The sequence below is a fragment of the Phaenicophaeus curvirostris genome, chromosome 24 (assembly GCF_032191515.1).
Source record: "Phaenicophaeus curvirostris isolate KB17595 chromosome 24, BPBGC_Pcur_1.0, whole genome shotgun sequence".
Taxonomy (NCBI): Eukaryota; Metazoa; Chordata; class Aves; order Cuculiformes; family Cuculidae; genus Phaenicophaeus; species Phaenicophaeus curvirostris.
In genome coordinates this window covers 3231764-3353659 of record NC_091415.1, presented here as the reverse complement: position 1 = coordinate 3353659, position 121896 = coordinate 3231764, and the positions used below count along the sequence as shown (strand labels likewise).

The 121896-nt window shown below is 52.0% G+C and overlaps 5 protein-coding genes across 13 annotated transcripts; 2 read left to right on the top strand and 3 right to left on the bottom strand.

Annotated features, from left to right (window-relative positions):
• Nucleotides 1–5028: 5028 nt before the first annotated feature.
• TAF8 (TATA-box binding protein associated factor 8) lies at nt 5029–69230 on the top strand. Of its 4 annotated transcripts, XR_011339071.1 has the most exons (12): nt 5029–5068; nt 6508–6664; nt 7465–7563; nt 7830–7892; nt 8351–8475; nt 8782–8929; nt 9759–9901; nt 10340–10963; nt 13455–13546; nt 21233–21357; nt 30167–30297; nt 52929–53022. XR_011339071.1 is itself a non-coding variant. In XM_069876186.1 (8 exons), the coding sequence occupies exons 1-8, from the start codon at nt 5036–5038 to the stop codon at nt 10481–10483; spliced, it is 912 nt and encodes a 303-aa protein (XP_069732287.1). In that variant the 5' UTR covers nt 5029–5035; the 3' UTR covers nt 10484–12044. The 4 variants fall into 4 exon arrangements, 1 of the variants encoding a protein (XP_069732287.1); XR_011339073.1 differs by lacking the exons at nt 30167–30297; nt 52929–53022 and adding an exon at nt 69175–69230; XR_011339072.1 differs by lacking the exon at nt 30167–30297.
• Nucleotides 12998–15783, bottom strand: CIMAP3 (ciliary microtubule associated protein 3). Its single transcript, XM_069876246.1, has 6 exons — nt 15759–15783; nt 15299–15588; nt 14896–14994; nt 14222–14355; nt 13450–13591; nt 12998–13066 (listed from the first exon to the last, which is right to left on the bottom strand). The coding sequence occupies exons 1-6, from the start codon at nt 15781–15783 to the stop codon at nt 12998–13000; spliced, it is 759 nt and encodes a 252-aa protein (XP_069732347.1).
• On the bottom strand, nt 16128–43372 carry LOC138730697 (acidic mammalian chitinase-like). Of its 6 annotated transcripts, none has more exons than XM_069876149.1 (11): nt 43272–43372; nt 42931–42960; nt 42084–42285; nt 41713–41769; nt 19256–19421; nt 19023–19147; nt 18079–18202; nt 17770–17955; nt 17067–17186; nt 16832–16973; nt 16128–16496 (listed from the first exon to the last, which is right to left on the bottom strand). In XM_069876149.1, the coding sequence occupies exons 1-11, from the start codon at nt 43294–43296 to the stop codon at nt 16174–16176; spliced, it is 1500 nt and encodes a 499-aa protein (XP_069732250.1). In that variant the 5' UTR covers nt 43297–43372; the 3' UTR covers nt 16128–16173. The 6 variants fall into 6 exon arrangements, with proteins under 6 accessions (XP_069732250.1, XP_069732249.1, XP_069732254.1 ...); XM_069876148.1 differs by lacking the exons at nt 41713–41769; nt 42084–42285; nt 42931–42960; nt 43272–43372 and adding exons at nt 19526–19582; nt 19877–20081; nt 20373–20402; nt 21356–21587; XM_069876151.1 differs by lacking the exons at nt 16128–16496; nt 16832–16973; nt 17067–17186; ... (6 more) ...; nt 42931–42960; nt 43272–43372 and adding exons at nt 23692–24036; nt 24392–24533; nt 24620–24739; ... (6 more) ...; nt 27008–27037; nt 27552–27620.
• Nucleotides 69231–70220: 990 nt separating the features above from the next.
• Nucleotides 70221–72374, top strand: BTG2 (BTG anti-proliferation factor 2). Its single transcript, XM_069876197.1, has 2 exons — nt 70221–70715; nt 71859–72374. The coding sequence occupies exons 1-2, from the start codon at nt 70541–70543 to the stop codon at nt 72197–72199; spliced, it is 516 nt and encodes a 171-aa protein (XP_069732298.1). The 5' UTR covers nt 70221–70540; the 3' UTR covers nt 72200–72374.
• A 14363-nt stretch (nt 72375–86737) lies between these two features.
• Nucleotides 86738–94087, bottom strand: FMOD (fibromodulin). Its single transcript, XM_069876167.1, has 3 exons — nt 93417–94087; nt 89047–90060; nt 86738–86907 (listed from the first exon to the last, which is right to left on the bottom strand). Exons 2-3 carry the CDS (start codon nt 90038–90040, stop codon nt 86756–86758), a joined length of 1146 nt encoding a protein of 381 aa, XP_069732268.1. The 5' UTR covers nt 90041–90060; nt 93417–94087; the 3' UTR covers nt 86738–86755.
• Between the last annotated feature and the right edge of the window lie 27809 nt (nt 94088–121896).

The window sequence follows — 121896 nt, the reverse complement described above, 5'->3', positions numbered from 1 at the left end:
TGGCAACATCATTTCCCACTTCACATGGGCTCTGAAATAAAGATACCGCCCTCCACCTATGGACACAAACTGCCAGCAGGGTTCTGCTTCCAAATTCCGTCTCTTTCAAACTGGATCCCTGGCAACATCTTTTAGTATGGCACTGAAGCCTCCTTTTTGCTAGTCCCCTCTTGTCTCGGCTGCCTGCTCTCCTCTAGTGGCTGCTAGCAGCTAGTTCAGAGCAGCTGCCACTGCAAAGACTCAAGAAACTCTTGAACTGCTAAGTAACTTTATAGAAGTTTCCTATTCCCACCTCACCAGTCAGAGAAGAGCCACGCATAAGGAAGAATGATATACCCACACCATGAAGAGGGATGCTGTATCCGTAATTTAAGGATTCCTCAACATAGGAAGGAGATGGAGCTGTTGGAGAGGGTCCAGAGGAGGCTACAAAGATGATCAGAGGGCTGGAGCACCTCCTGTACAGGCTGAGAGAGTTGGGGTTGTTCAGTCTGGAGATGAGAAGGCTCAGAGGAGACCCTAGAGCAACGTTCCAGTACCTGAAGGGGCTCCAGGAAAGCTGGGCAGGGACTGTTCACAAAGGCTTGTGGTGATAGGACGAGGGGCAATGGGTATAAACTGGAGAGGGGCAGATTTAGACTAGATATAAGGAAGAATTTCTTCACTATGAGAGTGGGGAGTCCCTGGCCCAGGTTGCCCAGAGCAGTGGTGGCTGCCCCATCCCTGGAGGGGTTCAAGGCCAGGTTGGCTGGGGCTTGGGTAGCCTGATCCAGTGGGAGGTGTCCTCATCCCTTGGAACTGGATGATCTCCGAGATCCCTTCCAACCCAAACTATTCTATTATTCTATGACGGTCTGTGGATCTGTGGACCTGTGGACCAGTGGATTTCTGCCAGGCTCTGGAGACTCTGCTTGTGATGAGTCCAACATGGACTGCACTACTCTGGGAAGAACTTTCCAAGGATACTGTGCCACCAAGAAGAATACTTTAATGCCATATGCTGCTTTTTATCAGCTCCAAAAGCATCTCACAAAGAATGCCAGTATGTACAGATAGGAAAATGGAATGCAGAGGAGCAGAGTGACTTCCCTGTGGCTGTAGAGCCAGGACCAAACCCCAGAGTAATACAGTGCATTGCCTAACTAACCACAGCACCCAGCCTCCCCTCGCATCCCTCACTGCCAGACTTCCTCTGCCACCCGTTCCCAAACCAACGCCCCTGGAGTGCAAAGACTTACACAGATTTATTTTCCGAAATCCTTCTATGAAGTTTTGGGAAGGAAAAAAAATAATATTCCCAAGAGAGTAAAAATAAAAAAAACAGACAAGCACAAGACTGAAGTTCTGTTCTTTACACAACAGCTCCCACAAATGAATAAATTGGGTAATGCAGTGCCTACAAGGAGTCAGGAAAAAGGCAGGATCTGAAAGCCAGGTTTGTGTCATTCTAAGCTGAAAAGTGGCTTTAAAAAGCACTGGAGACAAGAGACCAAGAAGAGAGACTGTCCTCATGCAATAAACCAACCAGGAGTTATGAATCAATTATCGTGTGCTCTGTTTGTATTGCATCCCCCATCATCTCAGTGAGATAACTCAGCTTGATAATATCCTCCTCCTCCCTACAGATGAGGAATAAGGGAGAGACTTGGGAGAGTCAGTGGCAGAGAGAAGAGTAGAGTGAAGCCCTGACCTGCATGCACCTCAAACGCGCGTGCAACTCCCTCAGTCTGTGCTGGCCCCTACACAATCTTTCTTCCATCTGAAACCTTTTAGGATCCAGCTCCACACCAATTCGTTTCTCCCCCACGCTGAGTGTGAGGGCTGGCACGTTATATTCCGAGAGCGCTGCCTCGCTCAGTACTCGACACACACAAAGTTCATCAGTGAAAGCACCTGTTCACACTTGCTTCCCATTTACTCATCCTCTGGATTTGCTGCAAGAGCAACTGATTGAATCCATGGCAAGCTGGGACTGAGGGGCACAACGCTTCCCGTAATACGAGCCAGTCTGAAACTCCCCCAGTGCTGCTGCAGATGTTTCTGGCTCAGCCCTGTCTGTTCAGCAGCAAGCGCTGTGCCAACCTTTTCAGTCCAGACCTGCCAACATTCGCTCCCCTTTCCGTCCAAACAATTCAGGTCAGAAACTTGAAGAGTTAGCAGCAGATTACAAGGTACCAAGCACTCACATTTCCCCTCTTTTAGCCTTATTTGATGTCAGCTTACTCGCTAGCGTGCAGACCTCCAGAAGTTGCTCAGCTGGAAGCCACGAGGGCTCAGCATCTCTCTTAAGATGCCAGGGGGCTGAGAGCCAGCCTCACCTCCACAACAAAGCCCTGGCAGAGACAGGCAGCCCTGCCAAGGGATGGCAAAGCGGCTGCCTCAGGGTTTGGCAAGAACCCTGACACCCTGGGAATTCACAAACTGCAGTGAGATCTCCGGTCCGACTCCTTCACACAGGAATTTCCAAGTACTTTTCATATCTCCAGTGCGGTCATAGAATCATAGAATAACCAGGTTGGAAGGAACCCACCGGATCATCGAGTCCAACCGTTCCTATCAAAACTCCTATCATACTCCCCCAAGCCCTCTGCCAGCAGTTTTGCTCATCCCTGAGCAAGATTGTCCTCTAGGACACATTTTCAGTCTCTGAAACGAGGTTGTCTCCTACCTTTGATGCTCAAGAAATTCACTGCTGCAGGTGTGTTTGCTTTGAACAATCCAGCCTCCACCTTCCTCTGCCTCCTCTTTCCTCATCTCTTAAAGGCTTTTGCTGCTATTGTTGACCAGCCAGCAGCGTGTGGAAGCTGTGTTGCCATCCAAACCAAATGAGTTCAAGACCTTTAATTTCCAGCGTGGCAGCTGTTGTTTACATCGCTTTCCCCCCCCCTTCTCACATGCAGTAATTGGTTCTCACAATGTTCTTTCTCTCCCACACATGTACTCACGCAGGAAGCGAGGGGTGGGAGCTGTACTGTGGGGGTTTCCTGTTCTGTCTTTCTGAAACGCTTGGCTGACACCGAAGCTTTGATCAAAAGATCTAAGCACACGGGCTGGTACACCGAGGTTCAGCTAAGAGTACATGATGCTTACATACGCGCTCCCATAGTTGCGGGGTTCCCGGCACACGGCTGGTGCTTTGCACGTCAGAGATGTTCCACGCCTTTGATGGTTTTTGCGGCTTCCTCTGGACTCACGACAACATTTCCATGTCCTTCTTGTGCTGAGGACTCCAGAGCTGGACACAGGGCTCCAGGTGGGGTCTCACAAGAGCAGAGCAGAGGGGCAGAATCCCCTCACTGTTCACCTTGGTGTCATCTGCAAACTTGCAGAGGGTGCATTCGATCCCATTATCGATGTCAGTGATGAAGATATTAAATAATACTAATCGTAGAATGGACCCCTGAGGGACACTGCTCAGCACAGACCTCCATCTTGATGTGGAGCTGTGAGAAACACTTATTCACTGGTAAAATATTGAAAAGGACAAAGCCTTTAAAGGAAAGGCAATGTTTTCATTTACAGGTCAGCGCTGAATTGGGTGCCTTCTCAAAAAGGCATCTCATCTTGCAGAAGCACGAGGTATATATACTAGTTTTAGACAAAGAATCATGTAAATCTTCAAAGAACGTTGATTTTTTTTTTAGGTTATCCAACCATGTCTGGAGACTTCCTCCAGGTTCTCTCCTGACCCAAGGCAACTACATCTCACAAGTCGATTAACCATATCAGTAAATTCTCAAAGCCCAAAGACAGGTTCTCTCTTGACCTGAAACAGCTACGTCTTACAAGACAATTAAGCATATCAAAAAATTTTTGCAACTCTAAGAGAGTGTTTATTCTTTCAGGGTATTTGTGGGTTGGAACTAGATGATCTTTAAGGTCCCTTCCAACCCAAACTACTCTGGATTCTATGATTTATCCATGTCTGCAGATTGTCTGCGTATTATCTTCTGATACGAGACAGATTTGTATTACAAGATAATTAAACATACAAACCAGCTGCAGCAAAACTTATTAATTAATTCTCACAAAAGACATCGACCAAGCCCTCTGGGTGAGACGAGCCTGATACAAGTAGTTACTATTACAAAAAGTGGAATATTTTGATTTAAGCCAAAGTAGACTTAAGTTAGGAACATTAGGAAAAAATTCTTCACGGAAAGGGTCATTGGGCAGTGGCAGAGGCTGCCCAGGGAGGGGGTTGAGTCCCCTTCCCTGGAGGGGTTTAAGGGACGGGTGGACGAGGCGCTGAGGGACATGGGTTAGTGATTGATGGGAGTGGTTGGGCTCGATGATCCGGTGGGTCTCTTCCAACCTGGTGATTCTATGATTCTATGATTCTAAGTTTAGTCTGCATTTTTTTGCAAGTGAGGCAGAATGTCCATCTAATAGCACTTTTCTTCTCCAAACTGTTTTCTAGCCTCTGTTCATTCTCTGAAGATGGTAACATCTTGTGTTCGGTCTGATCTGTGCTGAACTTCTCTAATCCCCCATTTGCAGCATTTCCCTGTCTCACATGCGAGGTCAGACAGAGAGCTGGCTCCAACGCTCCAAATTAACAAGAGATTTGACTGTTATGATGCTGTGAAGGCAGGGTGAGGGCTTTCCCTGCAGGCAAGAGCTGCCTGAGGGCCCTGGGGCTGTTTATCCTGGAGAAGAGGAGGCTGAGGGGAGGCCTCATCGCTCTCTGCAGCTCCTGGAAAGGAGGTTGGAGTCAGGTGGGTGCTGTTCCCCAAGTAACAAGGGGTAGGATGAGAGGAAATGGCCTCAAGTTGTGCCAGGGCAGGATGAGGTTTCCTATTAGGCGCAATTTCTGTACTGGAAGGCTCCTCAAGCACTGGGAGAGGCTGCCAATCCCACAATGCCCCGCGCTCCCACCCAAACTACAAATCCCATAACCCTTCGCGCCTCACCGACCCGCCCACACTGCCCCGCGACCCCATCCAAACTACAAATCCCACAATGCCCCGCGACCCCCCCACAGCGCTCGTCCCACGAGACCGCGCGCACGCGCAGAGCCCCATGTGGTTCCAAGATGGCGGACGCGGCGTCCGGAGGCTCCGGCGCGGTAAAGGCGGCTCCTCCCGGGGACACGGGGGAAGGGGGGCGGGCTCCGTGGCCGGGACCGGGCACCAGAGGCTCCATCGCGGGGCTGGGGCGGCGGAGGGGTCCGGGCTTGAGCCTCCCTTGGCGCCGAGAGGGCTGCGGCCGCGCCTGGAGGGCGGAGGCGGGGGCTGAGGGGAAGGAGGAGGGGGACGCTGATTGGCTGAGAGTGTGTGTGTGTGTCTGTGTGTATCTGTCTGTCTGTGCACATGGCACACAGAGGTGATCATAGAATCATAGAATAACCAGGTTGGAAGAGAGCCACCGGATCATCGAGTCCAACCATTCCCATCAATCACTAACCCATGTCCCTCAGCACCTCATCCACCCGTCCCTTAAACCCCTCCAGGGAAGGTGACTCAACCCCCTCCCTGGGCAGCCTCTGCCAGGGACCAATGACCCTTTCCGTGAAAAATTTTTTCCTAATGTCCAGCCTGACCCTCCCCTGGTGGAGCTTGAGGCCATTCCCTCTCGTCCTGTCCCCTGTCCCTTGGGAGAAGAGCCCAGCTCCCTCCTCTCCACAACCTCCTTTCAGGTAGTTGGAGAGAGCAATGAGGTCTCCCCTCAGCCTCCTCTTCTCCAGGCTAAACAACCCCAGCTCTCTCAGCTGCTCCTCGTAAGACCTGCTCTCCAGCCCCTTCCCCAGCTTTGTTGCTCTTCTCTGGACTCGCTCCAGAGCCTCAACATCCTTCTTGTGGTGAGGGCCCACAACTGAACACAGGATTCGAGGTTTGGTCTCACCAGTGTTGAGTCCAGAGGGAGAAGAACCTCCCTGGCCCTGCTGGCCACGCCGTGTCTGATCCAAGCCAAGATGCCATTGGCCTTCTTGGCCACCTGGGCCCCTGCTGGCTCATGTTCAGTCGCTGTCAACCAACACCCCCAGGTCCCTCTCCTCCAGGCAGCTTTCTAGACAGACTTCTCCTAGTCTGTAGCTGCTCAGGGTTGTTGTACCCCAAGTGCAGGACCCGGCATTTGGCCTTGTTAAACCTTATGCCGTTGGTCTCAGCCCAGCGGTCCAGCCTGTTCAGATCCTTTTGGAGCCTCCCTGCCCTCCAGCAAATCAACACTTCCACCCAGCGTAGTGTTGTCTGCAAACTTGCTAAGGGTGCACTCGATGCCTTCATCCAAGTCATTGATAAAGACATTGAACAGGGCTGGACCCAGCACTGAGCCCTGGGAAACCCCACTTGTCACTGGCCTCCTATGTGTAGAAGTCTGTATGTGTAAACATGTGTCTATTTGTGTATAGATGTGTGTGAATATGTAGGTGCATCTGTGTATGTTTGTGCAGTGGGGTCAGGCAGGGCTGGAGGAGTGCAACCAGTCCTGTCTCCAGCCCCTGGTGTGAGGTGAGCAGAGCTTTCCTCTGAGCTCTTGTTTTGGGGTGGGGGTCTGTGTCCTCAGAGGTCGGGCAGCAAGCACGCCACCACGCCAGCTGATAACTACTACCTGGCTCGGAGGAGGACTCTGCAAGTGGTGGTGAGCTCCTTGCTTACTGAAGCTGGCTTCGAGAGTGCTGAGAAAGCTGCAGTGGAGACGCTGACGGAGATGTTACAGAGCTGTGAGTATCCAGCTTTGTGTGCGTCCATACAGGTCCCCTGAAAGTTTCTCATTTCTCTGTTTTCAAATTGGCCTTCAGTCTTCAATTTTTTGGTTGTTTTTTTTTTTCCATTTTTATTGTCTTATGTTAATGATCTTTTTGATAGGAATTTGTGTGTTTTTTTGATTGATAGGAGATTGATAGGAGATTTATAGGAATGGTTGGATTCAATGATCCCATGGGTCTTTTCCAGCCCGGTGATTCTATGATTCTATGTTCACAAAAGTGGGAGCGCAGCCCTGGAGTCACAGGCTTCTGAGAGCATGAGGTGTCTGTCCAAACTCAGAAGTACTTTTTTATCTTAGTGAGTACTCATTACATACTCATTAGGTATCCTAGTAAGCTCCGTTTATTGAGATGCTGCCAGAGTAAATAAAGAAAGAACAAAGTTCCAGATATTTGAGTTATTATGATTGCAGAAATTCCTTTGTTGGGCAGCTCTGGGTGCTGTGCCTGGGGTCTCAAGTTCCATATTTTTCTGAAATCAAACGGTGATTCGGTTTTGTGTTTTTTTCATGCCTGAGGCAGATTTGCCTTTTGCATTTGTGGAAAACATCTGCCTCTTTCATCTTCAGTGTCTTCACACTTTGCATGTGCTTTAATTTTAAACATGCAGGCTGTAAGACATTGGAATCCAGGAGCTATTTATCATTTCTTGCTAAATTTGCTAAAACTTCAGGTCTCCGAAGCCAGAGCTGGTCTGATTCATGTGTGGTCACAGGATCCAATACGTGGTGGTGTTGGTTTTTTTCCCCTCTCAGATATTTCTGAAATTGGAAGGAGTGCAAAGTCTTACTGTGAACACACAGCCCGAACGCAGCCAACGCTTTCCGATATAGTGGTTACGCTGGTGGAAATGGGTGAGTAGTTGACTGGTCCCACTAATTCCAGCTGCCAGCATTGCAGAAGGTTTGGGTGTTGGTAGGAGAATGCATCCCTGATGTTTTGGGTGTTTGCGTGATGCCGGGTTTTGCCACGTGGATGCAGTGTGAATATATACAGACTGCATGGTTTTCTTTCTTGTGGAATTTGGAGCCCTTGGAAAAATTCTGGAGAAGTCTAAGAGAAGGGGTTTTTGACAGGATAAACTCTAGGTGTGATTTCTGTTTCCTGTTTTGTGTTTCAGGGTTCAATGTTGAAACGCTTCCTGCCTATGCCAAGCGGTCCCAGAGAATGGTCATCACTGCCCGTATGTGGGAAATCCTTTCTTTTGCTATGCAGGAAATTGGAAATAATTTGGCATTCCTACCTGCTGGCACCCAGAGCTCCTGCTTTTCTGATGGGTGACACAGCGTGGTGTTCCTGGGAGTGCAGTTTGTATTAAGGACTCGTGTAGAAACTGTGTAGTAGGTGAAGGAAGGCACCCTCTGCCAAATCAGTTGTCTTTGCTTCAGCATCCTCACTGCACGTGAGAATCCTCAAGATTTTTTGCTCTTCATGTGTAGGAGAGAGGGGTGAAGTAATCCTTGTTCCCTTTTGGGATGCCGAACGCAACCTGAAGCTGTTGCTGTTGGGATGTGCTCTGTCTTCTTTAGGACTCAGAGAGATGGGTCAGAGCTCAATATAAGTCAGTGCTTTGTGGCTGGCTCTTAGCAGAAGGAAGCTGGCTGATTTGTGTGTGTGTATGTGCATCGTTTTTAACTATAGCTCCTGTGACAAACCAGCCTGTGACTCCCAAAGCCCTGACAGCTGGACAGAACAAGCCGCATCCGTCCCACATTCCTGGCCATTTCCCTGAGTTTCCAGATCCTCACACTTACATCAAGACACCAGTAAGTGGAAAAGATTTGGATGCTGTTTAGGGTCTGAAGTGAATCACACTGGGAGTGTTGTTTGTGTATTTTAACTGCAATGCTGGTGCTGTTTATGTAACACATTGCTTCTCCTGGCTTAATATTGGTTGTTGGTGGATTCCCCTCGCTGTAGGTTTCTGGCTGATTGGCATCTGTAGCTCTCTGAAAATCTGTTAGTGTTGAAGGTCAAATGTGTGCTCGTAGCATCTGCATTCTAGCAGTGTTCTGGACTTCAGCTGTTCACACCGCATCTACTATTGCTGTTCCTTTCTTCCTGTCCCACAGACATACCGGGAGCCAGTGTCTGATTATCAAGTCCTACGGGAAAAGGCAGCATCTCAACGGCGTGATGTGGAAAGAGCTCTCACGCGTTTCATGGCCAAGACAGGAGAAACACAAAGTCTCTTCAAAGATGATGTTAGCACATTCCCACGTGAGTTATGTTATGACACTTTGGGCTGTAGGGCCCTGAACTCTGAGGGCTGGAGGCCCTCCCATTCAAGGACAGACTGAGAGAGTTGGGGTTGTTCAGGCTGGAGAAGAGAAGACACCAGGGAGACCTTAGAGCAGCTTCCAGGACTGAAAGGGGCTCCAGGAAAGCTGGGGAGGGGCTCTTGATCAGGGAGAGCAGGGACAGGATGAGGAGGAATGGTTTTCAGCTGCAAGAGGGGAGATTGAGATGAGATCTTAGGGAGAAATCTTTTCTTGTGAGGGTGGGGAGGTAGCGGCGCAGGTAGCCCAGAGCAGTGGTGGCTGCCCCATCCCTGGAGGTGAATCAAAGCCAAATGGTCAGCTTCTGCCTTCACTGTCTGCAGGTCGCTGACAGGTCCTCAATTCCAAGCTTATCCCAATCCTGTCTCTGACCCTCTGTAACATTTGAATGATATTTTCTCTCACACATTTCATTGGTGAGCAGAGGAGATTTTCCTGTTTCTCTGTCTGCAAAGCAGTCATGAGAACTCCCACCTTCCCAAGGCTCCCTAACAGCACAGATGCCAGTGTTGCCTGGAGGAAGATGAAGTGATGCTTCAGAATCATTGAACTTTTATGGGGGTCAAGAAGGACTTTTTGTGTTACTATAATGCTGTGTCCTCATCTAGAATCACAAAGTGGCCTCAGAAATTAGAGAGTTAGAGACTGCCATCTTTTGGGAACAGCAGCAAAAGAGCGTGTGTGTTTAAAATCAGACCCAGTGAAGTATTTGATCTCTTAAGTACCTGCTTGGCTTTGTGGCTGAGGAGCTGATGTCGTTTTCCCTCTAGTGATTGCTGCCAGGCCTTTCACTGTTCCCTACCTGACAGCTCTTCTCCCCTCTGAGCTGGAAATGCAGCAAATGGAAGAAACGGATTCGTCTGAGCAAGATGACCAGACAGACACAGAGAACCTTCCCTTGCACATGAGCACGGTACGCTCAGCCTGAGAGATCAAGGTCTCTTGGGCCTGGCTTTCTTAAACCTGGTTCTTTGGCTGTCTTCCTTGCAGCTGGGCAGAGTGGGTGGAAAAGGGCAGAGGGTTGTGTTTTCCCGGGTGTAAATGACTAAACGTTGTCATGGTTCTTTAACTTTCTGCAGGGTGTGGTGCAAAATGAGGTTAGAGCTTTCAGTGCAACCTTCACTTCTGTGTTAAGGGAGAGACGATTGTCCTAGGATCCCACTCTTCCCAAAGGAGATCTTTTTGTGTTAGAAATCGGGAGTCCTCACCTTTAATGCAGCTCTTTGTGTGCTGCTATTTACCTGGGCTGTTAATTATCCGGTTTGCATGCAGGTGATGTGGTTTGAACTTCTAAGCCTTGTTTAGCCTAACTTGGGTTGTTTACGCTTTTGTTTTTTGTTTAATGTGGCAGGATGATTCAGGACCTGAAAAGGAGAATGCGTCAGTGTTACAGCAAAACACCTCCTTGTCAGGCAGTCGGAATGGAGAGGAAAATGTGATAGACAATCCCTATCTCCGGCCAGTGAAAAAGCCCAAGATCCGCAGGAAGAAGTGAGGTGTAGCCAGTTGGCTTCTCAGAGGAAGAGAAACGCAGGGGTTCACCTCTGCTCCTGTGGGTGAGAGGCAGTTCGGCCAAGTGGCAGAGGCAGAATGATCCCTCTCTGCCTGAACTATGCTCATCCTGGTTTGCAGTGCTCCCTCTTTCCCTTCTGCTCTCCTACCTTGGAACGGTCAATGCTCAATTGCCTTAACAGGATTGGAGGCCAACGGGTTACTGATGGGAATTATCTCGTTTACTTTGGTTTGTTCTCCCTGCTGGCAGGATTGACTCCCTGAAGAGATTGGGGACACAAAGGTTCTTGCTGCTCAGTGCTTCCCAGCAGGCTCTATGGAATACAAAAGTGGAATTTGTTTGTGGCTGTCTGGCAGGCTAGAAAAGAAACTTCTGCAACCGACCTTGCCTGGCCTTATAATCTAAGGAGCATTTATTAACAGAGAAATCCCAGGGAGGTTTCTTTCTTTGGATTCTTGGCAGGTAAAAGCAAACAGACTTTTTCTTTTATAAACTAAAGGCGTCTGATGTGTCAGTAAGAGAGCGAAGTGTAAATACAGAGCTAAGATGGCGTTTTATTCTCACTTTTCTGACTGCAGCTGCACTTCTGACTTAAAAGCGCTAAGTGTGGTGTTTACCCTGCTCTGCTTTGAGGTTATTTTCTAGCAGTATGAAGGGCAGGATTTAACAGCTGCTTCGGGCTATTTTTCAGTTCTGTTGTTAGCTTCAGTACAGCACAACTCCTTTGAGAGTTCATGCTTTTGCCAGCTCTTTTGAAAGATGCTGTGTTGAGAAACTTGGAATATGGAATAAAGCTGTATTGATTGCAGTCTGCAAGGCTGTGCTATCAATCGCACTTTTTCACTTGTCCATTCTTAAATATGGGCTTTTATCAACAGAAATCAGTCTTCTTCCCTCTTTATTTCCCCAGAGCAGAAGACTATTTTGGCAGTGAAAATGGTTGGGAGTATTGTAAATGTTAGCTGGTTCTCCAGGGCTTTGCTTTCATTTTCATTCAGCCTTTACTTAGGCGTATCATGTCTAAAATGTCTTTGAGAGGACTCCTGTAGTTTGGTCCAAACTCCCATGCATCTTTTCTGGATGAAAATGGGCTGGGAAACACTGCCAGGCAGGTCCTGGATCTCTTGAGTAGCAGCTGGATGCGAGGAGTCTGTTGCCGTCACCGGGGAGATAAGAGTTATGTGTGTACATGTTCACCTCTGTGTGGATAAGGCATCTTCCCAGGCCTGCCACTTCTCCATCACCCAGGGAGAAGGAACACAAAAAAGTAAGAATGGAGGTGTTCCTGCCAAATAATCACTGCCAGGAAATTACATCTCTAGCAGAAAAATTCCTGCATGTGCCATTGTCTGTTCTGCTGGTGCCTTGGTTGTACAGGATGACAAATTGTACAGAGATGTTGTGTATGTATGTATTTTTTTTACAATGGATTAAGCATTTTTCTTAATGGTGGAATCCCTCGCTGGGTAGGGGAAAACTGTAGAATGAAACTAAGAAATTTTTATGTTCATAATAAAAGAAATTTTATCTCCTACAAGCAAAATTGGCTGAGTCCTTACAGTTTCAGCACCTGGAAAGAACCTGAGTGCATGTACACTGGCGTTATGGCAGTAGGAAGACTTGTCCTTCCCTCTGTACTTCTTCCTTTCTCCACAGCAACATCTGGTAGCTGAGAAAGTTGGGAATTTTCCAACAAAAATTTTGGTTCATTAGAAATCAACAGGCTGAGAGAGTTGGGGTTGTTCAGCCTGGATAAGAAAAGGCTCTGGGGAGACCTTAGAGCAGCTTCCAGTGTTGAAAGGGGCTTCAGGAAAGCTGGGGAGGGGCTGTTGTTCAGGGAGTGCAGGGGTAGGATGAGGGTGATGGTTTTCAGCTGCAAGAGGGGAGACTGAGATGAGGCCTTAGGAAGACATGTTTTCCTGTGAGGTTGGGGGGCTGTGACCCAGGTTGCCCAGAGCAGTGGTGGCTGCCCCATCCCTGGAGGGATTCAAGGCCAGGTTGGATGGGGCTTGGAGCCCCTGATCCAGTGGGAGGTGTCCCTGCCCATGGCAGGAGGTGGAACTGGATGGACTTTGAAGTTCTATGATTCCATGAAAATTGTGGCATTCGCTCCCAGTGCTGAGGAGATGGGGCAGCAGCCAAGCCACTCGCTATCCGTGTTAATTTGACTCCTCTCTGGTGCCACTGAGGGCTGGAGTTTGAGGAGGAAAAGCCCCCTGCTGCAAGTGAAGCTGTGTTGGGGATGGCAGTGAGATGTTTCCATGGTGACCAAGAGAAAATAGCTCCTGGGGTAGTGAGGATGAGGATGCTGTGTGGTACCCAAACACCTGCAGTGACAGCAGACACCTTCAGCACAAGCAGTGAGAGGAAGTGTTTCTTTCTGAGACAGTTTTATTTGGGTGGTGCTGGCAGATTTCTTCTCGGGTGGATGGGAAGGAGGCGAAAGCTGAGCCATCCCACTGGAAGGGGAGGATACACTGTGGCAGCCGTGGCTCCTCAACTGTAGTATAAACCCAGATAGGCCACTCGTTCTTGCTGTTTCTTGGCTTCTCTCTTTGGGTTCGGCTGAAAGAATTGCTATCCGTTAGATATTTGCAGTGCTAATTGCTTCAGAAAAGCATGGGAGGATGTGAGATGGCATGAAAACCTTATCCTACATTTTAAATCAGAAAGGTTTTCTTTTCAGCAGAGCTGCACGGGGAGGTCTGGGCTCTGGTTTCTCTCACTTTGGAAACTTCCAGCGGAAATTTCTTAATAGAAGGTTTTTTTTGCAAACCAGTAAGGGAAAATCAAGTTGCATCTTGTGCCCCCTGGCTTGCAGAGCCATGTACCCAGCAGGGCAGTGAAGAAAGGATGAAAAAACTGTAAAAATGCCTTGAATTACACACACAGTTTCGTTTGTCAGGAGTGTTGAGCCAGGAATAACATCCCTTTATCCCTGTCCTTACCTTAGGTATCTCCACTTTTAGCAAAAAAGGATGGATTTTGCTTTTTGCTGGCTTCGGCACTGAAGACCAGTCTGGAGACCCAAACTTCATTGGCCAGGTGACTTTTTTGTGTAATTGCTTGTCTACTTCATACGTTCCAGGTCTAAAGAAAACAGGCACAAAAAAAATCTCATTTCTGGAGGTGGTGTATGATGTTTGTAATAGCAGAATTTACCAGCCCTACCTCAATCCGTAGGAAAAATGCATCTTGTGCTATTCTGGTCATTATGCAAATGTAAAGACTAAAGCAGAGGGGCTTTTTGAAAATAAAATAGCATTACTGGGAACTCAATGATCTACTTATCTCCCATTGTGTCTTACTATTCTCTCTGCTAGTACTCACAATCACAGAATCATTTAGATTGGAAATGATCTTTAAGCTCATTGAGTCCAACTGTAAATGTATCGCTGCCAACTCCGCCACTAAACCAGCTCCCTGTCACATCCACTTTTAAATCCCTCCAGGGATGAGAACTCCATTGCTTCCCTGGGCAGCCTCTTCCAGTGGTTGACAACCCTTTCTGTGATGTAATTGTTCCTAATATCCAATCTAAACCTCCCTGGTGCAACTTGGGGCCATTTCCTTTTGCCCTATTGCTTGTTACTTGGGAGAAGAGCCCCTCACCCACCTCACTACAACCTCCTTTCAGGAGCTGCAGAGGGCGATGAGGTCTCCCCTCAGCCTACTTTACTGTTCCTTTTATTAAAAGTGTAAGAAAATGAGGTACATTACCCAGGGAAAAGTTCTTTATCTGTAAGCTTATCTGGAAATCGTGGGGTCTTACTGGAAAACGGAGCATAGGCAGGCTGGCATTTTCTCTCTTTGCCCCAGAAGGTCTGGTACATTGCTGGGCCAGGAGTCACGGTCTGCAAGAGAGAAAATTCCGATATGGAAGATTTTGTTCTGCAAATCATTCCTCCATGCTCTGATTGGCAGCCAGCTGGGCATTGCAGACCTGCTGTTCAATGCGCGCTTTGGCTGCTCTGATAGCGTGAAAGAATCAGAACAAGTGAATTATTCCCTCCACGCTCCTTACCCAGCGTATCCCATGATGCCTTTTCTAATGCCTTGTTATTCTAGAGAAGCTGGGCCAGAAAACAGCGTGGTTGGTGGGGTGTGTAGCTGAGTTCCCTTGCTGGTTTTACCTCAATGTGTGCATTTACATTTGCGGATGTGATACAAAGGAATGTGTGTATACGAACGCGTGTGTCGATGGTGCCAGAGCTCATTGGTCTCTAGGCTCAAAACCTCCCACCAGATGATGGGTAAGGAGATCTGTAGCTACTATATACATTAAGTTGGAGGCTGCCCCAGCAAATGTGATCAAAACTGGTAAGGCTGTGATGGGAACAGCCTAAAAATCCTTGCGAAGCAATGCTTCTGCCACTTTAAAGTTGTTTTCTTACCTGTGGCTCTGGTCTGAAACGCTGGGCTGTTCTTGCTCCTATCACGTAGCCTTTCTTGCTCAATGGTTTGTTATCCAGTAAGTAGGTGAGACTGCTTTTCTGTAATTCAAAAGCAGAAGTGCCTTACTCACTTTTAAGACACTATTTGCATGAGGGGAAAGGCAGAAATTCCTGAGCAGCTGGTGTTATTCCTGTTAATTCGTCTGATTTTGTGCTAGGGCATCTGGAGCTTTGTGGACTGGTCCATTTGGAAGGGGAGGGAATTTCTCTTTCCAGGTCTATGTACCACGGGTTGGCAGGGCAGGTGTGGGGGCTCTGTGTCCGCGTGGCCGCGGTCCGTTTCCTCTTGTACTGTGTCTTCTTGTGAAGGAAAAGCTGCGAGCACGGAAACCAAACAACTTACCTCTTGTATCTTGTAAGAACCTGGCCCAAGCATAGGGTTTCCTCTGATGATTTTCAGCTGGATTCCCAGCCTGTCTGGGGCCTGGTGAGCAGGGAAGATTTTCCGCTCTTGACATGTTCCAAACGCAATCCGCTTGTGCACATCTGTGAGACCAGGAGAGGGACATGCCACCAGTGTGATAAACCCATGCAGGAGGTGACCACTTACTGCTTGTTCCTTCTTAAATTCCTGCTGCTTTCTGCCTGAGGCCAACCATCCCCTTATCTCCAAGATGGGAATTTCCCCTGACCCTCAATATCTGTGAGGAGTCTGCCCTTTGAATACCTGTTCCCTCCTGCCCCATGGGATTCTTTTTCCCCAGCTGGAGTGGAGTAGCCTAGCAACCCGGTTGTGGGGAAGCCTGATGCCACCAGGAAGCTGTTTGAGAAGGAAAGCCCTTGCTCCTCCAGCGCTATCTCACCTCTCAGCTCACAATCTTCTGCCATGCTGCCCTTCCAGACATCAGGCGGTGTGTGTACTGCAGTTGCTATGGACACGGAGCACGGGGGGGGGGGGGGGGTGCTGGTGGGGAAAGAGGAGGGGGGCCTTCTGGAGCTCATCCAGTCCAACTCCCCTGCTAAAGCACCTCCCCATTGTCTGCTCTCTTTTTCCCTGTGGCAAAGAGAAGCCCCTGGACCGTGCTGGACCCAGCTTGTGGGTTCAGTCCCTTCCCTGAGCACAAGAGTATCAAGAGAGAATCAGGGAGCATCAAAACATCAAGGGTGAAGCGAATTGAAAGAGTGAGGATTATTGCTTTTGCAGATAGCTTTATTTAATCATTTTGTGCAATTAGATCGGGGTGGGGGGGGTTGTTTGCTGTGATAGCGTCAGCGTCTTCATGTCCAGTTGCAGCAGGAGCAGCTGGTATCGAAGACGAGGCCGGCTGCGCAGCTCTCCATGTAGGTTTGCCCGTTATTGCAGTTGTAGAAGCTGCTCTTGCTGGTTGGATCTGCATAGATGCCGTCGGCCTTGCCAGCACAGAAGTTACTAGCACCAGAGCCTCCAGTATTGCCACTAGAGCCTCCGGTATTGCTGCTGGAACCACCAGTATTGCTGCTGGAACCACCAGTATTGTCACTTGAGCTTGCAGTTGCACTTCCACCAGTTGTAGAGGGAGATGCAGTGACTGGAGGATTGGGGTGAGCTGGAGGAACACAGTCTGAAACAAAAGGAGAAAGAGGGTTATTTTTGTGTGGACAATCGCTCAGCCCTCCCTTCCCTCAACAGGCCCTTTAGTGGTGGCATCAGCTATTGAAGAGTGTTCCTCAACATCTTTGAATGAGCTGGACCCAGGTCCAAGCTACCATCTTCCTCTTTTTAAACTCTGGGAGTATAAAAGTAAAGCATCTTTCCAGGCAACCTCTAGCTGTGGCTTCCGCACAAAAACCTTACCCCAGGGCTCCAGAGGTGAAGGTTTGTGGGTCCCTGAAGCCCTGTATCAGCAGTGAGCGAGGGAGTCCCCTTCAGGAAGCCCACGCTGCTCCAGCTACTCACCGCTGTTTTGGAGACCAAGGCCGTTCTTCAGGGTGGTGATGAGAGGATATTTGCCCTGCTTGCAGAAAGTGCCGGTGAAATCATCCATATCAAGGGCCCAAACCATGGCACCACCAAAGTTGTTCTTCTTCAGCCATTCAACCTGTTAAGGGGAGAAATCCCAGTTATTCCATGGATTGGCTACTGCTGCCAGCCTGCTGCCTTTGTATTAGCTGAGTGAGGTGTCCCACCCTACCTTGATGTTGTAGCTCTTGATGTTGTCATAGCCAACCCATTCGCTGCCCTTGTAGGCATAGGGCACGTCCTGGGGGGCATCCCAAACCTCGGTGGCTCCAGAATTCAGGAAAGTGCAGATCTAGGGACAAGGACCAAGAGGTGGAATTTTATTGAGTGTCATACAAAAATAGAAAAGTCCAAACTCTGCCATTACCTTGACTTTATTCTCTAGTTTTCTGTCATTTATCTAGTCCCTGAAAGTAACTTTTCCTTAGCTTTTGTGAAAGGAGCTTAAGTGCCAAGGCTTCCTTGGGCTCATTAGATATTACTAGCAAAGGTCGAGTACAACACAGCCTTCCTAATCCTTGTTTATGAACGCTGGGAATGCTAATAGTAATTTCTCTTATTATACTTACTGTATCATCACCGTATTTCAGAAAGGCCGATTCATCTGTATCAAACCTTGCTGCTAAGCTGCATAGTGCTGTTCTATTTATGAAGCAGACATTGTTTTCAAGTGCAGATTCTCTCTGCTATTTCTATTTGCTTTTGTTCTGCAATTCTCTGGACAATTTTGTGTCTGAGCTAGGCATTGGGGATTGGCACTAGAAGATCTTTAAGGTCCCTTCCAACCCAAACTATTCTATGATTTGTTCAGAAAGCTCCATGGATGCTTTCCTTAAAATGAATTTAAAAAATGAATGTAATTAGAATACACGTACCTCATAGTAAGCCAGTTCCCCCGCCTCCTGTGTGTAAGGCCCAGCTGGACCAGGTCCTGATGTTGGTGCATCAAGACCATGGTTAGATGGGTTTTGCAGTGTGAAGGTATTTCCGTATGTTGGGAATCCAACAACCAGTTTTTCAGCTGGGGCACCGTTGCTCTTCCAATAATTCATGGTATAATCCTATAAGAAAAACATCACGTCTTTGCTGGGATTTGCAGGCAGGAGGATGAGTATCTAAAGTTCTCATTGCTGACGTGATCGCAGACCTGAGTTTTGCGACAAAGTCTCGCAAAATATACTTACGATGTTGAAGTAGATGTTTTCGCCAGTGTCAGATGGGCCTCTGTAGAGAGGGCTGTTCTCCCCGGTTTGTCCATCCCAGGAGCCGTGGAAGTCGTAAGTCATCACGTGGAAGTAGTCCATGTACCTGTGGAGAACATTGCTCACATCTGTCTCTGCAAGAGACTGGGGGTCATAATGTCTCAGATGTTGTTTGCAAAGAAATGCAAAGCTGTATAGCAATAGATGAGGTGGATACTGTTAAATCATGATAAGCAGGATGATCTGGGGAAGACAACCTTGAGGAGTCAGGGGCAGCCTTGCCTAGAAACCCATTGTCCTCAGAGATGGTGCTGGAGAAAAGACCTTTGCCTCTTTATTGGCCGAGTGCATCTAACAGGTGATACCCATGCACATGCAAATGAAGGTTGTGGAGAATCCATCCCACGTAGAAGTGCACCCCTCCCCTGTGTCACTGACAGAGACCTGGGGCATAAAAAGAGCCTCCTCAAGGAGTCCTGACCACAGGAGGACCCTTTTGACAACCATACACTGCAGCTGTCACAGACATCATTGCAGGACCTGAGGGAAGTGATAGCTCTTGTTTTCTCCTTTCCTATCCCTTTCCTTTCCTTCTTAGAAATGTTCTGATAGAATCCAAGCTGTCTGATGCTACAAACCCAGTTCTGGTTTATAGCTGCCATAAATAACACTTTTATTTAATCATTTGCTGTTGATTCATCATAATTTACCCCAAGTGTGTCGAGGAACCCTTACAACCCCCTGATTTTCCCTTATTTGGCTCACAGCCATCTCTTGGCCTGTTTAGTCACTCAGACCCAATTGATCCTTTAGTGCTGGCTGTTTATCCTGCCACATCCCTGGCCACGTCCCCACTTTCTGTGAATGTGGCTTCTTAGTAAGTGCTGGAGCCAGGGCTCTCCTCAAGAGGGGGGATTTCTACTTACTTTCCAAGCTCAGCAATCTGGTAGCCAGCCTCAATGTTGGAAACTCCTGCAGCGACAGCTGCGGTGACCAGGAGACGGGGCTTGTTGACCTGTTTGGCTTCCTGCTCAAAGGCTTCCACCATTTCCTGAAGGACGGCAAGAACCAGGTCTCATTGTAGACTCTCTGGGCTGAGGCTTCACAGCAGAGCTGTGCAGAGCAGAGGGTTTATCCAAATGCTTTTATTCCAGCCTACCTTAATCAGGACGGTAAAGAGACCCTTGGTATCAGCTGGGCTGCCCCTAGACCCAGGGTATTCCCAGTCGATGTCCAGCCCATCGAATTCATACTCGCGCAGGAATTTGATGACAGACTTGATGAAGGTCTGGCGGTTCTCGGGTGTGGACACCATTGTGGAGAACCTAGGGAAGCAGAGCAGGATAGAGGTGAGGTTTGGTTGGTGCCTCTTTCCCCCCTCCCTCTCTTTCCTGTGTGCTATGCTGGGAAGGAGATGGTTTGAACTTACTTGGCTGTCCCAAAATTCCATCCTCCAATAGACAGCAGAGTCTTCAGATTTTTGTTGCTGGAAAATAAGGAACATGATACATTGTGAGGAATGGTTTAGCCTTACTAATTTCACCATTACTGAACAGCCCAACACAACACACAGTTGCCTTTCTTGAAAGTGTCTGGTGTAGCTGCCTTTGTAGGCTCCCGAAGAGCCTGCCCTGTCCTCCCTTCCTTTTCTGTCCCCATCACTCTCTGCCTCTTCTCCTGGGCATCCCTTGACTGTGGATTGTGCAGAGCAGATGGTGAAGGAAGGTGGGGCAGGAGCTGAGAGGGAGCACGAGTGGTGCCCTTGGCTCTTGGCACATACTGGTTCTTCAGGCCGTTGAAGGACTGGTAGAGGGTCACGTCGTTCCACTCGATGGTGGTGATCTCGTTGTTGTTGTTCATCCCAGCGAATGCGTATAGCAGGTGAGTGCACAGACATGGGTCGATGTTGTCAGGCATGAACGCTCCCAGTCCAGGCCTGTACTGGCCCCAGTTGGTGAAGTAACATGACAGCACATAGGCAGAGCCTGCAGAGAAACAGGAGATGAAGGAGAGTTGGACTGAACTGAAGAGACCCCAGCACCTTCAGGCAGAGCATCATCACTTCATCTGATGAGAAATGTTTGGGCAGGGGTTCCCTGCAAGATAAGGAGTTCAGAGAGTCTGAATTAAGGTTGGTTTCCCTCTGGGAACTGGCTCTCCAGAGAGGATAAGGTATTTCTTTCCATCCTGCTTTGTTTCTGTACAGGAGCTGGTCTAGAAGCCTTAAAATCCTGAATCAGGGTAGTAGACTTGTTTGAGGGGTAGCAAGTACGTACCTATGTGGGCATTCAGCAGGAGGACCAGACCTTTAAAGAGAAAAGTGTGGGATTAGTCTTTGAGCTGAGCAATACAAAGCTCTCATGCAGGACTGGACTGAACCAAACATAACCTGAACCTCAGGTCACCTGTCATTCTGAGGAAAGTGGACACTGAGACATAGAAGTCATGTTTCATAAAAGCCTAATCTGAATTTGCTTGTGATTGTATTTTCTTGAATAAACAGATGAGAACCTGGTTTCTCAAGCACGGATCAGTCAATGTTCATATGGAAGCGGGTACCCTTCGTGGAATAATTTTGTATGGAAGCATAGAAAAGAAATTGAATTCACAGTGCAATAATTTGATACATTCGTGGAGTTTTGTGATCAAAAAGCCTTTTTCAATTTCAATTAACAATGAATTCTCTTCATTTTTAAAGGATAAACTATCCACATGAGTAATGCAGAGAAAATACCGGCTTAGAGAGTTGGGGTTGTTCAGCCTGGAGAAGAGAAGGCTCCAGGGAGAACTTATAGCAACCTTCCAGCAGCTCAAGGGGCTACAGGAAAGCTGAGGAGGGGCTGTTCACAAAGGCTTGTGGTGACAGGACGAGGGGCAATGGGGATAAACTGGAGAGGGGCAGATTTAGGCTAGACATTAGGAAGAATTTCTTCACCATGAGAGTGGTGAGGCACTGGAACAGGTTGCCCAGGTTGGATGGGGCTTGGAGCCCCTGATTCAGTGGGAGGTGTCCCTGCCCATCGCAGGGGCTTGGAACGGGATGATCTTTAATGTCCCTTCCAACCCAAACTATTCTATGATTCTAGGATTCTATATAACTGTGCCTCCTGAAAGTAATATGTTTCATTTTTGACAGATGAATGATACATCTTTAATAAAAGATCATCCAAAAACTCTCTTGAAAAACCACCCAACATGGTGAAATGTACGCAAACACTCCTCATAAAGGCAGAAGATGAAGTTATGAAGCAAGACTTACCGGTAAGCAGAGTGAGCTTGGCCATCTTTGCGTTGTAGGATTTGCATGCAGCCTCTTCCTTCCTTATAAACACTCCTTTCAGGTCATTCCAGCCTTGTGTCAACCAAGATGGACAAATATTATGAAACTTGGGAAAGATCATTATCACAGAAAGTGATATCGTGACAATGGGGCTTAACACTGGAGCTGGGGCCAGCGCTGCTATCAGGCTGTGCCGTGTCGTGGGGCTGCAAGAGCAAGATTAGATGGCTTTGATTCTTAAAAATGTTGTTTATGGCAACGGGGTTTGTGTCAACAGTGGGGCTGAGGCAGGGGCAGGTGGCCGAAGCGTTCACCTTGCGCTGTCATTGGGTGTGCGTGGAGGTGGTTGGCACTGCGGAAGCCGAGGTGGTTTGCAAGGGTTTGTTGTCCTTGGCCGGGGCAGTCGGCGAGGCAGGGCTGTGCAGGGCTTCGCTAGCGGCACCGGGCGTTTTGGGGAGAGGGGAACGGGGCTCCCTCGCTGTAGGCAAATGGGCTGTTGGGGTCCGGTGGGCTTTGTGATCTGAGCTGCCTCTTGCTCTCACCATCTGAGCTCGTTGGCACTTGATGGAAATGGAGAGAATTTCGTGGTGTCAGTAAAGAAAAAGCAGCTCAGCTTCTGCCAATTCACTCTCCCATGGGCAAAGATAATTTTCCTGAGGAAGAAGCATTATTTCTTGAGCTCATGTTCTATGAGAGAGAGCCCAGAGACAGAGCATCATGCAGATTACATTTCCTCACATACTTTTTCCCTCTTCTTTTCAGTCAGCTCTTCCCCAGACTCAGAGGCCTGTGTTACTAAGTGTTCATGCCTTGCCTTAGGTATCTGTGATCTCCACGAAGGGAATTGCCCAAATCTCTTTTATTCTATATAAGCTTGTCAGCGGTTGTTTTTGTGAAAGGAATTTTTTGAAAAGTAATATATCTGGTTTAGCTGAAACATCTCACTTTGTTACTCTCAGGATGCATTGTTGTCTCCTGAGTACATCTGAGTGGGATATTACAAAAGCCAGTTCGAGGTGCTGAAAGTGATGTTTTTGGGCACTGGAACAGGCTGCCCAGGGAGGTGGTTGAGTCCCCTTCCCTGGAGGGGTTTAAGGGACGGGTGGACGAGGTGCTAAGGGGAATGGTTTAGTGTTTGATAGGAACGGTTGGACTCGATGATCCGGTGGGTCTCTGCCAACCTGGTTATTCTATGATTCTATGATTCTATCTTGGAGGATTATCTGCACTGAGATGTTGCTTAATTCCTCTTAGAATCTTGTGAAGGTGCATTTCCAGCAGATCACCCAAGCTTGGTTGAATGGGAGTCTAGGAAAACCCTCCAGATGACCCGCATCACAGGTGGGCACTGGAGCCACTGACTTGCTTTTGGAGATCATTGAACTTCCAGAATTGTGGAAGGACTGGATGAAGGAGGGTGAAGGGTGCAGTAGGTTTGACAGTCAGGCGTGGCGCTTGCACAGCTGTGCACTCATCTCCTGTGAGATGTGTCTGGCAGCTGGCTCTCAGCAAACTCTCTGAAAACTGGTCTTTTCCCCAAAACCCTGAGCCACAGTGGCCTTGCAAACCTCAGTGTATTTGGGAGAGACCTTGGAGAGGCTTCTGTGTTCTCTCTGCCCTTGTGATGGAGGTCGGGCCGGTCACTGGGGGAGGCTGAACTGGGGGGAGATGGCAATGTCAAGGCAGTGGCGCTGTGTGTTTTGGAGAGCCCTATCCTAAGCCTTATCTGGACGCAGAGATGCGGGTACCGGTCCCCTGGCACAGGGAGATTGGAGCTGGTGGCTGATAGAGGCGTTTGTGCCCATGGCAGCGTTACAAGAGCCAAGGCAGCGCAGAGGCCTGTTAGGTAGATGGTTATATGGGAGATACTTTGCGAGGCTGCACAGAAGCTGTTGAGCTTGCTCTGGTGCATCCAGGATTTCTCTTTCTTCTGTGAGAAGCTTGGGATTTGTCCCATAAAACCCTGGGGAGAGCCATGGCTGTTTGGGGCTGCGATGTGATGTTCCTCACTGCAGGCAGACAGCTTGACAGCGCCACAGAGACAACGCGTTGGCAGGAGGCTCTTTCTTAGTGTGGAGCGGTGTTCATGGAAATCCCTTGGGAACGTTCCTATGGGAATTTACCCCAGATATTCCCTGTGCCTGATGGTCAAAGTAGGGTAGAGAGAAACCCCTGGACTACGCTGTAACAAACAGAAGTTCAACTTGTGGGTTCAGGCCCTTCTCAGGACACAAACATGAGTACCAAGAGAGAACCAGGGAGCATGAAAACATTAAGAGCGAAGTGAGTTGAAAGGCTGAGGATTGTTACTTTTGAACATCACTTTATTTAATCATTCTTTTTCTGTGCAATTAGGTCAGAGGGGGTTGTTTGCTGTAGCATTGTGTCTCGTTGGTGTCTTCATGGCCAGTTGCAGCAGGAGCAGCTGGTATCGAAGACCAGGCCATTCTGGCAGCTCTGCAGATGGGTTTGCCCGTTATTGCAGTTGTAGAAGTTCCTCTTGTTGGTTGGATCTGCATAGATGCCGTTGGCCTTGCCAGCACAGAAGTTAATAACACCAGAGCCTCCAGTATTGCCACCAGAGCCCCCACTCCCAGTTCCACCTCCTTGGACTGGAGCTTCAGGGATGGGAGGATTGGGCTGAGCTGGAGCAACACAGTCTGAAACGAAGGTAGGAAAGGGCTTATTATTGTAAGGAAGATCTCTCTGCCCTCCCCTCCTTCACAGGCCCAAGAGTGGTGAGGTCAGCTGTTAAAGTGTGTTCCCTAATATCTGGCCTGGCTCACACCAGGCTTTGAAAGACCTGGACCCAAGTTCAAGCTACCATCTCCCTCTTATTTTATCCTGGGAGTATAAAAGTAAAGCATCTTTCCAGGCGACCTCTAGCTGTGGCTTCCGCACAAAAACCTTACCCCCAAGGCTCCAGAGGTGAAGGTTTGTGTGTCCCTGAAGGCCTGTATCAGCAGTGAGCGAGGGAGTCCCCTTCAGGAAGCCCACACTGCTCCAGCTACTCACCACTATTTCGGAGACCAAGGCCGTTCTTCAGGGTGGTGATGAGAGGATATTTGCCCTGCTTGCAGAAAGTGCCGGTGAAATCATCCATATCAAGGGACCAAACCATGGCACCACCAAAATTGTTCTTCTTCAGCCAGTCAATCTGTTCAGGGGAGAAATCCCAGTTATTCCATGGATCGGCTACTGCTGCCAGCCTTTGTATTAGCTGAGTGAGGTGTCCCACCCTACCTTGATGTTGAAGCTCTTGATGTTGTCATAGCCAACCCATTCGCTGCCCTTGTAGGCATAGGGCACGTCCTGGGGTGCATCCCAAGCCTGGGTGGCTCCAGAGTCCAGGAATGTGCAGATCTAGGAAAAAAGGGAGGGAGAAATTATCCAATGTCCTACAAAGAAGAGCAATTGTCTTATTTTGTGGCTTAAAACCCCCTTGCAGGGTTGTTTGAAGGGTGTTTGTGCTCTCGGTGTCCCAGGTGTTTAGGAGCACCCATACCTCATAGTAAGCCAGGAATCCAGACTGCCTTGTGTAAGGTCCAGCTGGCCCAGGTCCTGATGTTGGTGCCCCAACAGCAGTGTTAGATGCGCTCTGGAGGTTGAAGCTGTGTCCATAGGTTGGGAATCCAACAAGGAGCTTCTCAGCTGGAGCCCCATTGCTCTTCCAGTAGTTCATAGCATAATCCTGTAAAAGCAGAACTGGAGTTACAGCCTGTACGAGGATCTGTAGGCAGGAGGATGACTCGTTCAACTTCTGATCGGTGGTGTTGTAATAGTGAAATGTGACATGGTCTCAGAAAATATACTTACGACGTTGAAGTAGACAAGGTCCCCAGTGTCAGCTGGGCCTTTGTAGAGAGGGCTGTTCTCCCCAGTGCGTCCATCCCAGGAGCCGTGGAAGTCGTAAGTCATCACATGGATGTAATCCAAGTACCTGTGAGAACGCTGCTTGTGTCTATCTCCTGGCCTGCTCCAACACCCAGACCAAATTATTCCTTTAGTGCTGGCTGTCTAGCCCACCCCATCCCTGGCCATGTCCTCACTTTCTGCAAAACTAGGTTTTTCAAGACCTTTTTTTCAGGTGGCCTTGCAAGTGCTAGAGCCAGTGCTCTCTTCGAGAGGAGGGATTGCTACTCACTTTCCAAGCTCAGCAATCTCGTAGCCAGACTGGATGGTGGGAAGTCCTGCAGCGACAGCGGCGGTTACCATGAGACGGGGCTTCTGGATTTGCTTGGCTTCCTTCTCAAAGGCTTCCACCATTTCCTGAAGGATGGCAAGAAAAATGCCTCCTTGTCAGCTGTCTGGGCTGTGGCTTCACAGCAGAGCTGTGCAGAGCAGAGGGTTTATCCAAACCCTTTAGTTCCAGCCTACCTTAACGAGGACGGTGAAGAGACCCTTATCCTGAGCTGGGCTGCCCCTGGACCCAGGATATTCCCAGTCAAGGTCCAGCCCATCGAATTCATACTTGCGCAGGAATTTTATTGCAGATTTGATAAAAGTCTGGCGGTTCTCGGGTGTGGAAACCATTGTGGTGAACCTAGGGAAGCAGAGCAGGTTAGAGGTGAGATTTGATTGATGCCTCTTTCCCCTCTCCCTCTCTTTCCTGTGTGCCGTGATGGGAAGGAGATGGTTTGAACTTACTTGGCTGTCCCAAAATTCCATCCTCCAATAGCCAAGAGAGTCTTCAGATTCTTGTTCCTGCAAAGGGAGAGACGGGAACAGGTTTTACTGCATGTAAATGTCTGGCGTAGCTGCCTTTGTAGGTCGTGATCTCTTGGGGTGAAACCCAAAGAGGAGGTCAGGAGTGCACTGAGTCACTGTCAGCATCCACAAAAGGCACTGCCCTGCCCTATCCTCGCTCTTCTTCCCTATCACTCTCAGCCTCCTCTCCCTTGACCGTGGATTGTGCAGCCGTTGTGCAGAGCAGATGGGGAATATCGGAGTGGGAGCTGAGAGGGAGCACGAGTGGTGCCTTTGGCTTTCAGCACATACTTGTTCTTCAGACCGTTGAAGGATTTGTAAAGAGTCTCATCGTTCCACTCATATGTAGTGATCTCGTTGTTGTTCATCCCAGCAAAGGCGTAGATCAGGTGGTCGCAGAGACATGGGTCGATGTTGTCAGGCATGAACTTCCCCGAATCAGGCCTGTACTGGGCCCAGTTGGTGAAGTAACATGACAGCACATAGGCAGAGCCTGCAGAGAAACAGGAGATCGGGGAGAGTTGGACTGAACCAAAGAGACCCCAGCACCTTCAGGCAGAGCATCATCACTAGATCTGGTGAGAAATGTTTGGGCAGGGGTTCCCTGCAGGATAAGGAGTTTTAAGAGCGTGTAGTAGGGTTGGTTTCCCTCTGGGAACTGTCTCCCTGGAGACATCCTACTCTGTTTTAGTAGAGGAGTTGGTCTAGGAGCCTCTTGCACCCATAAACTCATGGCTCAGGGTGGTTCTGAGTGCTGGGTCTCTTTCCCAAACTGAATTTTCTCGTTTTCTGCCACATAAGAAGGACAGAGGCAGAAGGGATTTGGAAGGTGGAGGCTCTTTGTGTGTTTGCTGCCTGCTCTGCCTGCATTTGCTGATGCAGAAACAGGTTTGGTCGATTTGTTTTTCCAAAGAAAGCACCTACCTATGTGGGCGTGCAGCAGGAGGACCAGACCTGTAAAGAGAAGAATTAGAAACCAAAGGTTTTAGTGTTTGTACTTAGAAGTACTGAATTCTTGTGCAGGGCTGGGCTGAGCCCAACAAAACCTCATCTTGTGACATCTGTTCTATATAAAACCCAGAAGAATCGGTGCCTTCCCGTGCCCGGCTCAGCTGAGCAGTTTTGTGGAAGTGGGTAAAATGAGTCAAATTACTTCAGTTAAAACATAGACCAGAAACTGAACAAGTGACAATGCAGTATTTTGATATTTAGACTTCTGTTCAAAAAGCTCATTTGAATTTTAAAGAGCTATGACTTATATCCATTTTTGAAACCTAACATGTCCACTCCAGCTCCACTAAAAATACTATCCCTCCTGAAAGTAACTATTATATCTTTTAATTTGACAGAAAAAAGCCTGTAGCATCTTTAATGCCAAAACCTCTCTTAGATCCACCTAGTATAAGAGTGAAAGAGCAACAAATACTTGTCATAAAGGCAGAGAACTGAGTTTTGAAGCGGGACTTACCGGTGAGCAAAGTGAGCTTGGCCATCGTGGACCAGAACTGATCTGGTGCAGAGCGTTTCCCACTTTTATAAGCGGCTCTCGGCTCATGTCAGTCTTGTGTCAGCAAAGAGGGACAAACATTACGAACGTTACGCAACTTGGGAAAGTTCAATATCACAAAAAATAATAACATGACAATGGACCATCACACTCCAGCTGGAAGCACCGGAATATCAAGTTGTGCCCTGTCATGGAGCTGCAAGAGCAGTGGAAGAGGAACAATAGACGGCTTTTTTTCCTTAAAAGTGATAGCGATGAGGTTTGTGTTCACAGTGGGGATCATGAGGGGTTCAGTGCCTGAAGCGTTTGGCTTGTATAGTCATTGTGTTTGCCTGGAGGTAGTTGGCATTGCCAAAGCAGAGATAGTTTCCAAGGGTTTGGTGTTCTTGAGTGGGGCAGCGTTACGAAGCCAAGGTTCATGTTTGCGGTGCAGGGGTGCATTAGGTAGATGAGCCCTTGGCTAGGGTTCCAAATCCAGCTTTGGTTTTCCACGTGAAGCAAGGCTGCCCAGAAGCTGTTGAGCTGGCTCCGGTGCATCCAGGATTTATATTTCAACTGTGGGATTTGGCCATGGCTGTTTGGGGCTGTGATGTGATGTTCCTCACTGCAGGCAGACAGCTTGACAGCGCCACGGAGACAACGCGTTGGCAGGAGGCTCTTTCTTAGTGTGGAGCAGTATTCTTGGAAACCCCTTGGGAGTGTTCCTACGGGAATTTACCCCAGATATGTCGGCATATCTGTGTAGCCTGTTTTACCAGGGTTCATGGCATCAGTCACAGGGCCCTGGGCTTGGCATGAGGCTTTAGGTGCTGCTGGGCTGTGTGCATGGAAATGTGACCACCCTGTACTCTGAGTCTGGTCTCTGTTTGCTTGTGTGCTGCAGCCACCAGTGCCTGAAAGCCTTCTGCTTCTCCATCTCTCTCTCTGCTTACCAAATAGCATCTCTCACTGAAAAAATGAGTCATGACCCATGAGAGTAAGGGAAATAACCTGCCAACAGCCTACGAAGTCTAGCAGAGCAGCAGCTCTGCTGCTTTCAGACTTGCTTTCCTTACCTAGGGGTCTGGTAAGAAACCCTGGGCTGCTCTGGCTCCTATCGCAACGCCTGTTTTGCTCTGTGGTTTCTTTTCCAGGGAACATTGAGGCCGCTTCCTTGTTGCTTAAAAGCAGCATCTTCTTCCTGGAATTTTTCAGACACAATTTGCATCAGGGGAAGGGCAGAAGTGCCTGGGCAGCAGCAGAGATCACTCCCACTCATTTCTCTTTCCTAAGCAGATGCTTTTGAAAGGAGCCAGTGTCGGGAGAGAAGGAAGAACAGTTTTGCAATCCCACCCTCAGGCTGGCACAAGGGGCACGAGGGTCCCTTGCTTCTCAGTCCCTGGAGAGGACTTTGGGGCTCTAGGACGGATCAGGAATCAGCCTGTTCACTAGGACACGCTCAGATGAACTGTTCCTGCAGCAGGGAGGAACTGCTACAGCAGCCTCACGGCCAGAGCAGCTGGGCTGGGGGAGCTTGGAACGTGGTCCCTTTGGAGGGAGACTTTTCCTGGAGGAGAATGCTTTTTCCTGGTCAAATGGCCAGGACTTGCACAAGGCTTTGTGTGGATGCAGTGTCCTGGTTGGGGCACTGCCAGCATTCTCCGTGGGCTCTCTCATGGCTCAGCCTGAGCTGCCCTGTCCCTTCCTCCTGCATTTTCCCCTCATTCTGAGAGCCCTGCTGACACTGCAAGGGAGTCCTGGAAAATCCCATTTGTGGGTGTTTCAAATAAAGAGGTTTGATAACATCCCTGTGGGTTGTACCTTCCAGGCTCCCACTCCGAGGAGCTGCTTTTCACACCGTAATCAGGAGGGGAGAGGTTTCCAGTACACAGTCTGTGGGCTGTGCTCTCAGCACCTTTCTCTGGGGTGTCTCTTGAAGCAGAGACTGATCTGCCCCATTGTCCATTCTCTTTTTCCCTGTGTGTGGTGGTCAGGGTAGGGCAGAGAGAAGCCCCTGGACCGTGCTGGACCAGACAGAAATCCAGCTTGTGGGTTCAGGCCCTTCCCTGAGCACAGGCGTGAGTATCGAGAGAGAATCAGGTAACATCAAAACATCAAGAGTGAAATGAGTTGAAAGAGAGGATTGTTGCTTTTGCAGATCACTTTATTTAATCATTCTTATTGTGTGCAATTAGATCAGGGTCGGGGGGTTGTTTGCTGTGATAGCGTCAGCATCTTCATGCCCAGTTGCAGCAGTTGCAGCTGGTATCGAAGACGAGGCCGGCTGCGCAGCTCTCCATGTAGGTTTGCCCATCATCGCAGTTGTAGAAGTTGCTCTTGTTGGTTGGATCTGCATAGATGCCGTCGGCCTTGCCAGCACAGAAACCGCTCCCACCAGAGCTTCCAGTATTGCCACTAGAGCCACCGGTATTGCCACTTGAGCTCCCGCTTCCGCTTCCACTTCCACTTCCACTTCCTTGGGCTGGAGCTGCGGTGATCGGAGGGTTGGGGTGAGCTGGAGGAACACAGTCTGAAACAAAAGGAGAAAGAGGGTTATTTTTGTGTGGATAATCTCTCTACCCTCCCTTCTTCCACAGGCCCTAGAGTGATGAGGTCAGCTATTGAAGTGTGTTCCCCAGAGTCGGCCTGACTCACACCAGGTGTCTGAAAGATCTGGAGCCAGGTCCAAGCTACTATCTCCCTCTTTTGTCATACTGGAGGTCTGAAGGTAAGGCATCTTTCCAGGCAACATCTAGTTATTGCTTCCACACAGAGCCCTTATCCCCCAGGGCTCCAGAGGTGAAGGTTTGTGGGTCCCTGAAACCCTGTATCAGCAGTGAGCGAGGGAGTCCCCTTCAGGAAGCCCACGCTGCTCCAGCTACTTACCGCTGTTTTTGACACCAAGGCCGTTCTTCAGGGTGGTGATGAGAGGATATTTGCCCTGCTTGCAGAAAGTGCCGGTGAAATCATCCATATCAAGGGACCAAACCATGGCACCACCAAAGTTGTTCTTCTTCAGCCAGTCAATCTGTTAAGGGGAGAAATCCCAGTTATTCCATGGATTGGCTACTGCTGACGACCTGCTGTCTTCATATTAGCTGAGTGAGGTGTCCCACCCTACCTTGATGTTGTAGCTCTTGATGTTGTCATAGCCAACCCATTCGCTGCCCTTGTAGGCATAGGGCACGTCCTGAGGGGTATCCCAAGCCTCAGTGGCTCCAGAGTCCAGGAATGTGCAGATCTAGGAAAAAAGGGAGGGAGAAAGTTATCCAGTGTCCTACAGAGAAGAGCAAGTGTCCTATTGTGTGGCTTAAAACCCCCTTGCAGGGTTGTTTGAAGGGTGTTTGTGCTCTCGGTGTCCCAGGTGTTTAGGAGCACCCATACCTCATAGTAAGCCAGGAATCCAGACTGCCTTGTGTAAGGTCCAGCTGGCCCAGGTCCTGAAATTGGTGCCCCAACAGCAGTGTTAGATGCGCTCTGGAGGTTGAAGCTGTGTCCATAGGTTGGGAATCCGACAAGGAGCTTCTCAGCTGGAGCCCCATTGCTCTTCCAGTAGTTCATAGCATAATCCTGTAAAAGCAGAACTAGAGTTAGAGCCTGTACGAGGATCTGTAGGCAGGAGGATGACTCGTTCAACTTCTGATCAGTGGTGTTGTAATAGTGACATGTGACATGGTCTCAGAAAATATACTTACGACGTTGAAGTAGATGTAGTCGCCAGTGTCAGCTGGGCCTCTGTAGAGAGGGCTGTTCTCCCCAGTGTGTCCATCCCAGGATCCGTGGAAGTCGTAAGTCATCACATGGAAGTAGTCCAAGTACCTGTGAGAACATTGCTTGCGTCAATCTCCTGGCCTGCTCCGTTATCCAGACCCAATGGTTCCTTTAGTGCTGGCTGTCTAGCCCACCCCATCCCTGGCCATGTCCTCACTTTCTGCAAATCTAGGGTTTTCAAGACTTTTTTTCAGGTGGCCTTGTAAGTGCTGGAGCCAGTGCTGTCCTCCAGAGTTGGGAGGCAGAGGTCAAGGCAGAGGAGGAATTAGACTGATATTCTGGGTACAGAGAGCTGTTACCATTGTCACTGGGTAACTGGAGCCAGCCAGAGGTGTCTGTTTTCCCACCAGACCAGCAACACTCACAGTGTTCATTCTTGCCTTACGCAAAGGAGAGGGGACCCCAGAGGTAATGAGGCTGGTTGCTGCTAGATTATGGCAGAGTTTCCCTGAGCCACATGGAGAAAGACCTTTTAAGTCACAGAAATGAGGGATTTCTACTCACTTTCCAAGCTCAGCAATCTGGTAGCCAGACTGGATGTTGGAAAGTCCTGCAGCGACAGCAGCGGTGACCATGAGACGGGGCTTGTTGACCTTCTGGGCTTCCTGCTCAAAGGCTGCCAGCATTTCCTGAAGGATGGCAAGAAAAAGGTCTCACTGTCAACTGTCTGGGCTGTGGCTTCAGAACAGAGCTGTGCACCGCAGAGGGTTTGTCCAAACCCTTTAGTTCCAGCCTACCTTAACGAGGACGGTGAAGAGACCCTTGTCCTGAGGTGTGCTGCCCCTAGAGCCAGGGTATTCCCAGTCAATGTCCAGCCCATCGAATTCATACTGGCGCAGGAATTTGATGACGGAATTGATGAAGGTCTGGCGGTTCTCGGGTGTGGAAACCATTGTGGTGAACCTAGGGAAGCAGAGCAGGACAGAGTTGAGGTTTGGTTGGTGCCTCTTTCCCCCTCTCCCTCCCTTTCCTGTGTGCCATGATGGTTTGAGCTTACTTGGCTGTCCCAAAATTCCATCCTCCAATAGCCAGGAGAGTCTTCAGATTCTTGTTCCTGCAAAGGGAGAGATGGGAACAAGTTTTACTACATGTAAGTGTCTGGCGTAGCTGCCTTTGTAGGTCATGATCTCTTGGAGAGAAACTGAGTCACTGTCTCTCAGGAGCGCACTGAGTCACTGTCAGCATCCACAAAAGGCACTGCCCTGCCCTATCCTCGCTCTTCTTCCCCATCACTCTCTGCCTCTTCTCCTGGACATCCCTTAACCATGGATTGTGCTGCAGTTGTGCAGAGCAGATGGGGAATATTGGAGCGGGAGCTGAGAGGGAGCACGAGTTGTGCCCTTGGCTCTCGGCACGTACTGGTTCTTCAGGCCGTTGAAAGACTGGTAAAGGGTCACGTCATCCCACTCAATAGTTGCGATCTCGTTGTTGTTCATCCCAGCAAAGGCGTAGATCAGGTGGTCGCAGAGACATGGGTCGATGTTGTCAGGCTTGTACTTCCCCAGGCCAGGCCTGTACTGGCCCCAGTTGGTGAAGTAACATGACAGCACATAGGCAGAGCCTGCAGAGAAACAGGAGATGGAGGTTGGAGAGAGAAGAGCACAAACGCCGCATCTCTGAGAGGCAAAAGGACCAGGTCCCTTGCAGCACAAGGATGTGTTACTGCTTAGAACCATCCTTCAGGTCCCAGAGGAGAGGGAACTGTTCTACTTCTTCAGAGTCATTAATTGGAGGGAAACACAGTAGATGGTGTAGATCTGGACTGAACTGGAGACACCAGTAGCTTCAAGCAGGGCATCATCACTAGATCTGGCAAGAAATGTTTGGGCAGTGCTTCCCTGCAAGGTGAGGATTTCAGGGAAAGTGAAGTAGGGTTGGTTTCCCTCTGGGAACTGGCTCTCTGGAGAAGATAATGGATTTCTTTCCATCCTACTTTGTTTCAGTACAGCAGTTGGTCTAGAAGCTTCTTTCACCCATTAACATATGGACAAAGTGATTCTGAGTGGTGGGTCTCTTCCCCAAACTGAACCTTTCTCCTTTTCTGCCATGTAAGGGAAAGGAGAGGCAGAAGGGGTCTGGAAGGTGGAATGCCTGAAGGTGGAAGGCTCTTTTCATGTTTGCTGTGCTGCCTGTCTGACCTCCTTTGAGAGCTTCTGCGAAGAACAAGCTAGCGGCTACGCTGATGCTTCATTCAAGCTGAGGAGGAAGGGGCTGTTAAGAGGATGCTTGCATGAAAGAAAGCATCGTATTTGCCCTTTAGGTTGAGCCTGCCCTGCTTCATCAAGCTCTTGCCTTCTGAGTATCCCTCCTGCTCTAAGAGCTTGTACAAAGATTAGCTCTGAAGTGTGTTCCAGGTGCCTGTATGTGCTGCAAGTGAGAAGGTTTCAGTAGAATTGGTTTTGGAGTAGAAAGCACTTACCTATGTGGGCATTCAGCAGGAGGACCAGACCTTTAAAGAGAAAAGCTTGGGATTAGTCTTTGAGCTGAGCAATAAGGTAATTCCTGAGCTAGCAGAAACTCTCTGGTTTATATCCTGTAATGCAATCAATACATTTTCTTCTCTTAGAGGGCCTATTTCCACTCCTTTTCCTGATGATCTGTCCAACCCAACACGCAGCCCACCTCCCAGGTCTTAATTCATTCTGATTGAAGGGCACACGCAGAGCGACTCATGGTCATTAATGGCTCAATGACCTGTTGCTTCTCTCAGCCAGGACTCAGCAACTGGAGATCTTGATGCGTATAAGTCCGGCTGAAACAGCAGAAGACGTTTGGAATATACTCTGCTATGGAGACTGGAATAGCCTTTCAATCAGAATGACCAGCTTTCCCCGTCAGAGTTTCATTTTCTTGGTCCAAGACAATTTCTCAATGCAATAAAGCATTTAAATCCAGAATTTGCAGGTCTAAAGAAAAAGAACTCAACTTCAAAAGTAGTGCAGCATATAACCATCTCCAAAGTAACAGCTACACGTTTTGCCTCGACAGAAGAGAGCATGCTGCATTTTTAATCCCCCAAAATCTCCCATAGATCTCCCCAATAGAACAGCGAAAGAGCAACAATTTGTCATAAAGATAGAAAAGTTAAGTTTTGAAGTGGGACTTACCGGTGAACAAAGTGAGCTTGGCCATTGTGGACCAGAACTGATCTGGTGCAGAGCGTTTCCCCTTTTTATACGCTGCTCTCGGCTCACGCCAGCCTTGTGTCAACTGAGATGGACAAACATTCCAGAACTTGGAAAGATCATTATCGCAGAAAGTGATATCGTGACAATGGGCCTTAACACTGGAGCTGGGGCCAGCGCTGCTATCAGGCTGTGCCGTGTCGTGGGGCTGCAAGAGCAAGATTAGATGGCTTTGAATCTTAAAAATGTTATTTATGGCAATGGGGTTTGTGTCAACAGTGGGGCTGAGGCAGGGGCAGGTGGCCGAAGCGTTCACCTTGCGCTGTCATTGGGTGTGCGTGGAGGTGGTTGGCACTGCTGAAGCCAAGGTGGTTTGCAAGGGTTTGTTGTCCTTGGCCGGGGCAGTCGGCGAGGCAGGGCTGTGCAGGGCTTCGGCTGGCGGCACCGGGCGTTTTGGGGAGATGAGAATGGGGCTCCCTTGCTGTAGGCAAACGGGCTGTTGGGGTCCGGTGGGCTTTGTGATCTGAGCTGCCTCTTGCTCTCACCATCACAAGCGTTATCACTTCAGGGAAGTGGAGAGAATTTCCTGATGTCCCATACACGAAGTGAATCAGCATCAGCTTCTGCTGAGGCGTTCTCTTACTTTTCCTTGGGATGATTGTTGGGAATTCGGGAAAAGAAAATGAGAAGAGTGCTTTGACACAGTGCCTGAAACAACTGGTGTGCTGCTGACCCAGAGAGCAGATGCTCAGCAGCCCAGTGAACAAACCTGTCAGTGTCTTGCCAAGATCATTTTCTTCAGGAAGAAGCATTATTTCTTGGAGCTCAAGGTCTATGAGAGAGTGCCCAGGGACCGAGCTTCATGCAGGCTGCATTTCATAGAATCACCAGGTTGGAAAAGACCCATTGGATCATCAAGTCCAACCATTCCTATCAAGTACTAAACCATGCCCCTCAGCGCCCTCCCGTGTTTATTCTCTTTTTATTTCCCAAACTGAGTGGCCTCTGTGTTCCCAACCATTTGTACCTTGTCTGAGATATCTCTGAAGCTGCACAATGTGAAATTACCCAAACCTTTTTCATTCCCTATGAGCTTGTCAGCGATCATTGTTGTAAAGCAGTTTTTGTAAGAAAGCAATGTATCTGGTTTAGCTGAAGCATCTCACATTGTTGTTTTCAGAATACAATGTCGTTCTTCTAAGCGTATCTGCATGGGATTGTATAAAAGGCAGTAAGAGGTGCTGAAAATGATGTTTTTATCTCCAAATATTCTTTGTTTCCTCTTCAGTGCCGGTGGAGACTCACAGCTATTACTGTGTTCAGAGAGAAATGTGGTTTTCCTTTTGCGCATTGGGGTAGTTTAAATTCTGGAATAAGACACAGCGTGCACAGGGCCAGTTTCTCTCCACTGAGATGTTGCCTAATTCCTGTAAGAATCATGTGGAGGTGAGTTTCCAACAGGTCACCCAGGCGAGGTGGAATGGGAGCCTGGAAAACACCCTCAAAGTTACCCACGTCACAGACTGGCACTGGAGCCACTGACCTGCAGATTAAAATGCATTAGCCCGACCCTTCAGGTTTTGTGCACGCACTGGATGAGATATGGCTGATAACGAGAGACAACCACCTGCCAAGAGTATTTTTCCAGTGTATTTCTTGATTGACAAAGTGACACAATACAAACTTCGTTGGAATAGCTCTGGAAAATCCCAGCCTCAGTGACCTCTGGAGCCTTGCAGGTCTGCTGGCTCTCGATGTTTCAGTGTGAAAAGGAAATAATTTGGAGAAGAAGCAAGGAAACCAATTTGTCTGCCTGTAATGGTAACAAATGCCAGGTGGGCAAGTGCTGGAGCTTTTCTTTAGGCATTTTTCTGCCTTCTTTTGTCACCCAAAAGGTTGTTTGCCACTGCCTGCTGTGGGAGTGGTAAGAAGCGTTAAGTAAGGGCATTATAATTGGTTCTTGCTAAAAGCTTTCGTGTTAGGACACAGTGAAGTATGCAGACAGACACCTTGCACATTGTTCCTGTGGCCAAAGCCTTGGGTTTCAGAGAGACTCACCAATCTGGATTGATTCTGCTTTAGCTTCACTCCCTGCACCGACTGAAATTGCCATTGTGCTGGTTCTGTGACTGTGCTAGGACTGACTCCATCTGCCCTTTGACTACCTGGACTCCTTTCTTGTGGGTGGTGGAAAAGAGACCCTGGTTTTCATGTTGTCTCTAACTGAGCAGCTAGAACCCAGATGTTCTTTCCTGCTGTGGACCTCCAGGATGGTTCCTTAAACTTTCTCATGTTTTCAGGCCCGGAGGTTTGTCAGTCAGGCGTGCACATGCTGGACCCGTCTCCATCAGGGTGTCTGACACCCTGATGTCTCAGCAAACTCTCTAAAAACTGGTCTTTTCCCCAAAACCCTGAGCCACAGTGGCCTTGCAAACCTCAGTGTATTTGGGAGAGACCTTGGAGAGGCTTCTGTGTTCTCTCTGCCCTTGTGATGGAGGTCGGGCCGGTCACTGGGGGAGGCTGAACTGGGGGGAGATGGCAATGTCAAGGCAGTGGCGCTGTGTGTTTTGGAGAGCCCTATCCTAAGCCTTATCTGGACGCAGAGATGCGGGTACCGGTCCCCTGGCACAGGGAGATTGGAGCTGGTGGCTGATAGAGGCGTTTGTGCCCATGGCAGCGTTACAAGAGCCAAGGCAGCGCAGAGGCGTTAGGTAGATGGTTATATGGGAGATACTTTGTGAGGCTGCACAGAAGCTGTTGAGCTTGCTCTGGTGCATCCAGGATTTCTCTTTCTTCTGTGAGAAGCTTGGGATTTGTCCCGTAAAACCCTGGGAAGAGCCATGGCTGTTTGGGGCTGTGATGTGATGTTCCTCACTGCAGGCAGACAGCTTGACAGCGCCACAGAGACAACGTGTTTGCAGGAGGCTCTTTCTTAGTGTGGAGCGGTGTTCATGGAAATCCCTTGGGAGTGCTCCTATGGGAATTTACGCCAAATATGTCTGCATATCCCTATATCTGTGTAGCCTGTTTTCCCAGAGCTCATGTGATCCGTCATGAGGCTCTAGAGGAGAGCCATGAGGATGAGCTGAGGGTTGGAGCACCTCCCATACGAGGACAGGCTGAGAGAGCTGGGGTTGTTCAGCCTGGAGAAGAGAAGGCTGCGGGGAGACCTTAGAGCAGCTTCCCGTTCTGAAAGGGGCTGGAGGAAAGCTGGGGAGAGGCTTTTGATCAGGGATAGGACAAAGAATGTTTTTCAGCTGCAAGAAGGAAGATTGAGATGAGATCTTGGGGTGAAATGTTTTGCTGTGAGGGTGGGGAGGCCCTGGCCCAGGTTGCCCAGAGCAGTGGTGGCTGCCCCATCCCTGGAGGTGTTCAAGGGCAGGTTGGATGGGGCTTGGAGCCCCTGATCCAGAGGGAGGCGTCCCTGCCCATGGCAGGGGGTTGGAACTGGATGGGCTTTAAGGTCTCTTCTGACCCAAACCATTCTATGATTCTATTATTTATCTGTTGCTGGGCTGTGTGCGTAGAGATCTGTGACCATTCTGCATTCTGAGATTAGTTTCTGTTTGCCCGTGTGCTACAGCCACAGGCACTTAAAATCCTCCTGCTTTTCCATCTCTCTCTCTCTCTCTCTGCTTCTTGAACATCTCCTTCTGAAAAATGAGTTCTGACCTATGGAGGAAAGGACAGAAGCCTGGAGCAGCTGGTGTGTGGAGGTGATGGAAGATTCTTGGGTGACTTTGCTGCATGTCTGCATGTTGGCAGGAGCTGTGGAGAAAACCAAGCCTGCCAGAGCACAGTGTAGGTTGACACTTGTCTTCGGGTAGATCCCCTTGGGACGCTTCATCATTTCAGTTCTGCTTCTCAGTGGGTTCTGAACTGATCCCTGGAGCTGGAGTGCTGTGCACTGTGAGCTGCACCCCCAGCATGTGTGATCGAAACCGATAGTCTGTGGTGGGAACAGGCTATAAATTCTTGCAAAGTGGTTGCTCTGCTGCTTTCAGAGTTGCTTTGCTTATTTGCAGGTCTACTAAGTTGTTCAGGCTCCTGTCACAAAGCCTACTTTGTGTGGAGCATCACAGAACCATAGAATTGTTACACTTGGAAAAGACCTCTAAGATCATCAGGTACAACTATCAGCCCAAGACCACCGTGCCTAATAGACCGTGTCCCAAAGTGCCACAGCCATATGGTTTTTTAAAGCCTCCAGGGATCCTTGTGCTGGCATTTTTCAGACACCATTTGCATCAGGGGAAGGGCAGAAGTGCCTGAGCACCAGCAGAGATCACTCCCACTCATTTCTCTTTCCTAAGCAGATGCTTTTGAAAGGAACCAGTGTTGGGAGAGGAGGAAGAACAGTTTTGCAATCCCACCCTCAGGCTGGCGCAATGGGTTTGGGGGAGCTTGGAATGTGGTCACTTTGGAGGGAGACTTTCCCTGGAGGAGAATGCTTTCTCCTGGTCAAACGGCCAGGACTTGCACAGGGCTTTGTGTGGATGCAGTGTCCTGGTTGGGGCACTGCCAGCCTTCTCCGTGGGCTCTCTCATGGCTCAGCCTGAGCTGCCCTGTCCCTTCCTCCTGCATTTTCCCCTCATTCTGAGAGCGCCACTGACACTGCAAGGGAGTCCTGGAAAATCCCATTTGTGGGTGTTTCAAATAAAGAGGTTTGATAACATCCCTGTGGGTTGTACCTTCCAGGCTCCCACTCCGAGGAGCTGCTTTTTACACTGTAATCAGGAGGGGAGAGGTTTCCAGTACACAGTCTATGGGCTGTGCTCTCAGCACCTTTCTCTGGGGTGTCTCTTGAAGCAGAGACTGATCTGCCCCATTGTCCATTCTCTTTTTCCCTGTGTGTGGTGGTCAGGGTAGGGCAGAGAGAAGCCCCTGGACCGTGCTGGACCAGACAGAAATCCAGCTTGTGGGTTCAGGCCCTTCCCTGAGCACAAGCGTGAGTATCGAGGGAGAATCAGATAACATCATAACATCAAGAGTGAAATGAGTTGAAAGAGAGGATTGTTGCTTTTGTAGATAATTTTATTTAATCATTCTTATTGTGGGCAATAAGATCAGGGTGGGGGGGTTGTTTGCTGTAATAGTGTCAGCGTCTTCATGCCCAGTTGCAGCAGTTGCAGCTGCTATCAAAGACAAGACCGGCCCTGCAGCTCTCCATGTAGGTTTGCCCATCATCGCAGTTGTAGAAGTTGCTCTTGTTGGTTGGATCTGCATAGATGCCGTTGGCCTTGCCAGCACAGAAACCGCTCCCACCAGAGCTTCCAGTATTGCCACTAGAACCACTTCCACCTCCTTGGGCCGGAGGATTGGGTTGAGCCGGAGCAACACAGTCTGAAACAAAAGTAGAAAGAGGGTTATTTTTGTGTGGACAATCTCTCTGCCCTCTCTTCTTCCACAGGCCCTAGAGTGATGGGGTCAGCTATTGAAGTGTGTTCCCCGGAGTGTGGCCTGCTGTCTGAAAGATCTGGAGCCAGGTCCAAGCTACTATCTCCCTCTTTTCTCACCCTGGAGCTACTCACCACTGTTTTGGATACCAAGGCCGTTCTTCAGGGTGGTGATGAGAGGATATTTGCCCTGCTTGCAGAAAGTGCTGGTGAAATCATCCATATCAAGGGACCAAACCATGGCACCACCAAAGTTGTTCTTCTTCAGCCAGTCAATCTATTAAGGGGAGAAATCCCAATTATTCCATGGATCGGCTACTGCTGATTACCTGGTGTCGTCATATTAGCTGAGTGAGGTGTCCCACCCTACCTTGATGTTGAAGCTCTTGATGTTGTCATAGCCAACCCATTCGCTGCCCTTGTAGGCATAGGGCACGTCCTGAGGGGCATCCCAAGCCTGGGTGGCTCCAGAGTCCAGGAATGTGCAGATCTAGGAAAAAAGGGAGGGAGAAGTTATCCAGTGTCCTACAGAGAAGAGCAAGTGTCCTATTGTGTGGCTTAAAACCCCCTTGCAGGGTTGTTTGAAGGGTGTTTGTGCTCTCGGTGTCCCAGGTGTTTAGGAGCACCCATACCTCATAGTAAGCCAGGAATCCAGACTGCCTTGTGTAAGGTCCAGCTGGCCCAGGTCCTGATGTTGGTGCCCCAACAGCAGTGTTAGATGCGCTCTGGAGGTTGAAGCTGTGTCCATAGGTTGGGAATCCAACAAGGAGCTTCTCAGCTGGAGCCCCATTGCTCTTCCAGTAGTTCATAGCATAATCCTGTAAAAGCAGAACTAGAGTTACAGCCTGTACGAGGATCTGTAGGCAGGAGGATGACTCGTTCAACTTCTGATCGGTGGTGTTGTAATAGTGAAGTGTGACATGGTCTCAGAAAATATACTTACGACGTTGAAGTAGACAAGGTCCCCAGTGTCAGCTGGGCCTTTGAACAGAGGGCTGTTCTCCCCAGTGTGTCCATCCCAGGATCCGTGGAAGTCGTAAGTCATCACATGGAAGTAGTCCAAGTACCTGTGGAGAACATTGCTTGCGTCAATCTCCTGGCCTGCTCCGTCATCCCGACCCAATGGTTCCTTTAGTGCTGGCTGTCTAGCCCACCCCATCCCTGGCCATGTCCTCACTTTCTGCAAATCTAGGTTTTTCAAAACCTTTTTTTCAGGTGGCCTTGCAAGTGCTGGAGCCAGTGCTGTCCTCCAGAGTTGGGAGGCAGAGGTCAACGCAGAGGAGGAATTAGACTGATATTCTGGGAACAGAGAGCTGTTACAGAAATGAGGGATTTCTACTCACTTTCCAAGCTCGGCAATCTCGTAGCCAGACTGGATGTTGGAAAGTCCTGCAGCGACAGCGGCGGTGACCATGAGACGGGGCTTGTTGACCTTCTGGGCTTCCTGCTCAAAGGCTGCCAGCATTTCCTGAAGGATGGCAAGAAAAAGGTCTCACTGTCAACTGTCTGGGCTGTGACTTCACAGCAGAGCTATTCAGAGCAGAGGTCTTATCCAAATCCTTTAGTTCCAGCCTACCTTAACGAGGACGGTGAAGAGACCCTTGTCCTGAGGTGTGCTGCCCCTAGAGCCAGGGTATTCCCAGTCAATGTCCAGCCCATCGAATTCATACTGGCGCAGGAATTTGATGACGGAATTGATGAAGGTCTGGCGGTTCTCGGGTGTGGAAACCATTGTGGTGAACCTAGGGAAGCAGAGCAGGATAGAGTTGAGGTTTGGTTGGTGCCTCTTTCTTTCCCCCTCTCCCTCCCTTTCCTGTGTGCCGTGATGAGGTGGAGATGGTTTGAACTTACTTGGCTGTCCCAAAATTCCATCCTCCAATAGCCAGGAGAGTCTTCAGATTCTTGTTCCTGCAAAGGGAGAGACGGGAACAAGTTTTCCTACATGTAAGTGTCTGGCGTAGCTGCCTTTGTAGGTCATGATCTCTTGGGGTGAAACCCAAAGAGGAGGTCAGGAGCGCACTGAGTCACTGTCAGCATCCAGAAAGGATGGTGCTGGCAGTCTGCCCTGCCCTATCCTCGCTCTTCTTCCCCCTCACTCTCTGCCTCTTCTCCTGGACATCCCTTAACCATGGATTGTGCAGCCGTTGTGCAGAGCAGATGGGGAATATTGGAGCGGGAGCTGAGAGGGAGCACGAGTTGTGCCCTTGGCTCTCGGCACGTACTGGTTCTTCAGGCCGTTGAAGGACTGGTAAAGGGTCACGTCGTCCCACTCGATAGTTGCGATCTCGTTGTTGTTCATCCCAGCAAAGGCGTAGATCAGGTGGTCGCAGAGACATGGGTCGATGTTGTCAGGCTTGTACTTCCCCAGGCCAGGCCTGTACTGGCCCCAGTTGGTGAAGTAACATGACAGCACATAGGCAGAGCCTGCAGAGAAACAGGAGATGGGGTTTGGAGAGAGAAGAGCACAAAAGCCTCATCTCTGAGAGGCAGAAGGACCAGGTCTCTTGCAGCACAAGGGTGTGTTACTGCTTAGAACCATCCTTCAGGTCCCAGAGGAGAGGGAACAGTTCTACTTCTTCAGAGTCATTAACTGCAGAGAAGCACAGCAGATCAGGTAGATCTGGACTGAACTGGAGACACCAGTAGCTTCAAGCAGGGCATCATCACTAGATCTGACAAGAAATGTTTGGGCAGTGCTTCCCTGCAAGGTGAGGATTTCAGAGAAAGTGAAGTAGGGTTGGTTTCCCTGTGGGAACCGGCTCTCTGGAGAAGATAATGGATTTCTTTCCATCCTACTTTGTTTCAGTAGAGGAGTTGGTCTAGGAGCTTCTTTCATTCATAAACTTATGGCTCAGGGTGGTTCTGAGTGCTGGGTCTCTTCCCCACACTGAATCTTTCTCCTTTTCTGCTGTGTAAGGAAAAGGAGAGGCAGAAGGGATCTGGAAAGTGGAATGCCTGAAGGTGGAAGACTCTTTTCGTGTTTGCTGTGCTGCCTGTCTGACCTCCTTTGAGAGCATCTACAAGTGAGAAGGTTTCAGCAGAGTTGGTTTTGGGGTAGAAAGCACTTACCTATGTGGGCGTTCAGCAGGAGGACCAGACCTTTAAAGAGAAAAGCATGGGATTAGTCTTTGAGCTGAGCGATAAGGTAATTCCTGAACTAGCAGATACTCTCTGGTTTATAGCAATACATTTTCTTCTCTTAGAGGGCCTCTTTCCACTCCTCTTCCTGATGGTCCATCCAACCCAACACACAGCCCACCTCCCAGGTCATAATTCATTCTCATTGAAGGGGACACACAGAGCGACTCATGGTAGCTCCCCAAATCTCCCATAGATCTCCCCAACAGAACAGCGAAAGAGCAACAATTTGTCATAAAGGTAGAAAAGTTAAGTTTTGAAGCGGGACTTACCGGTGAACAAAGTGAGCTTGGCCATTGTGGACCAGAACTGATCTGGTGCAGAGCGTTTCCCCTTTTTATACGCTGCTCTCGGCTCATGCCAGCCTTGTGTCAACTGAGATGGACAAACATTCCAGAACTTGGAAAGATCATTATCGCAGAAAGTGATATCGTGACAATGGGGCTTAACACTGGAGCTGGGGCCAGCACTGCTATCAGGCTGTGCCATGTCATGAGGCTGTAAGAGCAAGATTAGATGGCTTTGAATCTTAAAAATGTTATTTATGGCAATGGGGTTTGTGTCAACAGTGGGGCTGAGGCAGGGGCAGGTGGCCGACGCGTTCACCTTGCGCTGTCATTGGGTGTGCGTGGAGGTGGTTGGCACTGCCGAAGCCGAGGTGGTTTGCAAGGGTTTGTTGTCCTTGGCCGGGGCAGTCGGCGAGGCAGGGCTGTGCAGGGCTTCGCTAGCAGCACGGGGCGTTTTGGGGAGATGGGAACGGGGCTCCCTCGCTGTAGGCAAACAGGCTGTCTGGAGTGGAAATGTCAAGGCATTGGCGCTGTGTCCGCATATCCCGATATCTGTATGACCTGCGATAGGAGGAGCAGGGAGAAGCAATAGTTCCTGGACTAAGATAGATTTCCAGAGAGGTAAGTGTCGGCATTGCTATCTTCACCCTTGTCAGACTTTTTTCTCTATAGTGGTGTTACTTTTCTAGCTCTGGAGCCCTTTCTCTCGTCTCTTTTCACGTGTTGTTTACATGAACAATAGGAGCATATTTAGAATTATGGAGAGTTTGTTAAAGCCAGTTTGCTAAGAGTATTTGAGGAGGAAGGAAAAATGCTTGGAGGAAAGGCACCGAGGTAAGCTGCTTCTGCCAGCTTGCTAAATTTGTCCTTCATCTCTGGAGAGAGTATTTTCATCCTCTGCTTAAATTCTCTTCAATGGGCTGGAAGGTAACAGTTATGCGTGAAGGAAATCACCATGATTAACTTAGCAGTGTGAAGCACTTTAAGGGTGCTAAATACGATCTGGCACTGTGCTAAAATGGGATAAACTCTTTCTTTGAAACCTGTGCTCTATACTTGACTGAGTAGTGCTTTCTGAGATGCTCCGAGAGATCTGCAGGAGAACCTTATGAGCTGGAAGGCTTGAATTCCCTGAGAACTCAGCATGTTCTCTCTCTTAGCACACAGTGCAGCCTTGTCTGATCCTAGCAGCGTTGGTTTTCAGTTCTCATTTTTATCAGCTAGCCTGATGAAAAAGCTCCCACTCCCTAAGAATCATCTCCTTCCATGAATTAAACAAAGGAAGAAACTGAGTTAAAAGAAGACATTTCCCTGCGCGTGCAGCTTCTCTATTTGTAATGAAGTGCACCTTGAAAGCACTGCAGGAGGCAAAATAAAAGCAAAATAAAAGATTTAGCATGTGGTTTTAGCTGCAGAGAGCATCTTCCTCCTGCTGTACAAGCATCTCCTAGGCAGTGACTGGGTATCATCAGCAATTAATGTGTCCAACAGTAGATGTCGATGTTGCTTGCTCTTCCCAGCCGGTGGATGGATGAAGAGCTTTGCTAGCAGCCTTCTGATAACATTTCAGGAAGAAACATGCTTGCAGGCCAGAAAGCTCCGTCGCTGCTCCTCTTTGTTTAATCAGAAATAGAGGTTTGAGATTAAAAGGACTCTTGTGGCACTTTCAAATAGAAATGGAGTGCTTCATTCGTGCTGCAGAAAAATAACGAGGAGAAAGGCTGGTGGTTATTCAGGAATTCCTGCAGAGCTGTATAACCTATGTAAGACATGACTGTCTAAGAGTGAAAGAGGAGCTACGGAAGCCAGCCTAACCCTGCAATGTGTCAGGATGCCGCAAGACATCAGTCATTTAGTTGATAAGCCCAGGAGTCGCATCCCCTCTAGGAGAGCATCCCAGCGCCTTGGCAGGGTACTGATAAATGCACGCTTTTTGCCTATCTTGAATGTTTAAATCACCTGCTTATGTCTCTAACGAAGAGTTTAGGTTCTTTTTCTGTATCTTCTGCCCTTCCTTGCCAGCATTGTAGGTATGGAGTGAGTCCAGGGAAGAGTGATGAAGCCGGTGAGGGGGATGGAGAACAGGCCTTATGAGGAACGGCTGAGAGAGCTGGGGGTGTTTAGCAAGGAGGCTGAGGGGAGACCTCATTGCTCTCTACAACTACCTGAAAGGAATCGTAGAATCATAGAATCACCAGGTTGGAAAAGACCCATCGGATCATTGAGTCCAACCATTCCTATTAATCACTAAACCATGTCCCTGAGCACGTTGCCCACCCATCCCTTAAACCCCTCCAGGGAAGGGGACTCAACCCCCTCCCTGGGCAGCCTCTGCCAGGGACCAATGACCCTTTCTGTGAAAATTTTTTTCCTAATGTCCAGCCTGACCCTCCCCTGGTGGAGCTTGAGGCCATTCCCTCTCGTCCTGTCCCCTGTCCCTTGGGAGAAGAGCCCAGCTCCCTCCTCTCCACAACCTCCTTTTTGAAGAAGATTTTGAACAGTCTCTGATCTATTGATGGTTTTCAAACCTTTCCTTTCTAGTGGATGCTTTTTTGCTGTGGAGCAAACGCTGTTTTCCTCACTGGCAGAACATGAGACAAAGCAGTCCCACCAGATTATTCACTCCAATGATAAATGTGACATCCTGACAGCAGTTCAGCAGGTTCTCCTAACAGCTGCCTGCTTTTGCCCCGAGCTCTTTATCCTTGATAAGCATTTTATCATGAAGATCAGAGCAATCTTATCTGCTCCTTCCTGGCAGACTACACCTAAATGCAGCTGTCTCCATCCTGGATGTAGTAAGAAGCTTCAGACTCCTACCTAATGCTTGATTCTTTTCGAGTTCAGCTCATGCTCCAGGGCCTGCAAAGGAGGTTGTGCTGATGCCGGCACATGTCAGTGGCCATGCCACAGCCCTGCCAAAACTGTGCCGTGTCAAATATCAAACCTTTGGGAGCAGCAGAAAGAAGCAGAACAAAGTCAACAACCCCTTTGTACACGAGTGCCTGCAGCAAGAAGTAACCCTTTATTTTCACTTCACCAAAAGCGAGAGAGCTTCTGTGCCGTGATCAGGACACCTTGACTCCATGGTGGGTCTGTTTCTTACAAGATCTTAGCTTTTACCTTGCCATCCTGGCAAAAGTTTACCTGCTTGACTTGGCTTAAAATTGAAAGGAGTAATAGCTGTGAATCACTGACTGCTGCTTCAAGTTGTGTGGCTTCTAGTGTTGAGGAGGTGTTAGGGATAACCTGTTCTCCTTCTCTTCCTTAGCTTTCTGCTTTAGATAGAGGAATGGTGCCCTCCCAGTACCTGAAGGGGCTACAAGAAAGTTGGAGAGGGACTATTCATAAAGGCTTGTGGTGATACGATGAGGGGGAATGGGTATAAACTGGAGAGGGGCAGATTTAGGCTTGATGTAACGAAGAATTTCTTCATCATGAGGGTAGGGAGGCACTGGAACAGGTTGCCCAGAGCAGTGGTGGCTGCCCCATCCCTGGAGTTGTTGAAGGCCAGGTTGGATGGGGCTTGGAGCCCCTGATCCAGTGGGAGGTGTCCCTGCCCATGGCAGAGGGGTTGGAATTGGATGGGCTTTGAGGTCCCTTCCAACCCAAACTATTCTATGATTCTATGGTAAAGTGCAAGATATTGTGAATCTGGTCATCTTGAACCTAAGGGAATGATGTGGAATGTCTTTACCTCAGCTTTAATGTTCTGCATGTCCCGAGGTTGGAGCTGAGCTGGAGGCAGGGGAAGGAATAGACTCTGCAAGCTAAAACTCAATTAGAGATGCATGGAACTTGTTTAAAGAGACCTATCTGGGTGTCCTGTCAAAAGCTTTGGTGGTATTGCTGGTCTCAAAGTCTAAATAGCTTTTAATAGCTGCCTCTATTTGGGGGTTATTGACTTCCTTGGAAAACTATCCTACTTTCCTCAGGAGTCTGAGAGAATTAAGAAAATGTGACCACAGTGTCAGTAGCCAAACATGTGAAAACCTGGCTCCACGTCCAGCTGGGTATCTGTACGCTTGCTTACGTTACTGCCACTGTAATTCAATGCCTGTAAATGCAGTCCTGAAAAAGGATCTCCCCCACCTCCAAGTCACCTAATGCTTGGATGTGTCCTTCATTGTGCAGCACCCAGAGCTGATGTAATGGGATCTGTGCAAAGAAGAGACAGCTGGAAAGCCTATGGGCCTGGCATCTGCTCAGCTGCCTGACAGAGAGCTTTGAGAGTGATTTGGGACCTGTCCTGTCCAAATCCCTTTCTGTCCTTCTAAACAGGTCATTTGGTATAGCCTAAAGACTCATGTTGCTACTGCCATGAAACCCATCCTGCAGGAAGCTGAGGCTGAAGAGCCAGGGCTGCTACCTGCAGTGTAACATGGTCTCTCCAGGTCGAGGGATGTGATTCTCCCCCTCTGCTCTGCTCTCGTGAGAACTCACCTGGAGTCCTGCATTCAGTTCTGGAGCCCTCAGCACAGGAGGGACGTGGAGCTGTTGGAGTGAGTCCAGAGGAGGCCATGGAGATGATCCGAGGGCTGGAGCACCTCCCGTACGAGGACAGGCTGAGAGAGTTGGGGTTGTTCAGCCTGGAGAAGAGAAGGCTCCAGAGAGACCTTAGAGCAGCTTCCAGTTCTGAAAGGGGCTCCAGGAAAGCTGGGGAGGGGCTCTTGATCAGGGAGAGCAAGGATAGGATGAGGGGGAATGTTTTTTAGCTGCAAGAAGGGAGATCGAGATGAGATCTTGGGAAGAAATGTTTTGCTGTGAGGGTGGGGAGGCCCTGGCCCAGGTTGCCCAGAGCAAAGGTGGCTGCCCCATCCCTGGAGAGGTTCAAGGCCAGGTTGGATGGGGCTTGGAGCCCCTGATCCAGTGGGAGGTGTCCCTGCCCATGGCTGAGGTGGAACTGGATGGGCTTTGAGGTCCCTTCCAACCCAAACCATTCTATGATTCCATGAGATGTGTGGCATCTGATTTTGTTCAGATTCACAGCAAGAAATCAGGAGCTTTAAAGCTCCTCAGGTTCCCTCCTTTGAAAGATAATCACACCATGTAGGTCTTGGGCGGGACTTTGTGCAGACAGGCATTTGGGGCACTTTGCCTACGTGGGACAGCCCAGAGAGACTCCCCTCTCTTTGATTTTTATGACACCAGTTCATTTGTTTAAAGGTTCTCAAGCCTGCTCTCCCCAGCGGTGACTCCTTGTTACGAGGGCTGGATCTGTTCTGCCTCATGCCGTCTTCCTCCGGCGTTTGCTTTCCCTTCTCTCCACGGCTCATTGAGTGGGACTAAAGAACTGCTGATTTTCAGATACCGACCATTCCCTGCCTCCCAGGGCAAATTCTTGCCTTTTGCATGTACGTTCCCATAAATATCTCTGACTCACTCTGCTTATGAAATGCTGCAGTCGTTTCCCCAGCTACTTCTACAGCGTCATTGTTTATTTACCTTTTGTCCCCAGGTATGTTTTATAAGGACTTGGAAAGAGGTCTTTTCATGAGGGATTTGATGCAGTACTCAATCACCCATTGCATATTCTTTCCTTACAGCCCATCTTTCATCTCTCCTTATTCTCTCTTGGCACTAAACTGCTGTGATGAGGCGCTGTAAACAAATCTCGAGTTTCTCTGATGTTGTGAAACACGCGCTTGATTTCTGACCGTCCTGTTCCTCAAATAAACCTTGACTCTGCACTGCAGGCATCCTACTAACATTCCCTGCTGATCAGGATTGAGGGGACGAGTCCACCAGCTCCCTGTGTTATGTATGCATGGAAGAACATGCACACGTCGGTTATTTTAGAATCATAGAATCATTTGGGTTCGAAGGGACCTTAAAGCTCATCCAGTTCCACCTCTGCCATGGGCAGGGACACCTCCCACTGGATCAGGGGCTCCAAGCCCCATCCAACCTGGCCTTGAACCCCTCCAGGGATGGGGCAGCCACAATTTCCCTGTGCAACCTGTTCCAGTGCCTCCCCACCCTCATAGTGAAGAAATTCCACCTTATATCTAGTCTAAACCTGCCCCTCTCCAGTTTATCCCCATTGCCCCTAGTCCTATCACTCCAAGCCTTTGTGAACAGCCCCTCTCCAGCTTTCCTGTAGCCCCTTCAGCTACTGGAAGGTCGTTCTAAGGTCTTCTTGGAGCCTTCTGTTCTCCAGGCTGAACAACACCAACTTTCTTGGCATTTAGCTGAGGAAATATCACATGATGAATACTTTGGATTTTTATTTCTCTCTTTTTATGCACTTTATATCACATGCAATCTTTTTATAGTCTCTTCTTTTAAAAATTGGATATATTAAAGCATGTAATCTTCAAAAATCCAATTAAGATTGATAATGAATGTTATGGCGTAAACTATTATAATCTATTTTTTAGAAAATATCAGCACCGAGCATGCAGATCTTGACCTTCTGATGGTCAGGTTTCAAAGCGGCAGGTTCAACCTGGCTGCTCTGCGTAACGCGACCTGTTTTCCCCAGCCATCTCACCCTGACAATCCCCATTATCTGTGAGGAAAGAACCAGATGCCCTGGATTGCGAGCTGAGACAAGCTGAGAGTATTGGGTGCTAATCCACCACTGAACGGCGCAGCCGTCACCGAGCCGGGCAGTGATGTACGGCCACCTTCTCGTGTTTTCTTCCAGTGTTGCTGCAATCATAGAGCCATGGAATGGTTTGGGTTGGAAGGGACCTCAGAGCCCAGACAGTTCCAAACCCCCTGCCATGGGCAGGGACACCTCCCACTGGATCAGGGGCTCCAAGCCCCATCCAACCTGGCCTTGAACCCCTCCAGGGATGGGGCAGCCACCACTGCTCTGGGCAACCTGGCCCAGGGCCTCCCCACCCTCCCAGGAGAACATTTTTCCCTAAGATCTCATCTTAACCTCCCCTCTTTCAGCTGGAAACGGTTCCCCTTGCCCTATCCCTGCGCTCCCTGATAAAGCGTGTTACCAGGATCTTACAGCAGGGCTTCAGGAACTTCCTTTCGGGCTTTGTCCTTTCTCCTCTGAACCTTTCAGAGGAAGCTCTGCCCCCACAACAGCACCTCAGCTCATCTAATTACTTACTAAGCTCTTTTTCTGGTTAGCTGACATCTGCCCATTTCCAATTAATCCCTGTTCAGAAGCTCCATAACCTGAGCCATCTGGGTAGGTAAGAGAGATAAGCTTCCCATTAAACATTTACAGGACACAACGAGAGAGTATTGAAGCAACTGTTGCTGAGACAACCCAGTCTGCGTGCAGGGGAGGAGCTGACCCTGTGCCTTGAACCACCACATTGTAATCAAAGAAAAATAAATGGGTCTGAAAACGTATGTGGACCCTCACACACCCTCAGATGTGCTCGTTCCTCTTGCTTACGCCCGGAAACGTTCTTGCTACGTTGGCAGGATAAAGGCTTTTAAAATAATTCAATAGCATTTTGAGCCCTGGAAGTTCTAGCAACCAAATAGTCTTTAAATAAAACATTCCCTACTCAAGCGGCAGCTCTAGGTGCCCTTTAACCTCAAATGCTTAAAACAGCTCAGCAGTCGGTCTGGCGCCCGCTCAGGCAGTGAACAAGGTGAAACGTGCCCTTAATTCTAGGCAGAGACATTAGCTTTGTCCCCACGCTTCATCAGTTCCTACCCTTGTTTTGAAAGAACAGTTTTGCTTCAAAATCTTGCTAGGATGGGGTTTTATCTCACAGTCCTTTCTCCTGTTCAAGGTTTCCAGCTTGGGGGTAGCACAGGGAACAAGATCCTTTGCCAACACGTCCCATTCCCTCAGCAGTGATTGGTGCCAACAGAGGGTTTTATGAAATCTGCAGAGTTTCAGGAGTGAAGCCAGGGCACTGACAACCACTTAATGGCCTTGAGTTGCACCAGGGGAGGTTTAGATTGGATATTAGGACCAATTTCTTTGCTGATAGAGTGGTGAAGCCCTGGCAGAGGCTGCCCAGGGCAGTGGGGGAGTCTTTATTCCCTGGAAAGGTTCAAAGAACCTGCGGCCGTGGCACCTGGGGCCATGGTTTAGTTGGCACGGCGCATTGGGCTGACGGTTGGACTGGATGAGCTCAGAGGTTTTTTCCAACCATAATGATTCCATGATGCTATGAACTCAGTCTCGATATCCAGCGGGAGGGTTGGCAGAGAATTGCTTTTAGAGATGTAAGGAGTTGAAGAGGTCATGAAAAGGGAGACAGTGACTCCTCTGCTCCCTGTGTGCCAAGGCAAAGCGCAGGTGACCAGGGCAGATCTTCAGGGATGTGAGTGGGCTTCTCCAAGGCTTGGGGGGCTGGAGGCACCTCGGGAGCTTGGGGAGGACCTTGAGATGCTGGCCTCTTCCAGCACGGAGCCACTGGGGGTGCCACCAGCCCCGGGACCCTCCTGGACCCCTGGTCCATCCCCAGGGATGCTCCCAGACCCCCTGGTCCATCCCTGGGGATGCTCCTGGACCCCTGGTCCATCCCCAGGGATGCTCCCTGACCCCTGGTCCGTCCCCAAGGATGCTCCCTGACCCCTGGTCCATCCCCGGGGATGCTCCTGGACCCCTGGTCCATCCCCAAGGATGCTCCTGGACCCCTGGTCCATCCCCAAGGATGCTCTCTGACCCCTGGTCCATCCCCAGGGATGCTTCTCAACCCCTGGTCCATCCCTGGGGATGCTTCTGGACCCCTGGTCCATCCCCAAGGATGCTCCTCAACCCCTGGTCCATCCCCAGGGATGCTCCTCGACCCCTGGTCCATCCCCGGGGATGCTCCTGGACCCCTGGTCCGTCCCCAAGGATGCTCCTCGACCCCTGGTCCATCCCCAGGGATGCTCCTCGACCTCTGGTCCATCCCCAGGGATGCTCCTGGACCCCCTGGTCCAGCCCCAAGGATGCTCACGGGTGTGCAGTGGGATCCAGGCTCTGCAAACTGAGCCTGATGGAAAATCGAGGGCAGGAGCAGCCAGGGGTGTGCAGCCAGCAGGGACATTGGGGTGTGCACACATCAGGCTGTAAACACATTGGGGTGTAAACGCGTTGGGGTGTACACACACCGGAGCCTGCACGTGGACGTGTGCAAACAACAGGGTGTGCTCACAACAGGGTGTAAACACATCGGAGGTGTTCGCATCGGGTTGTGCACATCAGGGATGTTCACGTCGGGGATTTGCACATTGGGCTTTGCACACGTGGGTGTACACACATTGAGGGGCTGCACATTGGGGTGTAAACACATTGGGGGTGCATGTATCAGTGTACACACATTGTGTTTATTAGGGAGAGGCTGTTCACAAAGGCTTGTAATGATAGGACTAAGGGCAATGGGGATAAACTGGAGAGGGACAGATTTAGACTGAACATAAGGCAGAATTTCTTCACTCTGAGAGTGGGGAGGCACTGGAACAGGTTGCCCAAGAAAGTGGTGGCTGCCCCATCCCTGGAGGTGTTGAAGGCCAGGTTGGATGGGGCTTGGAGCTCCTGATCCAGTGGGAGGTGACCCTGCCCATGGCAGGGGGTTGGAATTGGATGGGCTTGAAGGTCCCTTCCAACCCAAACCATTCTATGATTCTATGATTCTATGATTCTATGATTCTATGATTCTGACAGAATGATGAAGGTTTGAAAAGACCTCTATGATCATCCAGTCCAACCATTATCTCCTTCTGCAGAGCCTGAGCTTCAATCACGCGGGAATGTGGCCGATCCATGCGAAGCTGCCTGCTCCACGCAGTGCTGGGAAGTGATGATCCGATGTGGTTTGTAGCGCTGCTCGTGGAAGAATCGCTGTGTCCCGGGGACAGGAGAGCGGGCGTCTCACTGAGGTGCTTCCAGCTTGGTAAGCTCTCAACTTTTGCTTCTGACCTAGGAGTTGTACTTGAGTCCAGGAATCTGCTGTCCACCTGCTCGTATCCAAAGCCAGATGGAATTTCACAGCCCGTCTGCGCTGCTGGTGGCACTCGGAGCAGAGTCAGCAAAGGATTCTGACTATTGCAGACATGAGAGAAATCCCAGGCAGGCTGAAGGCTGTGGCTAACTTGAAAGCAATAAAAGTGAAACTCATCAAAGAGACTGCTAATTAACTCAACTTCTCTTAGGGAAGGAAGCCCAGGGCTTCCAGCGTGTGAACACATTTCTGCTCGGCGCTTGCCTGTCCAGTGGGGCGTGGGAGTGGGGAAGTTGGAGTAAGGGCAGTGTCCTGTGTTTAATCTTGTATTCCTCTCTCTGAGTATGGGGAGTCTCCTGGGGCTGATGGAGGGCAGAGAAAGCTTTGAAAGGCTGCCAGGTTGGTTGAGGGAGTGGAAAGTAGAAACATCTGTGTAATCATGTCTTGAACAGCAATCATTTCATAGAAGCGTGGAATGATTTGGGTTGGAAAGGACCTTAAAGCCCATCCAGTCCCACCCCTGCCATGGGCAGGGACACCTTCCACTGGATCAGGGGCTCCAAGCCCCATCTAACCTGGTCTTGAACCCCTCCAGGGATGAGGCAGCCACCCCTGCTCTGGGCAACCTGTTCCAGGGCCTCCCCACCCTCACAGGAAAGCATTTCTCCCCAAGATCTCATCTCAATCTCTCCTCTTGCAGCTGAAAACCTTTATCCTTCATCTTATCCCTGCACTCCCTGATCAAAAGCCCCTCCCCAGCTTCTCTGGATCCCCCTTTAAGTACTTCTTATTGATCAGACATGGTGAGACGGAGTGTGGAGGGGTTTCCTTTCTATTTGCTGACCCTTTATTTTACCTGCAGGGGAAATGAACGCACCCTTCTCCGTCCATAGCTGTGACATAACCACGTCTTGGTGCTCTCTGTGCCTCTCTTCCTTTCCTTCCTCACTCAGAGGCTGATGCAGTGGCTCTTTCAACCTTCAGGCACCCTGAATGTGCTTCACACCAGGATCCCTTTTTTGTTACGCCAATCCCTGTCAAAACTTTACATCCTGGTGCCCACCACAACCCCTGGCACTCCTGGCAGCGACGCAGCAGGCTCCAGAGGCTGTTCTTGTGCTTTTATTCTGACGGAAAGCAACATAGGGGCTTTCCTTCTTTGGAAGCGTGGCTTTGCTCCACATCCCCACTGGGCTTTGCCCTCTGTGCGCAGGGTTTATCCGTGCTGTGCGGCTCTCTCCTACGTCACATGTTTTCAAGAAGCTCTTGCCAGCTTCCTGCTGGGGAGCTGATCCTGCTGACGTCCGCAGAGGAGGCCACGTCAGGCAGGGCCAGGAAGGGAAACGCTGTCCTTTTTTGGGTGCAGACGAGAGCAAAGTCTATTGGCCTCAGCAGAGAGGAGGGTTGAGATTCAGGAACAGATGGGCTCTGTCAGTAATTTAGCACCAAGAGCTTAAACAATACCCAGGATAAACACACTCCAGGACTGGCAGACCTCCCTCTTTTTACTCAGCTCAGCACAATATTTTCCTTTCTCTTTTAAAAAATGTTGTTTCACTGCTTATAATTAATTAGAGTGGAATGCTTTTCCAGAGTTATATTTAGATTTTCTGCTCTGGCAGCACTCTCCCACTCCAGCTTCTCTAATGCAGCTGCATCGCTCTGCTTTTCATAGAATCATGGAATGGTTTATGTTGGAAGGGAACTTAAAGCCCAGCCAGTTCTACCCCTGCCATGGACAGGGACACCTCCCGCTGGATCAGGGGCTCCAAGCCCCATCCAACCTGGCCTTGAACCCCTCCAGGGATGGGGCAGCCACCACTGCTCTGGGCAACCTGTTCCAGGGCCTCCTCACCCTCACAATCTCCCCTCTTGCAGCTGAAAACTGTTCCCCCTCATCCTCTCCCTGCACTGCCTGATCCAGAGCCCCTCCCCAGCGTTCCTGGAGCCCCTTTCAGTACTGGAAGCTGCTATTTTTGAAATGGAAACCATCATTTGTCTTCCACAAAACTTACCAGTTTCATGTCCCAGGGCAGCCCCTGAACTGGGGCACTCCTGGGGGTTCAAAAAACCCGTGTTTGTGGAGAAAGAGAAATATCAAAGCACAACAACTCCATACCTCCAGCTTCGGTGTGGGGGCTTTCAAGTGCCTGGAAAAGGAGCACACAGATGATCCAAGGGCTGGAGCACCTCCTGTACGAGGACAGGCTGGGAGAGATGGGCTTGTTCAGCCTGGAGAAGAGAAGGCTCTAGGGAGACCTTAGAGCAGCAGGTTATATATATGCACGCGTGTTTGGGAATTTGGACCTTTTACAACTCTTTATGTCAAAAACCCCACCTGACTGCTCCTCAGCTGCTGGGAAAAGCCCAAGCTAGACGCAAAATCCAGAGCAAGGCACCTTTCCCCAGCTCGCACGTCCTACCTACCTGGCAAGGCTTTCTCTGCCTTTCCCCAGCTCGCACGTCCTACCTACCTGGCAAGGCTTTCTCTGCCTTCCGCGCAGCCCTGCCACGGCTGTTCGCTGCAAAGTTCCTCCTTTCCTGTGAGTGGCTGTGTGATAAGGCTGCTCTGTTCTGTGCCTACGTGGAGCAGATTAAAAAAAAAAAACTAATAAAAAAACTAACAAAAAATAAGCCTACCAAAGTTACAGAGCTGAGGAGGAGATAGTTAATCTGGGAACCGCTTTCTGCTGAAAATGAAGGACAATTACAGTGCTGCCACTGTGGGATGTGCTGCTCAGCTGGAAATTCCCTTTACAACCCCCAACCCAACGTGATCCTGGGGCCTCCCAGCCCAGCCTGGTTTAGGGAATGTGTTGCCACCAGTGAGGGTCACACCCAGGGCTCTAATCCCATCCAGCAGCGGTGAAAACCTGTTTGGCTGGGTCACGGAACAGGAGGCAAAGTGGGTCCATCAGGCCATCAAGAATACTTCTGTTTTTCTCATGTTGGACAAGACGTGGTCAGATCTCTTCTATCCCACGTGTGCTGCCTTTCTTTGCATAGTTAAAGCTGCATCAAGTGTAATTAGGCAGCCCTATATAATTAAGACTATTATGTAAGGTAAGCACCCCACAGAGTAATTGTGGCCAATTTTTAGCATACCCAGGGGCACTTATAGGGCCCAAGGTGGCCCTTCAGATGATTTACCTGCTCACATGTCTCTAGGTGTGTCCTAAGTGACATCTTTGAAGTGGATGTTATTGTACTCCTGTTGAGAAACAGCTGGCTGGAGAAAAAATACTCTTTTTGTTCTTCCTCCTTGCAAAAAAAGGACTTTCATATCTTGTTTCTGTTCTGAGCAGGCTGAAACTGAGACTCTGGATGCGAGTGACCCAGATTCAGGTGTGACCTGCCAGAAGAAGAGCTTGACTTCGAGAGCTGACACTCTGCTGGGGGAGCGTGGGTTGCGCTTGGGAGTATCGCACTTGCTGGCTACCTCTCTTGCTTTTTGAGGAGAAATTCCAGCCTGGTTCTGAGAAATCACAGAATCATGGAATGGTTTGGGTTGGAAGGGACTTCAAAGCCCATCCAATTCCAACCCCTCTGCCATGGGCAGGGACACCTCCCACTGGATCAGGGGCTCCAAGCCCCATCCAACCTGGCCTTGAACCCCTCCAGGGATGGGGCAGCCAGTGCTGCTCTGGGCAACCTGTTCCAGGGCCTCCCCACCCTCACAGCAAAACATTTCTGCCTAAGATCTCATCTCAGTCTCCCCTCTTTCAGATTAAAACCGATCCCCCTCATCCTGTCCCTGCCCTCCCTGATCCAGAGCCCCTCCCCAGCTTTCCTAGAGCCCCTTTCAGCACTTGAAACTGCTCTAAGGTCTCCCCAGAGCCTTCTCCACTCTGAACAGCCCCAGTTCTCTCAGCCTGTCCTCAGGTGGGAGCTGCTCCAGCCCTTGGATCATCTCTGTGGCCCTTTTCCCCAACAAAATGGTGCTGATGTGAAAAAACTTCCTTGACATGTTTTTTCTGTAGTGGAAGGCTGTGTCAGTCCTCCTGCAAATATATGAGATTCCTCTTTTAGACTCTGTTCTTTTGAGACAAAAAGCAGCCCTCTGCTTTCTCCTACTCTTTTACTGGAGTTCCTGAAAGCCACCGTGCCTCTTTCCTGCCTGAAGATTGACCTCCATTCAAGCAGCAAAATGCCTGAGACAATCCCTACCCTAATCTGCATCTCAGCTCTAAACCCGGAGTCACTCCATCCTCGTCCAGAGCAGTGTGAGCATGTGATAACTGAATATCAGCACCAATCCTGTTGCAGAAGGCAGAGAGTCACTGAGGGAGGACGCATCCAGAGGCTGTAGGAAGGGGTAGGTTGGAAAAAATTACACCGTTGACCACCCTCACAAACCAGGATGAGTTTTTCTTGCTGTGTGTTGTCTGTGCTTGAAGGAGGGAGCGTTGGGAGCGTGAAGGATCCATATCAGAGTCTGCAGAGCTGCTCTTTGGGTAGACCAGATCCTCCTCAGGCTTGCCAGCAGCACACGTGGACATCTGGGATGCTCTCTGTGTTCCCATCTGCACAGAGCTCAGGCTTTCCCTTCTGAAAATAAGAGTTGAGAGAGCTCTATCAACCAGCTCTGGGATCCAGCGGGGTGTGAGGAGTGGCTGAGCGTCAGCCTGTGGTGCTACAACACCCTGCTCCCTCTGGCTCACCAGGCTGCGTGCTCTGCTGGTGTCCAGCCAAGGGAGCTGCAGGAAAGTCAGTGAATTTAATCCTTTTGGTAGCTTCTAAGTGTTTAAAATCACAGTGGGGCTTCTACCCTCTCTCCCACCCCAAACCACACACCCACACCTGAAATTTGATTTTAGTCTTTATTCTTTCTCTCTGCTTCTTCTAGCTGACTCCTGTGTTTCCGACCTTAACATAGATCTGCAGACCCAGTTCATGTTTTCTTCTTAGCAATAATCTCTTTTTTTTTTAAATTAATATCTCACCCTTTGCAGGAGAGAAGGAAAAGCCCCAAACATGTGAAGACTTGTGATGAGATCTCAAGTGTTGGCAGCTTTGAGCTGGGATTTCTAATGGTGGAAGAGAACAATTTGAACGCAACGTGGCCTTGCTAGAAAGAGGGAAAACACCCATTTATGGCAGGCAAATGTGTTCAATCGCCATGCAAGGGCCCTCCTGGGCTCTGGAGCAGGCAGGGTGAAGGGTGTGAGAGTTATTATTAGCGGCTTTGTATGATAAAGAGGGCCTTGGGTTGCCTGGTCTCAGCAAAAACTGCTGCACTTAGGAGTGCTCTTGAGAATAAGGGAGTGCAAGGCAGGAATTTGAGACCCTTTTAAGGTCTGTTTACTCTTCCAGCCTCTGCAGTTTTCAAGGGCATGTATAGGAGGCAAATCTGAAATGGTTATCACGGGGAGAGCTGCAGGCACAGGAGGGAGTGGGGATCCCTGGAGCCCTGTCAGCCAGGAATAATGGGTCATGTGGGACTGGCTTCCCATATGGAGTGTCTGTGATCCAGGTTGAGGACAATCCCTCTGCAGGGACCATAAGAAAACAGTCCTGGACCTTGTGGTTTTGTATGGTTTGTTGCTACAGGGAAACTGGAAGGTGATTTTCCCGTCCCTTCCCCTCTCGCGCGTTGTTTTCTGTGGGGATGCCATGGTGTTCATCCTCTTTCTAGCAGGGATTGCCTCACAGCTACGTTCCCAGCTCCTTCCACTCATTAGAAATGCTCCTTTTCATAAGTCTCCAGGTGCTCTTATAATGAGAAGCGAGCCTCCGTGTGCGTCAGGAAACTGAGGCACCTACTGAGAAACAGCGAGCTGCTTTTGCAAACACAGGGCAGGCAGGTGCCAGCAGCAGAATAAACCCTATCGTGCTTGTTCAACTGCTTTTCAGGCCAGTTAGGGGGAACACAATCCTAAACACACGCAGCAGAGCTGGGCAAGAAGTTGATTTAGAATCATAGAATCATAGAATCATAGAATCACTAGGTTGGAAGGGACCCAGTGGATCATCGAGTCCAACCATTCCTATCAAAATTTCAAACTGGCTTCCCACCTTGAGATGGGTACCCACCTTGAGATAGGTAGACTCATAGAATCCTAGAATGCTTTGGGTTGGAAGGGACCTTAAAGATCATCCAGTCCAACCCCAGTGCAGAAGCAGGGACACCTTCCCCTGGATCAGGTTGCTCAGAGCCCCATCCAACTTGACCTTGAATGTTTCCAGGGATGCTCCACTACCTCCCTGGGCGACCTGGGCCAGTGTTTCACCACCCTCAGTGGAATAGATTTTTTGCTTTTATCCAGTCTAAATCTCTCCGCCTATAGTTTAAAACCATTGCTCCTTGTCCTGTTACAACAGGCCTTGCTAAAAAGTCTGTCCTCAGCTTTCCTGGAGCCCCTTTCAGTACTGGAAGCTGCTCTAAGTTCTCCCTGGATCCTTCTCTTCTCCAGGTTCTCCCTAGGGATGCTGTGCCCAATGAGGGATGTGTGCCAGCAAGTGAGCTGCATGTTGTTTCTTTTACCCCTGGGTAACTCTTCCCCTTGAGACACAGCTCACCCCACTCTCCATCCTCACATGCACCGCGGTCTTTGGTGTTTCCTCGCACAGCCTTTGTCACCTCGTGAAGAACAGTGTCCGAGCTCTGGATTTCCAGCTGTTGTTCTTGGCATGTCTTAGCCACCGTGTTTGTTTTTTGGTGCCTGCTCAAGTTCCAGAGGTGCTGAGAGATCCCAGGCGGCTTCGCTGACCTCTCTGTGGGAAGCAGGGACATAGCTGTCTGGGGTGGGAGTGGGACCATCCCTGCCATTACTGATGGGTGGGGTGGGGCAGGGCTGGGGTATAACTGGGCTCCCAGAAGCATTAATTATAGTGTGAGCTGGTGATGTGGAGGACAATCACTCTGAGGAGCTCTGGGGAACACTGGTCAGCAGGGGTGGACTGAAGCAGCCTGGCCAGGAATTCTGGGCTCTCAGGATCATCTATACTCTTCTCGTAACTCTAGCAGAGTCCTTGGGGCCAGATCTTTGACCATCACATCCCTGTCATACCTCAGGGCAGCCTCCTGGAGACTCTTCTCAGGATATTGAAGTTATGTTTTCCTTAAGCAAGTTTAAATGTGCCTATTATGTTTAGCTTAAGCAGGTTTTAATGTGATTGTTTCAGTCCAAACCCAGCTTCTACATGGAGCTCCTGGGTTTTTGTAATGCGAAACCAAAGTCCTGAGCAGAAATTGAGCAACAGATCAAGGCCTTGGACAGGCGCCGAGGTCTGACCTGAAAACGGCTCAGGAATCCAGCCCCCACCTCCTCTCCTCAAATGTTCACAGATAAAATCATGACTCTCTTAATTCCTCTAAATATGAGTGGAAAAAGTTGCCCCAGAGACTCCGCTAAAGCCTTGGTTGTTGCTGAAATGCAGAAATATGAAGAGAGAGCTTATGTGCTGCTTCTGTGAGTAATGAATGTAGCTCTAACCTGAAATTTGGGGTCCAAACACAGATGAAGTCCATGTGCAATCCAAAGCCATGCCTAAACCCAGATTTTTGAGTAAATGACCCCTACTTTAATAACTAGGCAACTCCCTCTGGTTGCACACATCCTGGCAGCGCAGGGAGAGTTCCAGCTCTGAAGCCAAATATCCGTTCGGCTCTGGCCTCCCTGGCTTTCTTGAATAACAGAACATTCCATGTGACTTCTGCAACAGGCAGAGAGAAGAAAACCACGTCAGCCTCTTCTGCCGGAGCCTGCAAGACAGCGAGCAAACGTGTGGCTGCTGATATTATGTCTGTCTTTGCTCTGATGCTCAACTGGCCTTTGGTGCCAGCTAGAAAGGAGCCGTGTTCTGCTTAGGGACAGTGTGCTGGTCACATATTGGGCTTGTTAAGCCTTAAACCAAAAGCTCCAGGAAGACCTTAGAGCAGTTTCCAGTACGGAAAGGGGCTCCAGGAAAGCTGGGGACGGGCTCTTGATCAGGGAGGGCAAGGATAGGATGAGGGGGAACGGTTTTCAGCTGCAAGAGAGGAGATTGAGGTGTGATCTTGGGAAGAAATGTTTTGCTGTGAGGGTGAGGAGGCCCTGGACCATGTTGCCCAAGGAAGTTGTGGCTGCTCCATCCCTGCAGGTGTTCCAGGCCGGGTTGGATGGGGTTTGATCACCCCGATCCAGTGGGAGGTGTCCCTGCCCATGGCAGGAGGTGAAACTGGGTGGGCTTGGAGGTCCCTTCCACCCCAAACCGTTCTGTGATGATTCTCTGATGAAGTTGCAGATAGTGAGGAGGTTTGCAAAGCTCTGGACGGAGGATGCATGTGGTGCACCCTGCGCCTGCCTCCCCCTGCCCACGTGCAGCACCCCACCAAAAACCCATTAGCCAGCTTTGCCAGAGAGGGCGAGAAATCCTTGGGAACAGCCTAGAGCACTCCTGTAGAGTCCACCTGCTAGCCGGGAGGTATCTCTCCAAGCAGGGATCAGCCTGCTTCTTGGGAAAGGACACCACCCAGATCTAAGCTCTTGTAAGGGTGTTGCCCTGCTTTATCTGGGCTGTCTTTGTGCAGTAATTGATGTTTGCAAGGGTTGGGAGGTTTGCTGGGCTCTGGGAAGCAATGGCTTCTTTCATATTTTGTGGGTGTAGCCTGAGAAGAACCCCAGGGACCTTCTCCCAGTGTCCTTTCTCTCCCACACTGGAGCCTGGACCATCCCCACACTGCTATAAAGACAGAAGTACCCCTGTGGATTTACACTCTGGGCATACAGAGGTCATGGGGAAAAGGATGGATTGGGAAGAGCTTTGTCAAGCGTAGCAGCTAGAGATTATGCCTGATATCATCCCTGCTGTGAGGTTCAGCTGCAGAGCAAGAGGGCTGGTGGGAAGGGAGAGGAGGGGAAGCCAGATCCATATGGCCAGATCCATAGCCCGTGATGGTAATGAGATTCTGGAGTTAGCCCTAACCAGGTCAGCTTGTCATAAACTAGAGCAAGCCAGAATCTGGAAGTCCTAGAGCTCCTTGTCTGCTCTGTTGTTAAGCAGCAACTGCTCTGCTGACTCTTTGAAGTCTGTATGGGACTGGTGTGGTCTCTTCAGCCTTGTGGGAAAACACTGAACTTCCCAGAAATACCTCATTTTCTGTTTGACACTATATGTGGAGTGTCCTTCTCTGGAGGGGTTCAAAAAACCTGTAGCCGTGGCACACTGGGACGTGGTTTGGTAGGCACAGGGGTGCTGGGCTGATGCTTGGACTAGATGAGCTTGGAGGTCTTTTCCAACCTCAATGATTGTATGATTTTATGTCCCATAAAACCCTCAAGCAAAGGGCGCTGTGGTGGGAGCTCAGATCTCTGATGCTGAAATCTGTCCAGCTCTTTTCCTCCCTGGAGGTGTTTAAGGGACGGGTGGACGAGGTGCTGAGGGCCATGGTTTAGTGTTTGATAGGAGTGGTTGGACTCGATGATCCAGTGGGTCTCTTCCAACCTGGTTATTCTATGATTCTAAATCAAGCTTTCAAAAGGCTTCCAAAAAACACATTCAGGCAGAGATCCCAGCTCAGTGCTGAGATATCAGGCGGCTCTGAGCAGGGTCAGTAAATTCACTTACCAGCTGCTTCAGCAACAGTTCCATTGGTGCCGTTGCCCTTATTTTCTTGCCGATGACCGGGGTTGCTATGGCACCACGACACACGTTACCCTGCATTAATGCTTTATAAGCAATAAGCGCAGATTTCGGCAAGGAGCCTCTTTGGCAGCTCGTCACGACGTTGCTCTCTGGCTGAGCTGGAGTTTGGCAGACGAGTCACATTCTCGCTACCTAAAAAAAAAAATAAAAAATCCTGTCTTGTGGTTTCAGCCAGAAGGATTTATTTATTTCTTTATTTATTTAACTTCTCATTTCTAAGAAAAGAAAAATCCCTTTTTTGTAGCGTGGCTGCATGTCAGTGCAGTGTGAAACGCCTACGTATAACCCCCCAGCCTCCCTTAGAAGGAAAGGTGTGACAGAGACCCGAGGAGGGTGGTTTAGAATCATAGAATCATAGAATAGTTTGGGTTGGAAGGGGCTTTAAAGATCATCTAGATCCAACCCCCCTGCCTGAACGATGCTTGCTGGGAGAGGAATGCTGGCCCCTTCCCCCTCCAGGCTGTGACACCGGCTCATGGGAAGGGCCCTGTTTCTTGCTTTTGCTTTGTGGCTTGGAAAAAGACACAGCATCTCTTCAGCTCCGTTTCCTGCTGGGTTGATTGTCTCTCTCTCCCCTAACTCCTCAGCTCATGTGGTTGTTCAGGGGTGTCTTTGCAGTGCTCTGTGTCCCGTGGTATTGGCCAGAGTTAGCGGTGGGTTTCCTTGTTCCCCGTTGTGGGCAGGGAAATTATGTTTTGACTGGAGCCAGTATTTATTCGGGGATTTTAGAGGGGAAAAGAGCAGAGCTTGGGTAGGCAGAAAACCCCAGGGAGAATTACCAAGGGGCAGTTTGCTTCTGTGTCTCATGCCTGCTGTTTCATGGAATCGTAGAATCAATAAGGTTGGAAAAGACCTCTAAGATGATCCCATCCAGCTGTCGTTGTGCAAGGACTGGGGAAGATGCCATTACTGAGGAAGATATCGTCGCCAAGGCTGGCGAAGGGCAGCAGCGGTGAAACGGGACAAGGGGCTGTCCAGGGGGATGTCTTACTGCAGTCTCTCCCTCCCAGAGTCCCACTGCTCCTTGCTCCATTTCTGAGCTAAAGACAGGGCTCTGAACTCTTTATCTCATAAACTAACAAGCCTGTTCCAGGTTTTACAGCTGGCAGCTTTCTCTGGACTTGACTGTGCAAACATCTCCATCCCCACCCTGCTCTGGGTCTGCTGCCTTGGACTTTTTCTGCTGTCCCCCTTCCTACCCTCTCAAGCTTTGTTTGACAGGAACAAGAGGTAGGCGAAGGCAGCGGCATCCTGCAGAGAAAGGATGTGGAAAAAAACAATAACCAAATGCAAAGAACAGGAAACCATCTCTGAAATCAGCGTTAGGTCATCTACACACCTTCCCCAAGTAGGCAGCCTCATGAGGAACTGCAGTCTCAGGCTCTGTATCCGGCTGGTAATACTGAACTTTGAACAAATATCTTCTTCCACCCATGTCAACATGGGTTCAGCAAGAAGCTAGTAAGGCCAAGGAGAAAACCCTCGGGGGCGCTTAAGGCAGCTGGAGCCAGTGAGGGCTCACCGCTGTCGGAAATCTAGGTCCAAAGTCCTAAGGAGTTTGAAAAAAACACAGTTCTTTCTGCTTACAGCTCCCCGGAGTGCAGCAATGTTTGCTTCCTAAAATACATCTGAACAGATGTGGCATTCGCAGTGGGTCAGATAGGCTGTTTTCCATGAAGAAATGGGGCGCGCAGTAAGGAAAGTGGATCAGAGGGAGGTTGTTCTGCGCAAGACAAAACTATGAGCTATGTGGTCCCCTCGCTGAAGGCCTGGGCTCGGACTCCAAAAGCTGCGAGGAAAAGCATCCAGCTCTCAGTCCACCTACAAATCTGTTCCGAATGAGAAGGGAATATTTAAAGATTCCTGATAGCCCACAAAGGAAACTGCCCAGACATGCTTAAAATGTATCCTGACATGTCCTGTCCTGTTCACACTGTGAATTCCGAGGCACTGGGAGCTGGCGTGGAGAGTCAGGTTACAGGCGGCACGGACAGAACAAAGGACCAAGCTGGCAAAAGACATTCAAGCACCAAAATAGGTGGTGAGATGCTTAAGGAAACCCAGTGCCATGGGGTCATACAGAATGAGAAGCTTCTAGGAGCTTGGCCCACCTAGATGATCGTGGAATGGTTTGGGTTGGAAGGGATCTCAAAGCCCATCCAGTTCCAACCGCCCTGCCATGGGCAGGGACACTTCCCACTGGATCAGGGTGATCAAAGCCTCATCCAACCTGGCCTTGACACCTCCAGGGATGGGGCAGCCACCACTGCCACCTCACAGCAAAACATTTCTGCCTAAGATCTCATCTCAATCTCCCCTCTTTCACCTGAAAACCATTCCCCCTCACCCTATCCCTGCCCTCCCTGATCTAGAGCCCCTCCCCAGCTTTCCTGGAGCCCCTTTCTCCACTGGGAGGCCACTCTTAAGGTGCTAGAAGATGCTACGTGCTTGTCTTGACTGGAGCGAGGACTGCTGGGAAACGAAACGTGCTCTAAACCATGGTCTGATCTAGCAGCTATCAAGTTAAAAAGGCTTTGTTTTCTGTCCGTGTCCTCCCTCTCCCCGCCAGTTGCATTTCACACGGTTCAGTCACAGTCTCATTTCACAACTGTGTGTTTTGAAAGGACGTATTAGCTCTAAGTGTAGGCTGGGCTTTAGGCTCTTGCTTTATTGTTTACCCTGCCTGCTAGGCCTGTTTCTGGGGTCAGACTCGGGTTACCAATTACAGCTGTGATTAAGAGCCCAGCTTACCCCTGGGCTTTTTTCCACTTAAATTCCCAGGGATTGTGCTTAACCGATGTTAGCGACCAGGTGGCTGCTGGCACAATTGTCTGTGCCTTCTCCGGCAGAGCCAGGTCAGGAGATGTGAACCGGACAGATCAGGAGATGTGAACCGGACAGATCAGGAGATTCGAACTGGCTCGATACATCTATTACGTTTACCCTTCAGAACTCCAAGAGACTGTTTCCAACATCTTTTTCTCCCCAATTTTAAGAAAGCAAAACCCTTGGCTTCCCAAATCTCCGCAGACAGCCTTGAAATCCTTCTCCAGCGCTCAGGGAACTGGGAGAGCCCCACCCAGGAGAGGTGACAGCTCATTTAGCAATTTGTGGGACACATCTAATTGCGAGGAGTTGAATGTTAATTCCGTGTAACTATTTTACTGCTGATAAGAGGGTACAGATTCACATTGGGGCTGCTTGACTGGCAGCTGACTTTAAAAGTGTTTGAGAACAGCTCGATGCTGGGTTTTGTGTCCCCTGCCTTATGAACTTCAGCCCAGCAGACTGAAAAAGGTGTCATCGCCCCCCAAAAAACCATATAACCAGTCAAAGCGTAGCGTGGGAACTGTTGCCTTTTAGGTGTACATAAAACACGGAGAGCTGCTGACTCTTGAAAAAACCCTGCGAGCAGCTTGGTTTGTCCGTGCTGAGTTTTAACCCTTGATTGAAAGCCAAATGTTCCCCTTTTATTGTCAAATTTCCAGCTCAGCTGGTTTGGAACTTCATTTGTATAAACAGGGTCGGAGTGTTTGAAAGCCTATCTGAACGCTGAATTCCTGTCAGACCAGTTACAAATCCAGTCCAGCCCATCACTGTGAGGTTTGTTGTATGTTTTTTTAATTGAAATCTAAATGCTGTCAGCCATTTCCAGTCAAACAGAGGGTGGAAACTAATCCAGCCAGAACAGCATTAAAACCAGCTCTAGCTTCTCTTTTTAAAATGAATTTTATTTTCTAATTGTTTGTTTACCCTGTTAACTCCTCAATGCAATTTGAAAGCGTGTATTAAGTCTTATGCCCCGTCTTTAAGACTGAAGTCTTCTAACAGGGCCAGAAATTATGGGCACATAACCCGCTTAGAAGTCCTTGAGCTCCACAGGAAATCTCTTATTGGAAGGGCTTAACGATGACAATCTGATTTCGGAGCCCTGTGTCAGCCCGTATGAACCCCCATGAGACAAAGGCGCTAAGCTGGGCAAAGGGAGCCTTGAGACAATGATTAAGGATAAATGGAAGATCTGAATTTGGAGAATGGTGACACCGCTTGCTTCACCCACTTGCGGAGCAGGGGGGACGAGGGGAACCTGCTTGCCGAGGTTAGATCATGGGCAGCACTTAACGAACACTGTTAGCCCTAATGGCAAATGAACCTGCACTTAGTGCTATTCTTGGCCAGCTGGAGGACAGAACTCTTGCTACAATTGTTGTCCAGTGACTCAGGGTGGGACGATACCATCCACGTAATGTGATCCTTCGATTGGATGCGGGAAACGAGCCCTTTTCCCATCTCTCAGCTTGTCTGGTTAGGTTGCAAGCTCTTCTCAGCCTTCCTGTGCGTTAGAGAAGTTGAGGGTTTACTTTTGCTTTGACGTTTTTCTGCTCTCTATATATAAAGCCCTTTTCTACAGGATGGGTTTGCTTGCCTCCTGATGTTCTGCTCCTTCCGACTGCGCCCACGGGCTGTGAGCCTGTCTGCTGGCTGACAGGGCAGGTGTGTTTAAGGTAATGAAGCTGTGCGTGGACAGGCTTGCGCCGTGTGTTTATGCAGCCTCTTCCAGGGGCCTCTGGCTGCGGCTGCAGTATAAATAACCACAGCATTGTGCTGTGCTCAGGCTTCACATGCACCCATGTGCTCTTTCATGTGTGTTGCTGACTTAAAAAAAAAAAAAAAGTCCTTAGACTATAATCCTTGGGTTTATTTCAAAGCTTACAAAGGCAGATCTGGTTTATAGCAAGAGATTTGCTTGATTCCTTGTGCTCTGCGGATGAATGGAGTAGCAGATGGAGCAGGGAGGGGAGGATTTGGGGACCCCTCGGCTCGGTCTTCTTGCAAGCTTGACCCCACTTCTGTTCCTGCTGCCCAAAGTGCTTTCTTTTAAGCTGTGCAGAACATGAAATAGGGTCAGTACAGACCTTTGCTTGGGTATTATCTGCTTCAAAAGCTCCTTTCTTACTCTTTGCCCTGCCTACTTGGTTATGCATTGCTACGTAGCCATCCTCTCCTGCCTCAGGTGTGAAGCCCCGTGCGGAGTGCATGCAAATAAAACAAGCTGCAGGCTCTAGAAGCAAAAAGCCTCCAAAAAATCCTATCGCACCCCTGGGTCATGGGAAATAATTGGAATTTTGAGACCCGTGGTGCCGGAAAGCCTCCCCCAAACCTGCCGTACAAAATCCCCTCTTCTGAGGAGGAGAGGCAGGAGGGTGCTCTCGGCTATGCAAGAGCAGTGTCCAAGTGGGACAGCACCTCAAGCCGTTCAATAAGAGCTGTGATAAGGAGGAGCCACGCTGGCAGGCGCACGCTGCTCCTTATCAGGGAGCACCGTGGCGAAAGCGCTGTGCCAGCGACGGGAGTGGCACTGTGGGAACCAGCCTCCACGGGGCTGCTGCTCGAGCAGAGGCAAACCCAGACGGTCTTATACCCTGTCTTGGTTTTCTCCAGCTGCACCCACTGCTTGTGGAGATGCCAAGTGAGGCCCCAGCCACAGAACGTGTTTTTGCTGGGGATCGCATCACAGCTGTGGCTTCAGATCCTCCCCCAGCGCACGCCAAGGGAGGCATCCTGGGCTGCGAGACAATGGCTCGGAACAACCCCAGTTCTCTGACGGGGAATATTCACTCGGAAAACCCATCCTGTTTTGATACCAACTCTCTCAGGGTTGATCAAAGCAAAGGCAAGAAAAGAGCTTGGCCTCCTCCTGCTGCTTTAGCTTCAGGCTGGTTTCAGCAGAAGCTGGGCGAGTGCCTTTATCCCGGGCAGCGTGGCGGGGAGCTGGGCCAGCTGGTGCAGCCGGGGTTTGGAGTGGCTTCAAGGTGCCGCTTGCATCTTGCAAAGCATCACAGCCATGCACCGCTTGCACTGGTTCTCCTCTCCCCTCCTGCTAGGCTGGAGGGAGGCAACTGAGGACACTTGGTTCTGCTCCATGCTTGCCTTGGCTTGCTCTCCCTGTTCTGTGATCGGACACGTCCTCTGCGCTGCAGCCACCTCCTCCTGGGTCCTGCTTTTCCTCCAGCCTGGTTTTTGGCTGGAGGGAGCCACTGGGTCCTGGGGTGTCTGTCCCCACTCCTCACCTAAAATACTCTTCAAGCAGCAAGATGAAAGCAGTTATCACATTCCCCCTCATCTCCCTCACTTGTCTAGGACGGTGCAGGTGATGGCAAGTTCTCCCAGCACGCTCCAGGGATCTCCTGGAATGGACTTGGCCTTGGCCAGGGAACAAGGATCTGTGAGCGTATCTCAGGGAATGAAATTTGGTGCTGCAAGCATGTCTGAACACTCCGGGGGAGATGACAGCCCCATGTGGGCACCAGCCCTCATCTTATACTGAAGATAGAGGGGTAGGAATCCTGGGGATGGGTCCCTGTTGCAGTCAGCACTGGGAGACTGGTCTGTGTCCTTCCCAGTCAGCAGAAACACTGCTCCACCGATGCTGAGCCAGCACCCCAGGCCTGCTGGCTGTTTTGGGGACACTTTCTCTTGGCACAAGCTCCCATCAGTCTTTCGGTAAGTGGCTTGCCAGTGGCTTGGTGGGATGAGCCTTCCTAAGATCTCCATCTCCCCTCTTTCAGCTGAAAACCATCTCCCCTCATCCTATCCCTGCCCTCCCTGATCCAGAGCCTCTCCCCAGCTTTCCAGGAGCCTCTTTCAGTGCTGGAAGCTGCTCCAAGGTCTCCCTGGAGCCTTCTCTTCTCCAGGCTGAACAACCCCAACTCTCTCAGCCATAGAGGGGCTGGAGCGCGTCCGGAGAAGGGAACGGAGATGGCGAAGGGGCTGGAGAACAGGGGTTGTGGGAGCAGCTGGGGGACCTGGGGGGGTTTATTCTGGAGAAGAGGAGGCTGAGGGGAGACCTCATCGCTCTCTGCAACTCCTGGAAAGGAGGTTGTGGTGAGGGGGGTGCTGGGCTCTTCTCCCAAGGAACAAAGGATGGGATGAAAGGAAGTGGTCTCAAGTTGCGCCAGGGGAGGTTTAGACTGGATATTAGGAACAATTTCTTTACTGACAGAGCGGTGAAGCCCTAGCAGAGGCTGCCCAGGGCAGTGGGGGAGCCTCCATCCCTGGAGGGGCTCAAAAACCGTGTGGCTGTGGCACTCGGGGACCTGGTTTGGCAGGCACGGTGGGGCTGGGCTGATGGCTGGAGGAGCTTAAGAGGGATTTTCCCACCTTAATGACTCCACGGCCCCCAGATCCCCCCTCCCTGGAGCAGAGATGGGGTGCAAAGAGCTGGGGGTGGGCTGAACCCCTTCCTCCTCCTCCTCCTTCCAGGTCAGGCCTTAAAATAGCCCTCCAGTAACTGCCCCCCCCCCCCTCCCCCCCCATTGTCATGGCGGCGCCGTCGTCAGCGCTTCACGGCGCTGAGGTCATTAGCATAACGCGCCCGCTCAGCCAATGGGAAGCGCGGCCCCGCCGGCCCCGCCCCTCGCGGCGCTACTTAATGGCGGCGAGGGGGCGGTGGCGGAGAACTGAACCCGAGGAGCCGAACCGAGCCGAAGAGTCGAACCCGAGGAGCCGAACCGAGCCGAAGAGCCGAACCCGGGGAGCCGAACCGAACCCGAAGAGCCGAACTCGACCCGAGAAGCCGACGCGAAGAAGCGAAGCTGAGCCGAGCGGAGCCGAACCCGGCCCGAAGAGCCGAACCCGACCCGAAGGCACCACCCGAAGAGCCGAAGCCGAGCCGAACCCGACCCGAAGAGCCGAACCCGACCCGAAGACATCACCCGAAGAGCCGAAGCGGAGCCGAGCCGAAGCGCCGAAGCTGAGGGGGCCGCGAGCATGAGCCAACGGCCGGTCCAACGGCAGAGCCAGCGCCGCGGCGGCCCCCGCCCCGACATGGTGCCCGAGATCGCCGCCGCCGTGGGGTTCGTTTCCAGCCTCTTGCGGACGCGGGGCTGCGTCAGCGAGCAGCAGCTGGAGGTGTTCAGCGGGGCGCTGCGCGAGGCCCTCGAAGGTGAGGCGGGAGGAGGGGTCGGGGTGAAAGCGGCCTCCTGCGCGGCCTCCTCCTCGCCCCCTCGGGGCTCGGGGAGCACCGGCTGCCTCCCCCGGTGCGCCTTGGGTCGATGCTGGGACCTGGTGGCCCTTCCTGGGTGCCCATCTGTGTCATCTTGTGTCAAGCAGCCATCCCTGTCCTCCCTGGGCTCCCATTTGTGGCCTCCTTGGATGCCCGTCCCTGTCCTCTTGGGTCGAGCACCCATCCCTGTCCCCCCTGGGTAACCATCCCTGGCCTTTTGCGTCAAACACCCGTTTGTGTCCTCCCTGGGTGCCCATCTGTGTCCTCTTGGGTCAAGTACCCATCCCCGTCCTCCCTGGGTGCCCATCTGTGTCCTCTTGGTTCAAGTACCCATCCCTGACCTCCCTGGGTGCCCATCTGTGTCCTCCTGGGTCAAGTACCCATCCCTGTCCTCCCTGGGTGCCCATCTGTGTCCTCTTGGGTCAAACACCCATCTGTGTCCTCCCTACATACCTAGGCTTGCTGGATACCTGTTTGTGCCCTTGCCTGGGCACCCTCCAGTGTCTCCTCGGGGGACACGCAGGCATCTGTGTGCCCCCCCGGGCATCCTCCAGCGTCCCTGTGGGTCCCAGGCAAAAGTTGCCTCTGCCCTGGAAGTAGGCAGATCCCCTGCCAAGTCTCTGAGGGGGTTGTGCACCCTATCTGCTTGAAGCTCTCCTTGTTGGGGCTCGATAGAGATGACCCAAAGCTGTTGTGTGTGCCCCGTCCCTTGGCAGGCAGCACTCAGCCTCGTGTCAGCAGGGTTTGGCATTTCCCCTCCCCACCAGCACGTCTGGGCTCAGCACTAACTGGGTGTTTCAGGATCTCCTCCCAGCCTGCCACTGCCTTGTGTTATCAGCCCTAAGAAGGGATGGTTTGTTTGCCTCTGTGCTGAGATAAAGCGTAGTGATGTGCTCCTGAGCTTAGAGAATGGATGTTACTCCCTGAGTGCTGATGGCAATGTGGAATCCACCCCAGTGGTCAGGGTGAGACAGGATCCCAGCTTCTGTGGAACCTTCTTGGGATCACAGCAGGACACAGACCTCCTCACACCCAGCCCCTGCCTGCCTGCTCACCGCTCTTCCCTTCTCGCTTCCCTTGCAGAGCGCTACAAACATCACTGGTTTCCCGAGAAACCCTTCAAAGGCTCTGGGTATCGATGCATCCGGATCAATCACAAAATGGATCCCATTATCAGCAAGGCAGCTAGCCAGATCGGACTCAGCCTCTCACAGCTCTACCAGCTTCTACCCAGCGAGCTCACGCTCTGGGTGGATCCCTATGAGGTCTCGTATCGCATCGGGGAGGACGGCTCCATCTGTGTCTTATACGAAGCGACTGGAACGAAACCTGTGAGCTCCTACGAGATGCTTACCTGCAAGAACCAGCTGATGTTCGGTCGCACCAGTCCTTCCAAAAACTACATCATGACTGTCTCCAGCTAAATACTCCTCTTGTCCTTACACTGCCAAGACACGGGCTACTGCATACCTCACCTGAGGATCTATTTTTAAGATGAAGAGCTATTTATATTTTTAAAAAAATCCAAGAAAATCCAAAATTAAAATATTGGGCACCGCTTTGAACAGAAGCGGGGCTCTAGGTGCCTTTTATTTAAAACTGTTGCAAGCTTATGAGTTTTTATTATGAAGCTGATATCTACCTAATTAGTGTTGGATGGCAATTTTGGGCTGGTTCGCTCAATTGGGCAGCTTGGAATAGAGGACAAGGGGAAAGAGCCAGCCTGGGAAGTGTGGTGGTGGGAGAGGCCTGTGTCTTCTTCTCACCATCCTGGTCCCCAACAGTATTGCTGTATCACGAAGTATCGCAATACTGTTGGAGAAGGGACGAAGGAGTTGCTGTCTGACCTCCTCTAACTTCGCTCCCCAGTGGCTCTGAGCAATCTGGGGCCTGGATACAGTGTTTGGGGGAGCCTTTCCTCAGGGCTGGGTGATGCTGGGGACCCTGGGATCCCCTCTCCTTTGCACATCTCCTCTGAGATGTCATCACTTACTCCGTGAGTGCAGCTCTGCTGTGCCCCGCTCCCAGCACAAAGCGAGGGGGGAGCGTGGCCTCTCTTCAGCCCTTCCATCTTTCCTCTCTGCTGCTGGACTGGAAGGGGCCACGTGGATATCGGTGTCCCGTGACGTGGAGCAAGGCAGAAATGCACTGGGGGTCAGGGTGTGCAGAGGAGTGCCCAAGATGAATATTGCAGCTACTGTGGCGGCACTGTTCGTTCGTGGTGCTCCCCAGTACCTGGCTATCACCCACTGCTTGCTGCACGCTGAGAAAGGTGCTCCAGACCCCGAAACCAGCACTAGGCAGCTGGGAATTACAAAGCCTTTCTGCTGTGTGTGGCTTAGAGCCCACGACCTGCTCTTGTGTGGCCTCTCTCTGCTCCAAGAGCAGAGTCTGGCCTCTGGCTTACAAAAGTTGCCTAATCCGATGCTGCCGACTTGCCGTGTCACTTCTCCAGGAGAGCTGAAGCAATCGTCTTGTGCCCTTACAGGTTGGTGTGTGAGAACCCCCTGGGACTTTTATCTCTTCAAATCAGAAGTATTGAGGGCGTGGGGTGGGGGGTCTCTTCCCTCTCTGTGGGATGCCCAGATGCTTTAGTGCCCTAACTTTGCTTTTCAAGTCACAGCACTTCTTCCCTCTTTTCCTCATCTGGGTGATCGTCGCGTGGCTTGTTTCCACTAATACCTTGGGGAGGGGCATCGTTTGGTTCTCATCTCTTGGTACATACCTGTTTTGCACAATTAATACCTGGTCCTGGGCTCCATTCAAGCAAAACTCCTCTTGGAGTCCCAGTGGTACTTGTCTTCAGGGAGACTTTGCCCAGGTGTTGATCAGGATTTAGCCCTTAAACTGCTCTGGCCCGACTATAAATGAGGTGGCAGCTGGAAACGCTGCCTCAAAAACTTTACCTGTTGAGAATGAGCCCTTTCCAGGATGTTTTTATGTCCATTGCCACCTTACTGACCAGCTGATGCTCACCCAGCAACCCTGGGAGAGGTGGTTGGGTGTAAAGTAACTCTCCCCGGATTTCTCTCTCACTACACTTTTTATCTTCCTATTTTCTGACCTGGCAGATGTCTGGCATCACCAGAGCTATTCTTGCCCACCCTTTGAATCAAGTTCTCAGATGTTTGTGCAATATATTTCCAAATCTTGGGCGCTCTGGGAGAGGAAGGAAGCCTCCCACCTGCCACAGTTCTTACCTTCTTGTTTTTAATGTATTAAAATCAGCACAGCTCCCCAGCTCTGACAACTCAAGTGGAAAACTTAAGTTCAGATTTCTGTAAGCTTCAAATCGTGAATTCCAGAACTGGAAAACCAGCCTCGATTCTTAGATCCTTTTTAAAATGGCAAGGGGTGAGTTATTTGTCCTTGGACAGTAATAGCACTGTGGCTCTGAAGTTGCATCACTTCCCTCTGCCTCGCTTGAATTTCTCAAGTCAGCAAAGCAGAGGCTGAAACAAAGCACTGAGGCTTTTCCCTTGGTGAACTTGTGCAATAGGTGACCTCACCGAGAGGGGAGGACTTGGGAACTTCCAAAAAGCAAATTCCCTTTTCAAGGAAAAGGGATCTGGGTGCTTTTCAGAGTCCTCGCTTAACCTGCTAACGTGGAAAACCCATGACGAGAACCACATCCAGGATGAGAAGCGTTGGCTTTGCTGGACACTGGCTGGATGTGGAGTTTTCTGGAGGGTGGGACTTCCTTGGGTTGTAATTTGTCATGATCAAAGCAGTCTTTAAGGTTTACCCCTGTTTTTACTCTGTTCCCTCCCTCTTACCAGCAAAGCTTGTCAGGAAGAACAGCCCACACCAAAGGAATGCACTAGGATTATTCTTAATGTGCCCCTACTTGAACCAAAACAGCCAAGTCTTGTTCTTTTTGTCCCTGGTGAGGAGGAGTCTGATGTTAAAGGAGTCTGGTTTTAGCTTCAAAACCAACCAATTTTGGTTATAATCCATTTCTCTTGTGGCTGGTTCCTTGTACAAGCTGTGAATTAGCCTGCTCTGCTCTGTTGCCTTCTGCCTACAAGCCTGTGACTCGACTGCGGAGCGGGACGGTGTGTATTTTAAGTGTATTTGAGGTTGTTTTTGTGGTTTATTTTTTTTTTCAATAAGCTGGACTGTTGACCGGGACCTGCTTTTTGTATTTGGTGAAAATGGTAGAAAGTTTGTAACCTACACTCGGAGGAGGGAGTGGTTGGTTACTACTTGTATAGTCCTGTTTTTATATACGGAATGTACAGATCCTTTGACAGACCGATGCTTTTTGTTACTTTAATAAAAATGTAGCAGTATAAATGAGCTTTTTCTTGCTGGGTACAGTTATACGCTTGCAAAGAGGCTGAGGCTTGGGATTGCAGCCTGAATCCCACACTGTGGGCTTGGTTGGAGCGTGGGTGACTGTTACATCTCCAGCTGTGGCAAGGGGGAGGTTTGGAAAAGAGCTGCTTAGTCACCCTGCTGACTCTAAACCTGCCTCTAAACCCGAGAAACGAGGGCTGGGAATTGAGCTGGTGACTAATTGGGCTGTGGGTGTCCTGCCCTCTCCTTCTACATGCTGACTTGCTGCCTTCTGGCTTAGGAAGCGGGGGATTTAATCAACGGAGGGTTGTAGGAGTCGTGTGTCCTGCCAGGGAGGAAGATGCTCTGTAGTCGCCTGCTGGATCTCTTGCTCAATGCGAGGAACGGCATAAATAAAGCCTTGGAAAGAAGGGATTAATGATTTGAGTGAGGCACAGGGGCAGTTCCTGGTTAAGCCAGCTTCTGCTGTGACTGAGCCAGCAAAGGAGGAAGGGTGAGAGATCACAGGGTTGAAATGTTCAGGTAAGTGGAGGATGCTCTGGGCCTGTCACGATGAAAGCAGCCGGGATTGACTCATGGAGATCCTGTTTTGACTGTCGGGAAGCTGGTGACTGCAGCACGGAGCTGTGACCCTGCTCCCTGGGATAGGGATGTCCAGCTCCTGTTTAACCCCCATCTGCAACTCATCTTCCAGCTGACCTGAATTAAGAGCCTTCGCTAAATCGGCTCATGCTAGTTTTAGCCCCAAACTCCATTTTTATGATGTTCAGGGAGGGCTTGAGTTGCAGGAGTCCTTATGACCCACCCCGACCTGTTCCCTGAGCTGGAGCAGTGATGCCAAGAGGGTGCTTGATCCCACCACTTCCCTGCCTCCTCCCCTCCTGCTTTCCTCACCTTGGAGAGGAAAACAATTTGTGGGCTGGCTTTGGTGCTGTGTCAAAGCCGCTCCTTTTTGAACTCAGCCCTTCATTAGTTTCCAGAAACACACCCAAATTGCCCTCTGCTTGTGAAACTGGGAGGAATGGGTGTCCCATTCGGTTCCTGATTAGCTCAGGAGTCATCCAGGTTCAAAGGCTTGGAGATGGCAACCTTCTTCCCTCTGGCTTGTCTGGACCAGCGTGGTCCAGGCTGGCACAGTCCTTCATGCTGTAGCTGGCATTGGTGCCCAGAGCATCTCAAATACGCCTCACTCACAACCGAGATAAAAATACAGCTGTCAGGCCATGGAGTGTTTAGTGTGGAGTCAACGCTGCCTGCACCACCAGATCCCCCACCAGCCTTTTCTTGCATGACTCGTCTGCTATTTTTATTTTGCTGGTCATTTTTTTTTTTTTGCCTGCTAGGGTCGTGATACCTGGCGTGCGAGCTGGGTTCACTCAGGGTGTATCTTTATCTGGCCCCTGCCAGCCCTTCCTCGCCCTTTAATGCTGAGACACAACGCTCGGCACATTTTCTTTTTGCAGCCTTGGAGCAGAAAGGAACTAAACCCACCCTCCTCCTTCCAGTAGGGAAAGGGGCTCCAGGAAAGCTGGGGAGGGGCTCAGCATCAGGGAATGCAGGGAGAGGATGAAGGGAATGGTTTCCAGCTGAAAGAGGGGAGATGGAGATGAGATTTTAGGAAGAAATATTTTGTGGTGAGGGTGGGTGGCCAGAGCAGGGGTGGCTGCCCCATCCCTGGAGGGGTTCAAGGCCAGGTTGGATGGGGCTTGAAGCTTTCTAGGGGGTTTATCTGCCTTTTGCTGAGTTTCTGTTGGGATTTTTTTTTATTTGGCTGTTTCTGGGAGGACAGGGAAGTGTCCAATTTAAGGAGTCTGGGTCAAACGTCATTCCCTGTAATCAGAGGGTGAGCATTTGCCTTTGACGTGCCCTGGCTGAGAGCTCAGCCCTTTGCCCAGCAGCCCTACCTGCTTCCCAGCCTGTGTGGGACAGAGCAGCTCTGCCAGCACAGCGAGGTCCAGGGCTTAAATTTCGTGAGTGCGTAAAACCCACCTGTAAACAAGTTGTCCCCTGCAAAAACCCTGCTGCGGGGAGGATGGGCAGCACAGTGATGCTGGTTCTCAGGGGGGAACCTCCTATACCAGCAGTCTGGAAGGGCTTTTAATGCTTATTTAGAGTAAAAAGGGGGATGGGGTTTAATATCCTGTCTCCCTGCTCTCTGTGCAGCCGTGTACGTGCTGCAGCAGCTCTGTCCTTCCTCGCAGGAGCTGGGGTTGTTCTCTTTGGGCACCACAGATTGTGCAAAGCCCAGATGGGCTGTGAGGAATGTCCTGATCCAGCAGCAGCAACCACCCCGGGACAGGGTCCTGCCGGGTCGCCGAGGATGTTTTGGTTGACTCGTTTGATTTTTTTTGGTGCGTTTACGTGTTCCTCTCTAGGGTCCCCTTAGCAGAAAGTGGGTGTTTCTCAGTTACCAGAAAAGCAACCTCAGCATTTAGGATGTGAAACTGCTGGTTGGGGTTATTTCTACCCTTCCCACAGAAGCCAGACCTCATCCCCTGCCAGTGCCAGCGTTACCAGCCCTGCCTCAAAGCACTTTTACCCCTTTCCACCCCAAGAGTTGGGTCCCTTCCAAGCGTGGCTAAGGGGACAGGATGCTCCGAAGGGAAGAAGGTGAGCGAGGACGGCGCTGGCACAGCAGCTCAGGCTCTGGGTTCCCCTCTGTTTTCAGCTGGAGGAGAGACAGAAGCAAAACCAGGTGGTGCTGAGCCTCCTCCCCGGTGGTGCTGAGCCTCCTCCCCGGTGGTGCAGGGCTTGGTTTCCACCAGGTGCTTCCTGCTCTCTTTATTTGCAGACGGAGCGCTGGGAAGCAAGCGGCTGTTTCATCTCGACCAAGGCCAATCAGACACTCGTGTGGGTGCAGCCGCGCTCGCCTGTATCTGGGGAGACTCAGCCCTGGGAAAAAGGGGAGGCGCGAGCCCCGGGGGGTTTATTGCCTGTGGTGCTCCAGAGGCCTGATGATCTTCCCAGGATCCGCCAGAGCCTGTAGAAACTCCACAATCACGTAGCCCGATGGTGGGATGGTGGTTTGGAGGGGTTGGTGCTGCACCAAGCCTGCGGCTCTTTGGGCTACAGCCCATCGGCAGCCTCCAGCATCGCTCCTGCAATCTCTGGCTGTTTGCGCCAGCAAACTCCGGCATTCCTGGTCTTTGCTTCTCCACAAGTTCTGCTTCCAGCTCTGCACACGGAGGGCTGGAGAGGAAATAGTTGAAGGGCTGAGCTAAGCCCTTCTCTGAGCCCTTGGAGTGTGGGCAGGCATCGGGTCTGGGGTCTGGGTGGGCATAGGATCATAGGATCATAGAATATTTTGGGTTGGAAGGGACCTTTACAGGTCATCCAGTCCAATTCCCCTGCAACTACCTAAAAGGAGGTTGTGGAGAGGAGGGTGCTGAGCTCTTCTCCCAAGTGACAGGGGACAGGATGAGAGGGAATGGCCTCAAGCTCCACCAGGGGAGGTTCAGGCTGGACATTAGGAAAAAAATCTTCATCGAAAGGGTCATTGGGCACTGGCAGAGGCTGCCCAGGGAGGGGGTTGAGTCCCCTTCCCTGGAGGGTTTAAGGGATGGGTGGACGAGGTGCTGAGAGACGTGGTTTAGTGTTTGATGGGAATGGTTGGACTCGATGATCTGGTGGGTCTCTTCCAACCTGGTGATTCTATGATTCTATGTGGGCTCCTGTTGGTTTCTCTTCCTTGGCTGGGATGGCAGTCTTGGATGGGGAGCATGCTCCCTGCCTTCCATTCCTTCTGACAGACCTTCATCTCCCTCTTCTTCCCTGATCCATCTCCCCAGCTTCCATTCACACCTACACGGTGGCCGCAGCCAAACCTTGAGCCCACAGCATCCCCCGCTCGCTTTGTACATCCCCGAGCACCCCGACAGCCTCACACGCGGCTGGGGCCCCTGCAACTTTGTTGAAGGGAAACGCTCTGCCTTTCCAATCCTTGCTCAAAACTGAACCACAAGGTGGAAAAAACCCCCCTTCCTTCCTCCAAAAAGGTCACGAGCAGATGCGAGCGCGTGTGCTGCAGCCGCCGCACGCCCACTTGCCTCCCGCTCCATGCGGCGCGGCAACGGTCTTGGCGCTCGGGGCTCGCTGCGTTTGGAGAGGTTCCAGCAGCAGATGGGGCAGGCGGTGGTTGCTGCTTAAATGCTGGCTTGAAATGCAAAAATTCCCCTCCCCGAACAACTGCAAAACCTGCTGGCAGGCTCAGCCCCAGCCCCGTCTCCGCTCCCTGCCCGCTGGCTTTCTTCCCATAGCAGCTTTTGGGCACAGAGCGGGTCCTGCGCAGCCCTCTGGGTTGTGAAAATAACCTCACCGGGATGGAGAGGGGAAAGGGGTCCCCAAAGAGAGCGAGGGGTTGCTGCTGGTACCCTGGGAGGGCTCATCCCGTATCTCGGGGAGCAGCTGGAATGGAGCAAAAGGTGGAGAAGACCAGCCTTGCGGTGGGTCCCCACATCTCCTGGGGTGTCCCCAAGGGGCTCGGGGTTTACCCCACGCCCCCCACCCTGTGACGAGCGCCTGGGCGAGGGGCTGCGAGGCTGGGACAGATGGAACAGCCGCTTTCAGCTGCTTTTTTTTTTTTGTTTTCCACCAAGCATCCCGTTGGGAGAGCCATCCCTGTCCCAGTCCCCGTCCTGCCCCCCTTCCCTGCGCGGGGGCCAGCTCCGACGCTCTCATTTACGACTTGTTGGGGGATAAAAGGGGCTTGTTGAAGGCAGCGAGCAACTGGTGCGAGGGGACAACTGTTGCCATCTGTCTGCTGGGGCGTTTTGGGGGGGCCAGGGCAGAGCTGGGGCCAGGGTTTTGTTTCTCCTTTCATGCACCACTAAACTTTGCACCTTTTGTTTCGCAGGGAAGGGCTGAGAGCTGGGGAGAAAAGAGGCCTCTACGCAGCACGGGTCAGGGCAGAGCTCTCCGCACGCTGGGGGGATTCTTATTATATATTGTAATAGTAATTATTGTTATTTGAGGAGTCTGTTGGTGCTGGGCAACCTGGTGTTGAACCTCCTCCATCCTCTCCGTGCTGCACCGCACCCTGCAAGCTCGCAGCGCAGAACGAGGTGCCCCAACATGTCCTGTTCCGCAGCAGGTAGAAGCTACAGCCGCTGATCCTAGTGGGATGCATCCCTCGGGGCCCCGAGGCTGTGTCGTGCCCTGCCATCCCCAAGGGAGGCCAAGTCCCCTTCTCCAAGGGATGATGAATCCCTGTCTCTAAGTGATACTGTGTCCCCGTCCCCAAGGGATGCTGTGACCCCATCTCTCAGGGATGCTGAATCCCCATTCCCAAGGGATGCTGTGACCCCATCTCCAAGGGGTGCTGGGTTGCCATCTCCAAGGAATGCTATGTCCCTGTCTCTGAGAGATGCTGTGTCCCCATCCCCAAGGGATGCCAAGTCCCCATCTCCAAGGGGTGCTGTCTCCATCCCCAAGGGATGCTGAGTCCCCATATCCAAGGGATGCTGAGTCCCCATCCCCAAGAGATGCTGTGTCCCCATCCCCAAAGGGTGCTGTGCCCCATCCCCAAAGGGTGCTGTGCCCCAACCCCAAGGGATGCTGTGTTCCCAACCCCAAGGGATGCTGTGTCCCCAATCCCAAGGGATGCTGGGCCCCCGTCCTTGCGGGACACCATGCCCCTTGACCCCAAGTGATGCTGCGCCTCCAGCCCTGAGAGATCCCTTGCTGTGGCAGCGAGGAGAGGGCGCAGGCAGCCAGGATGCTGGGAGCAGCTAGAGGCAGTTTTCGCTGCCCCAGAGCAGTTTGTGCTTCCTTGTGGAGCGGTGTCGTGTCTGGGACAGGAGCGCAGAGCCCAGGGCAGGTTCCAGCTGGGTGTGTGAGTCTCACCAGCTGCTTGGGTTCTGAGCCACTTGCTTTGCTCATCATGTCGTAGAATCATAGAATCACCAGGTTGGAAGAGACCCACCGGATCATCGAGTCCAACCATTCCCATCAAACACTAAACCATGTCCCTCAGCATGGAGAAGGGTGTAAGAGCGATGCTGGGGTCTGCATCCCGTGACCTGCTAGCTTGTGTTGGGATGCGTTAGGGCATCCCTCTTGGGGCTGGTACCCATCCCCTCTGCAAAGGCTCTTTGTCCCTGTGCCTGCTGCAGCAGAGCTGGGTTCCCTGGGGCTGCAGCAGCTCCCCGTGTCGCTGCTGTGGGGATTCAAAGCCCGTGTGAATGCAGCACCTGCCCGAACGCAGCACCCGCTCCCCTTTGGGAAACCGCTGGGAAATGTCTTACTGGGAACTGGCCGCCGGCAACAATATCCCCGAGCCCTGCGCGTCCTTGGCGTTCCCAGCTGCCAGACGAAGGGCGAGGCTCATTTTCCCTCTGACAATGCCCTTTTACCAGGGAGTTTATTTCTATTATAGCACCGGATAAAACAGAAAAGGGGAAGGACGGGGGCTGGAGGGGAGCAGCTGCCTTCGCTGACTCGTTGGCTGCTTTGTTGTGAATTAAAAGGCTGGATTGGGGTTGAAACACCGACCAGAGCGGGAGAGCTCATTGCCCGGACCCTGCAGAGGGATCTGCCCCAGCTAATTCCCCTCTGGCCTATCAACACAGACCATGGCACCGTTTTGGGGTGCAAACTCTGCCCGCAGAGGGGTTCTACCAAGCCCCACCAGCACGTGGAGGGGGTTAAGATTCCCTTTTTCTTCCTTTTCCCTCTTTAGAGTGACTTTGGTGATGGGATCCTGCATCCTACGGATGGTTGTGGCGTCAGAGCGATGCACCCTTCCCTAGCGCTGATCCTGCTGGGGCTGGAAGAGGGAGAAAAGCGATGCTGAGCTTGGACCCCCCCCAAACCCATGACCCTCAACAGCGAGCGGCTGGCCCAGGGAGCCCCCAGCAGCTTTAAGTCTGGGGCGCAGGGGCTGAGACAAAGCCCGTCTTGATATTTACAGCACGTGCGGCGCGAGCGTGGGGTGTGAGGGGCTGCGGGACAGATGGTGAGGGGAACAAAAGGGGACGCAAGAATGGGAGCTGAACAGATTGGGAATTTCCTGCCCTGGGAAGCAGGGCTGCCTTGCCCCAGGGGTCCCCCCAAAGCGTTTGGTCCCTCGGAGGGGACTGACTCCCACCCACAAGCTGGAGCCCACGAGTGACGCATCCTCCTGGTGTTGGATGGAGAGACCCAAAATCCTCACCCCCAAAATCCCAAGCACCGACATCCCATCTCTGTTTTACTTCTGCTGTGGAGCTGGGAGAGCACGACCCCTCTTTCCTCCAAGCCTCTGCTCCCCTGTGAAACGGGACCCCAGCTTGTCCCCAAGAGACGCCGCCGAGGAGGTCCCTCCAAGCACCTTTTCCCGCTGCCTCTGCAGTTTTCTTATCACTTCCCGGCAACGTCGCAGCTGCCGTGGGCTGGATCCAAGCAGCTTATTAATAATCAACTTTTATTGCCCTCGTGAGCACGGCTGCAGATGTCCAGGCGTGGCGGTGGCAGCCGTGACCTGGCCACCCAGCCTTTTGTCCTCCCGACTGCTCCCCTCAAGAAAGGTTTTTGAGGTTAAGTCCGAGAAGAATCGAGCGAAGGGAAACGCCGAAGGACGTGACGCCGGGTTACACTGTACGGGACGTGACTCACGCTCGTTCTGCAAAGGCTCAGAGGCTGGATTTGAAGCACAGGGACGGTGCCGTGTCTGGAGCTCACGTCCCTTGTCTGGGGGGACCCTTCAGCCACGTTGGGGTCAAACCCATTGCCTGCTGCTTTGCTGCTTTCTTGCACTTACCCAACAGAAAATACGTCGAGAGGTTGTTTTTAAACACAAATCCTGCACATCCTGCGGAAATCTCCACCTAAGGGGATGTGTGCAAACAGCCTGGGAAGCATTTGAGGCTGAGGGGTGCTGCAAAGGCAGAGGAAGAAAAAAGAGAGGAGGGGAAGAGAATCTGGGGAAAGAGGCTGAGAAGAAGCGGAGGTGAAATTTTGGGGGGGGGGTTCGGGGGAGAAATCCTGCCTTGTCCTCATGGGCAACCTGTGGGAGCTGTTGGTTTTTAGGGTCTCAGGAAGTGGGAGCCCCAAGGTGGGTGCCCAGATCCAAAATCTGTGGCCTTGAGCCCCTCTTTGGAGAAGCCCTCAGGTCCAAATATGATTTGGGGGATGCTGCAGCTGCTGGCCCCACAAAGCTTCCATGCTGAGGATGATCCTCCAAGGGGTCTGTGGAGCTGTTTTTCAGTTGGTTTGGGGTTTCCCCCTCCTTGATGCTTCTCTGAGGATCTGCACAAAGCCCTGCACTCCCCCCTCCTCCTTCCCAGTGGGATACAGGCTGCTGGGGCCCCCTGGACCAGCACCTCCTCCCAGCAACAGGAGGAGGAGGAGGAGGGGGGACCAAGCCCCCATCCCTGCTATATCCCCACCACAACAAGGCAGTGATTGGGTGCCCATGGGCTCGCCCAGGACCAATGGGGTCTCCCCTTTTTCTTTTTTTTAGGAAGGGGGAGAAACAGGGCAAGGGGTTGCACTGACCCTCTGCCCCCTCATCTCCACCCTGCCAGTTGCAGAGCTGGTGCCCCAGCTGGTGTAAATCAGAAATCCCAGTCACTCTGCACGGATAAAGCAGCTGCTGGTGGCTCCTTCTCCTGAAGTTGTTCTGCTCCCACCAGACCCTGCTGTCAGGTCCTCCTTGAGGTGATTCTCCTTACAACCCCTCTCCTGGCCCTCAGCCCCTTTAGATCCTGCAGGCTGGTGTGGATTTGGGAAGGAGTGTGGATTCTCCAAGGCAAAAACTTGACTTGGGAAGAAGGAGCTGTGTGTGCAGCTCCCACGCACGGGGAGGAGGGTGGTGTTTGGCTGGTTTGCAGGTGGATCCTGCAAAACATCCTCCCCTGGTGCTTTTGAAGAGCACGGAGACCTGGTGTGGGCTTGGATGCATCAAGTCCTATTCCTGTCCCCTTCCACCTAGCTTGCTGGATGCTGCCACAGGGAAGGAGGAAGGCAACGGGCTGTCCTGGGGGCTGGTGGCAGAAAGATTGGAGCTATTCCTAGATGTCAAGAGGCACCGGTGTTGGAACTGAAGAGCTGCACATCTGCGGGAGTCTGGAACATCATCCCTCCCTGCAGAGCCCACTCCCCTGCACCTCCCTTGGAGGGAGCCTGGCACAAGTGTTGCTCACCTCTTGCTAGCTCAGGGCCAAGTTTGCATCAATCTGAGCCCCTTTTTCCTTGGGGAAGCTGGATTTCACACCCTGTCTCAGCCCAGCTTTGTCCAAGAAAGTCCTGACTGGAGTGGGGCAGCTCCAGACCCTGGGGGCTGCTCTCCAGAGGTTCTCCTTGGGAAAGGAAAGCAAGGGCCACCCTTTTAGCATGGACAGGACCATATGTGACAGGCGATGCCAACACTGAGTGGCAGCCCTGGGGTCCTTTTCATTCAGGGTCCTCAGTTCTGGTGCCTCCAGAAGGATTTGCATCACTTCAGGGAATGGGATTTGGCTGTGGGAGGTTGCGATGAGGATGTGCGTGTCCCTGTGCTGCCCTGGGACATGGGAAAGGGATGGAGCTGGCTTTTAGAATCATGGAATGGTTTGGGTTGGAAGGGACCTCAAAGCCCATCCAGTTCCACCCCCTCCCACTGGATCAGGGGCTCCAAGCCCCATCCAACCTGGCCTTGAACCCCTCCAGGGATGGGGCAGCCACCACTGCTCTGGGCAACCTGTTCCAGGGCCTCCCCACCCTCACAGGAGAACATTTCTCCCCAAGATCTCATCTCAATCTCCCCTCTTGCAGCTGAAAACCATTCCCCCACATCCCATCCCTGCCCTCCCCAATCAAGAGCCCCTCCCCAGCTTTCCTGGAGCCCCTTTCAGCACTGGAAGCTGCTCAAAGAGGAGCAGGTGGAGACTTTTCTTGCTGCTCCTCCTGCCTGGCTTCTGTGAGCACCTTGGCTGGGGTTGAGGAGGCTGCTCCTGGCCAGGGCCAGAGACCAAGGCTGTCTGGACAAGGCTGGTGAGGAACCCCGAACCCTCCCCACGGGCTCTGCCTCCCCAGCTGACACCAACCCAGAGCCAAGGGAGCGCCTGGTGTGCGGAGGAGAAGCCCACAAGCTGGGAAATGGCACCTTCCCTGCACCACCAGGTCTGTAAAAAATGAATTTGTGAATTACTTTTTTTTTTTTAAAAGCAACCTCCAGCTTCGTTTAAAATAACCAGGGCTGGAGAACATGAAAGCATCCAGAAAACGACAACCAGAAGTACTGCGCTGGTGGCACCACCATCCCTTCCCTCTCCCAGCTGATGCTTTTCCATGTGTGTGTTTTCCTTCTATAAATGTCCTTGCGTGGTCCCCATCTGGGATGTGTCGGAGCAGCAGCTCCTCGGTGCGGGGAAGGCAGGACACACACATGCCGTGTCTGGTACAACCACTAGACGGCAAATCCAGCCCGGATTATGACTGCAGGACGATCTGGTTTGCAAGAGGGGAGGTTTCTGTGCTTGGAGCAGCCTGGTCTCTGCGTTTGGGAGTCCTCAGACACGTTTCATGCAGTTAGAGAAAGGGCTTTATTGGTTGGTATGATTCTACAGTTCATGCGTCGGTGATAGTACAGGTTTTTTGGGGTTTTTTTTGGTTTTTTTGTGTATTTCTAGAGTGTTTGCATGCAGTGGAAATGCAGAGGGTCTGGATGACCTCTGTAGCTTCGCAGGTCATCTCCAAAGCTCAGCTGTCCCTTTTGGTTCTCAAACTAAACCATCCAAGGCACCAAGTTGGGTGGGTTTGGGCTTTTGATGAATTCAAACCTGCTGCGGATGCGTGTGCCGCTGTAATTGTTTTAAAACCCTGGAGCTGGGGGCCAAGTGGATGGGTGGGATGGAGCTGGGTGTGCAGGGCTGAGAGCACCAGAACTCTCCCATCCCTCACCAGTGGTTTGGGAGGACGATGAGACACTCCCCGAAGCCACAGCTGCTTCTCAATGTGTTTCCAACACTGGCAGCTGCTCGGCAGTGGCAGGAAGGATTTCATAGAATCATTGAACGGGTTGGGTTGAAAGGGACCTCAAAGCCCATCCAGTTCCACTGGATCAGGATGATCAAAGCCCCATCCAGCCTGGCCTCGGACACCTTTATCTCTGGAGCAGGAGGCTGGGAAAGTGGGAAAAACAGAGCGGGAAGAGTGGGTTTGCTCTTCCCCATCCTAGACTGAGGGATGCTGGCAGCCAGGAAATATTTACGTGTGTAGATCCCAGCCTCCCAGATGCTCCTTTCAGTGACCGCTGGCACCTGGCGCAGGGCGAGTCATTTTAGATCTGCTGGTTCTGCAGGACCCACACCTGGACTCCTCCCTGCTGGGGCTGGATGCTCGGTGCCAAGTATTGGAGGTGGGATGAGCTCTGCCCTCCTGCATCCCACTCAAACCAAGGGAGAAGATGAAGAGGGTTGCAGCACTTTGGGTGGCTCTGGTGGGGTTGGAGGGGAAACTGTGCTGGGATATGTCCTACCCTGCATGGCTGGAGAGGTGGGAAGAGGGAGCGTTTGGGGACAAATGGATCCTTCCCACCTACGTGGGCTGGTGTTGGAGTATCCTTATTGCTCTATTGCGGAAGCCAAGTCGAACGGTCAAAGCTGCATTAAAACGGGAGTGAGCATCTCCCCCAGGGACCCGGGGAGCCAAGTCCTGAGGACAGGGGGGGGGGGGTGGGGGGGTGGGGGGGGGGGGGGGGGGGGGGGGTCCGGGTGAGGGCCAGGCTAGATCTCAATGACAGTGGCACGTCGCAGGCACAGCGGGGCGTCAGGGGGCACCGCGTTTCTCTTGATCTCGTTCCCATCGAGCCGCAGGACTTGGAGCCTGGAGTAATTCATGACGTCCACCACAGTGCAGAAGCTGCTGATGGAAAACTCTGTGGAAGGAAGAGGAGGCAAAGCTGAGCACTGTCTGACCTTCATGCTGCATGCGATCTGGAGATGGGTCTGAGGGTACCCACCTCTGAGAACCAGTTTGTGTTAAGATAGAATCATAGAATCACCAGATTGGAAAAGATCCACCGGGTCATTGAGTCCAACCATTCCCATCAAGCACTAACCCATGTCCCTCAGCACCTCATCCACCCGTCCCTTAAACCCCTCCAGGGAAGGGGACTCAACCCCCTCCCTGGGCAGCCTCTGCCACTGCCCAATGACCCTTTCCATGAAAATTTTTTTCCTAATGTTGAGCCTGACCCTCCCCTGGTGGAGCTTGAGGCCATTCCCTCTTGTCCTGTCCCTTGGGAGAAGAGCCCAGCTCCCTCGTCTCCACAACCTCCTCTCAGGTAGTTGGAGAGAGCAATGAGATGGGCAGGAAAAAAATGAAAATGCCCTCCATTGACCAAATTATTCCTGCAAATTTGAACCAGACACCCTCAGCTCTTAAGCTAAAAGGGTAGCTGATGCTCCAAGCTGCAGTCAGAAGGAGCCTGTGAGTTTGGAAGTGGTGGCAGTGCCCTCGGCTGCCTTTGCCCAACCTGGCTGGGGTGCTTGTAGGGAAAAAGCCTAGTGAGCCAGGTGGGATGCAATGAAAAATTGCTTTTGATGGAAATTGCCTTTGCAACCTCTTTTGTGAAGCTTTGCATGCTGCAGCCTCCAGCCCTGCCTCCCCCAGGCAGCGTGTCCAAGCGGGAGGACATCCCTGTCCTCATCCGCCAGCGCCAGGCACGGAAACTCCAGCCCAGGTTGGGTTTGGAGAGAGGAGATGGCACAAACTCCAACAATTTTGTGCAGCATTTTGGAAGAGAAGGGAACCGACTAGAGGGCAGCAAAGCTCCAGGCGGGGATGCTGCTGGGGAAGGCAGCGGGATGCTGGGGGACCCCTGTACCCAGAAGCTGAGGTCAGGGGGCTCCAAGCCCTGTGGTGTGTAGAGAAGCAAGCGAGGACCTCCCAGCATGGCTGGAAGGGCTTAACCTTGATACCCATGGGGTGGGATGTGCTCCCCAAGGATGCTGGTGTTGCACACCCCAACCTACAGCTCTTGGATCCTGGGGAGGCTTTAAAGGTCAGTGGCAAAACCTGCAGCTGGAGATAAAAACATGTGAAGCCTGAGCGGCTCCGCGGTGGCTTCGTGGTATTTGCGGGCAAGACGTTAACTGCTACAGATTTTGAAAGCGAACGTTTGGGAATCTGTTCTTGGTTTTGTGTTTCTGTTGGTTCCTGGGTGTGGGGTTGAGTGTTTGCTCTGCAAAAGCTGATGGTCACGCTGACCCAGAAGATCCTGTCCTAGGGGTCCAGCAGGTGAGAGGAGCAAGTCTGGATTTTTCCAGGAGGTTGCTTAGGTTTTGTGTTGGTTTTTTTTTCCCTCGGCTTATTTTTATAAATAGCAGCCCCAGAACAATCTGTTCCTTTTATTTATTTGTGTATTAAGCAGAGGGAATTTTAGTCCTGGCAGAAGAGGCTGTGTTGATGGTTCTAATAACTATGAGCTCCCGTCTGTCCAAGCCCTGGCAAGGATTTCCTTCTTGGTGAAGATTGTGACCCTTTGAGAGGGGGTTTGGGGCCCTGGGCTGTGCAAGGTGGCCAAAAGGGGCTGGAGAAAGGGGCTGTGCTGACCCCGAGCTCTGTGTTAGCACTGGCTGGGGTGGTGCCTGTTCCCGTGTGCAGGGAATCTCCACCTCTGTCCACTCTGGTGATGCCTCAGCCTGTGTGCAACGCTGAACTAAAGCTCAACCTCCTCCCCAGGTTGTGCCTCAGCTGCTTTCAAGCATCTCTAAGCAGAAGATGCTCAGGCCTCCGATAAATGCTCAGTGAAACCAGCGCAATGGCTCTGCGATCACACAGGAGCACTTAGAGATGGGAGCCTCTCAGCTCCAGGTGTGTTGGGACACAATGGGTCCCATTCTTGCTTTGTTGAGGGCCACCTACAAGTCTCAAATCCAGCTTCTCACTCAAACCAGTACCCCAGGTAGTCCCTCCTGCAGGGAGGCACAGATCCTAGGTCCCCAACTCCCCATCCCTCTCTTGCACGACCACCCCTTGCACCACTGTGCCTTGGTTGACCTGTTTTGCTCACCATTGATTTGGTTCCCTTGAAGATAGAGGTTCTCGAGGTTGGTGTTGACCCGGGGGATCTTCTGGAGCCTGTTATAAGAGAGGTCCAGCTCAAGGATGCTGCTGCTGTTGAATGTGTTGCTAGAAAGACCTTGGTTTGTCAGGCTGTTGTGGGACATCCGTACATAGAGCAGCTTGGGAGAGACCTTGAAATAGTCATCGGGGATGGTATTGATGTAGTTGTACTCTAGGTAGAGCTGTTCCAAAGCCATTGGGAGCCCATCAGGGACTTTCCTGAGGTGGTTGTAGCTCAGATCAGCAAGGATCAAGGACTTGAGCCCTTTAAGGGATGCTCCCATCTCAAAAATGAAGTTATGGCTGAGGTACAGGGCTGTGAGGTTCTCCAGACCCTCCAGAGCATTGGAGGGGACCTTGGAGATCTGATTGTAGGACAAGTGGAGCTCTCTCAGGGACCGGGGCAAGGGGCTGGGCATCTTAGTTAGGTTGTTGTTGTTCAAGTACAACCTCTCCAGGTTTTTGAGCTTGGCAAAGACCCTCTTGCCCATCTTCTCGCTGGAGATCTGGTTGTTGTGCAGCGCGAGCCATTCCAGCTCCGTGGCATTGTCAAAAGCCCCCTCTTGGATGGCAGCGATCTGGTTGTTCTGGAAGTAGACGTATTTCATCCGCGTGGGCACGAAGGGCAGGTACCTCAGGTGCCGGGTGTCGCAGTACATGGCTGACGAGAAGTTAGGGGGACAATCGCACTCTTGGGGACACTGCCACGAGGAGGAGGTTTGCTGAGGCTCAGGGACAGGCTCTGCCTCCGTCTCTGGAGCTGGGAGGTAAGAGTACACGTACGGGGTGTTCTCATCCTCGTAGTAGGGCATGTAGTTGTAGGAGGACATCCGAGACTGCCTCATGTAGTACTGCAACCAAGCCATGTCTTCTTCTTCATTGTACTGGCCCAGGGAGGCTCCGCAGAGCCCAGCGATGATCAGGAGAGCAGCCCAATGCATGGTGTTGGTGCTGGAGGGACCTGAGCGGGGGAGAAATGGAGAGGAGAAACCATCAGCAGTGTCAGGACTGATGTAAAGGTGAGAGGCAGGTGAGCTGCACCCCACAGCCCAGGAATCCAGTGGGGATTGGTGCCTGGGGTTGGTGGCATCTGGCAGCAGAGCTGGACAACCAGGGGACTGGAGTGGATCCTACCAAAAAAAGTGTGTCTGCAGACGTGTCCCCTGCTTGCAGTTACCTGATCGTCCCCCTTTTCACCTCAGGCCTGCTAGAAACTTCCATCCCAGTGGATATTCTTGCAAAATATTTACTTAGAGTCATAGAATGGTTTGGGTCAGAAGAGACCTCAAAGCTCATCCAGATCCACCTTCTGCCATGGGCAGGGACACCTCCCACTGGTTGAGGGTGATCCAAGCCCCATCCAACCTGGCCTTGAACCCCTCCAGGGATGGGGCAGCCACCCCTGCTCTGGGCAACCTGTTCCAGGGCCTCCCCACCCTCACAGCAAAATGTTTCTTCCTAAGATCTCATCTAAATCTCTCCTCTTGCAGCTGAAAACCGTTCCCCCTCATCCTATCCCTGCACCTCCTGATCCAGAGCCCCTCCCCAGCTTTCCTGGAGCCACTCTCAGCCCTGGAAGCTGCTCTAAGGTCTCCCTGCAGCCTTCTCTTCTCCAGGCTGAACAACCCCAACTCTCTCAGCCTGTCCTCGTACGGGAGGTTCTCCAGCCCTTGGATCATCTCCGTGGTCTCCTCTGGACTCGCTCCAACAGCTCCATGTCCTCCCTGAGCCAGGTGCTCAAGTCTATAAAGATGCATCTGGATGGCTTATAGGTATTTTCGTTACAGCTGAGTAGAGGATGGAGATATGGGCACAGGGTCTGAGTTCGTGTGAGGTGACACAGCTCTGCCCTGGACTGCCTGGGACTCTCCTGTGCTGGTTCTGCAGGGGAGGGAGGAGAAAGGACTTGACCACTCTCTGGCCAAGTGGAGGAGAGCGGTAGCTGTGAGAGCAGGTTGATGGAACTCAAGGAATGTTTCGATGGAGCTATATTTATGCTACGCTTGCTGGTGGCACGATTCGCTGTGGGTTTCATCCAGCTCTCCCTTCCCCCACAAAAAACGCAGGATGCTCGTGCTGCTCGGGACTGATGTAAATCCTGGTAAACAAGTTCTGCCTTATTTATGACATGAAACCACTTTCAAGCTTAGATTTCCAGAGCTCAGCCCCGACATGAAAAGGGGCAGCACTTGCCAGCCCCTTGAGGACAGTGTGACCAGGGAGAGAAGGAGCCAACACCGCACCTGGACCCTGGTGGTGAAATTCTTGACCGTCTCAAAGGTCTTTTCCAACCTTGTGATTCTATGTAGTGGACAGGTACGACTGAGCTTGATGATCTCAAAGATCTTTTCCAAGCTAGTGATTATATCATAGAATCACCAGGTTGGAATAGACCCGTCGGACCATCGAGTCCAACCATTCCCATCAATCACTAAACCATGTCACTCAGCACCTCGTTCACCCATCCCTTAAACCCCTCCAGGGAAGGGGACTCAACCCCCTCCCTGGGCAGCCTGTTCCACTGCCCAATGACCCTTTCTGTGAAAATTTTTTTCCTAATATCCAGCCTGAACCTCCCCTGGTGGAGCTTGAGGCCATTCCCTCTCATCCTGTCCCCTGTCCCCTGGGAGAAGAGCCCAGCTCCCTCCTCTCCACAACCTCTTTTCAGGTAGTTGGAGAGAGCAATGAGGTCTCCCCTCAGCCTCCTCTTCTCCAGGCTAAACACCCCCAGCTCTCTCAGCCGTTCCTCATGAAATTCCTATGAAATTCAGCCTGTTGAGGGCTGACCTCCAGAGGAGAGCAAGGTTGAGGGCTTGGAGCAAGGCAAAGCTCTCCCTGAGCCCCTCAGCTTGGCGTGGGCTTCACCCTGTGGTGCTGGCAGGAGGACTCCAGCTAGGACCATTCATTCTGACTCCTCATCTTATGGTTGGACTCAATGACCCGGCGGGTCTTTTCCAACCTGGTGATTCTGTGATTCTATCTTGGGGCTAAACGAGCACTCAGAGAGACCTGGAGTGACACAGCTTGAAATGCCTCCAGGAAACACACAGGGCTGAGCTGCTCGGAGCGGGAGAGGAGTTGCTCCTGCCTGCTGGATCCTATATACGTGGCTGTGGGGCTGTCGGTTCATCGCTGCCAGCTCAGCTCCGGCGGCTGCTGTGCAGGCAACGTGCAGGCACGGGCCAGCGTCCCTCCTCGCTGTAGGGTTGCCTGATGAAACCTCGCTGCATCCCCAGCCCACGGTGAGGAGGGGATGTCCTGCCCAGCAGACAAAGAGGGCACAGTTTGCTCTGAGACGGCGGCTGCGCTGCCACCGAGGCACCCTGGCAGGCTGCTCGTGCTGGAAGAAAGAGGGATTGAGGTGGTGGCAGGCACACATGGCTCCCTTGCTCTGTCCTCCTCTCCCTTGCTCTGTCCTCCTCTCCCTTGCTCTGTCCTCCTCTCCCTTGCTCTGTCCTCCTCTCCCTCCCTTCCCCTCTGCAGCTGAGGGGCAGATGAGATGTGGTCCTCTGGGATGCTGTGTGCAGCAGAGGAGCTTGGCAGTGGCAGAGGAGTTTCTTCTGCTTCAGGGCTCTCTGCCTGCTGAAATACCAGAGCCGTCCTGCTCTGCACAGGGGCTTCTCCACTCATCAGAGCTGCTTGGCTGCCCCTCTGTGCAGGGCATGGGGTCCCTCCACTCTTTCTGGTCCATAGTGGTAGCCCCAGAGCAGACACCACTGCCCCTCACTTCATTTGAAGGTTGTTTCTTCCTTTTCCAGTGGATTGCAGCCCTGGTTTTGGGGTGGGATCTGAGCTGACTGTGCTGGCCACGAGATCTGAGTGATCATCAGCCGTGCCACGCGCTGCCAGGTTAATTGGGGTCAGCTCCTCACCCTGAGAGGGAGCAGGTTTTGGGGCTTGGAGCAAGAATCATAGAATCAATCACCAGGTTGGAAAAGACCCACTGGATCATCGAGTCCAAGGCACAAGGGGCTCGAAGCAAGGCATGAAACCAGCTCCCTCTTCCCCTGCACCCCAAGCAGATGAGATGAGCAGGGATGCGGTGAGCAGGCACTGCCCACACCTGGATGCCGAGGGCTGTAGGTGTCCAGCTTCCAGCCAAGCGAGCAAGGAGCAGCCAGAGGGGCAAGAGAGATGGGGAGCAGGAGAGGACTTCCCTGCTGCGGCGGCTTGGGAGCGCTGGCTTTCAAGCTGATGCCACCCATCTCGCTGGCATGTGCTTTGCGTGGCAGCCGCTGAGGCAAGGGTATGGAAATCAAGCTTCATAAAAAAAAAAAACAACCCAAACCCAAATAATAAATATAGAGCCGGACTTACCAAGCTAACAGCCTCCTTTCCAAAGCCTTGCTGCTCTTCTCTGGGATGTCAAGCAGCATGTGAGTGTGTCTCCTGATTCGCAAAGCCTGGTACCCGCCCCAGGTGCCAGATCAAATATTGTGCTTGTAGGTCACGGGCTAGGCAGGTTTTTTGGGGAGTGACCTCCCAGCAGCAGCCTGTTTGCAGGAGAGACTGAAGAGACCCTAATGCTGCCTGGCGTTATAAATAACCTGCTTTTTCTTTCCTCCCTCTCTCTCTCTCTCTCTCTCTCTCTCTCTCGTCTTTTCTCATAGGAGTGTTGGCACTTTTCAGGCTCTCTCTGTTTAACAAGTTAGTGGAATTGGGGATGTTGTTTTTAAAAGGGCTGTTGTTAGGTCTCCTGCGTTTCTCATCAGGAAGCGATGAGGAGGCCTCTGGCCAGATTAAAAAAGATCTGATTTTGAGGCGCTGAGGATGTGATTCTTGGGGAGAAGAGAGAAAGTATCTTTAACTTTTGCAGTGCCAGGGGAACTCAAGCTGCAGCCTGGGCTTCTTCCCCAGGAAGCCTCAGTTTATGCAGCCGCGCCATTAAATATTTAGGATAAACATTTCCATGAACGATAAGGCTGCAGCATCCAAGGTAAATAAGTTCCCTACCAAAGGGCCACTGTGACAGCAGCGATTTGTCTGCGAGCTGGGAGGAAAGAGATGCCAAGCTGGCATTTCTGCAGGCTGTGCCCTTCTGCCTGGGATGGGGGGGTCCCCTGAGGGATGTGGGGGGACAGAGCAGGGGAGCGTGTGCTGGGGGTGACCCCGTGGTTGGGCAGAGACACCGGAGCTCGCGGCTCTCTGTGCTGCAAGGCTCATCGCCTCCCAGTACCAGCCTTGGCCTGGGTGGTTCTGCAAAGCAGGAGAGCGGCGGATGCTGTCACAGCCCCCTCGCCTCCCCCAGTCCCCATCCTGGCTCTGTGTGCGCTTCAGCTTTAGAGACAGCTCTTCCAAGGCTGTCCCAGCGTTTTCTTCTCAAGAAAAGGAGGAGCCCGACCGCCCATTGCCATCCCATGCCCAGCTTCAGCAGCACGCCCAGGTCCTCCTAGGAGCCTGGAATTACTTAGCAAAGCTCAGCAGGTGCCAGACTCCCACCGAGCTTGCTTTTTCCTTCCTTTCTATCGAGATTTCCCAGCCACAACATCCTGAGAACCCTTGAAGAGATCCTTATCTACCCAAGGTCCTTATTGTAAGGAGAAGGAATGCGCGGGGTTGTTGGCGGCTGGGATTGCAAAGGACACGCTGTACAGTGGGGACTTTGCCAGGAAGCCACTCTGTTTGGGAAGGAAGAGTGTGCCTGGAAAGCACAGCTCGCTGCAACGCAGCTCGGGGCTGGGATATGCAAGGAGAGGGAGTGGGAAAAGAGGACAAGGGGGTTGCACTGCCTAAAAGGAGCTAAAATTACAATAAAGTGGAATGATGGCTTTCATTCAGCTGGTGGCACCTCCTCTTCCCCATCAAGCGTTGCCAGGGCAGCTGGAGAAGGGCTCCCACCGCAGGCAGGGAGGTGGTTTGAGGTTCTGGGTTGATGTGGAGCATGACCCCGCTTGATGGGAATGGTCGGACTGGATGATCCAGTGGGTCTCTTCCAACCTGGTTATTCTGTGATTCTATGATTGAAGGGATACGTTCTCTCTTCCAGAGAAAGTGGTGGGGAGGGTAGTGGCAGCCAGTAACATCTGCTGCTCAGTGTTCGGATGGTGTCAACCAACGTCACATCTCTGGCAGCTCGAGATGTCCTGGTGGCCAACAGCTCAGAGGCTTTTGCGGGACTTGGATGGTTTTCTGGAAAAGCAAATTGTCCCCAGCTAGGTTAGATAAGGAGTGGGGTCTCCCTGCCTTCTGGAAGTTAATAATACCCATGCCTCAGGGTGTGCATCCTTTGGGGGAGGCTGTCCCAGGGCACCCACTGTGGATGCCAGGGATCGATGGTCTCATGGGGGATGCTGAGGAGCCCTCTCTGCATAAGCTGATTCCAAATTGTGCTGTTGCCCATGGACACATTCCCCTTTACCAGCCTAAACCAGAAAATAATGATGTGTTTAATCACAGCTTGTAGATTCCTTCACAGTCACCAGGACTTTCTATTGACAGTCATCCTGAGTAGTTTAGGATTATCTCATGGAGGTGAAAATTTGCTGTCTAAAGAAACACATTTATCTCTTCTTTTTCTCCATCCAGCCTTGAAATCTCATCCTCCAGGTGTCCAGTGTCTTCAAAGCTGCTCGCAGGGCTCCCTTGCTTGTTCTGTTTGCCTGGTGTGAGGTGGGTGTTGGTAGTGCTGCTGCTCATTTCAGGACAGTGCAATCCAGCTCCCCTTGGATCCCAAGCAACTTCCATGAAGCCTTTTCAACATCTCCCCCTCTAAATACGTCTTCCTCTTGCTGATGCTTCAAAGCAAGCCCTGAACTGGTGACAGGAGCTGGGAACAGGCTGTCCTGCTTGCTCCAAGCCAGTGGTCCTCACCGCTGCATAATCTCCTCTGGAGCAGTTATTCCAGCAGCCGCAGTCTGCATCTCATCAGAGATGCCTGTATTGGTTTGCTTCACTGTTCTAAACTGATGTGAACAGTGTCTATTTTGGTTGGGTTCGTTCCAATTGTTTTGATCCAAATCTCTTAAGCTTTGTATTCGTAACCACTGAATCTGGCCCGAGTTTGCCTTTCATTTGCAAATCCTGAGCTCGGAGCCGGGAGCGCAATCTTCTTCGTGGATGGATGCGGGTTTCTCAGGATGCTTTTGGCGTGGGGACACGATGCTTCGCAGCATGACAAAGAAACAAAACTCTGATGCTCCTGCTAAGGCTAAAGCTCGTTCTGCCTGGGTGAAAGGAGAACTATTAAACCTCCCGCGAGCATCCAAAACCAGCGACTGTCATAAGCACGGCTACTCCTGAGCAGCTTCCCTTTTTACTCATGGAAATATTATTTCTGCTCCTTCCACGTTTCCAAGAAGTTTCAGCTCTGCTGGAGCTGTTGGCTGCTCTGTCCTCCCACTCAAACTATTTTCTTTAATTTCCATGGCCCTCCCTGTCCTGGGAAGGGGTTACCAGTCCCACTGGGCTCGGGGTGCTTGAAAACAGGGCTGCTTGTGCAGTGATCTCACCGTGCCCTGCCCTGGCTCCCTGGCAGGTCCTGCAGGTCCCTCGGCACTAGTGAGGTCACACCTCGAATCCTGGGTTCAGTTTTGGGTCCCTCACTCCAAGAAGGACATTGAGGGGCCGGAGCGAGTCCAGAGGAGGGAATGGAGATGGCGAAGGGGCTGGAGAACAGGGGTTCCAGCTCCTCTTTTGAGGGACTCCTATGACAAGAGTCCAAGAAGGAGCCAAGGTGACATTGTCCTTTGGCACCACCAGCCTTGCTCAGGCATGATGGAGAGGCACATGAAACCGTGACCCGGAGCCTGTTCTTTGCACCAGACCTCCTGACAAGTCTTGTGCCACAAACATCTCAGCAGAAAGGCTTTGGAACCAGTGCCCAGAGGTCTGTTGCTCCCAGGTTTGCATGACATTTGTGGATATTTGCAACCAAAATCTCCTCTTCTTTATCAGTCCTGGCTCTTCCCAGCCTTTGTAAAACACAGAGAAGGCAGTGACAGTGAGTGTCCTTCTCCAGGTCCCTCTGCATCGCTGCACCCCACCAAGCTGTATTGGGAGCCCTCTCTTTCCCCTGTGTCCTGAAGGGAGATCGCTGGTGTCTATGGAGCAGCCTTGTGGTTTTTGGAGGGGTTCTCATCTCAGATGGCTTCTCCAGGGCTGTGTTGCTCCTTCTCAAAGGGCTCTTCTGAATCCAAACTCAGTTGGTAGCCTCCACTCAGTTTCTGATGGCAGCCACGATGGAAAGGCAGGGAAACGGAGTACCCATGGAGCTGGGAGATCCTTAGGGGGTGCAGATAGTGACTGGAGGGGACCAGGGAGCAGCAGATCCCTTTGGGGCTGAGCTGGGTGGAGGGAACATGCTCAGCATCTGGCAAACGTCTGCACCAGGCAGCTGCAGCCTCCTCTCCAAAAATTCTAAGGTCAGCGCAGAAGGACAGGGCCAACCCTCCCTCGACCTCCCTTCTCACCCCGGCCTCCTTTTATTCCTTTTTTTTTCTTTTTTAGCGATACATTCTTCAGCCCAAACAACATTCTTGACTCAAGATTTGAGGCAATCTGGAGGGAATCGGTCACTCGGAGACGGCGCGACTGCCGAGCGAGCCTTGGGGCTCTGCTGGAAACTCTGAGTCGAGCGTGGGCTGCCAGGGCGATGCTCTCACCGCAGCTCCTGTGCGTTAGCGTGGCGCGATGCTCCTGGGGTCACCTCGTTTCCATGGAAGGTGCTTCTCTTGCACGATTTGCAAAGGCTCAGCGCAGGCTTTCCCTGGCTAGAAATGGGATGAGAGGCAGCCCTCAGCTTGGAGTCCTTGCCTGCTGTCTGCTCCCTTCCTGAGCAACACCCGGGGTTGGGAAATCGCTGGATGGCTGCAGCCCCGCTCGCTTGCATCCCATGCCCTGACCCCAGCTGCCCTGTGCCATGAGGCTCCAAAAAAAAAGAGCCTGCACACGTGAGGTGCCTTGACAGTAAAAATAAGATGAGTGCCAGCTCCTGGCCCCTTACTGCTCCCTGGATGCGCTACGTGGACCCGGTGCCACCCCGGAGTGATGCTCACAGTCCCTTGTGAGCAGCCCTGCAGCCTCTGCCCTGCATCCTTGCTCCCCTTGCATCCCGCTGTGGTCTGGCGGTGGCTGGAGCCGGGCTGTGTGGTAGCCACAGGAGGCTCCTATTTGCCTCCAGATCTCTCGGGGCCAGGGGAGGGAGGGCAAACCCCAAATTGCCCCTCACCCACCCCCCCCCCAGCTGCTGACTTGGCACTGGGAAATGCTAGTTTGGCTGGAGAAGCCTTTGCCCCATCCCACCGTAATTACAGGCTGCCTTTGGGGCTCTGGAGCCTCGTGTAATAAATCCCTGGTCTCTCGGGATCTGCGGGTTATTATGGGGTGGATTCAACCCTCCCAGCACCCAGACCCAGGAATGTTCCTGCAGCCCGTTCCGCAGCTCCCAGGCCCATGGACGTGGCTCTGGGTACCCCATGGACTCAGCATCTGTGCTCTCATCCCTCTCCCTGCAAGTCCAAGATAATGGATTTCTCTAAATCTCTGTCTACGAGCTCCGGTGTCTCTGCCCTTGCAGCGTGGCTGGTGTCCTGGGCTGCGCTGGGAGATGATGTCTCAACACAAAGAGGGTCAGAGCTTATTACAACCGCTGTAAAAAGTGTTTGAAAAGGTTAAGTGCTTAATTTGGAACAGAGCTGGAAACTATGAAGCATTTCCTCACCCCGTCACTCCCTTTGCCTGTCCCTGACTGTGCTCTTTACATTGCTAGCAGCTCCATGGCTAACGCAGGCTGGTTATGAGCACGCAGCGAAATACCTCTGAGAGCCTCCTGGTTTTGCAGAGGAGCCAGGAGAGCGATTTGTACAAGATTAGCCAAGAGCAAATCCATTCGGGGGGACAGTGAGGGAGCTCCCAGCTGCAAAGATCATAAAGTCCCATCAGAAGTCACAGGCTCTGCTGCTGCCGTGATTTATTACCTGTACCCAAAGCTTGTGATGCAGGTGTTCGTCCTACCCCTGCTCCCCAGGGGGATGGATGCCCAAGCGCAGAGCACCTCTGCTTGGCTATTGCAGGAGAAATCATCTCCACTGGGCTGTGGCAGCAGCTTCCAGCCCCTTGCTAGACCTTAGAGGGGGTTAGAGGCGTGGGAAGCCCCAAGACATTGCCCTCCGTGCTTTGAGGTTGAGCAAAATCGTCCCACCAGGTCCCAGCTGCCTCTTCTCTTCCCACCGTGGCATCAAGGTAGCTCTGAAGGCTGCCAGGCTCTGGCTGCAGCTGTCCAAGGAGTAGAAGGAAAATATGCAGCGTTTCCTTGCTCAGAGCCTTCAATTCATGTTTTCAAAGGCCCTTTGAATGCTTGGCTCCTCTCTGAAGCCTTCCAGCTCTCCTGAACAAACAGCAGAAGGGAACAGGTTCATTCCAGCCTATTGACTGAGGCTCCAGGATGGGGAAAATCTCATGTCATGTTGCCTACAAGCAGGGAGCCTCAGAGCCCTCTTGCAAAGTGCTGAGCCCAAGGATCCCATCTCTGTCTGTCCCCAACCCTGTCCCCCAGCCCCAGGTCTCTCCAGCTGTGAGGGCTTGGTGCACACCTCCTCCTCCAAGGTGAGCTCGGTACCCAACCTCTCTGCAAACAGGGTTGCAGTGACACCAAGAGCCAAATATAAACCCATCTAGAGATTAATAAATTATAAGCAGCAGTCTGAGCTGCAGCAGACGGCAAGCAAGGAGAGGGTCCTGGTGCACAGAGCTGCATTCCCAGCTCAGCAGGGACCAGCAGCGAGGAGCAGGCTGAGCACCCCCTGTCCCGGGGTGCCTTTAAACCCACACATCTGTCATTGCTGTTAAATGATGCTCTTAATATGCGCAGCTGCCCCGATTTATTCCCCTGTTACTTGAAACGCAGGCAGCTGTAGGGTGGCAGAGCTGCTGGGTAGGGGTGAAGACAGAGCCTGATGCTGTCCTGCTGTGCCCTCTGCAGCTGGGAGCATCTCAGCAGCGCTGGGATGGGCACCTCAGCCCATCCCCGGTGCCTCGTGCCTTCAGCTTCCCCAATCCCCCTGCCTCTGCGAAGGTCACATCACTGATCTCCTCTTCCAATTGGGGCGCGGGCTGTTTTTCTCTCTGAAGCATCTGAAATATGAAAAAAAAAAAAAAAAATGATGAAAAGCCAAACATCAGCTGCCTGAGAAACCCATTAACGTTTCTGCCACCTGGCTTCCCGCGCTAGCAAACAAATCAAACTGTCCCACTGCCCGCAGCCTCTTCACGCTGGCATCGTTCTTCGTGGAGCAGATCTAAGCCCTGCTGTGAACCTCTGCCCTCCTCTGTCCTGGCTCCTGTCGCCGTGCTTGGGCTTCTTCCGAGCTGCAAACTCTCCTCCAGATTAAAGGCAGGCATGGTTTTCTTTTCTTTTTTTTTTTTTTAAAGAGTAAAAAATAAAAAAGCTTTGGAGATAAACAGGAGCAAGAAGCAGGGCGTGGGCGTCCGCTGCTTGCACTGTTGTTCAGCTGAATTGAGTTGTCTGGGGGAAAACTTGGAACCCTAGCAGCACCTTCGCAATTTAGGGGGATAAAAAGAGCACTTGGAAGGGGGTGGTGGTGGAGGGACAGGAGCATCTCCTCAGGTTTGGGGTGGTGATGCCCCTCTCTGCCATGCCCCAAGGCTCTAGGGTGAATCCCTTGTGCCTCGTTCACCCTTTTCCCCTGGAGTGTGGGCACTGGGATGTGGATAACGCCCTGCAGCCCCGTGGAGTGAGGGGCTGCTGGGGGGTCTGTGGGCAGCCACAGTGGAGCTGGGGGTGGGCTGGGTGCTGCAGAGCTCACGTGGGTGCTGTCAGCCCATGAGCAATAATTAGCCATGATCAAAGCAGCTTCTTCCCAACAACCCTGACTACGGATGCTTGGAAAGCTCGGTGAGCGGTTCGGCTGCCGGCAGCGAGAAAACAACACCCGCTCCTGCCTGTGGGCAAGTGCCTCGTGCGGGTAGATGTCTCCAGGGGCTGAGGTGCTCTCAGGACCCCCCAGAACCATCTGGGGGATTCGGAGGGGCTGGGGGTGACAGAGGAGTGCGTGAGTCACTGGTGTGCAGGGCATGGCAAGGGTGCATTCCCAGCCTGGCAGCGACGGCATCTCTATTGCTGCATCTCTGCAAGTCAAGCAGAGAGAGTTAAAGCAAACCAGGAGGAGAGTCTGCTGGCTCCTTTGGGACTGGGGCAGGCTGAGAAGTCCTGCCGCCGGCTCTTGACTGGGTTATCCCAGCGGAGCATCCCTGCTCGGAGCTGGCACTACCCCTCGCCCTCGAGCCAGAGGTTGGCGGACCTCTGCTCCATGCCCCTGCCTGGATTTCTCTCCTCCTCGGCACCCGCAGCAGGAGGGCTGGAGGAGCCGTGCCCTGGCCACGCTGCATGTGGTTTGATAAACTCTTGCTTTGTTTTCTTTCGATTTCCGCTGGCCCTCTCCGAGGACAGCGTGTGCGGGCTGCTCGGCGCAGGGACAACCGCCAGCTGCCTCCACTCCATTGTCCTTGCTAGAGGCACCAGTGGCTTCTCCTCCTGCCCTTGGGGTGTCTGTTTGTGCTGGAAAAAGCCTTTTCCAGGACCCAGCCCCTGGCTGCTGCGGCTCCGTGGGTGTGTGAGATGCTCCCATGCTCTGCTCTGCAGAAGCAAGCAGGATTCCATGGCAAACCCATGCCCAGGGCATCCAGAAAAGCCCCATTGTCCTCTGAACCAGTTCCAGCAAATTCCCCGCTTGCCTCTGAGTCCCTCCTCTTGCTCAGGGCTTGCACCTCTGTTGCATCCCCAACTCCACAGCTTCCAGAGCCCTCCAGGTGGTTTTCTTCCCCCTGCTCCTCTCCATCCTTCCCTTTGCAAGTGTGTCTGGGAGCCCCAGAACCTCTCCCAAGCTGTCTGCGGCCTCAGTTTTGTTTCTGCCTCCAAAGAAAGAGGGAAACCATTGATGAGCTGAGCCCAGGAGCTGATCCCAGCTGCTGCAGGACCAAGGGGGAAAAGGGATGCCTGGTGCTTTGGGTGTGGAAGGGCTGAACCTGAGCTGTGGGTCTGGTTTTGGGGATGCTCTCCATGCTCCTGCCTGAAGGCAACCATCCTCTCTGTCATCACATCCAAGCATGCTGTGTGAGCATCCCACCGTGTCAGGGACACAGGACATCCTCGGGGATGCAAAAACACTGGAGGTGTTCCCCATGTCCCTGGGAAGAGCCAACCTGGTTGTGGCTCAGCCCCAAGCGTGGAGTTTGCTGCCCTCCTTGAGAGAGGAAAGGGGGTGCCCAAAGCGAGACCGAGCTAAATACGGGGCTGAGAGGTACATGGATTATGACTCCCCGAAAGTATCATCAGGGAAAACAGCTCCTGCTGTAAGGATTTCCTTCCTTTTTTAGGTTTTCTTGGGAGATTGCTCCAGCTCCTGCTCTCCCTGCTGACTGCCAGCTCCCTCCTGGCCAGCATCGCGCCGGAGGGAGGGGTTGGCTGCCTGCGGCTTTCTCCCTTTTCCCTGCAAGACGGAGATGCTGATGTGTAAGCTCTGGGTCTCTTTGGCTCCCCAGGTCCTGCATGGCTGAAGCAGCCGCTGCAGGGAGGAGGCAGCCAGGAATCCTCCCCTATGGATGCTGCTGAACTCCTCCAGGCTCCTCCATATACGTTTCCGCTGCTGTCTGCCTGTGTTCGGTGGGAACGTGCGTCTCCAGAGCGGCGTAGGGATTAATGGGCTGTGAGGAACAGGACAGCTCTCCCCATGCTGTCCCCATCCTGGCCGGCAGCGGGTGCAACCCTGGAACAGCGAAGCTCCAACCCATCTCCGCTCCAGCATCTCCTCAGAAATATCCCAACTCAAAGTGATATTACAAGCCTTCACTTCCAGGGAGCTTGACCTTTTCATTAATAAATCAGCTGTGTTATTGAACGGATGAATAATACATGATCACACCCAGCCCTGCGCTAAGCTCGACGTGTAAAATTTAATTAATCCTCTCATGTAACGCCCCCGAGGGCCGGTGATGAATGGTTACGCGCGGCTCGCGCTGCCAGCCTACCCGGAACATCCCAGCCCCAGCATCCCGGGTGGGTTTCCCTCCAGCAATTTTTTTGGATTCTTCTTTCTCCGGGTGTTTTAAAGGGGAAAATTCCCCCTTTGCTGCGGAACTGCTAGAGGGAACCCCGGCAGCGTCCTGTCCCCGAGTGTTTCCTCTGGGAAATAATATTGGCTTTTTCTTTCCTTGACCTTTTCCTGCTGTGGCTGTTCATAACGTGAAATCCTAAGTAAATGTCTCCATTCAGGTGGGTTTAACAGGAGACCATGAGCAAACACTGTCACTGCCGGCACAACCTCCAGGAGACCCCCAGGTATTTAAATGGGAATCAGCCCCCCAAATGACCTTGATCCCAGCACAGTCCTTCCCTCCAGCTGCTGCATGGGAGGGGTGGGAACGGGTTTGCTTGTTTTTAAACCTGACAAAAGCTTTGACCCCATGCAGGGTGCCAGGGAGAGAGTTAATTCGACTCAGGGGGGGCTGTGTCGTTTGCTCCCAAGCTTTGCTGCTCCCCTGTTTAACCTCCCAAGCGCTGAGGATAAGGAGGGGGCTTCTGCAGCAGCTACCTTGGCTCTTCCCTGCCAGTCAACCTGGTCAGAGGTCTTACAGGGAAACCACAGCAGCCCAGGGCTAATTAGCAATCAGAGCAACGAGGTCTGGTAGCGATTACATGCATCCTTTGCCAGGGAGCAGCTGGAGACTCACGTGGCTGGTGCACAGGGGGCTCCTCCAGCAGGACCCCAGCCTCCTGCAGCCCAGGCAGGGCAGCACACACTGCCAGGAGGGGCTTGTGCGTGTGTGGCTGGAGCTGGGGGGCTGCGTGCAATGGGGAGCCTGGCTACTGGGGGCTGCAGGGGCACTGGCTGCGCCCCACGGCTCTGCCTGCTTGCTGGGTGGTGTTGGAGATGGAAACCAGCGGACCTGGCCCCTGGGTGGGACCCAGCTCAGCTTCTGGTGTTCCTGGGAGGTGATGTCCGCATTGCACGGGAGCTGGGGATGCTCCCACCATCCCTGCTCCCCGCTGGCTTTGGGGAGGCTGTGAAAGGACGGAGCGCTTCACACGTGGGCATCGCTGCTGGGAGAAGGCTTGTGGGTGTCACAGGGAAGAGGATGAGACCACGCGTGGACTCTGGGGTGAGTTTTAGAGCTGGTGTGAGCCGGCATCGGAACCACATGGATGAAAGCTCTGCCTGCTCCCACTGGCAGAGGAGCCAGGCCCTAGATGCTGCCTCTCCCCATCCGAGCACGTGGCGTTTCAGTGAACGCGCTGAAAAATAAACACATTTCTTTATAATTCCATGTGCACAAATGTTACCCTTGGCTGCATGCGAGGGGCTGGGCACCCTGGGACTGAAGGGGCTTTCATTGGGGAAAGAGCTGCAAGAGCAAGTTGAAAACTCCTTCTAGGTTTCTCTTCCTGCCTCCTTCTCACAACCTTTCCCTGGATGGCAAAGATGATCCTGGGGGATTTATAGCTCTGCCCCACGGCTGCAGCCTGCACAGCTCAGGGACCAAACCCTTCGCTGGGGCAACAGCTGGAGCCTCTGCACTGTGAGCTCCTTCCCAGCTTTTCTCCCTCCTCCTTGCAGGCTGTGGATGCCCTGGGCTTCCTCTTCTCTCCCTTCCAACCCTCCCAATTAAATGTTTCTGAGTGAGGTTGTCTTGAAGTGTCTGCAGCTTCCGAAATGCCCTGCAGGTTGCCTCTGAGAAGTGGTTTCAAAGGCTTTAACCGCTCTCTGATACCTGCTCTGTGCCACTGCCAGGAGCTGCTGGAGCTCCGGGTTGGCTGCACGCAGCCAGTGGGACACAGGGACGGCACAGCCTGGGGCACCTCTGTACCCAGGAATGCCAGGTCAGGGTCACCAAAACCTTCATGCATGGCTCAAGCCTTGCGTGCCACTCTCTGCAGACAACCAGGACAGGGCTGGAGCCAGCCCAGTATGGAAACATCGCTTGTTTGCATCCGTAGCTATGGCTATGGTTGGACTCGATGATCCGATGGGTCTCTTCCAACCCGGTGATTCTATGAGTCTATGATTCTGTTTTCTTCAGTAGCCAACAGCTCGGTAAGGAGGAGCTTGGTTTCCTACGTCAGGATGGTGGCTGATGGAAAGAAACCAGGCAGCAGCTGGGGAATGCTCAGCCTTGAATTCGGGAGCTCTGACTTGGTGTTTGAAGCACGCAGTTTGCTGGGCCACCAGCTGCCTGCTCGGAGAGGAGTGAAATGCAGGCTGTAAAGCTGCTGCTGCTCGGGGTGGCCCCTCCTGAGCCCTGGAGACAATTTCCAGCTGCCGAGGAGAGGACGGTGCCAGCCCCAGTCGTGGCTTGGGAGATGGTCCAAGGAGCCACCAGGCTGGGATGTCCTGTGCCCGTCCCAGCCATGGTGGGACAGCTCTGGTGTGGGGTCCAAGGGATGAGGAGCAGCACAATACTCTCAGGAGGAGGTCCTAGGCTCCTGGATGGAGCAGGACAAATGCTCCTCAGCACAGCCTCCAGGTGTGCACTTCATTCCAATTCAATCATGTTTACTGTGAGACCATAAAGCCGTGGAGTGTTCTTGGATGCGTTTTTGGGGCTGTTCCCATTCACAGCCACCATCTCCCACCACCAAGCCCTTCCCTTGCTGTTTAATTGTTGCACTTAATCAATACAAATGAGTTGTGAGCCATGAACGGTCCCTGATCCCAGCGCAAATCCCTGTAAAACAAGCAGCTGGAAAAAAATCGTTCCCAGCCTTTGGCTGGTTCACTTTGTGTGTTCGCTGAAGGCTGTGCTGCTCCTCTCCTGGCCATGGGCTGTACCTGCTGGGGTGGTGTCCCTTTGTCCCCTGGGTACTGGAATGACTGGCAAAGCTCCCCTAGGAGCATCAGAGGGCACCAGGTGCCTCCATCAGCAAGAACATCACCACTGTTTTTCCTTCTGTGCTGTCCTCATAGCTGTGTGGCTCTGCCTTCATCTGCCTCCCCACGGAAGTCCTCACCTTCCACGCCTGCAAGGGCCGTTCCCTGAACCCCTCGCTGGGTCTGTTTTTAGTAACCCCATTTCTGCATGTTACCTCTGTCCTGCACACAGTCCCTGATCACATTTGTCAGGCTGGCCAGGCTTGAAAACCCTCAAGTTTCACTTGCGAGCTGTATCAATATTAATTTTGAGTCCTGCATGAAACCTGCTGAACCCTGGTGGCACATTTGCTAGAGTCAAATCCTTCAGGGATTAGTGAATGGGTCCTTACTGCAGACATCAGGGAGGCTGGTTGTGAAGCATCAATGATTTCCTTGAAGGAAAACAGCTGGATCTGTTGACGTGGCCACATATCCACCCACCCAACCATCCATCCATTCATCCATCCAAACATCCATCCATCCAAACATCCAAACATCCATCCAACCATCCAAACATCCATCCAACCATCCACCCAACTACCCATCCATCCACCCAACTACCCATCCATCCATCCAACCATCCATCCAACCATCCAAACATCCATCCATCCATCCATCCATCCATCCATCCATCCATCCATCCATCCATCCATCCATCCATTCATCCATCCAAACATCCATCCATCCAAACATCCATCCAAACATCCATCCAACCATCCACCCAACTACCCATCCATCCACCCAACTACCCATCCATCCATACAAACATCCATCCAAACATCCAAACATCCATCCAACCATCCATCCATCCATCCATCCATCCATCCATCCATTCATCCATCCAAACATCCATCCATCCAAACATCCATCCGAACATCCACCCAACTACCCATCCATCCACCCAACTATCCATCCATCCATCCATCCATCCATCCATCCATCCATCCATCCATCCACCTACCTATCCACCCATCCAGCCAAAGGCACCTCAAACAACCTGCTACACCACATGTGCAGAAGGAGGGTACTCGGGCAGGGAGGGAGGTGGATCCACCATCCGTGGAGATCCGTGGGATGTGCCTGTTTGGTGCTGGGAATGGAAGAGGGGAGCAAGAGACCGGAGTGGCGAGCGTGGTGTGGCCGTGGCCGTGCTGCGCACACCAGGGCAGCCGCCGGGGTTGCTGGCAGGGACCGAGCTGCTGGCGAGACGCAGCTGGATGGCTCCGCTTTTTTCCAGTCTTGTGTCTCAGTTTCTCTTTATTTTATGTGTTTTTATTTCCTATTAAAAGCGCTCTGTCTCATTTCCTCCATGAAAAACAAGGCTCTTTCAGCAAGATGAATTCCTCCAGCTCCAGCAAAGCTCTGGTCTGCCCTGAAAAATAAACAGGCTGTGCAGGACACAGTCATCTTCTCCCCTTTGCTCTCCTTGCCCCTCGTCCCTCACTGCCCCGTGGCCTCCACTGCTGGTGCTGGGGTTGGATCAGGGCTGGGATGCTGCATCCCCTCCCTGGGGACAGAGGGACAGTGTGTGCTGCAGACAGACATTCAGCACTGTTTGTGCCTCCCTTTCTCTTTCGGAAACCTTCCTTGTTTCAGTCAGGGTTTGGTGGCAGCTAAAGGAGGAGGAACCAGCAACGTTTTTCCACTCTGCTGTTTCCCCTTGGTGTGCTGGGAAGATGCTGGGGACCACAGCGAAGGATCTGGAGCCCTCTCGGTCCCCTGGCATCTGCAACCCTCCACCTGCAGGAGAGTCACCTCCTCAGAGGCTACAGGAGCAGCTACCAGAGCATCTGCCTCAGCTGGAAGCAGCAGCTCAGATGCCTTCGAGATGAAAACACTTCCTCTGCTGCTCCACCTCCACCTGACATTTGGGAAAGCGGAGCCACAGCTCCCTGGAGCTTTCCAGCTCTCTTAATTGGAGCCATTACACACGCTGCTCATCATGCCGAAAGGCGTCAAGCGTCAGCGTGGGGCAGCTCTGGCTCCGGGAGGGAGCTCGGAGAGGAGTCATCCCAGGCTGTTGTCTGGGGAACCGGGTGTTTATCCCATCCGGGAGCGCCGGACCTGACCTTGGCGTGTTGTCTGCAGCCCAGGACACGGCTGGGCTGCTGGGGAAACAGGACTATGAGTGCACCAAGTTGGTGGGATCTCAGCACTTCTTCGTGATGGCTCTGAGGGGTCCCAGAGGAGAGGTCACCCATGGGAAGGTCTCTGGGTGAGGAGTGAATGCTCCGTGCGGTTGACCTGCTGCAATAAGCCAGCCTCGCAAGGACAGAGCTGAGCTGCCTGGTGCTGGAGCCCAGCCCAGCACCTTTCCTAAGCCCAAACACCCCAGGATGGTGCCTCCATGGGAACAGCCGTGCTGGTCTCTTCACCGGCTGCACCTCAGCTCCAACAGAAACCCCTCAGGGCTGCACATTTTCACCATTTGGGGGTTAATTTTTCTTTAATTAATACTGCAATTTAGCATCCACGCTCCAGAGCAGAAAGCAGCCTTTCTGGATGGTGCTTCCGCAGCAGAAAGATGCTGCAATACGTGATACCCCAAGGGCAGCTCCTCTGCCCTGCGGAGCTGCTTTGTGCTTTGCTCTTGCTCAGCTCCATCCTGTCCCTCCATGGCAAATATGGTAGAGGGCACGGCTGGAGGACAGCAGCTACTGGGAAGGCTCCTGACAGCTGATTTTACAGTGTTGGCAGCTCGGCTCGGCCCTCGGTCTGCTTCTCCTTCAATCGAAATAAAAGTGCAATATTAAAGTACCCGAGCCGAACTCCCCAGGCAGGGAGAAAACAGGACGATGTTCATTTTCCAGCCCTGAGCTGTGTATTTATTATGAAACATCAGTGCTTGTTGAGGCAGAAGCCCTGGCAGGGTTCTGCAGCCGCAGCTCACCAGCCTCCAGCCAGATCCTGCCCGGCTGAGGTGGCCACGGCAGGGACTGTCCCTTAAGAAGGAAAAAAAACAAGAAGAAATGAGATGAGGCTGGGGCGTGTGGCTTTGATGACTTCCCAAAGTTCCCTTGGGAGGTTGAGGGCCATGGGAACAAATTCTCCCTAGGGATGGGGCTTCCCGGAGCAAGGAGAGGGCAGGGGGCTGGGAAAAGCCATGGGAGCTTCCAGCATGAGGTCTGAGACTTCAAAGCGAAGGCACAGCGATACCCAGAGCTGGTATTGCCTGGTCTGGCCTCTGAGCAACGTCTTGGGTCCTCCCAGGCGTGGGGTGAGGAGCAGCTGTAATTACTGAGTGCGAGTGATTGCATTAGCTGGGGAGTTATCAAAAGCCCTGAGCTGCTGGGAGCAGAAGGTGCTGGCAGGGAGGCTGCTGGTAGCACCTCAGTCACTTCTGGATGGGGGAATGAAGGTTTGTACCTTCAGCCAGTAATTCCAGCCAGGGGGAACGGCAGCAGCATCATCAGGAGATGAGCCAGACAAGGTCACCCTCTCCAAGCCATGGGTGTTGGTGCTGTGCTGGGAGCTGAGGACGCGCAACGTGGTGAGCAGCATCAGGTGGGGTTTGGTGCCTTGCATGGAGGTTTTTAGCTACGGTCTGTGGTTGTTTGGGGTTTGTGGACTTGAATTTGCTGTGGAAATGTTTGTGCCTTCATCTGAGGATTTTTAGGGCTCTGCAAGTCAGGGAAGATTGAAAATGCAGGTCTGATGCTGATGGCCCACAGGGACTGGCTGTGTTTACTGGGCTTCGGGAATGCTATGGATGAGGGAGGAAATAACACATGAGCAAAATCCTCTGAGGATGCAGAACTGGGAAGATTTGCAAATACCAGAGAGGACAGAGAGGTTAGAAAAATCTGCAGGAAACACAAAGGCCCAGTTCAGAAAATAGAAAGCAAATCCATCTGGAGGGGACTGGAGAATGGCAGCAGCGCGTCGCAGATGCTGTGATCTCCTTGGACCAGTGGGTCTGGGAAAGGCATTCCGGAGGTGCCTGCTCAAATGTCCCTCTTTTCAGAAGAGGCTAGAGGGGTTCTGTCAGCTTTAATCCCTGCTAGCCACATTGTCCAAGCAGCTCAGCTCCTGGCTGAGCAAGCAGCCAGGTTTTTAGCGATGCTTGAGGTTAGCAAGCGTTGAGCTCCATATTGGACCCATGAGCAGTGGCTGGCAGGAGCCTGTTAAGCTGATCCTGTTCTCTGGCTGCAGCCCTGTGCTCTTGCAGCCACTTTATCCCACGGGCACCAGCTGGGATTGTAATTCCTCAGGCTGAAAATGCTCCCTTGGGCTGGGGGCTCCCTGGGCTCCTGCCCCAGCCCCAGGGCCATGAACGCTGCGATTGCTGCCCATCCATCACTATCCCTCTGCTAAATGGCTGTGATTATCCTGGAGAGCAAAGGCAGGGAGCATGTCCTGAAGTACAAGGGGCAGAAAGCATGAATAATAATGCTGGGTCGCAATGCTACAGGGAAATAACTTCAGCTCTTGGCAGCAGGGGCTAGCAGGGAGCTGCTCTCACGCTGGCATCATGGGGCAAGAACCCAATGAGCTTTGCGGGGGTGGGATGAGATGCTGTGTGGCTCCACTCCTGCAGTTTCTGACCCATCACCCTTTTTGCTGCCTCACAAACCCAGCGGGGCTCAGTGCTTCTCCTCAGCACCCGATTCATGTACAGAACCCCCTGTCCCTGCCGCTGAGGGGTGAGGGCTGGGATGCTGCTGCCAGTGGGGTTGGTTCCACATTGTGCCTGGACCATCTCCCTGCACACCGCAGGGGGGTTGGAAATAAATGATCTTTAAGGTCCCTTCCAACCCAAACTGTTCTATGATTCTATCTCCATCCCTCCTGGGGAAGCATCCACCTGCGTGGGGCAGCCCCATGGTCACCCAGGGCAGTGGGAGCAGGGAAGCTTGATGCAGTGTGGAGGCTGCGGGAGGATTAAAAGCAGATTGATTGAGCCTTAATAGCTCTGTCGTAAATTCCTTCTCCAAATGCTGTTTGAGAGCAGTGAAATCCCGGTGTTCCCAGAGCTCCCTTGCTTATTAAACAACCTAATGAAGTGATTTGATTAAATGCAGGGAAGTCTTTCTGAGTGCCCCGGTGCTTTGTGCAGCAACCTGAGATTATTGCAACTGTTACTTGGGAGATGCTGTGTTTTCAGATGCGCTGTGTTAACCGTAGCTGGGTTCCAATTTCGCAGTAGTTAATCATTGCCATCCCTGTTTGCCAGTTGGCTCCTGGGAGTGCAGGAAAGCCCTAAGCGTGTGCCTTGATGCCCAGCCCAGGTGAGGGGCTTGAACCCAGAGATGAAAAAGCACGTGCCCCTCTGCTCACAGCTCAGGGCTTGAGTGTCTTTGTGGAAAATAAGATCCAGAGCTGGTGGCAGGGTTTCTCCTATAGAAATGCTGCTATTTGAGCTTGAGCTGCAACTGCAGAGCAAAGCGTGGTGGATATGCCTTTCATCTCCCTCGAGTGAGCACTGAGAAGGCTGTGGCACGACTGCTGCTCTGCCTTCAGGGGGGACCAGCACCTGGTGGGATGTGCAGCCGCTGCCAGGGGCTCCTCTAAACCCAGTAATTAATACTAGTGAAAAGAGCTGGTGAGTTTAAGAAGGAGAGTCCAGGCTGTGGAGGAAGAGTGGGAAGGAGCAGCATGAGTAACAGACATAAAAAGAGAGGAGGCAATGTGACCTCTGCAGATCCACAAATTACTCAGCTCCTTCTGGCTGCATGGAAGATTTCTGACTCACCAGCCTGGGGATTTAACCCCTGGATCTTGTGCTGCGCTGGCAGGCAGCTGGCGGGATGCAGAGGCTGCTCTGGCTCCTGGCCCGTGCGGGAGAGTGGCAGGGGGTGCCAGGCATCCCCCGTCCTCGTCCAGGTGAATCCAGGTGCCCCCTGGGTTTTAGGGACACAGTGGGTTTGCACAGGGACTCTGGGACTGAAGTGGAGGGATGAGGATGGAAGCGGAGGGGTGAGGACCATCCCTTCCAGCCACCTGCAGTGCAGCTCCCAGCTCCTGTAAACACGCTTTGCTTGCCCCCTCTCCTCTCTCCCTGGCCTTGGGGGCTACCTGGAGCTGGCTGGGTCCAGGGGGTGACTGAGAGGCCATGGGGGGATCTGCCTTCCTATGTTCTCCTTGTGAAGCTCCAGCACCCTCCTTGTTTAGCCCTGCCCCAGCTTTGCTCCCCTCTGGGGATGTAGTGCTCCAGTGCAGCCTCCAGACAGCTCTATCCTCCCTGCTCTCCCTCCTTGAAGGGGTTAAACCCTCCCTAGCTTGGGGTTGTTGCTCCCTTACACCTATCTAGGGGAATAATTAGAATCAGGTTGCTACTGAGTAGAACTACTTGGTAGGAGAGTGTTTGAATTGCTTCACCCCTCATTGAACTTGGCCTGAAAAGATGGGGAAGAGCCTGAGATGCTGATGGACATTGGAGACTGTTGACCCTATTCCAAAAGCAGGAAGGGAAGGTCTGTGGGGATAACAGCATCAGAAACTTTCTGCTCCCTCTCACCTCAGCTCACCTGGAAAAACAGGAAAGGAAAGAGGAGAAAGATATTCCAGCAAATGAGGGAAAACAGCTGCAGGAGGCGATGTAAAGGCTGTGCCCATGGAGCTGCGCTGGGGAACGGCTGGAAACAGGCTGGGAGCAACTAGGGAGAGACTGGCTGATAAGGGATGGAGCTCAGCTAGGTGGAAAATAAGGGAGGAGCTTGATTTATTTGCTGTTTCCCTTCATCACCTCTGCTTCCAATTTTTATCATGGTTTGTGAAGACTCTATCACAAAGCTTGTGCAACGACTGGACCGGCTTCACGCAGGAACAGACTTGGAGCAGCAGCATCGCCAACAAAACAAACCTGGAGCTCGACCTGGGCCTTGATTGATAATCTTGACTATTGAGCCTTTGGATATTGTTGAAGCCAAGCTAGGATTTCTGTCACCAAGACAACTTTCATTGAGGTTTTCTGCACTGCCAGAAGAGGCAGAGACCTCGGCTCAGCAGCCTCTCCTGGTGCGCTGCCTTTTCCATTTCTGGACCTTGGTTGATCTCAGCTTAAAATAAGGAGAGAGAGCGAGTGGCAGCTGGAGCTGGACAGGATCAGGGGTTTCAGTTTCACTGGAAAGGCCCCATATTCTGCTTTTTCCTTTTTTCCACTCCAATATAACATAAAAACAAAAATAAGACTATTTTCCGTAAAACAGAACTGTTGGAAAAAATCTCCCTTGGAATTGAAGGAAATGTTTTGCTTTTTTTTTTTTTTAATACAACCAAAATATTTCGCTCCTATTTTTACTTTCAGTAAATCCCTTAATGGGAAATAGAGACTGTTTTTAGGGATGCGATTTCACCTGCACTCGATGGCTTTTGCAGCTCTTGGCTCCCCGGGGCGAGGTGTGCTGGGAGCTGCAGGGTCTCGGGGTGCTTTGCCAACCCTGAAGCTGCTGCCTTGTTTTGAGGTGATGAGTTGGGCTGAAGGAAGGGATTTGAGAGCCGTTACCCAGCGCTTCTTCCCTCTTTCCCCCTTTGCTGCTGGCTTGTGTCTCCAAAATGGGACTGTTGAACCCCAGCATCCCAGACCTGAAGGCAATGCTAGTGTTGCTGCTGCTACCCAGGAGATGCTGAACCTCCCATCCAGGGTGAAATTAGGTGCTGACCTCCCCCCTGCCAACAGCTGAGGGGATTTCTGCTCCATCCCTTTGCACAACTGAGCCTCAAATATTTGGGTGATGAGTGGCCGGGCAAAGCCAGGGGAAGGACTTTGTGTGATGAGTTCATGTTCTGGATGATTCCCAGCTCTACCAAGCTTGGGGATGATCCCGGGTTAATTAAAGCCCTGCTCTTCTCTAGGGTGAAAGGGAAGGGTTTGTGGGAAGAGGGGTGTGAGAATACAGCCCTTGGAGGACTGCTCTGGGAATGGTTTTGGAAATCTGATGCTGCTTCCAATGCTTCCCTGCTCAACAGCTACCCATGTGCAGCACCAGCGAGGAAGAGTTAACTCTTCCCTGCAAGCAGCGTGCGTACTTAGGAATGCATTTCTTAGGGATGGAAGAGACCTATTTCCCATGGGATCTTTATTCCTTGAAGGAGGAGTAGAGGAGATAAAGAGCATTTGCTTGCAAAGAGGGGAAAGAGCAGATGGGTTTTTGTTTCATGGTTAGAGCAAAGGAGGCAACCAACCACGTGTGTCCAAGTAGCCCCAAATGGGGCTGGAGGGAGTGGGGTAACTCAAGCAAGAGGGATGAGAGCAGAACCTGGGGGTCAGAACGTGTCTGAGTGCAGGAAAGCACAGATGGAAGCTTGGTGGGGTGGGATGAGATGCGATGCTGCCTGGGGCAGGCAGCTCTGCAGCCAGGCAGGACCCAGGCGAGGAGCTGCGGAGGGCTGGGTGCCTGCAGGGGTCTGACACAAAGGTCAGGGAGAGACAGAGCAAGTCAAAGCCCCTGGCAGCTCTTAGCAGTTAGAAAAATGAGCTGGATTTATAGCTGTAATATTTGGAGCCGTTTCTGAATCTCTCTGGGGGTTTGACAGCCGCCTGTTTTCTACTTGCACGCTGCCGAGAGATAGAGGCAAATCCACACCGGGTGTGATGTGCAATAATGCAATGGGGCCACAGAGGTTACTCCCAACATCAGGTCCCTGAATCCAGCGTTTCAGGTCCCTCTGGACCCTCTGCGCTCTCTGGTTTCACCTCCCCACCATGCACGTGTGGAGGAGGATGCTGGCGTGGGGACCTCTGGGACTGCCACCGCCCCATGTTGCTGGGCAGAGCCCATGCGCCACGTGCTCTGATGTTGTCTCCACATAGGAGATCTCCTTAATGGAGGTGTACGGCTCCGTCTCCAGCTCAGGACATCCCAAAGTGCTTTTGGCATCTGGGGCTGCAAAGCTTTTGGAGGTGATTGTCCCCAGGCCAGGGTTTCCCTGGGGACAGCTGGTGGGCAAGAGGCTTTCTGGAAGGGCTCTGATTGTTGAAGGCACATCCTTGTATCCACAAGGATAATCATAGGATCACCAGGCTGGAAAAGACCCACCAGATCGAGTCCAACCATTCCCATCTATCACTAAACCATGTCCCTCAGCACCTAATGTCCAGCCTGAACCTCCCCTGGTGGAGCTTGAGGCCATTCCCTCTCGTCCTGTCACGTGGGAGAAGAGCCCAGCTCCCTCCTCTCCACAACCTCCTTTCAGATAGTTGGAGAGAGCAATGAGGTCTCCCCTCAGCCTTCAGGCTAAACCACACCAGTTATATCATCTTGCTATAGAATTTACTCCGTAATGTTTCACTCTTGCACAGAAGGAGAATATTAATTATCAGAAAATAGCAATTACAAGGATCTCCACCACCATGCATTCTCCAGTAGGGGCTGCTGGCAAGGACGGGTCTGGTTGTACTCTAGAGGTCTGTTAGTCCTAAATTCATAGAATCATAGAATAGTTTGGGTTGGAAGGGACCTCAAAGCCCATCAAGTTCCACTCCCTGCCATGGGCAGGGACACCTCCCACTGGATCAGGGGCTCCAAGCCCCATCCAACCTGGCCCCTTTCAGCCCTGGAAGCTGCTCTAAGGTCTCCCTGGAGCCTTCCCTTCTCCAGGCTGAAGAACCCCAACTCTCTCAGCCTGTGGTGTCTCAGTTAATTTCTCCACAGGGAAGCACCCCCAGGGCTGTGTCCTGTCCCCCGCTGTGGTGGTGGGTACCTCCATGCCTGGGGGGTGCAAGGTGGGGGCTGCTGGGCTCCCAAGGCAGCTGGTGTCAAGCAAGGAAAACATCCAGCTGGCTCCTGCCTTCTGGGAGGAAAAATACTGGACCAGAAGGAGGAGGCAAGGATGAAGGCCAAACCCAAGGGAGGACTAGACACGACTCAGGTGTTCCCATTGCACATAGCAGCTTGGCAAAGCCCGGAGAGCGCGAGGGAGGTGATGGAGGCCCTTGGTTTTAGGGCAGAGCCGCAGCAGCTGGGGAGGTGGAAGGCTCCAGGGGCACCTGTGTGGTGGGCACCCCCTGCTTCCACACCCAGAGAGGTTCCCCAGGGGCACATCGAGCGCTGGCAGATGTCCGCAGCAGCTTGGTGACTCCTTTTCTTCTGCATTCCTGGTGTCTTTCTGATTGCCCAAGTCTTTGTGCTCACTGGTTGCTGTCACCCCAATGTCCCCAGTCTCTCTAGCGTGGGCAGGCCATCATATATCTCCTATGTATTTATCTAAAACCCTACTAAACCCTTGGCCTGAGCGGCACCTTGCGGTGATGGGTCCCACCAGCTAATTGTGTGTTTGGCTCAAAATATTTGCTTTCATGGTTTCCAGTGCAGAGTTTCATTGAATCACCCCCTTGTTCTTGTTTTAACCAACACTGGCAGCTCTTCCCACTGCTGAGCTGACACCAAGAACCCTTCCACCATCGAAAGTGCTGTCGTGGCTGGAGGAAGCCCTTCCAGCATGGTCTGAAGCACACGGAGCCCATGGGACACGTGCTGGGGGTTGCAGCTACATCTTATCCTGCATGAATAGTGAGGAGAAAACCATCCTCTCATTTGCAAAGTGCTGCAAGAGAGCAAGAAGCAAGCAAAACATCACAGAGAGGATGCTGGTTCATGGTACGGTGTGTGGTCTTCCCTCCTCCATCAGCCTTGGGGTACAAGCAGCCCTCATGTTGAGGGGCACTGGGGAGCTGGTGGCTGAAGCTTTCAGCCCCATCCCTGTGTGGGGTGGAATAGGGTCACCCTTGGTGCTTTCTCCTTGTGCCATCAGGGCAGGGTCCCCAGGCTGGCACCGTTTACCCCCAGGGCTAAATAGCTCCCTGAAGGCTTAAGGGGTCTGTGGTCACAGGGTGATCCCAGCCCTGCTTGAGCTGCGGCCCCTGGCTGGGATTTGCTCCCCAGCTGCTTGCAGGGAGCTGATAGGGGCTCCCCCAGCTCCTGGGGACGGGGCACCAGCTCTGCTGCTTTGTGCTGGGGCAAGAGAAGCCACCCACCTCCTCCGAGCTCCTTCACTCAGCTCCAAAATATTTTGTTCCCAGCATGACGTTCTGCTATCCCAGCACCAATAAGACCCAGTCCAGTGACAGGTCAAACTGCTGGAGCTGATGAGGAGTGGAGAGAGGACATCCTTGCTTTCCAAGGGCTGGAGCAAAGCAGCTCGTACTGGGAGAACTGGGTGTGTTGGAACCTTGCAGGGTTTCTTGCAGACCCCAGCGGACAGTGAAGAGCGCAGGAGGGTTGCTTCTCACTCCCAAATGCTTCCTGCGTGCCTCAGTTTCCCCTTCCACAAAGTAGGCAGCAGGATGCTGGAGGCATCTTTGGGCTCAGCAGATGGGATGTGACCTCTGAGATGGAGCAGTGTTACTGGGGGACAGTGCGAGTAACTGCTTTTCAGGGAACAACCCTATGGCAAAACACAGAGGAGCCTCGCCGGGGAGCTTGAAATCGCTTTATCTTTGCTTATTTAAAACACCAGCTCTAATATTGTATGAGCAGAGAGAGAGGGCTTTTCATAGCACCTCTGGGCTGTGCCTGGAGCTGCCTGGGTGGGGAATAACGGGGGGAGCTCTTTGCTCTGGGGGCACAAGTGGTGCAAGAAGCCAGTCTGGGTGTCACTGAGCTCTGCTGCCTCTGAGCTTGGGGGCTGCAGGGAGGGCAGGGGCTGTGCTGGGGTGCAGGAGGGGCTGCAGGGAGGGCAGGGGCTGTGCTGGGGGTGTAGGAGGGGGCCCCAGTTCTGCACTCCTGCCCTACGCAGGCGCAATTCCCAGGACCCCACGGTGATGCTCGGCCCCCAGCTCTGTAGCTGTGAGCTGATGTGCTCAGCAGCCCTCGGCACCGCTGCCAAGAGCTAATAAGGGGCTGTTTAGCCTCGCAGGAAAGAGAAAAAAATAAAAAATAGAGATGTTGGACTTCTCTCCCTCAGAGAAATGAGTCGGATGATTTAATCCTTGAGAAATGTGAGGTTTGATGAATTCTGTATCCCCTCCCTGCACTTAAAGCAGCCACAAGAATAGCGCAGAGGGTGGGAGGTGGGGTAGGAAGGGGCTGTGGGGCTGTGGTAGAGAGTGAGCAGAGCCAGCAACCACGCTACAGCCACCACTGGGGACAGGGCAGCCCTGCTGCCACCTCCTCAGTGACAGGGAGCAGGGCTGGGGTCCCCATGTGCCATGATGCCAATTCCTACCCCATGGCACAGAGTTTCAATGACCTCCTTCCTCTTTGCCTTGTGCTCGGTAGGAACCAAGGCTCCTCTGGGCTGTCCCAGCAATGAATTCGCTGGGTCTCAGCCCCTCTTGGAAGGATGGCTCCTTCCCTATGGGGGACACCATTGCTTCCAGTTTAGCCTCGTTCTTGGGCACATTGGGAGGATGGGGGTTATGGGTGGTTTGAGGGTGTTTTGCTGTGCTCTGGGGATGCAGATAAACCTCCAGGCTGGGATGTGAGTGCTTGCAGCCCATGCTGGGGCTGGTGTGCATCAGCTCCTTGATGCCAAGGCTCTAAAGGAAATACTACAGGCTGTCTAAACAGAAAAGGCAGCTGGCTCCATGGACCTGCAAGCGCAGAGCTCCCTTCTGCCTCAGTTTCTCTTGCAGATGATGGGAGACATGGCTCTTTCTCTCCTCTCCACATCCTCAGCTCAGACGTTGGTGGTGGGGCAGGACGGGCTGCTGAGACCATCCAGATTCAGGCTGCTTTGTGGTGCACAGCATCACATCTATGGCAAAACCCAACAGGGTTTATGGCTGTGGGTGGGAAGCTGAGGTGCTGTGGTGGGGTTTGTGTTTCTCTGCACCAGGAGCCAGCCAGGGTGAGCGGCTCACGGGTGTTTTCCATTCCCTAACCCTTCCCTGGCTGCCACAGAGCCCGAGCTCGGGCACCCGATGCATGAGGCTCTTCTCCAGGGGAGATTTGCCTGTAGGTTTAACGACCAAAGCAGCAGCTGTGCTCAAAATAGTGGTTGTTTCTTGTTTTTCCTTTCTTTTCTTTTAAACACCTGGCCAGGGCAGAGGCCAGCTGCCTTTTCGGTTGTATTTTTCACTTGGGAACGAGTGCAGCTTGTTCCTTCCAGCCTGGCCCCATCTCTGTCCATCTGTGCTGGTGAAGCTGCGTGTCCTGGTCCATGAAGATTTTGCTCCTTGGTTCAAGCGGTGTGAGATGATGATGGATGGAGAGGTTGGACCATGCTGGGAAGAAGGGGTAGGTATGTGGATGAGCAGATCTGCAAGGAAGGGATGGAGACTACCTCCTCCTCTCGCCTCCCTCCTTGTGTGCTGTTACCAAAGTCACACGAATGCCTTCCCTGGCCAAGCATGAAGTGGAATCCACATATTGTGCCTCTGGAGAGCTTTGAGCTGCGGGATGCTTTGTTCAAGGCAGGTTTTGAGCACCTCCCGCCTGCCCCCTCAGCAGCTACAGTCATGGGGCATCGTGCCCAGCTGTTTCATAGAATCATTGAATGGTTTTGGTTGGAAGAGACCTTAAAGATCATCCAGTTCCACCCACCCCTCATCCAGTTCCTCATCCTATCCCTGCCCTCCCTGATCCAGAGCCCCTCCCCAGCTTTCCTGGAGCCCCTTTCAGCACTGGAAGCTGCTCTAAGGTCTCCCTGGAGCCTTCTCTCCTCCGGGATGAACAACCCCAACTCTGTCCTTGTATAGGAGGTGCTCCAGCCCTCAGATCATCTCCATGGCCTCCTCTGGACTCGCTCCAACAGCTCCATGTCCTTCTTGTGCTGAGGACTCCAGAACTGGACACAGGACTCCAGGTGAGGTCTCACAAGAGTAGAGGGGGACCATCCCCTGCCTTGCCTCCTGGTCTCGCTGCTTTGGATGCAGCTCAGGATGCGATTGGCTTTCTGAGCTGCTGTTTCCAGAAGTTTTCTAGAGATGGAAACGTGGGCATGGAGCAGGCGAGGGCTGATCCTGCCCCACATGCAGCTGGAGGGGAGGAAGCGCATCATGCAGCATCTCAGCAACGTGAGTGGGATCCATGCATTACAAAGCAACATACTTTTCCCCTTTGCTCACTTCCCCCTCCAGTGCTTCGCTCGGAGCCAAGTGTTTCTCCCAGGCTCATGGTGATGTTCTCCCAGCTCTCTCGTTCTCGCGTGCGGAGGCTGCTTTGTGCTCGCATGGGGGGCAGAGGAGGATACAGCCCAGGGCTGGGATGGGCAGGAGACTCTCCCTGGTTTGCTGCGAGGTTTTGGGGACGCTGAGTTTAATTTTCCAAGCTGGTGGCCACCCAATGCCAGTGGCAACACCCTGTGGTGGGGGAGGCATGCAGAGCCCTGGGAGAGCTCTCCTGAAGGGCAGCGTGGCACAATCCAACCGTGATTCTAGGGGATTGAGTCCATCCCAAGCCACCAGCCATCACTTTGGGGGGACCTCTGGGCTCCCCTTGTCCCTGCTCAGTGGCTCCTTCCCATGACACCAGTGGCTGATGATGGGGGCACGGCTGCTTCGTGAGGCTTCACTGCCAAATGCCTCAGATTTGATGTTTTGCATAGAGCACGAGCTGCTCTGACCAAGCAGCCGCAGGGGCTGCTCCGGTTTCCTGCTGTTTTTTATCCCCTCCGCTTTCTGAAATTAAATTTTTTAGCTCTCTGAAGGGAATTTGAAGAGCTGGCTGTCAGAAAGAACCGCTGCGCCGTAAGTCATCTGTGTTTGTACAGCACTGAGCGCAGCAGAGGCGCGGCTAGGGATGGATGGGGTGGCTGATGTTGGGATAACATACAGAATAAGCATCTCCTTCTGGCCAAAAAACCATTTAAAGCTGCTATTCCCATCCCAGCCTGTGGTGTGGGGAAGGTGAGCTTGGTTTGAGTGACATCCCCTTGCTCGGCTGTGGTTGAGAAGCGTCCTGTGTGGCTTTGCTCTGCGAAATTCCACTTCTTGAATGCCCCAGGGCCAGGACTGCAGGCTCTTGGTGAGCTGTGACATCCCCGGGGTGTCCCCTCTGTGTTGCCTCTGGCCAGGGAGACACTGCAGTAGCTCGAGCTGCGAACAGCCAGGGAGGCTGTGCTGCTGGAAATCAGTGTGATGAGGTTCAGGGTGGGACCTTCTGCCCAAGGGGATGCTGGTTTTAACCACACCAGGTACAAGATGAGGACTGTGATGTAGTGCATGAGGAGTCTGGCCAGGATGGATGGGGAAGGATGCGGGATGTGGGTGCTCACTGCATCTAGCATTTCGCAGCTGAAGATGACAGAGCCACTGGTTACAATAGGGTTTTTGAGGTTTTTTTTGCTCACATTCTGTCCCTTAAATGCCCTCCTGCCCCTTGTCCATGTTTCCTCCCTTGGGACATCTGCACCGCTGCAATCCTCTCCCTGCCAGGATGGTTGGAGTGACCAGGACGTGGCCTGGGTGCAGAGACCCTGATGGGCTGATGGGATGCAGCCTCCAGGCTCACTGGGGACCACATTCCTCTCTGTTTATTTTCTTGACGACTGTCCCTTGCATCGCCTTTTGTTGAGACAGGCTGTTCTCGCAGCCCTGGCTCTGTCTCCTGGTGCTTTCACACTCAAACATTTCCTCTCCTTACCTCTGCCAGACCAAAGTGGTATTTCTGTTGCAAACCTCTGCAGAACAAACAGGCAACGGCTGGGAAAGGGGATAAACCAAAGGGATGCGGAATCAGGGGACCGGGGATGGCTGGGATGCTGCTAACCCCACATCAGGGGCGCTGAAACTAGGATCCCCCCATCTTACAAGATCCTTGAGAACAGGTTTGCTCCATGACCACCCTCCTTCACCTACAAGAGCAGGGCCAGATTTTGCTCCAGACGTAGAATAAACCAAGCGCGCAGTGCCCAGAGCCACATTCGAGCCTGCAAGCTGTTGCGTTTTAAAACTTTAAAAGGACTTCTTTGAAGGTGGATTCGAAACTTGGACCCTGAAAGAAATTCCTGCAGGAAGAAAATTCAACAAACAAAGTCCCTTGGCTGAGAGCAAAATTTGTACTCACCAGATTTGCTGAAGGCAATGGGAGCTGTGTTAGCAGCTTCGCAGGTCA

Coding starts and splice junctions, on each gene's coding strand:
- TAF8 (XM_069876186.1), top strand. CDS start 5,036: ATGGCGGACGCGGCGTCCGGAGGCTCCGGCGCG. Junction 8,476..8,781: donor ACACTTACATCAAGACACCA/GTAAGTGGAAAA, acceptor CCTGTCCCACAG/ACATACCGGGAGCCAGTGTC. Junction 9,902..10,339: donor TTCCCTTGCACATGAGCACG/GTACGCTCAGCC, acceptor TTAATGTGGCAG/GATGATTCAGGACCTGAAAA.
- CIMAP3 (XM_069876246.1), bottom strand. CDS start 15,783: ATGGCAGAAGATTGTGAGCTGAGAG. Junction 15,589..15,758: donor AGAAGATTGTGAGCTGAGAG/GTGAGATAGCGC, acceptor ACAGATATTGAG/GGTCAGGGGAAATTCCCATC. Junction 14,995..15,298: donor GTTCTTACAAGATACAAGAG/GTAAGTTGTTTG, acceptor TTTGAATTACAG/AAAAGCAGTCTCACCTACTT.
- LOC138730697 (XM_069876148.1), bottom strand. CDS start 21,497: ATGATCTTTCCCAAGTTTCATAATATTTGTCCATCTTGGTTGACACAA. Junction 17,187..17,769: donor GGGAACTGGCTTACTATGAG/GTACGTGTATTC, acceptor CCTTGTCCCTAG/ATCTGCACTTTCCTGAATTC. Junction 16,497..16,831: donor CCTTGGTCTCCAAAACAGCG/GTGAGTAGCTGG, acceptor CTTTTGTTTCAG/ACTGTGTTCCTCCAGCTCAC.
- BTG2 (XM_069876197.1), top strand. CDS start 70,541: ATGAGCCAACGGCCGGTCCAACGGCAGAGCCAGCGCCGCGGCGGCCCC. Junction 70,716..71,858: donor GCTGCGCGAGGCCCTCGAAG/GTGAGGCGGGAG, acceptor CTTCCCTTGCAG/AGCGCTACAAACATCACTGG.
- FMOD (XM_069876167.1), bottom strand. CDS start 90,040: ATGCATTGGGCTGCTCTCCTGATCATCGCTGGGCTCTGCGGAGCCTCC. Junction 86,908..89,046: donor TCAAGGGAACCAAATCAATG/GTGAGCAAAACA, acceptor TTCCTTCCACAG/AGTTTTCCATCAGCAGCTTC.